The sequence below is a fragment of the Mercenaria mercenaria genome, chromosome 19 (assembly GCF_021730395.1).
Source record: "Mercenaria mercenaria strain notata chromosome 19, MADL_Memer_1, whole genome shotgun sequence".
NCBI classification, from domain to species: Eukaryota; Metazoa; Mollusca; class Bivalvia; order Venerida; family Veneridae; genus Mercenaria; species Mercenaria mercenaria.
In genome coordinates this window covers 16055442-16199620 of record NC_069379.1, presented here as the reverse complement: position 1 = coordinate 16199620, position 144179 = coordinate 16055442, and the positions used below count along the sequence as shown (strand labels likewise).

The following is a 144179-nucleotide window of genomic DNA, read 5'->3' as shown; positions in this document are numbered from 1 at the left end:
CGACCCGAGACCACTTTAGTACAAAGCCATTTTTCTTTTAATTTTTGCAAGCATATCAAACTACCCGGAAATTTAATTGTTTTTTAGACTCTGCCAATTAAACCTTGTTTTTTTGCATGTTACTTTGCCGCCGTAAATTTTAACACTAACTCGCTTTTGGTCTTTTAAATTATTGTCAAATCCTTTAAATGTCCATTCTGGGGACCTTATTAACGCAAACCCCGCATTTTAAATGTTTTTTGAACAAAAACGGCTTTTCTTTCATAGTTTTGTTTATTAAAATTTTTATTCATGCATCGCTTGAGGATGGAAAAATGGGAATACTCTAGGGGGAAAATTGTTTGTTATGGAAAAAAGCATTGATAGTAAAACTGAAAACTTAAAAAAAAAAAGATACGGGCAAGGAAAATCATTTAAAAAAACTCTTTCCTGGGATTTCAAAAAAATAGAAAAAACCAACGTTTGCAAAACGTATAGTTTTTTCGTCGGGTGGTATCTTTTGTCTGCCCAAACAACTTTTTTTTTCAAAAAAACCCTTTTCATTCGGTTGCAGGCACAAATATTTGGGCATTCTGTCCCGAATGCCCTGAAAAATCTTTTTATGATTTTTGACTGACTGGGTTTTTTTAAAATGAATGACTTACTATTTTCAACGACACAAGGTCAGGGCACTCATCATGAAGAGCTAAAAGAAAACAAAATAATATTATTTTTGTCTTGAAAATCATTTTGAAATACTTGCACCATTTTAACGTCACTCCGAAAGTCACTAGTTAACTGACCCCCAAATTTTAGTCCTCTTATCCGGGTTTTGCATAATACTGCCCTTTTTGATCGTAAAATTTTTTGAGATTAAAAATTTTTATTTTCTTTTTCCTCTTTTTCTACTTGGTGTTTCTCGGGCCGGGGGCGGTCATTCTTTTTAAAACCCAAAATTTTGCAATTTTTTTTTCTAATTTGCTGGGAGACGCCAAAGGGTGAGTACGCGTTTTATTTTAAAAACCCGAATTTTTATTTTTTTGTATTAATCATTATTTTATATGTTTTAAAAATGAAAAAAAATCTAAAATAACATTTACCAAGACCTTTTTTCTTAAAGTGTTTACACTTTTGAACAAAAAGGGCTTGCATAATTTTTTTATTTTCTTAAATTAAGTTATGCATTTTTTGTACTTAATCAAGAATGACAATATGCTTTTGATGGGAAATAGAATAGTTACACGAATAAAACATTTCTGTTCGGTTTATTTTAAATTCAGCCAAAACGTAATATTGGTTGGCCTTTTAAAATTTTAGTTTTAATCCGAATTTGTGAACTTTAAAAGTACTTTATTTTACTAAAACTGGGCAACCCTTTTTTTCCTTTTTTTGGAATTCCTTTTTAAAATTTTTAATCAAATTTCCTTTTAAAATTTCAATTTTTATGGGTAAAATTTTACTTAAAAACAAATTAAAGTATATGAACAAAATGATAACATGGTTTTTTGTTTAATTTACTTTTTTTGCCCATTGTTTTTATTTTTAATATATAGTTTTTAACATTATACATCAAAATTTGATCAACAAACAAATCATTTAAAAGGGTTTTGCCAAAGTTTTCCAACATTATCAAGGGCCCTCCCCGGACCCCTTTTTTTTTTTAAAAATAAAGTTCGGTTCATAAAAAATTACAAGAAAAAAAAGATAAATAAAACATATTTAACTATAAATAAGTTAAATTTTTTTATTTAAAAAAAATAATTGGGCCGGCCCTGAAAAAAACCAAAATATGGCTTTGCGACCAGCATGGCCCGACCCAAACCCGGCATCCGCGCAGTCTGGCGGATCCATGCGTTTTGCTTCTGCCTATAGCAATTAAGAAACCTTACAACAGCATGGGTCCTGACCAGACGCGCGATGCGCAGGCTGATGGGGTTCCCTGCTGGGGGCAAAGCCCCTATTTGGTTTTCTCATGACCGGTTTTAATTATCGTTTCAAACAGGGAAAGAAAAACCCCTTTTAAAAGCCCCTTACACATTTCCTCGATTAATACGGGATATGTTTGTGTATTTAAAAATAAAATTTATGTCATTAAAACATATTGTTTTTACTCTTACCCTTCTAAATTTTTTGAAATGCTGGTCCATCATACAATTTGGGAAATCCATTTTTTTCGATGGGATGTTCTTTTGAAAATTTACTAATAAGCGATCAATGCAGACCATGATCAGAAATGCATGGACGGCGGGCGATCTTGGTCCTGCATAAAGGTAAAATCACTTGCCACCAGCAGGCTAAGGGTTAAAAGTAAATATGGAGTATGCGTTCATAAAGATAATTACAGTGGTTATTAAGATAATTGCAAATAGCATATGGTGGGTTAATTTCTTATCAGTATGTGTGTTCAAAAAAATAAATCAACAAATTGCCATTAGTCAGTATTGCAATACAGTATAAAGACCACTTACGCATAAAGACCAGAGCTATTAGGCTTGCAAGATGAGGGCAGTTTAACCCTTGTGATGCTGGACACGATTGATTCTGCCTTTGCGACCAGTGCATGCACATCCGTGCAGTCCGATCATGATCTGCACTGCTCGCAATTCATCATATCTTTTTGGTATACATCCTTTTAAACAAGTTAATGGTAGTTCAAATTGAAAGATGGACAAGTTATTTTAGAAATTTAGCGGGGAAAGGTTAAGAAAAACCATGTTAATTCACCTGTTTTGAGATACTACCTGTCACAAAAAACCACTCTTCACTCGGTCTCTGAACAGGGGTTTTGACCGTATTTTCAAAAAAAATATAAGTATAAAAATATGATTGCTCAAAATATTGTAATCAGTTGTCTCCCTTCTTTATACGAACTTTCTGCACTTAATAAATTAACTTGTTCATTTGCCGGACCGAAGTTTTACGGTAGTGGTCGGTACATTACGTATTCTCCGAATGCGATTCGGCTTTTTTCCGGTTTTTAAAAGCCATTTACGCAATAAAGCTACATTTTACGTCCGAAGAATGCCGAAACTGCCCAATGAGAATACGTAATCACACGAACATTGCCGAGTGTAACTTTTTAGTTTATACATAATTTATTTTAGGTCGATGTGGAGGAAGTTCTAAAAACTTATATTAAATGACTCTCGATACTCATTCCGATGGAATCTATCGCCACTAGGGTATGAGAGAAGAGGCCATTTCCTTTTTTTTTAATGCTGAGCGTCAAGCAAGGGAGCTAATACTGGTCTTTGTATGACGCGGCCGGGAATCGAACCCAAGACCTCCCGCACACAATGGACGCTCTAACACTAGGCAATTATTGTTCCTCTACATTAAATAAGTAGTTTTCCTGTTAAGGCAGAAGTCTTTTGAAGGGAAAATTTGCCCATGATAGCAATATGGAAACTTTTCATATTGAATTTCTCAACCCCTTAAGGCACATCGTGATGTTCACAATTAATTAAAAATTTTCAGATAAGAATGTCCTATTCGAGTACACATACACGATTTACTTCTTATAGTACATAACTCAATTTTAGACTTAACATCTGACGTTTTCGGTCTTTCCAAAGGTCAACTACATGTATGTTAAAACCACATAAATGGAAACATCTCTTTCTTGTCAAAGATATTGCAAGAGAACTACGACTTAATTATTAAAATTGCGTTGAAGCACATAACTATTCCTTTAAGAATATAAGGTTTAATTATTCGGGGGGCTAATTTTCGTTTATTTAATGGTTTCTTAATCAACGAAATTAAATTTAATGTATAAGACAGCTTCCATTCATTTCATCTTTAAAAATTTGATATCCACGTGCAAAAGAAATAGCCGCTTTTGCCGATTCTACGAAATTGTCCACATAAAATCAATTGGTTTTACCATTAAAAAGTCACTTGTAATAGTTCTGCAAATTTCGACTTGTAGACAGCCGTGCACTGTTAAAATTTCCATAGGACTGTAGGTATTTTCTTCTTTACTTTCATTCCATTGTACAGAAGAATTGTGTTATTTTAATGTTTCACGGGTTTCCCATTTTAGAATATGTCTTTAATTCATGTAAAAACGATACAAAAACCCCGGACCCTGGCGACATGAAATTTCATAAATAAAAAAAAAAACATTTATTCCAAAAACTGTTCTTTCCCCACTTGGAATCTATATCAAGAACATCATTAGCATGTCTACAACATGTGTTGTTTTTTTCTTCGGGCACTGGGACTAGAAATCTTGGGCGCGGGGGCGGGGGGTACAACGTATTTTTATGAGATCACCGTGAATTGGCATGCCTAAAATCCACGACTTTCCCTTTAAAAAAAATAATTTAAAAGCCTATGTTGAAACACAATCAAACCCTTATCATGCTGAACACGATTGATTTTGCCTTTTGCGACCAGTGCAGACATATCACCTGCACATCCGTGCAGTCTGATCACGATCTGCACTTTTTTGCTGTTAAGTTAATACATTTTCAGTGAAAACCTCTTTGAATAACAAATGATTGCCCCCACTGAATGATGGACCAGTCCATTTTAGAAATTTAGCAGGGTACATTGGGAAATGTTAAGTACAACTACCAATGCGCTAGATAACTGACAGATGACGGTATTTGAGACAGGTGAAAAAAATACTTCAATTGATAACATAGATCAGCGAAAAGTGTAGACCATCCACACTTAAGCGTTACTTTTCTAACAGCTGGCTGACATAAGATCGTCCTATCTGATCGACAATTTCCCAAAAAGAGACTTTCTAATTCCACTGAAACTGGTTTCTTGTCTTGTACTCGTTAAAGAACCCGTGCTATTACCTACTGTTTGTTTCAGCAAATCTATACCACTACCTATTTTCGTGAAATCAATTTTCAATTTTCGCAGGAACTGACAATAACTTATGAAATTAGGGTATTTTTTTTTTATTTTGAAGATTTACAACATCATTTTTATTTTATGGGCTCATAAGTTTTTATGCTTTACTAATATTTATGAAAAAAAAAATCATGTATATCCGTCAAAAATTGTAATCGTTAAAAATTTTATTGCGTAAAATGACGAAGGGTTAAAAACGTTTTATGACGATCAATTAAAAATCATTTTGATACTTAACTCTAAAAAGACTTTCCTTTTATTCCCCATACACAGACACGAAATGTGTATACCGAAAAAATGGGCGTAAAGGGTCAAAGTCACTACGACAATTTTTGCGCACATCTCTATGAATTGATACAGGGCTCTAACCAATTCTAAAACAACACACAAAATACATTTTTTGTTTGATTTTGTGGGCCAGGCCTTTCACCACATGGTCCGTTCGTCCAAAAAATGCTCCTGGTTGTCTATATATGGACAAAGGTTGAAAAGTAATAAATTTCTGTTACTCAGTAAAGTTAACCTCTCGTGATTTTAAAATGTTTAACAATCACGATTCAAACAATAATGGCCGCTCCTCCAAATCAAATAAAATCAAGGTAACTACTTTTACGGAGACTAAACTGCGAATTTCCATTTATTTGTTATCATTTCCTTCGTATCTTCATGGACTGTTGTAGTATTTCAGCCTGTTCTTCGTTACTCCTTGGTCATTTTTTCAATATTTCAGCAATTGACGTTGTTATGGTCACACACGCCTAAATAGTATTCCCTATATATTTTATATAAAACTGACATTTTTAAAGAGCTACCAAAGATAGCTAGACCCATTTCAGAGAACAAATCCTTACCTCATTTTAAAAGAGTTATGATAAAACTGACATATTATGAAGAGAAAAGTAGGGGTCATGTATCTTCTAAGAGAAATTTCTCTTGTCACATTTGCTTACTGTAAAATCACATCAAAATCACACTGCTGTGACCTGGAAGTACTACTCATACTAAATTTGACTTTCACTTCACCAAATACAACCCCCTGTCCCATTTTTTCTACCAAAATTTCAAAAATACCATCCATAATAAAATTTAAACAACAGAAACCTTTGTGGACATGCCAAGTTAAAAAATAGTGTTCAAAAACCTGTTCGCCATTACTAGACCAGATGGCCCCCACGCTGGTTCCTTTACTATAGTTAGGCCTTATCTCAGCGATATGTCCACGAACAGTTTATCACCTCCGTTTTCTCCTCGTATTTCAATGACAGATATTTTCATTTTAGTTTGCACTTCGTATTATCATGGACACTGTTATGATATGTCAGTGGTTTGAACGGAGCTTGCTCACCAGGTCATGTTTATACTCTTAACTATTGCGGGGTGTTCCAAATGTGTTGTTACTATCAGAGTTCCCATCACGTCACTTCCGCTCCTCTGACGCATGCGCCACATGCGACACCTGCTCCGACAGTGCATACAGGGTAATATTTTTCATCTATTCAAAAATACGACTTTAAATTTGATCATTCCAAAATAATAATTATCACGATTTTTGTATCAAATTGAATACATATATTATGCGGCTTTAACCTCATGGATGGGGATAAACATCACTTGCTGTATTTGATTTCTTTGTAGTTGTTGTTGTTGTTGTACATACACAGACCGTAATCAATTTGAAGTCCCATCCTGCTCAACTACGTTTCTTTGGTCCTCTTGAGATTTTAAAACCAGATCTTAGCTGTAAACATTTTAAATTATTTTTCACCAGCACATTCGGAAGTTCACACTGTGGTACAACCCTGGTCGGCTCCACAAGTCACAAATTGTCGGCGGTAGTATTGCGCAACACGGGGAATTTCCATGGCAGGTAAATATATAACAGAATAACTTAATAACACGTGCGTATGTATACGAAGAACTATTTTTAATTCATGAGAGAGTATCAAACGTATTCTCGAAAGGACTCATGTTTTTTAATTTCCGACATGTTTCCGATTCACAACTCTTATCAGTTATGAGCAGAAAACTCTTTTGAAGACTTTTTAAAAGTTATTTTTATAGCCGATCAATATTATATATATAATATGTCACAATTTCGCGTTTATTTTGTCAAAACATCAAGTGTTAACTTTCATGAAAAAAAAATTATTTCCAGTTTTTGAGATCGATCAAGTATCAACATACGGAAATATTTTTTTTACCGATTCTTCCTATTTTAGTCTATTTAAAAGAACAGCTTTAAGTACGTTCAAATCTTAAGCACGAAACGCCATGAAGAGATAAATAGCAGTTAATGTATTACTTAAGGCGGTTGACTCGGCAAATTACGTATTCGCCGAATGGGACTTCGGCATTCTATGGTCTTTACGGAAATCAGTGTATTTACGTCGTAGAATGCCGAAATACCTAAAGAGGGTACATAATGAGGCGAAAATTATCCATGGTATTTACGGACCTACTGCCTTTTTATCCTCAATCGAGGCAACTTATATTCTACTTCTATAATCAGGGAAAATATAACGAATGATAAATAATTGTAACATAGGTAATTAGCGGTAATAATAGTAGAATTAATTCGTGTCGGCTTGCTTGTAAGAAATGATTGTACAGAGAAAAAAATGACGGTATTATTATTCATTATTATAAATTAGATAGTTATTGTAAATATAAACTGCATTTTGTTTTGAAAAGTATTTAGATGTCATATCAAATGACAACCTAAGGAAACAAATGACTAGTTTACGATTATGTTCACATAATTTAGAGATAGAGCTAGGAAGATATGTTAATGTAGAAAGGAATAATAGATTATGTATATTATGCAATCAAAATGTTATCGAGTCAGAATACCATTTCATATTATGTTGTCCACGTTATAGTTGCATAAGATCTAAATACCTGGGCCGATGCTCATGGCCTACTGTGCAAAAGTTTAATACACTAATGTCATCTAGTAGTAAAAGATGTATATATAGTCTTGCAAAATATATTAAAGAAGCATTAACTGTGAGAAAGAATACTCTTGAAAATCTACTTGTCTTCTGATCGAATACAATTATTCTGTTTTGTTCTTTGTCTTCTGTATATATGTTCACTTTCTCGTGTATGATTGTCTTTGCCATAAGTTTTTTTATATTTGTAAATGGCCAAAGGCAAATGTATTGCTGATTGCCAATAAACTGAAACTGAAACTGAATTCAAATAAGAAATCACCACTTTATAATATTTAAAGAAGACTAAACAACAAAAAAATATAATTGAATGCTTTGAATATCGTTATAGGTGTCATTGAGATATTATGGACAGCACGTCTGTGGTGGAACTTTGGTCGGAGACCAATGGGTTATGACGGCGGCCCATTGTTTTGAAGAGTAAGTATGTCGTTGTAAATTTTGATTTTATTTTCAACAACTTTGGATACAAAAAGTTAGATGTTGAACTCGGTTCAGTGTAGGTTTGTTTACAGAATCGATTCTGTAGATGAAAGTATCTTTTCAGGTCAAGATCGTAATATCTTTCAGTGAGTGAACACAAGATGCATTTATTTTCAAGAGTGGCGTAGACACGAAAAAAAAAAAGAAAGATCTGGCGTTTACGGGTGAATAAAAGTTGATCTTACGTAAAAAAACTTACTTTTATTTCATGTTTTTCAATGTTTCAAACACATTTTGCATATTTGATATATTTCACAGTGAAATTACTGGATATATAAGTTCACATTATTAAATCAATAGATGGACTGAAAAATATATATTAAACATAAGTACGTTTCAAATATATTTTTGTTCAGACTTGGACATCAGGCCAGTCAATGGAGTGTTGCTGTGGGTGTACAGGATCAGAGGTCCATTTACTCGAGCAACATTGTACACGTGTCAGCAATTTACCCGCACGAGTACTTCAGCCAACAAACCAACTCCAACGACATAGCTTTGATGAGACTCAGCAAGAGGGTCGATATTTCAGGAAGGTTTGTGGCGACTAAATTTCATAGGATTATCAAAACAGTACCTTGGTCTACCATATCGTATTTGCCTCAGGTGGATTTTGCCAGACCTGGATCCCTCAAGGCGCATGCGCCCGAATGTGATCCGGCCTTTCAAAGTCCGCGAGAGCTGAATGCATCATTACAGATCAATGTATTTTTGATGACCCTTTTTTACATACATATACCTATTTTAGTGTTATATCAGACGAAATGACTTTAATTTTAAAGGTTGATAAAACTTAAATCTAGTCCGCTGGAACGGTGAACTTTTTGACGCACGGGACGCCGAGACGCTCTCATTAAATTACTTCTGACTGAATATTTTTCCGCATCAAATGGGAGTTGAAAACAGGGGTTTGTATTCATTAGTGAAATACGTGCTGTATTTAAGACAGAAAATGGTATCTACCTTTAGATAATTATGCCTTACTATTGAAAGCAATATTGGAAACAGGAAAACTTTTCCGTTTAACTCCCCTGACAATATACACTTAAAATAATCGTATAGTTTTGGTGTCAAACGGAACAGTTTCCAAAACGTATAAATTTGTGTAAATATTTGTTTCAAACTTTTTCATATATGAAGAAAGTCACAATGAAATTGTTCTGGAATATAATTACAGGTACACAAGAGCGGCCTGTCTCCCTCAGGCAAGCGACTCTTTCCCTGCCGATATATGCACAGTGTCCGGATGGGGCGCCACCCGTTACGGTAAGTGTTTATTGCGTCTGATACGTTCCCTGTCAATATATGTGGTGCTGCTATAAACACGGTAAGTGCTTATGACGATTGACACGTTCCCTGCCAATATATGTTCAGTGTCCGGATGGTGCGTCACTCTTAACGGGAAGTGTCATTGGCATCTGACACGTTTCTTAACGGTATATGTACAGTATCCGGATAGAGTGTCACTCATTACGGTAAGTGACACGTTCCCTGACGATATATATACTGTATCCGGTAGTTTCTGAAGACGGAGCAGACGCAGTGGTACATTTTTGTAACACTTTTTGACTGCGAAACCAGGGGTCGTGTCTTCGGGCTCCGACTCCTTCAACTGAAATAAATAGCATTGGGATAAGAGTCCCGTGTATGAGTGTTCTACCCCGTGGCACGTAAAAGAACCAGCGAAGTTTCAGGAGCGTCTTCTGTATATTGCTCTGTCCGCCCACTTTCATTAGTAACAGTCTTCAAGGGAGTCAGCGATATGGGTTTCTAGCACCGATTATAAATAGGCTTATATACAAACAAACAAAAATATTCCTAAAATAGATCAAAAAACGAACCACTTTTGTTCAAAACAAGTTTTGTTCAATATCGGTGCGCACCAATCCTTTACCGATTTCAAACTAAATGAACGGGCACCAGTTACTAACCATAGTTTGTGTTCTAAACATAGATCCAAATGGACGATAACCAATCACTAACCAAATTTTGTGTTCTGTAAATAAACGAACGGGCATCATTCACTTACCAAATTTTGTGTTCTATCAATAGATCCAAATGGACGGGCACCAATTACTAACCAAATTTTGTGTTCTATGAATAGATACAAAATGGACGGGCACCAATTACTAACCAAATTTTGTGTTCTATAAATAGATCCAAATGGACGGGCAGTCGGGCACCAATTACTAGCCAAATTTTGTGTTCCATAAACAGATCTAAATGGACGGGCACCTATTACTAACCAAATTTTGTGTTCTATATGTAGATCCAAATGGACGGGCACCTATTACTAACCAAATTTTGTGTTCTATATATAAATCCAAATGGACGGGCACCTATTACTAACCAAATTTTGTGTTCTATATATAGATCCAAATGGACGGGCACCAATTACTAACCAGCTGGAATATGTTAATCTTAGAACAATTTCAAACAACGATTGTAAGTACTATCTAGGATACAGCAGCGTCCATACAACAAATATCTGCGCAGGCGCAACATCTACCGGCGGCAAAGACGCTTGTCAGGTAAATGGAACTATTTTCTACGAAAACGCAAGGAGGACATCCGAAATACATCTTTTTATCTCCTTCCCTCAACATAGCATCACGGCCTGAATATTTTTTCGTACTTCGACGAAAACTACATTCGGAATGCTATGTCTAAATAAATAACGTCATAAAACTTATTTCTAGATGTAACGTACCGTGAATGAGACCCAAAAACAATACAGTATTACACCGTGTTAGCAAAGTACAAAATAAACCCAGATGTCCCAACTGTTTTTCCATGTATACAGCTACTTGCCAATTTGAAAAACTTGTATTACTGTATCACTTTAAAATGTAGTTTTTACTGATTCAGCTGTTAAAGGACATGCAAGTTTGAGACCAGATACCACGGCGGAGTGGGTCACAGATAAAGGGTTAAGAAATTCTAGCCGTTACTATAGTTCGTGTATGAAGCTCACTTCATGTAGTGGGCACATGACGACAGTCGGCAGTTTCCGTATACTGACGTATTCTTCGTATTGGATTTTTTTTGGCATTTCACGGCTATTTCTTTTTTAATTGAGAGTAGCGAAGTAGGACACGGAGAAAACGAAATTGCACGGAAATTTCCGATCATCCTTGCGGGTCTGATACCTTATTTGTATGAAATTATTAAATGTATATAGAGTACTCTATCATATTTTTAAAAATATTGTAGAATCGTAATACGCATTGACATATAGTGATAAACCTGATGGTCAAAAACAAGTTGAAACATCCAAAATTAGATCTGTATGGTAAGTGAAAGTGTAAAAATTATTTCTGAAATGTTTCCAAATCATTGAAAAAGATAAAACAATATACTTTCAGGGAGATTCCGGCGGTCCTCTGGTGTGTAAACGTCATGGTGTCTGGGAACTAGCTGGTGTGGTTTCCTGGGGTGATGGATGCGGAAAAGCTCGTCGTCCTGGGGTCTACACGAGAGTGACGTCATATCTTAACTGGGTCAACAACAAAATGAGGAGCCACGGATAAAGATTTTGCAATACTGTGTACTTAGAAGAATATGAAAAATATAAACAATCATGCTGAATTAAAGAACATTTATCTCTTTCATATACATTTTCTTTACAGTGATTCTGTTGTTGCCATGCCAATTGCAATGGCATTAAATGCGTTGCATATATGATACTTCTAAGCTCAATTTTTATAGTTGTTACAAGAGCATTTTTTTTATGTGATTTTCATGTCGTAGCTTTTTCTACCGTTGTCTGTTTAACTGATTAGTACGGTGCCCCTAAAGTGACATGTTACACACTTTTTTTCCAATTAGGTAATGTGAGACTTTTTTTATTTCGTTTAAACGAAATGATTTCGTTTATAAACGAAATAAAAAAAAGTCTCACATTACCTAATTGGAAAAAAAGTGTGTAACATGTCACTTTAGGGGCACCGTAGATTAGCCGAGCCACAATACTTTTATTAACCCATAACCTGCTGGCGGCAAGAGATTCTGCCTTCGGACATCCCATTTTCATTTTTACATGACCATTTGTGCATCTTATGTTTACGTGTTCCTTTCTGACATTCATACATGCTTAATTGTTTCATTTTAATATCATAGTTACTTCTTCATAAGTATATGCCATTATCTTCCTTTCGGTCATGTTGCAATGTGACATGCATCACTCGGTGTATTAGCTTGTGGTTCACCTAGACACACCTTCCCCATGTGTTTTTGTTGTCTATATGCTGATAATATGGACAGAAGTGGCTCCTGGACAGGTTGAATGTGCTAACTCGTAAGCATGAACAGCTAACAAAGTTTTAAACAAACACAATTTCACTTGTCACAATGCAGAATACAGCATAGCACTAAGCATAATGAGGTTACCATAATGTACATTTATCATTATGACATCAGAGGGCGCTTTTATATTCGTGCTCGGAAGCTTCCGCTAAGTCACTGAAAAAAAAATACGATACTGCACATTTTGGCTATGTGTCCGGTGACCGAACCTAACCTGTTTGAATAATTGTCTAGGCGTCCGGTAATCAAGTTCGAAAGGCCTGAGTATCATCAAACATGTACACATCTTATTTATCGCATTAAGTCATTTGAGATACCATTCGTTTTAGCTCGACTTTTCAAAGAATAGTCTAGCTATTTTACTCACCCTGGCGTCGGCGTCAGTGTCACACATTGGTTAAAGTTTTGCATGCAAGTACATGAGGCTATCATTTAAAGGCATATATCTTTGAAATTTATTTTTCCATTTTCTAGGTCAACTATCAACCTCACTAGGTCAAGTCCTATAACTCTGACATGTATTTTGGCTAAATTATGCCCCCTTTAAGACTTAGAAAATCCCGGTTAAAGTCTTATATGCAAGTTGCTATCTCCAAATCTTATGCAGATATTGAATTAAATCTTCGAATGTGTCTTTTCGGTTATCAAATTAGGTGACAGCATTACGTGTCATAGCTCTGACATACCTTTTGGCCAAATTATTCCCCTTTTATACTTAGAAAATCCTGATTTAAATCTGGCGGACAAGTCCAAAACTAATTCAGATATTGAATTGAAACATCGCATGTGTCTTCGGGGTTATAAAACTAGGTGGTAGCATCAAGTCCCATAACTAAGACATGTATTTTGCTAAATTATTCCCCCTTAGACTTAGAAAATCCTGGTTAAAGTTTTGCTTGCAAAGTTCATACAGCCATTACTTTAAGACATAACTTTAAAACTTTTTTTCTTTTTGTAGGTCAATTACCAACCTCACTTAGTCAAGTTCCATAACTCATAAATCTGAATTATTCCCCCTTCTTAACTTAGAAAATCCTGGTTAAAGTTTTGCGTGCAAATTAGTATCTCCAAAACTAATGCAGATATTAAATTAATTGTAACTTCAAGTGTGTCTTCGGGGTTATAAAACTAGGGTCCTATCATCAAGCTCCATAACTCTGACATGTATTTTGGCCAAATTATGTCCCCTTTTAAGACTCAGAAAGTCCTGGTTTAAGTTTTGCATACAAGTTACTACCTCCAAATCTTAAATACAGATACCGGATTGAAACTCTATAGATATTTTAACATTTAGGGTAATAGTCCTGCTTCTGAGACAACAATTTGAATCGTCAAGCATTCATTGGCTGTTTGTTAAAGCAGCATTTAAAAGCAACTTTTTTTGACAGGCAGCTACTTTAATTGTTAATTATGTAATATAAGAGTGTTGAACTTAAAAAGTTTCGGTGCTGCTGGTGATACCGCGTTGGCCGAGTTAAATTTTAGTCGTAAGTTACAAAATAAAAAACAAAAAATACTACTGATACAGGTCTAGCGCTACATTACATCTCAGTTTAAGGCTACTAAACATACTCGTCTGCGTTAGTGGGGAGAAAATTAATTCAGTTGACATAATTTTGTGGTGTAGGCTATTTTAAGCGCGCTATTAAATATCTGCTAACTAAACAATAGGTAAAGGTAGTGTTTCATAAACAATGCGTATTTCACTTGGATTCAGATAACAATATAATTCTGTTGTTTGTCCGGTTACCGGATGTGTAGTATTAACACTCTCGGTACAGTTCGTGTGTTTCCGTATTTTAGCACAAGGGGGTTATCTCCACTTGAACAAGAATTTCAGAATTTAAAAATGTATGTTGTCACAACGCATCACAACCCACAGCTTAATTTATATGTAAGAATCAAAGCTCCTAGCATTTAAACATTTAAGGAACCGCATACATTCTTGTCATAAAATAGCATACACCACTGACGCTCCAAAGAAGACACAATGCAAGTAACCATTAGTAAAAAAAGGTGAATTATGATTGATGTAGTTTGTCAGATAATAGCATGTCCGAAAGCAACACAAATATTTTAGAAAAATGAAACAAGCATAGATCATTTCTTAGAATTAAGCATGTATGAATTAAGAAAGAAACACGCACAAATGGTCATTTAGCATAGCAAAATGGGTTGTCAGAAGGAAGCATTTGAAAATGAGAATCACAAATGCATACATGTTAATCGCAAGATTGCATATACGAAAGCACAATGCAGTGTTGCCCAAATTTGTTCCATAATTTCTAACCTAAGTGGTCACTTTTCGTTATATCTAGTCCGTCCGTCAGTCCGTCGTCGTCGAATCGGACGTCTTCGATTCATTAATTACATATAGGGAATCTCGTTTCTTTATGAAACGTTAGTGGACTATAAATTGTCATGAAATCTGGATCAAATTCAGTAAAATGGGCTATATTGTTCCAAAAGCATCAGAATAATCGTATTCTTCATTCTATGTTAAGCATATTTGTCAGGTTTTGAAATGCAGTTTTTGAACAGGTAACAGCGTTCGTCGGTTTTAGTCAACAAGAGATTAGTTGGCGGATGAAGTCTGTAGTAAACAGATGAAAACGTCCAGGTCTACCTTTCAATATACTTTGTGTGTGAAATAGAAAATTTTTAATAACATCGTAAATTAAATACCCCAACTGTTTTGTTTTAGTGTTCTTTTTTGAGTCACGTTGGCCTGAAACCTAAGATGAATGTTGTTTATGTGAACATTGGGCCTGGTTGGCCAGGTTGGTTCTGGCAAATGAGAGCAATGCTCTGTTTTTACACAGGGGAGACCATGTATGGGTGAGAACTGTTTATGTCACCGATACCGATACTGCTTGTGGTTTAAGTTGAATTTACACCGTTTTCCTATTAGCTTCTCTCTCTCTCTCTCTCTCTCTCTCTCTTATACTGCCTAAACGAAACATTAAAAGAAAAAGCTTTACGTCATTTATACTTTTATTACATCTACATTTTAATTGTAGATTTTCCTTCAATAAAATTTTGTCCATTGATTTTAATGGTCAGTTGTCCCAAAAGCGGATCTGTGCCCAATTTATATTTACAAACATTGCGTTGGTATATGTAAAGTTGAATTAGGGTTTCTTTATGTGGATCTTATTTACCGTTACCGTTAAAGGTACTAAATATGAGCTGAACTATACGCAATATGCAAAACATCTATTATATATACAACGTTAACACAATACAAGAATGAAGCTCGCATTTAGTTCTTTAGAAAACATTAAATATTATGTACCCCCGGAATTTGTTTGCGCTTAAAGTATTGCATTTATTCTATTTTTTGAATTCAGGTATTTTATTACCGACAACTCCATACCGGCTTGGAACCAGTAGCCGTACAGAAACAGTTTTCGGACATAGCTAATACCTCCTTACAAATGCAAACATAATCTTTATAAATAGCCCTGATGTTGCTAAATTTCTATAATGAACTTGTCCATCTTTTATATTGGACAGTACCATTACTAGTAACTGTTGGTCAAAGGGAAATAACTAACAGGGCCTTTGATTGGTTGAAAAAGTATATGGTATTTCAAAACAAGTATTTAAGATGTAAAGTGGTCTCTCATTGGTGAAATATCTGTTGAATATATTTGAAAACTGTTTTATTTCTTAAATTGAAGTTCTAAGCCATGATTAATGGAGGAAAAAATATTTGAAGTGTATTTTGTTTGAAAATTTTGCTTGTTTTAGTGATTTGGTATTTTCAAGGTGCACAAAAATGATGGTCAACATGTATATTTCTGGCTGTTTTCGTTTATGTCTTGAATAGTTCTTTCACCCTGGGTAGGTGGCATAAAAAGTTTAAATGTTAGGAAAGGGCTATAACCCAAAACATTACAATGTAAGTCTATGGGAAAACTGTTACTTCCCTTTGACCTAAAGGGCACCCTGAATTGCTATATTGCCATGCCATGTGGGTAGCTGTAAACAGAGAAATACACGATGAATGTGTTTCATTTGCATGATAGTGTCTGGTTTAAAACTTTTAAAACATAAAACGTGTCTTCACATAGATTTTTCCTGAAAATTTATCATAATAATGGGATTACTACTGGTACTGGTGTGACGGAGAGGTACTTTTCTGCCTCAGAAAGCTATATTGCAGCGTATATGCTGTTCTATGCATATTTATATGATTTCGACTGAATTTCAAGCTTATATATGCACAATTGTGAATACAGTAAGTAATAACTGGAACCAGATAGCTCTGTGTAAATCGGAAATCCGAGAAATGAATATTATTTGGCAAAAAGAATAAAGATAGCGTTCTTTTTTATAAAAAAGTATAAGCCCAGTGAATGTCTGAAATGATACAGCTGGACCTTGATCTTGATCAATCTCATACATTTTGTGTTAATTTGCATAAAATTTAGACAAATCTGTATTTGAAACAGTCGCTGGTGTCAATTTTACTTTATTTTCTGTACTATTTTCGAAAAATGAAAAAAGTATCTCTTTCAAAGGTTTATTTGAACGGTAAATAGGGGGCTTTATAGTTAAAATAACTGCTGATTTATTAAAATATAGCCACGTAATTGCGTTAGCACATCGCTAATTATGTGAGAAATACGGAATGGACGATATTTCACCATAAAGGGAAACAATTTATCAATCGCGATTGACAATAGATGATAATACGAATCTGAATTACCTCCCTTTAATAGCAAAATACTTATTTTTTGCCTATTTTTATGATGTCCCGTTTATTTTGAGTAACTTAAATGATATTTTTCGTTAGATTGTGTTAACACATTGGCAAAAATGCATGGTGCTTCCCCTGTAATGCATTTTTTCTTTTACAGAAACTGAAAAGGGCATTAATACTAGTGTTCATTTGAGAATTTTCCTACTTTTATCCTTAATCTTCGGAACTACATGAAGATTTATGTCATTTTTTTTTTGCCAGTCTGGTAAAAAGTAAATATCTAACAGTGACATTACACTTTTAACAAGTTCTGCACGTCATATTTTCTAATACAGGCTGTAGAATGTAGCATCAGCAGTCAAATTCTAACAATTTCTGGACGTCAGGTGCTTATTTTGACTGCTCCCCGGGGTTCGTTTAACGTATATATAGATTTCAATATATTAATTTTCTTGACTGTACCACTTATTGCTATATATTCGTTCAGTTTTGATTACACTCTTGCATTCTAAAGTTGTCTGATAGGCGCATAAGGTGCAAAATCTATGAAAACACGCGATTTTGGTGGTGGGTGGGGTAAGAAATAGACCCAACGTCGACATAAATATCAGCGTATTCATAAAATGTACACGCAAGTAATTAGACGGGACATTTATTAGTATGCATTCCTCATTTGAACCATATGGGTAAAATAATAGGAGTACGGTGACTGAAATATCATGGATTTCTTGATTCAAGTGAAATATTATCTCTATCTCAGAATGCAGGCAGGTCCCGCCACCAAAATTTCGTCAGCGATTTTCAGCATATGGGTATCCGAGTAAAAAGGTAATCATATCTCAATTCGTAAATGTTTATTTTATCATTCTGAGCAATATTTGTTCATATAAAAAGAAAAAAGTATCTCCTTAGGTCAAAGGGAAATAACTAACAGGGTCTTTGATTGGTTTAAAAAGTATATGGTATTTCGAGACAAATATTTAAGATGTAAAGTGGTCTCTCATTGGTGAAATATCTGTTGAATATGTTTGAAAACTGTTTTATTTCCTAAATTGAAGTTCTAAGCCATGATTAATGGAGGAAAAAATATTTGAAGTGTATTTTGTTTGAAAATTTTGCTTGTTTTAGTGATTTGGTATTTTTATGAAATGTAAACAAAAATTCACTGCCGGACTGGGGGTTACTGACTTGCGGGTGAAAAAAGTGCACAAAAATGATGGTCAACATGTATATTTCTGGATGTTTTCTTTTAGGCCTTGAATAGTTCTTTCACCCTGGGTAGGTGGCATCAAAAGTTTAAATGTTAGGAAAGGGCTATAACCCAAAACATTACAATGTAAGTCTATGAGAAAACTGTTACTTCCCTTTGACCAAAAGGGGTGCTTACCAAACGATACTGACTAAATGGCGAACAGTGCAGATCATGATCAGACTGCACAAATGGTACCGTTCACAACAGCTTATACAATTTAAATTAAGTTCTCTCCTACACATGGAATTTTAAAACAAACACCTGTTTCATTGAAAATAACTTGTATCAATTGTATCACTTTAAAATGTAACATTTATCCATTTTTATGTTGTAAGAATAACCAAATATTTAAAACGAATGTTCCTAAAATATGTTCGTGAAAACCCTTACTCCTAAGTACTAACTCTGTGCTTAGTAGACTTTATGAAACGGGCCCCTAACAGAAATCATCCACGGCTTTGTTGAACTAAGATTTGATGATAAGTTTAAATGTGTTCAAGGAGGATAAATACATTGATTTATATCTACAAAATTCCTATTATAATGACTACTTCAACATATCATAAATAAAAATGCCTCGTCGAGAAAGGCGCACATGATTAAAAGTAAGCTGTTACTTTGCCGTTATCAGTTAAAGTAAATTATATGTATTTAGTGATATATAGCTGCAATATATTAGTACGAGCATTTTTTAAACACGAAAACATTTTGTCATATCAAAATTTCATCCGTCGTGAATTTAAAAAACAAATATGTTCAGTCAGATGAAATTTTACGCTCTTCCGGTGATTCTTGCAGGATATTTACATTTAGTAATAGGAGAAACTGGTCCTTTTACAAGTAGGATATATCTAGAGAAAGCAGAGGCGCAGGGAAAGACTGGTAATACTGTTTCAAACTTTTCTATGTTAAGAATAAAGTTACTTTATGTAAACTGTTGCTTTTAGAATAAATATGGCTCATTTACTTTTTTGCAGAAGTGAATAAATTCTACTAAGGTAGTTCTGCAGGTTTGATAAAATGGAAGCCATGGTGTGATGTCGTTTACCCAGACAATGTAGAATAAACCCTTAACTCAAAGTATGGAAAGGAAAACCGTCCTGTGTATAAATGCTGAAGTACATTTGTATAAATATGAAAACGTTAAGATGAAATCTGATATGTTGACAAGAGTACAATTTTAAATAATGGTTTAAAATACCGCAGGTCATATTTATATCAAGTCAACAAATTTTCTATTCAAGTTCTATTTTGAACCTTATCAAGAGGGAGCGTTTCATGAAAGGTTAATTTTGTCCAATCTCAAGACTGTAAACTTCATATTCTCTTTTCTAACAGATATGCTAAACATTGACACTACACAGTCTCCAATCCGGGAACTGCATCAAAATAAAGAAACAAACCTTCAACCAGAAAAAGTTATTGACAATCTTGCTAAGATCCTAAGTGACCTTACATCCAAATTAGACATGCAAGAAAAACACATCTTGTCTCTTCAAGAGAGCGTTGAGGAACTTGCCAGATCGAATTCCAAAAACGAAAATAGTTTGAAAGACCTGAATGCAGAAGTAAGCGAACTGAAAAGAGCGGTTGCAACGAAAGACGATATCATAAGAAGCATGGATATTAACTTTACGCGACAAGCCGAGGAGACTGAAAAATTGAAAACAGAGTTCTCTGAACTGCAGAATAAATTAAATGGGTTACAGTCATACATATCAAAAGATGAATCTGGAAGAGAAGGAATGCAATTTCAAGAATATGAAAACAGATCTATACAACCGAATACAAGCACAACAGATTCCAATGGCTCGAATCTAAATACCTCAACTGGAACGGAACAAGAAGATCGGCAAAATTTAAGCGAAGATATTCTACTGAATAGAACAATAGGTGATTGTAATTTCGTTTTACTTCTGGAAAATCCTATTATAAGACATTAGTGTAACAAGATAGGTTTTATTCAAAGAAAATATTTAACTACTTCAAATTAATTATATTGAAAAAAAATCTTATAATGCTTCAACTATTTATCTTTCATGGCGTTACAACACATTTCTTTAACAGTTTGGAAAATGAAATTCTGTCATACAGAGGAACTTAGCAAGTGTAAACTACATGTAAAACAATATTTATACCATGCATTTTAACATAAAATAAAGTTTATTTCATTTCGCCCAAATATACGTAAGAACTGCATTTTTACTTTTAGTAACAAATATTTTACTTATTTCAGATATGCGAACCAGGGCACACATTTACCACAATAATGTAGGCCGTTGGACAAGAGGTGTTTCACAGGTTGCATTCCATGCAGTGGTTCTTACACCAGAGGTTCACCATCTTGGGCGCGGACAAACTGTAGTTTTTGAGACTGTTCGCTTGAACCTAAATGGAGGTTATAACCGATTCACTGGCATCTTCACTGCTTCAAAACCTGGACTTTATTTATTTTCGTTATCTGTGTTGAGCCACATTGACCCAAAATCTAAGTTCAATGTTTGTATTGTAAAGAATGGAGTTAGGTTAGTTACAGTATATGGGCATGGTGATTCTCCTGGCAAGCGGTCTCAAGGTTCTGTCACTGTTGTGATGCAGCTAAATAAAGGGGACCATGTATGGGCTAAAAATGTTAATGTTCACGATGCCTCTATTGGTGGCTGGGGGTACACCAGTTTCACAGGTGTTTTACTCTCTGCTATATGACTTTGGTGAAACAGATGCTTTTAAGCAAAGACAATATATACAAATCCTACCCATTGAGATATGTGTAATGTCATTCATAATCATATAAAGTACATACAATCGTCGATATATACTGCTAGACTCTGTATTATAGTGCAGGAACTGGACATTACCACTTCGTTGTAATTTGCCATGTTTAAAATATGGTCCTTTCAAAGCTATGGTTCCAGACGACCACATTTTATGACGAAAAATGAACAATAAAGTAGTTACTAGCGGGATATTTTTATCAAAATAGTCTTCATCTATCATTAGGATGTCATTTGCTCTACTATGTCTTTAATGTATTCCAGAACTGATGCCAGCAGATGATAATACTAAAAACGAACGCTTAATCCGATCGGAGCTAGTGGATGCAAACTTAAATGTATATGAATACTTGTATAGCTCCTTCCACTACAATACGAACACTAGCTTGATTCCTATTAACACAACATAATCTCAGTGATTCTTTGAACTTACTACTCAAAAGGCACAGCGCCGATCTACGGATCGCGGGGTTGTGACTTCGATCCTAGGGCGGACCGTATGTTCTCCGTGACGATTATACAAAAACATTGTGTCTGAAATCATTCGTCCTCTACCCCTGATTCATGTGGGGAAGTTGGCAGTTACTTGCGGAGGAAAGGTTTGTACTGGTACAGAATCCGGTAACACTGGTTAGGTTAACTGCCCGCCGTTACATAACTGAAATACTCTTGAAAAACGTCGTTACACCCAAAACAGACAAACAAACAAACAGATGAACCTTTTAAGTACGTTTTTGGTATATTGTGGTAACTTATATGTAAAGGACATATCCTTTGCTAATGTTAACTACATTGAATACACCTTCGCTGGATTCAGTGTTGATATATTTTCTGGTCTTATTTGGACTGTGGAATCCAACTTATACACAAATCTGTTAAATAGAACTGTTTAAGCTGGTGCTAGAGGGGGCTACGTATTGTGTGAAGAACGTTTTTTTTTCTGCCACACACATACACAACTCACTCCCACTCCCTGGTTCCTACTTTGAAATCGCTCCTACGGTAGCGGATATGCAGAAACAGTAGCTAGAAACAACCGCTACATTTATAAAATGCGTGCACTTCTGTGGAACGTTTACAAAGTCCTTGTGCAGGATCTTGTTTGACTAGATTCATTCAAACAGTGTAAATAAAATCAATCTAAAAAGAGATCCTTTGGAAGCATATAATGCAACCAAGCAAAATAATGGTAGACTCGGTTTGAAGGAGTCTGTTCATGAGAGGTAATGGAAAATGCAACACCCTTTACGCCCCCTAGCATCGGCTTAAGCAGACTTCTATTATAGTGATAGTAAAAATTAATTTTCCCCATGATCCCAAAAGACCAGAAAAAAATAATATACTTCATGTTGGACTTGACTCTAATTGTAGTCTAAAATGACGAAATTCCAGAATAACATCATCTAGACTCTCGGTCAAAACTCTGTGTAAGTTCTAACACTACTGTACCATCCCAAGGCATATGACGCCATTGATCGTTAGGCACACTCTTACACTTAAGCACCATACTAAAGTCACATACAAAACATCTATGGTCAGATCTTGTCTATCCGAGACATCACTATCAAATGATGTGCGTAAAGTCTGATGGTGTCACCCCGGTATAGAAGTACTTCCGGGTCGTTGTATCCTAGAAAGTAGTTCTTTGAAATTTTGAAGTTCCCAATTTAACGCTATCCCTACTTTGACATGTTATATTCCAAATGTATTTATTGATACTGTGTACATTTTTTGTCATTTCTGATGTCTTTAACAGTTGTTTTATGTGTGTTTTTCAGGATTACATTTCTGTGCGGAAGGATTAAAAAACTACACCAGACTGGTGGCCATGACAGATGTCAGTGGGAAATTTAAACATGGACTAGATACTTTGATGTGTAGCAAAAAAGTTCATCGTTGATGGTGGTGTTTTTCTGTGATATATTGACTGGGATAGTATTACTCTTCAGAAATACAGAGCTGTCAATGCTGCAATTTTGTTGTGAAATTCACAATCCATGTCCAAAAGTGCTTGTTTTACTATACAGCAAAGAAGGAGAAATTGTACCGGGCCGACACCTATATGGCAAATTCAGAAAGTGGAATATCTCAGCAACCATAGGGTTTACAGTCATGAAACTTCACATACTAGTAGCTGATAACAATACAAATCAGTGGCTAAAAGGATATTTCCAAGGTTTGTGAAATTTTAATTTTATTCAAATTTTAAAAATTCAGTAGTTGAATTTTTTTGAAATTTGAGTAATAGTTATCTCCTCTTGATTTGTCAGTCTTCTACTATAGTGCAAAGACACTGAACAAGCAGGAAGCTTTAAAAAGGCTATATAAAAAGAAGACACATAGTTTTTCACTTTAATTTTAAGAAAAAAAATATAAATTTAAATTTCTTAAATTTTTTGAAAAAAATTTCTATTTCGCATAGCGTCTCTTTTCCGAAGAATTTATAAGTATATATATGTGAACATGTTACATAGTGCCGCAGTAGACCGTGGATGAACAGTGTCGTATGTGTGGAAGCTGTACATTTTGGACCGGACGGGTTTATAAATGAGGCTATAGTCGGTTTCATAATAGGAGTCGGAGAAACTGATTGCTTGTCGGGCCTGGATCTCGAACCGGTCACGGTGTTATTACACTGATGTTAAAGCCAGTCAGCAGGCGTCTCATATATGATATAAAGAAATTGCGTGAATGTTCGTTCCCTTGCGTATGAGACGCATAACTAATATTACACGAAATAATTATTTTTCTCATTTCAGTCAAATCCAATGTGCTACCGGCATTTTGGCATTGAAGGACATTGCTTACCGGTGTGCCGAGTGCATTTGTCGGCATTATTAATGTATAACAAGTTTTCTTTACACTGACAGGACATTGGTTGTATTACACAGGGAATTACATGGAGGTTGCTTCAGTGTGATAAAATAGTTGTTGTTGTTGTTGTTGTTGTTTGTGTATTATTTTATTTATTCATTTGTTTTTTCAGTTTAGAACATATTCCGAGCTTTCAGCTTCAGCCCGCATCAGACCGTCGTCAGATACATTCTGCCTTGAATGGGATGCTTCTATTCTGATTTGCTTTTCAGGTTTACGACGCAGGTCTGTGTTACTAAGAAAATATTTAACGGGGCTGATTTCCTGGGTCGGCCTCGTGCAGTTTCCTTAATATGTATTTGTCCTGGTACCGACTGGAAACACAACTTGACGGTATTTGTATTTCAGTTTTGCTCGATTCATTCTACTTCATTCTTTAGATAGGACTTTTCCTGTTGGGACTTTTATTCATGTTTTTCTGTATGTTGTTTTTTTCATAGCATTTATGTGTTTCAATTCTTTTAAATGTGCATTTCAGATACTTTGTTGTCTGTGCTGAAAGAGGTTGTCTGGTAATAGTTATTTTAATATTCTTTTCACTGTTTCAGCTAACATATATGTAGAAAATTATTCAGTTGCAGTGTTTTAATGACAGACTTCCTGTAAAGTTCCTGAACCAGTTGATATCAGAATGATAAAGAAATGATAGATGTTACCAATCTGTGAATATTATGTCACTTTTTTCTATAGGTGTTCCTGATCACACTTAGAACTATACACACACACTCAGCTGTTTCTCAAGAAAGGCCGACACCGGTTTACAATCTTTCTTTTGTCATTTGCAGGCGATGAATTCCATATGTCAGAAGGAAATTTAGAATCGTACAACCAGTCAGCAGCTACCCATAAACCAGACCAACCTATTAAGTCGAGCGGGCAGAAGCTGTGATTCCCAGTGTAACACCGCAGAATGACGGCTAGTTTTCGGTAAGCGATTTACATGTTCCACCGGTGCATTGCCCTCTGGTCCTAATGTCTTTAGTCAGAACTGTAGCCTAAAATGTCAGTAACTGCTTGACAGTTTCAGGGGTACCCTGAGCTGTGTCTGGCTCCAGTTGGAGTTCTTGACTTTCCGCACTTGCCTGCTTCCAAGATGGCGCGGATCGGCTTTGCATTTGGCGTTTCAGGCATTGTTCGGCTTAGCTGAAGAAATAAATCATTTTAAGATAGGCTGTGATGTATTGATCTGTTTTACTTCCAGTAATTGTCATAAATATAATCACATATTGGTCTTTGCTTGTGGGTTTTGGTCTTTCAATCATTAAAAGTTTCATTTTTCTGCAATTGTAGTGGGTAAATTATGCATTTTTTACTAAAAATTGCATATTTTTAAAGTAAATACTCATTTTGATACATCATTTTTCAAAATAAATAAGCTTAAAGTTACATAAAACATACTATAAGCATTAACTAGTGATATCACAGTTGATTTCATGAAAATCTGATTGAAATTTTCAGAAGGAAGGCAAATTTGTAATGTGCCTTTTTTCTTCAAAATTCCGGTTTCCGAGCCAATTTCTCCGCAAAGTAGGTCTAATGTTTGAAATGTTTCTGCGGGACAAAATTTTCTTTGCGATGACAATGTCTTGTGTAACTTTTCTCGCAAAACCCTAAGTTACAAGATTTTATGGGAAAAATTTGGCTAAATTAAAAATTTGATAAGATTTAGGTGTCACCCCGGTATAGAAGTACTTCCGGGTCGTTGTATCCTAGAAAGTAGTTCTTTGAAATTTTGAAGTTCCCAATTTAACGCTATCCCTACTTTGACATGTTATATTCCAAATGTATTTATTGATACTGTGTACATTTTTTGTCATTTCTGATGTCTTTAACAGTTGTTTTATGTGTGTTTTTCAGGATTACATTTCTGTGCGGAAGGATTAAAAAACTACACCAGACTGGTGGCCATGACAGATGTCAGTGGGAAATTTTAACATGGACTAGATACGTTGATGTGTAGCAAAAAAGTTCATCGTTGATGGTGGTGTTTTTCTGTGATATATTGACTGGGATAGTATTACTCTTCAGAAATACAGAGCTGTCAATGCTGCAATTTTGTTGTGAAATTCACAATCCATGTCCAAAAGTGCTTGTTTTACTATACAGCAAAGAAGGAGAAATTGTACCGGGCCGACACCTGATGATGAGTTATTAACGCCTATGGTGACGAAGTACTTTTACAGCGTACGTAGGGATCAATACTGGGTCTCAAAAGTTACATAATATATACCTAAACCGTTGGTCAAAGGATATTAAAATATATGCTATGGAATGCTTTACGTTTACTATGATACCAAAGATTCTTAGTTGTACATGTCCTTGAAGCCGAATGAAGTTGCAAAAGAAGAGTTGGGCATTGCCCCTTATCGAGGACAGTATCGTGGATGCGCGGTAGCATGCACAAGTTCAGTGCTGATAAAACAGAATTGATGTTCTTCGAATCAACGCATAATGCCTGAACTATTGCTAATATTTTGAGGAATGGCAATGACTCTTTGATAAAATCTAGAAAGTATGATAAGAGTCTCGGGCAGTATTAGACTTTATTAAAATGAACATATATTACAACAGTAAAACTCTCATTTCATGTCTGTATATCCGCAAATTTACGCATCATATGTCAGATTAGACAGTACCTTACAAGTAATGTTACCAACTCCCATATGCATTGCCTGGTTACCTTGCAATTAGACTTCTGTAGTACATTGTTTTATGGTAATCATAGCATCATATTAGATAAATTACAACATGTCAAGAACACGACAGCTCGTATTTTAACAAGGTCGTCCGGTTAGTCAGTTTTATATAATACAACACGTGTAATACATGTTATCCGCAATGGGATTCCTTTTCACACGCAATGGTAACAAAAGGCACGGTATTAACAATACAAAAGTATTTGTGTAAATAATTGTAAAAGAAGTAACTTAGTTATTCAATGAATACGCATGTTCACATGTTTTATGTGAGGAGCTATATATTTTTGTTGTACTTTGTCTAATGATTTATCCATATTCGTTTCGTGATATAAAAATTGGAAGACCTTAAAATAGAACCCGTCAAAATCCTCCAGCTGTAGCCTACCTTTATTGCATTGCATATATATGGATTTATCAGAAGTATTCCTAAGAACGGACCCAGTTGAAACACTGTCTGACAACGAGTCCACGGGTCTTGAGTTCGAGCCCCCGTTCCTCAAACTAATAATTATTAACGCTGAAATAAAAGTCCCATATATTGATGCTTTACACTTCACACGCCGCAGTACTGATTACTAGCAGCCTTCTTGAGGAGTTGCCCATATAGATTACCGGTGACGACTACAAGTTTAGTTACAAGCAAACAATGAAAATATTCTTAGTAAAGTGTAACCGGTGTTTTTTTACAGTTAAGTTCATCATTTATCATGGTCTTCTACCTGTAAAGATGAGTAAATGTCATGCTCTCCATTGACAAAACAGTTAAAATGTAGACATATAGACCGCATTAACAGTAGACTGACATCAGTCGTTAGAGTCCTTCAAAACAAATGCCTCTACCATAAAATCCTCTTTAATAGCACTTTCTTGAAAAAATTACAATATCTGAGATGAGTCACGACAGGAAATGGTTTTCTGAGAAAATATCAGTGTCAGTATGAAGAAAGAAATTAACATGATCACAGATTATTTGATCTCAACAGTCTTTGTAAGTCAACATTAACGGTAGCTAGAGTAATTAGTACAAGTCTATGCACTTTGAATGCGCTGCAACTCTAACAGTAGAGATCTATCCTAGAAAAATTGTATGAAATTGAATGAAAATCTTAACCGAAAATGCTCTGCCTAATAAGCACACTTACTGGTATCCCAACTAGGGGACACATCCGTACACCGATAACAGAGGGGCAAAAAAATCCCCACTTCTGTGTCCCCCACCCTCGGTGTCCAATCGCCGGGCAACTTTTTCGAAGCCGGCGACAGCACTGAAGAATAAAGAGGTCACGCTGTCTCAGGGCAGTATACTATTCCATTTATGTCTACTATCATAACAATGCAAGGTCCTTTTCTATTTCTGTGGTTTCTATTTCTGTAAGGATGGTAATTTTGCGGAAAATCAAAATATTGGTTGTATATATCCAGGTCATGCCACTGTATCTTGCCATGGATGCAGACATAAAGATCATAAATTCTTTTTAAGAACCGGACAATGTTTTCTATCTTGTAAATGATTGGCGGCAGAGGGACACATCTATAAACGGCATTGAAAATAACCCAGTACATGTCATCATTAATTTGCATGCCATGTTGACTATAGTAACTATAAGCATCCAGTCCTATGCCGAAGATACATTTCATTTTTTTGTTTTGAATTACGGCATCCAGCATTTCGCTGGCAAAGCACATTATAAAGTTACGGACGTTAAATTGGTTGTCATTTGAATCCCCACATAATCAACAAATCAATCCCGCAAGATACTGCAGCTTTTGAAGCATCCTGAAAAAGGACAAATCAATTCGTTTAAACACATTTATACACACTACACTATCTGACTTAAATACCATCGGTGTCTGCTTCTAACTTCACACTTCAGTTTTCGTCTTTGTCAGATATTGACATATTTCAGTGAATAAAATGATATTTATTTTAATAAAACGTAACAACGATATCAATATTAACAGTAAATACACTGAGCCTTTTATTATAATCAGTAAATTCTTGACATTTTAAAGGTGGTCAATCGCATCTGTGTTAGAGATTTATTTAAGGAACAAAATAACAGTTACATAGAGATAGATCCCTTTTAGAAATATTTAATTATTACCTTTTTTAATTTTTGTAGTTATCTCCATTTAATATAAGTGTTTTAAAAGTGGATTATTTCTTTTAATTTCAATATAATTTCTAGTTTTACATTTGCATTTGATATATATTGGAGTATTTCAACTATCTGAAAAAAAGGCAAGTTTTAAAACAGCGTGTAGCTTCGGAATTGATATATTTTCAATCTGTCTTGGTTGCGCAACCAAGACAGACAAAGGGAGGTAATAGTAATTTGATAAACTTCAATTTCTAATGAATTTTGACAAAATATGTGCTTGTCAATGCAAATCTTCGACACTTAATACAATAGTGCTTATGTTAAAATTATTCCTATGGCAAAATATGTTTATCAAATTTATACTATTAATGCTAAAATAACGCTATCTTGGTTGGGCAACCAGGATAGAAAAATACTTCCAGTGAAAATCTGACGTGTATTAAGAATTCGGTGAACACAAATAAGTATAAATGATCAGTTGGTAAAGTTGTTAACGAAAATCTGATTAACCACCTTTAAAGAAACATTTAAATCGACAGTTGTGGGTTACTTGGTGACTATATAATTATGTAAAGTATTTCCAGGATAAATGGCGGATAGACAACACGGCGACTATATGCCCACATTTCCGAAATGCCTATGTTTTATATAATTCTAAATCAACGAATAAAAATTTCAGAAAGCGTTCTTAACTTCCGCAAAATTCATACATATTTACAACTCCAAATGAGAAGTTTTGCAAGATGTTTTGCATTTTTGACTTACAACTAACGTAAGGGCAGTAACCCAGGAGATACTGGTCCAAACTTGACCTACATTTTGCTGACAATATACCGAATAAGTGCTACCTGAGAGCAAAATCTTAGAATGGACACTGTAAATTTTTGCTGTTTGCCTAATTCAATTGTCTTAACTCTGGACAAATTGAGCCGAACTTGTTCGTTATCGAACTAGATCTAATATATGTTAAAGGGACACACATTTTATATGACTGTTTCCAAGATATAATTCTCTAGTGTTTTAGTGGGCATTAATTCCACTAACCAGAAATGGTGAAGTAATAATGTGACGAATAAAAACAAAAGTGATTCTTGATAGATATGACCGTGGTGGCACACTATAATCCCAGTCAGTAAATCAGTTATCAGTGAATCAGTTATAAAAAAGACAATTACTTTGACAATCTACTAAAAAAGAGGAATGCATACCCAAAAATATTTGTATAGAGCAACTGTTTTTTGTATGTAACCACCCATCAAAAGGCTGATGAGGAATACAAATTTCCAGAATTGACGTTGCCTGTAATGATAAAAACAGCAAGAGTAACAAAACAATTTTCGTTCATGTCCGACAGGATTTTCCCGACATTTTGCCGGTGCTAGAAAAACTCGTCCTACACCCGGGGTGTAAGATGACTCACGTGCTGCAATTTATGAATGAATGCGTAAATTCATACGCTATTATAATATTAGTGCTGGAAAGAAAAGCATTCGTTTCCTTTTATTTTTCTAATAATTGAAGAATACGGCACGCAAGAAAAAGAATCTATCACTAGTTGAAGATGCGGATTGAAATGTCTGACTCTTGGGTAATTGTTTTGCGGTAACTCGGCAAAGCCTCGTTACCACCTAAACAGTTACCCTTGAGTCTGATATTTCTATGAAACTGAAACTGAAACTGAACAATTTGATTAAATGCTTGTTTTTATACAATGATATTCAATGGCGTTGTACATAATAATAATTATTATTTTTATTATTACAATATTAATAATGACAATAATAATAATAACAGCCCTATTGTAACAAACAGTCATGACCGCAGTCCTCCCCTTGAGGTCATTTTACCCCTATATAGAAATACTACACACTACCCTACCCATAGAGCCGCTTATCAACAAGTGCATTTAATTAAACAAACCTTGGAAATATAAATGTTGAAATGTAAAACCTTTTACAAAAATTTAAGAACTTTCGCCTGCAGTTTTCAAATTATAAACAGTCATCGAAAAATTTAAAATAATGCCGCAAAATCTCTGAAATACAGTGTCTTAAGTTGTTTTTTTTTTAATGTGTAAAGTCATTTACTTTTGCGTAGTTCTACCGGCAGTTCATTCCAAAGTTTTGGAGGTTACATTCTACCAATTCAATTCCTTATTTATTTCATATTAATAAGAAAACAGTCATTCAGACCTCATTTTCAGCACTTTAGAGCATTTCATTGATATGAAAACCCCTATATGGTCATTTAGTATAACAAAGTCTCCTTATCAAAAATAGAAAAAATTGACATGTTTTGTTGTATATAAGAAAAATAATCTGTTCGGGAAAACATCACCCTCTAAAAATGCCCCATGAAAACAGCCGTTTAGCAATTACACGTAGGTAGACATTTTTCGCAAAGAATAAAACTTATTCCAAGAAATTTACAATGAAAATGGTCTAGATCTTTTTAAAAATTTACTTAAGCAATAAACATAAGCCAAAAATTTAACTGTCACCTCCTCATGTCACTCATTATACCAGATTTCATCCATAGCACGGAACTACATTTTGGACTACTTCAATGTAACACTGAGTAGTCACTTCCGGGTTTTGGTGTAATCCGTCCTTAAAGGAAATTTTTTCATACTCAAAATGTGTTATTTTCATTTAAATTGTACCAGTAACCTAAATACTTGAAAAAAATGCCAGTTTCATTTTGATACAATCAATTTTCAGGTTTTATGGATTTTTCAGTAACATATGCTAGCGCGCCAAATTTCCCTGGAAAAAAGCTGTCGCGACATCATTTTTGACCACTTTTCCTTGCTTGAGCTTTTTTTGCCATATTCTAATCAAGTTTTTACCATAAACTGCACTCAAATCACACACTGTTATGTGAAATATACCCAAACTCACCCTGACACCAAAAACCTACCAATCTTTATGTCAATAAATATGCTTTTTTTGGAAAAATATACACCCAAAACAAGCCCGCCCGCTTAGCTTAGTAGGTAAGAGCGTTGGTCTACGGATCGCGGGGTCGTGAGTTCGATCTTCGGACGGGACGTATGTTCTCCGTGACTATTTGATAAACGACATTGTGTCTGATATCACACAAAATAATGATGAAAAAAAGACATCAAGGGAATTCTGGCTGCCACCAATCGTTCTTCAAGATGTGTCAAGTCCAATTCTTTTGGCTGATCTTTAAAAACCACATCATTATATTTGGACAAAGGAGGAATTCTATTGCTCGATATATGTGATTTACATTCTATCCACTTCCATTCTTCGCCAACTCTTTTTTAAAATATATATTTTTAGTGTGTACCATGTTGTCCCGCATCAAATATTTCTTTCATGGGTTGCCCCCTGAACATTTGTGTCATTCTGGATCTTGACAGGTAATGTGCAAATGCTCAGGTGTTAGCATAACTCTTTCAGTTGGTACGGTGTGCTTTTGACCAATAATTGTTTGCTAAGTTTGAAGCCTCTGGTTCACACTGCCGGTAATTACATAAGAAAGGGAACAAAGAAAAACAGTTTCCATCTCCCTTGATTAGTTCTCCGGATAATGGTCATGTTTCACGTAGAGTCTGCATACTTCTTACACTAGCTGTTGACTGTTTAACAAGTTGAAGATTTAATGTTCGGCATTTTGAAATCTGCCAACTGAACTTCACTGGTGAAAATGTCCTAGTTCTAAATTCATACAGTAGCACGTCACTGTGTATAGTACATGTTTGAGATCTGTCAGCACCTTTCTCACATTTGTGTGAACAAGGTTTTTGGTATGCACTGTACATCACATTACAGTTCTTGCAGAATTTACAGTTATGCTTTTGTAACAGACGTTCACTTTGGTAGGTACTTTTACAGCAGTTACACGAATAATCTAATTTACAGAGATGTGTTTTCACTCGCTGCGTTGAAGAGCAGATTTTTCGACAGCATTCACAAAAAAAGACAAATATGTTTAGAAAGTCCACTTCCGGCCTTGTACTCCTTGAATCATTTGCTGCACTGGTGTATGTTTCCGTTGTAAATGTGTATTCCATGGTTGCCGATAAGGTAATCAATGCCTCCCTTATCTGGAAAAAAAGACACTGAGATAATTACAAGTGCCTATACATCTGAATGTCATAGACTTGTCTTTTTTATTGTTTATCATACATTATAAACATGGTATATACAATATGTCTTCCCCCCCCCCCCCCCCCCCCCCCCCCACCCATCCCCGATGTGTGAGAACGAATATGAGATATTACAAGAACGTGCATTTGCATAGGAAATATTACATAAAACACTAAATGCCCTAAAACGCAAGCAAGAATATGTTAAAATACAAAATTGTATTATTGCAAACAAGGAAAGGAAATTGTATATTGATTTTCAAATGTATGTCTTCTACGAAGCCATCATTGGTTGAAAAACTGTTAAAGCCATCTGGAATTCACTGTGAACTGCAATGTCACTGTTAATTTGTAATATCATTTTTGGGTCTGTAAGTTATAAAAATATCTCCATTATTATTATTTCAAACAGATAACATATAAAAAGTGACTAATAACAATTATAGGCTAGAGCAATTGAGGCACCGATTGTCCTGATAAACATTTAATTTTTTTGCATGGCATCTTCAAATGTAAGCAATCTGGAGACATGTTTATAAATTAATTGTACTAGCCTATTAAAGTGTGAAACTAGTAGTTAAACAGTAACAACAATACCCATTTTGACGTATTTTTCAAATTAAATTAAATTTGGTTTTAGAAATCCAGCACCATTTTGAAGTGAACTTACGTACTGCCAATGGATGTCATCTGATATATGAAATGCTTTCTATTAATAATTGATTTTCAGTTCACACACAGAAATCTTCCTCAACTATGTTATAAGTAATTTATAAAAGGAAAAAAAACATTACAAAAGAGTAAGACGTTGTACTTTGTTATAACACTGCTTTAACACATAGTGTTTGCTCATTAACATACTACTGAACTAAGTGTTTGTCCTATTATTATAATTATTATTGGATAATTACTGTTCTTTGGTATAACACTGCTTTAACACATAGTGTTTGCTCATTAACTTACTACTGAACTAAGTGTTTGTCTAATTATAATTATCAATGGATAATTATTCAGTTTTCCTCAGTCTTTGTTTTCTTCTTCTCTTGGTTTTCATCACCTTCAGCAGCTCTCTTTGTTTCTCTTGTTTTTGGATCAAGAACATCCTCATTCTCATTTCCTGCATCATTCTGTTTTTCTGCATCACTAGGAAAGTCATCTTCAAAGATGTCTTCACACTGTAATGTAAACAAATTCTGAGACATAGCTGTCTCTACCTCTGTCTGCATCTGACTAATTTCATTGTCAGGCTTCTCAACTTTCCTTTTCAGTGCATTGTTTGCAAACAAAAGTTTTCCATTTTCAGTTTGTATCATAGACATTTTTGTTGCTAGTTTGTTTTTCTCTTGCTTTATTTTCTGCAATTCTGATTTTAAACTCTCAATCTCGTTCTTTTGAGCGCTGTAACGAATGGCTATGGTGTTGCTTACAGCCTTAAGCCTCCTTGACAGCGATTCGATTTCTTTGATGTGTTTGGTTTCTTTTGATAAATTTAAATTGTAAGCAATTCCAAGAAGTTCCAATGGAAACGATTTTAAAGACTGTACTGGATCCATCTTTATCTGAAAACAGACAATTTATAACTGCATGAAAAAAAACATGTAAAAGTATTACCAGGTGTTATACTTGTGACTGTCATTCTGGAGGCAAGAGGCGTGACATCACTCTTTCAACAAGTAGCAATTTTTACTGCAGGATAGATATTCATCAGATACTAGCTGAATTCTCAGATTTCAAATAGAACAAGAGGACCATGATGGTCCTGAATCGCTCACCTCTTCCCACATGACCCAGTTTTGAGTATGAAGTCGTTTTTTCTATTATTTGACATAGTGACGTTTATTTTTGAACTTGACCTAGATATTATCAAGATAAAAATTCTGACCAATTTTCATGAAGATCCATTGAAAAATATGGTCTCTAGAGAGGTCACAAGGATTTTCTATTATTTGACCTATTGACCTAGTTTTCGAAGGTACGTGACCCTGTTTTAAACTTTACCTAGATATCATCAAGGTGAACATTCTCACTAATTTTCATGAAGATCGCATGAAAAATATGGCCTATAGAGAGGTCACAAGGTTTTTCTATTTTTATACCTACTGGCCTAGTTTTTGACCGCACGTGACCCAGTTTCGAAAATGACCTAGATATCGTCAAGGTGAACATTCAGATCAATTTTCATGAAGATCCATTGAAAAATATGGCCTCTAGAGAGGTCAAAAGATTTTAATAATTTTAGACCTACTGACCTAGTTTTTGACCGCAGTTGACCAAGTTTCAAACTTGACCTAGATATCATCAAAATGAGCATCCAGACCAAATTTTATATAGATCCCATGAAAAGTATGGCCTCTAGAGAGGACACAAAGTTTTTTTTATTATTTGACCTACTGACCTAGTTTTTTAAGGCACATGATCAAGTTTCAAATTTGACCTAGATATCATCAAGGTAAACATTCTGACCAATTTTCATGAAGATCCATTCAAGGATATGACCTCTAGAGAGGTCACAAGGTTTTTCTATTTCAAGACCTACTGACCTAGTTTTTAATCGCAGTTGACCCAGTTTCAAACTTGACTTATATATCATCAAGATAAACATTCAGACCAACTTTCATACAGATCCCATGAAAAATATGGCTTCTAGAGAGGTCAAAACGTTTTTTCATTATTTGACCTACTGATCTACTTTTTGATGGCATGTGACCTACTTTCGAACATGATCTAGATATCATCAGGATGAACATTCTGGCCAATTTTTATGGAGATCCATTCATAAGTATGGCCTCTAGGGAGGTCACAAGGTTTTTCTATTTTTAGACCTACTGACCTAGTTTTTGACCGCACATGACCCTGTTTCGAACTTGACCTAGATATCATCAAGATGAACATTCAGACCAACGTTCATACAGATCCCTTGAAAAATATGGCCTTTAGAGAGGTCACAAGGTTTTTCTATTATTTGACCTACTGACCTAGTTTTTGATGGCACGTGACCCCCTTTCGAACTTTACCTAATATCTAAAGATGAACATTCAGACTAACTTTCATACAGTTTCCCATGAAAAATATGGCCTCTAAGAGAGGTCACAAGGTTTTTCTATTATTTGACCTACTGACCTAGTTTTTGACCCCACGTGCCCCCACTTTCGAACATGACCTAGATACCATCAAGATGAACATTCTGACCAATTTTCATGAAGATCTCATGAAATATATGGCCTCTATAGAGGTCACAATGTTTTCCTATTTTAAGACCTACTGACCTAGTTTTTGACCGCACGTGACCCAGTTTCGAACTCGACCTAGATATCATTAAGATGAACATTCAGACCAACTTTCATACAGATCCCATGAAAAATATGACCTTTAGAGAGGTCACAAGGTTTTTCTATTATTTGACCTACTGACCTAGTTTTTGACCCACGTGACTCAGTTTCGAACTTGACCTAGATAGTAACAATCTGACCAATTTTCAAGAAGAAGATCTCATGAAATATATGGCCTCTAGAGAGGTCACAATGTTTTTCTATTTTAAGACATACTGACCTAGTTTTTGACCCCACGTGACTCAGTTTCGAACTTGACCTAGATAGCATCATTCTGACCAATTTTCATGAAGATCTTTTGAAATATATGGCCTCTAGAGAGGTCACAAGGTTTTTCTATTTTTAGACCTACTGACCTAGTTTTTGATGGCACGTGACCCAGTTTCGAACTTGACCTAGATATCATCGAGATGAACATTCTGACCAACATTCATAAAGATCCCACAAAAAATGTGACCTCTAGAGTGGTCACAAGCAAAAGTTTACGGACGCACGGACAGACGGACGACGGACGCTGCGCGATCACAAAAGCTCACCTTGTCACTTTGTGACAGGTGAGCTAAAAACTGAGTTGAAGTTTACCAGATGGATCTTAGATTCAGCTGAAATTGCTCTTGGTTCGACACATACAGTGAAATTAAAAATATACCATTTGAAAATTCTTCTTGTTGCCATAGCCTATCAAAAATTCATTCATATTGAAAAGCAAACAATATCCACTGGAACAATAAAAAAGAAACAAATCATGGAACAATTTTACATACAGAAAAAGTGAAGGATCGATTACTTATTCCAAAACATAACAAGCTTTTTCTTTTCAAATTTTGATTATATTAAAAAACTTCAATATTGCAGAAGAATAAATAACATACCTTAATGAATCAGCAAGCTTCCTTGTCACTGTAACTTTAATCATGCCAGTGCGTGTAGAGCAAAACCTAATAAATGAAAAGAACTTCTAAGGTAGCGTTATCATTCTTAACGCAAAACATAAACTGTAATAGCTTTGACCGTTAAGGAGAAAAGCTGACCTAAACGCAAAACTTAAACAAGAAATCTGATATTTTCTATTTTTCTAAGTCCAAAAGGGGCCATAATTCTGGCAAAAAGTAGGAGTTATGTTTCTTGCTGTACAGAGTCAACTTTTGATGTTAAACAAGTGCTGCAAGTTTTAAAGGTAAAGCTTTGATAGTTTAAGAGAAAAGCTGACTGGTCTAAACATAAATTAACCAAGAAATTTGATATTTTCTAAGTCCAAAAGGGGCCATAATTCTGGAAAAAAGCAGGAATTATGTTTCTTGCTGTACAGAGTCAACTTTTGATGTTAAACAAGTGGTGCAAGTTTTAAAGCAAAAGCTTTGATGGTTTAGGAGAAAAGCTGACCTGAACGTAAAACTTAACCAAGAAATCTGATATTGTCTAAGTCCAAAAGGGGCCATAATTCTTTCAAAAAGCAAGACAGAGTTACGTTTCTTGCTGTACAGAATCAGCTATTGTAGGGGGACAAGTGGTGTTGCAAGTTATAAAGCAATAGCTTCGACGTCAATCCAGTGATGAAATAACTCTTTTTTCCCAAAAAAATTAAGTGGGCTAAAAATGTCTCAAAAGAGTGTCAAAAGGGGCCATAATTGTTGCAAAAAGGAATGTAGAGGTACGGTATTTGCTGTGTAGGGTCAGCTCTTAATTGCGAATAACTGCTCCAGGTTCTAAAGCAACAGTTTTGACCGTTAAGGAGAAGTTGACTTAAACGCAAAACAGCCAAGAAATCTCATATTTTCAAAGTCCAAAAGGGGCCATAATTCTTGCAAAAAGCAGGATGGAGTTAAGTTTCTTGCTGTATAGAGTCAGCTATTGATGGTGAACAAGTGTTGCAAGTTTTAAAGCTATAGCTTCGATTATTTAGTGGAAAAGCTGACCTAAACACAAAACTTAACCAGGCAACTCCAACGCCAACACCGACGCCGATCAAGTGATGACAATAAATCATCTTTTTTTTCGAAATCTCAGATGAAATAAAGACATGTTAAATGATTTCAAGAAAGTATTAACACGAATACTTACATATCTTCTTCAATATTTGAGCTTCAAATTTCTTCGTGCATCAAACCTATTTTACTGACAAGATATCAGAAAATGTACAGGGAAGTTTTGATCTGTACAAGCTGTTACACATGCACATTCGATAGACTAAACTTCCTGTTCATTTTCCGAAAAATATTGATTTACAAGTTGTTATCTACTTTGATCGACTAAACATAATCTATTTACCGATAAAAAGCCATAGTAGAGGTTGGCGCATTATCATGTTTATCTATGCCGTAGATCGCATTTTACGTTAGCTATATTATTTATCATGTAGTTACAACAAGCTATATAAGCTTTATTCGATATGAAGCATGTATTTATCAATATTGATTGTTTGTTTGTTTTGTGTTTAACGCCGTTTTCAACAGTGTTTCAGTCATGTAACGGCGGGCAGTTTTCAGTCTCAAGATCACTATGACCTTCTCCTTTGACCTAGTAACCCCAAAAACAATAAGGATCATCAACTTCGTAATCCAATCATGCTTTCAAGTTTTAAGATATTGGGTCAAGTGGTTCTCAAGTTACTGAATGGAAACTGCTTCCAAGGTTCATGCCCCTGTGTCCTTGACCTTCAACTGTCTGACCGCAAACAATAGGACTCGTCTAATCATGCTATCAAGTTTGAAGGTTCTTGAAGCAATTCTCAAGTTACCAGGCAGAAACAGTTTTAAATGTTGAGGTCAAGTTGACTGACCCTTAAGTTTGAATGTTTCTCGGTCAAGTGGTTCTCAAGTTGTTGGGCGGCAACCGTTTAAAAGTTTCAGGTCCCTTTGACCTTGACCTACTGACCCTAAAGCTGTAGTGTTCATCTGCTCATAATCCCAATCATGCTAGCATGTTTGAAGGTTAACGGTCAAGTGTTTCTCAAGTTTTGGGTGGAAACCATTAGCTCTATGGACCGACTGACCGGCGCGATCGACAGGTGCAAAGCAATATACCTCTGCATCTCCAAAGTGGGCATAATAAATGATGTCCATAAGAATAGTCAACAAGTCTTAAGTCAAATAAGGGCCATAATTTGTCAAGACTTATTCAAATGATATATTTATTACAATTACGAAATGATTTTTTCAGTGTTCATGCGAAATGAATGACAGAATAGGTTCGGCAAATCCATGCGTCGATTGATATTTAATTGGCCAATCCTATTTTGTCGTTCATTTCGCATGAACACCGCAAAAATGTTTCATTTCTTATATTTACATCATATGTCCTTCCATTTGTAAACAACATTATAATAAATTGCACACATTTTTAAGCATTTAACATTAAAATTAGCTTCTCGGCCAATCATTTCACCAGACGGAACAACTGCGACGTCATCTAAGGAACGTTCTCCCAGACTATATGCGGACATCGTCAAAACAGTGGCCCGATATCACTAAGCAGCGTTTCAGCAATTTTCGCGCCTTGCATTTTGCTGTACATACGAAATGAACGTAGTAATTTTCAATGGAAAAGAATAGGGCGAATGCACATATTGTATCATAAATTTCAGTAGGTCAGATGACTTGGATGCTTTGTGTGAAGTTATTGCAATACAGCTGGATTTATTGTATAGCTGGGTTTATATTGCAAGCTAAATGTTAACTAATTTTTCTTTGATGGAAAAGAGCCATACTTTTAACTCAAATCAACCAACAGTTATCTCATTTTGTTACTTCAGTAGGTCCAATGTCTAGGAAGTCTTGCATGAAGTTGCAATCCAATACATGTTATGGTTACCACGAGATGAATTTGCATGTAGAACTGAATGAGGTAGTATACCTTAATATTTGTATGTGCGCATGCCCAACCAGGAACAAATTTGAGGATTTTGTGCAATGTTTTTGTTTATTCATTCTTCTGAAACATGACCATTAACCTGTGTCTGATCTGATGCGTAATGGCAAATTCTAACAGCATTCGATTCATTTCCAACAAAAAAGGCTGAAAACAGTAAATTATTATATAACAATTTATTTTCTGACGAAATAATTCTTACGTCATAGCTTCAATCGGCATTGCAGCGCGCTGGAAAAGAAACCTTTTGAAAACGGGCAAACATTTGTTTGTTTTTTTCTGGGTTTTTAGCCGTTTTTCAACAGTATTTCAGTACAAGAGATCACAGAGTGATCTTGGCGCCCACCAATGTGCCATTTTTGAGTGTTCCAAATTTCAAGACTTATTGACTAGCTCAAGGTAAAATTTCATTTCCGTACACAACACTGTGCATGTGGTCCAAATTCGAAAGCTGTAGCTTGAGAAATGTGAATGTAGATCACTAGATCAATTTCAAAGACAAAGTTATTTGTACACAAAATGCATGTGCATCAAGTTTGAAGGCTGTAGCTTGAGAAATTTGAAAGTAGGTCACTAGGTCAATCTTAAGGTCAAAGTTTATTTCGGTACACAATACTATGCAAGTGGTCCAAATTTGAAGGCTGTAGCTTGAGAAATGTGAAAGCAAGTCACTAGGTCATAATCAAGGTCAAACTAGAAATTGCTTTTGTAAAAACCACATGTCTTCCCCAATGCAAAGTCCTATAGGCAAGAAGTCAATAGGGGTCAGGAGCAAAAGTCAAAGAGACATTGATGGTTGGCTGCAATAGGGATCAACTACTTGGCATGTCCAGTCATCCCGCTAAATTTCAACACTATTGGCCTAGTGGTTCTCAAGTCACTGTTCAGGCTCCTGTGACCTTGACCTTTGATCAAGTGACCTAAAAATAAATAGGGGTCATCACCTCTGCATGTCCAATCATCCTATTAAGTTTCAACATTCTAGGTCAAGTTGTTCTCAAGTTATTTTCCAGAAATGATTTTACATGACCAGGCCCCTGTGACCTTGACCTTTAATAGACTGACCCCAAAATCAATAGGGGTCATCTACTCTGCATGTTCAATCATCCTATGAAGTTTCAACATTCTGGGTCAAGTGGTTCTCAAGTTATTGATCGGAAATTGTTTTCCATGTTCAGGCTCCTGTGACCTTGACCTTTAACAGAGTGACCCCAAAATCGATAGGGGTCATCTATTCTGCATGTTCAATCATCCTATGAAGTTTCAACATTCTGGATCAAGAGGTTCTGAAGTTATTGATCGGAAATGGTTATCAATGTTCAGGCACCTGTGACCTTGACCTTTAACAGAGTGACCCCAAAAACAATAGGGGTCATTTATTCTGCATGAACAATCATCCTATGAAGTTTCAACATTCTGGGTCGAGTGGTTCTCTAGTTATTGATCGGAAATGGTTTTCAATGTTCAGGCCCCTGTGACCTTGACCTTAAATGGAGTGACTCCAAAATCAATAGGGGTCATCTACTTAACATATACAATCATCCTATGAAGTTTCAACATTCTGGGTCAAGTGGTACTCAAGTTATTGATCGGAAATGGTTTTCAATGTTCAGGCCCCTGTGACCTTGACCTTTGACGGAGTGACCCCAAAAACAATAGGGGTCATCTACTCTACATGACCAATCATCCTATGAAACTTCAACATTCTGGGTCAAGTGGTTCTCTAGTTATTGATTGGAAATGGTTTTCAATGTTCAGGCCCCTGTGACCTTGACCTTTGATGGAGTGACCCCAAAAACAATAGGAATCATCTACTCTTCATGATCAATCATCCTATGATGTTTCAACATTTTGGGTCAAGTGGTTCTCTAGTTATTGATCGGAAATGGTTTTCAATGTTCAGGCCCCTGTGACCTTGACCTTTGACGGAGTGACCCCAAAATCAATATGGGTCATCTACTCTTCATGATCAATCATCCTTTTAAGTTTCAACATTCTGGGTCAAGTGGTTCTCTAGTTATTGATCGGAAATAGTTTTCAATGTTCAGGCCCCTGTGACCTTGACCTTTAACAGAGTGACCCCAAAATCAATAGGGGTCATCTACTCTTCATGACCAATCATCCTATTAAGTTTCAACATTCTGGGTCAAGTGGGTCTCTAGTTATTGATCGGAAATGGTTTTCAATGTTCAGGCCCCTGTGACCTTGACCTTTGACAGAGTGACCCCAAAAACAAAAGGGGTCGTCTACTCCAGCAGCCCTACAACCCTTTGAAGTTTGAAGGTTCTAGGTCAAATGGTACTCCAGTTATTGCTCGGAAATGAAGTGTGACGTACGGACGGACGGACAGGGCAAAAACAATGTCTCCCCCAGAGTGGGGGGAGACATAATTACACTTCAGAACACAAATCTATGCATGTGGTCCAAATTTAAAGCCTGTACCTTCAAAAATGTGAAAGTAGGTCACTAGGTCAATGTCAAGGTCAAAGTTTGTTTCGGTACACAATCCTATGCATGTGGTCTAAACAGAAATGTGAAAGTAGGTCACTAGGTCAATCTTAAGGTCAAAGTTCATTTCGGTACACAAAACTATGCAAGTGGTCCAAATTTGAAGGCTGTAGCTCGAGAAATGTCAAAGTAGGTCACTAGGTCAAAATCAAGGTCAAATTTTATTTCGGAACACAGAACTATGCATGTGGTCCAAATCTGAAGCCTGTACCTTCAAAAATGTGAAAGTAGGTCACTAGCTCAATGTAAAGGTCAAAGTTTGTTTCGGTACACAAAACTATGCATGTGGTCCAAATATGAAGGCTGTAGCTTGAGAAATGTGAAAGTAGGTCACTAGGTCAAAATCAAGGTCAAAGTTCATTTCGGAACACAAACTATGCATGTGGTCCAAATTTGATGCCTGTACCTTCAAAAATGTTAAGATAGGTCACTAGGTCATGTCAAAGTCAAAGTTTTTTTCAGTGCACAAAACTATGCATGTGGTCCAAATTTGAAGGCTGTTGCTACAGAAATGTGAAGTAGGTCACTAGGTCAAATCAAGGTCAACTCTGTTAAGGTTCATCTTGCCACTCAAAACCATACATGTGGTCCCAAATTTGAATGTTGTAGGTTATTGACAAGAAGATTTTAAAAGCTTTTCCCTATATAAGTCTATATGAACCATGTGACCCCCAGGGCGGGGCCATATTTGACCCTAGGGGGATAACTTGAACAAACTTGGTAGAGAACCACTAGATGATGCTACATTACAAATGCCAAAGCCGTAGGCTTTGTGGTTTGGACAAGAATATTTTCAAAGCTTTTCCCTATATAAGTCTATGTAAACCATGTGACCCCTGGGGCGGGGCCATATTTGACCTTAGGAAGATAATTTGAACAATCTTAGTAGAAGACCACTAGATGATGTCACATACAAAATATCAAAGCCCTAGGCCCTGTGGTTTTGAACAAGAGGTTTTCAAAGATTTTCCCCTATATAAGTCTATATAAACCATGTGACCCCCGGGGCGGGGCCATATTTGACTCCAGGGAAATAATTTGAATCATCTTGGTAGAGGACCACTAGATGATGCTTCATACCGAATATCAAAGCCCTAGGCTCTGTGGTTTTGGCCAAGAAGATTTTCAAAGTTTTTCCCTATATAAATCTATGTAAATTATAGAAATAAACAAAGGGCCATAACTCACTAAATAATTGTTGAACCAGTCTGATTTTCAGGGGGACACAACACGGGGTACCAATACATCATTCTGACAAAGTTTGGTCAAAATCCCCCTGGTAGTTTCCGAGAAGATGCAATAATGAGAAATTGTTAACGGAAGGACGGACGGACGGAAGGACGACGGACCACGGACGCAGAGTGATTTGAATAGACCACCATCTGATGATGGTGGGCTAAAATTGTAACGGCGGGCAGTTAACCTAACCAGTGTTCCTGGATTCAGTATCAGTGCAAACTTGTTCTCCGCAAGTAACTTCCAACTTCCCTACATGAATCAGAGGTGGAGGACGAATGATTTCCGTCACAATGTTTTTTATCAAATCGTCACGGAGAACATACGCCTCACCCAGGGCTTGAACTCTCGACCCCGAGAACCGTAGATCTACGCTCTCCTTATTGAGCTAAGCGGGCGGTAAAAATTTAATGAATGTCGTCAAGGACATACTTTAAAATCCTTGGTAACGTGTTAGAATCGAAATAATAATATCTCATTTAGTGATCTGCTCTTGAATAAAATCATTGTCGTTCAGATGCCTATTATTATATCACTTGGGCTGCGCACTCGTGATATAATTCCTTAGCATCTGGACTCCAATGATTTATTCAGCAACAAATCACTAAAGGAGATATATTATTTCTTAAATAATTCTGAAATAATGAATTAATTACCGTAGAACACTACAAAACATTGTTGTGCTAAAATGACGACATCGACGTCAGTTACCGCGCAAAATTAATTGCTTTTACATTGAAGTAGGTAATTCTGAGCATCCTGTTTTATTTGAGCTGTTTTAAAACACCCAAAATATTCTTTGAATAATGATCAATATTTTATGTACTTATATTGATACTGAAATAACATGCGAGTGTAAGAAAATGGAAGATGGTAACTGTTTTTGGAATAAAGCTGGATGCAAGGTCATTTGTAATACTTTTTTTTTCATTTCCATTAATAATTTGGTTCTAAGCTCTAAACTTACTCATACTTCAGTTGAAAAAAAGTGATATCTTGAACTAAATTAATGTTAACATGGAAACGAACCCCGTAACCTATATATCTAAATGTAAAATTTAAAGGTGTTGGCACTGGTCTATGAAAGGAACACTGTTTCAGCTATTTATCTGTATTTCACCACTATCCAGAATAATGAGAATAATTATTGCAAGCACAATGACTTTTCCATAAAACATTTAGATGAGGAATACTTGTGCAAGTATTCTAAGCTTTGATATTTGTTTAAATAAATGGAATAAAACGGAACATATTATTTACTTTGAAAACGAAATGTCCTGAAGCTACATTAAACGAGAAAGATAAATTCATTAAATATTTTTCTGAGAAATGACTGTAACAAGTAAGATATAATATAATATCTCTAACTCGAACAGTGAAGCTAGAAATCAAATTATATTTTGTGAAATTTTTATTCAATGAGGTAAAGATGAGTCAATGTTTTTCGTATCAAATATTAACTTCATACTATACAGTCGAACTTTGTTGGCTTGAACTTGATTGGACCAGCATAATTTGTTCGAGTAATCAGTAGTTCGAGCCAATGAACAAAAATCATTAACAGAGGTATTGCCATGACCTGGCGACAAGTTCGAACAAACGGTGGTGTACAAATTATCAGAGTTCAAGCGAATGAAGTTTGATTGTATTTTAAATACTTAAAACATAAGAAGGAAAAGAAGAACACACAACAGTTTTTTAAATAATCAAAATTTATGAGATGTAGACTTAAAATCACATACTTTTTATTCTAAATCCCTTTTTAAATTTTGTTACATACATGTAGATCCATTAAATTACAAAGACTCATGTTTATGTAAAAAATATCAGAACTTGTTTGGGAAATTTCCAGAGACACTGACTGTCTTGGCAAATTTGAGGAGGAAGTTTTACCAAGGGTGGGTATATTGTATATAATGGTATGCAGGTGTCAAAGACATTTGCCAAGGTTGTAAGTTAAAATACTGCTGAAAATGAAAACTCTATTAATTTCCAAAAATTCTTCAGACAATGTTTTATATCTCTACAAACAACTAGGGCTGGGACGATTTCAAAATTTTAAAACCGGTTAATCATTTTGAAATAGAATTGAACCGGTTAATCGGCCGCCATGTTGAAAAGCCTGTTTTCTTTCATAACGGCCGTATCAAGGTACTTCAAGCAGCTGACTTCATTAAGAAGTTACCAACTTTCTTGTTTGCAAGCAGTGTAACAATTAATAAGTCATATTTTGGTCTTTTTTTATTTTAAGCATATCATGGCGGGCAAACCTGAAACTACTGATTATGTTAAAGTTGATTTGTTTTAGCGGAAATATAATGTGGATCTATGTGCTAGCCAATGAAATGTATAAGTACGACTTCTACGAAGTGATGTTTATTGTTTGGGAGCGATTACTGGTTTTGCAAAATTGAAACCAGTTTCACCTAGTAATCGAATCGGATGTTATTAACCGAGTAATCGTCCCAGTCCTACATACAACCATGACCAAAATAAAGCCTCTCCTTAATAAAGATAATTCATGACCATACGACAATGATACAATTAACGCTTAATTCACTTAGACAAATTTTACTTGATGGATACAAATTATCTGCCATTATCTAGTGGCAGCAATAAATCATGAAGTTAGAAGCCAGGCACAATAAACAAAATATATTCCTTTTATGTAATGGATGGATTACACATTATATTCAAAATTCATGGTTAATTCACTTAAGACACAACTAACATTACACTTAAGAAACATGATGGATACATAGAATCAGCATTTATCCTGTTTTACATAACTGTTTACCATTTTATTTTCATTATTCATATATTCCATTGTATTCAATCAGTTTATTTGATAACTGACTCAGATCAGACTTTATTTCACAGAAACTGATCGCTGAGCTTTTATGAAATATAAACGTTATGATAAATTAATTTTTAAAACACAAAGACACATCTGAGTCCATGCTTTGCACAATGTCAGTGACTTTCCCCTTTCTTTCCAGCTACCTGAAATGCAAAAGAAAGAAGTATTTAACAAGTGTGGTTCAAAAATATCATATCCAAAATACATGAACAGCATGCAGAGACCAGTTTCAATATACAACCTTGCCATTGGTCAATTTGTGGACTGAGCACTCAGCCGGCCAATCAGATGCTTAAGCTGTGAACTCTGACCTTGGTCATTAAGGTTTTCTTGTTTGCCTTTAATACCATCATGCTACAAAAACAAGATGTTTTAACATTTCAAAATACCTGCATTCCATAACCTGGGACCAAGGATATAAAACGAATTTGAAGACCAGTCTTCAGAGTTCTAGCATCTGATTGGCTGATTCAAATCTGTATTCAGAAATTGACCAATGAAGAGGCTGCTTTCTGATTTGTCTCATCCAAACTCAGTTTTACAATCTTGAACTCGGCACTTACAAGTTCTCCACCTAGCTGAAACATCCCACACATGTATGGTACACCACTTGAGATTAAAGGTATTCTGTCATTATGAAGACCACTGCTTCAATGAAAAAAAACACATCTTGAAATCTGCCGACTGAGATAACAGGAATGTTGTGTACTATGAAAAAGAAGTATTAAAACTTCACAATAGCAGCTCAGATGTATAAACTTTAATCCCACTTTTCGATTTACCTTCTTTTTCATTTTATTTTTCCCGAAAACTTGAACATCTTCAAACCTTATAACTTATTTGTTAATTTTAACCTCACACTGATACAATTAATAGGTCATACATTGACTTTCTAGCTTTTCATGGTGGTGCCTCTATGGGCGTTATTTCATCATGGGCCAGCATCTGGGTAGAACCAACGACCTTCAGTGGGCCAGCTGGATGGTTTACACACATGATGAAATCTACACTCCAAGTGAGGCTTGAACCCACATCAGTGACAGGCAAGTGATTTGAAGTCAGGAACTTGGCCATGGAGGCCTCCCAACCTCAAGAGTGGTAGATGGAAACTCACAGCCCTGACCCTACAAACAATGCAGATATCATAAACTCTAAAAGTCTCACAAAATCTTACCCTTTTAAAATCACTCATATTGGTTGCACCTACAGGTGTACCAATAAAACCAAGGTAATCCAACTGTGTAACCTCCCCTCCTTCAAAGTTGTCTTTTATAAATAACTGAAATAAATAATAGTCTTTATCAGATAACCGAAATAAAGTATATTCTTTATCAGATAAATGAAATAAAGTACCGTATAGCGGGTTATTTCTGCAGAGGCAATATTTCTGCGTTTCTGCAGTCTCTCAGTAGAATCAAGTATTTCCAGCAGAATATTCATCCAGCAAAAATTTAAAACATAAAAAATCTGCTTTTTTTTTTATTTCACCAAATGAATGTTGTTTCACGCTATGTTACATTTTTTATTTCACCAACGTTGTTTCATGCTACGTTACCCGAAGTAACCCGAAATTCACAATGGCCTGGTCTAACTATTGAAAATTACTGTCGCCATCTAACAATTACCAATAATGGTATGATCATGATAATTAGGTGTGATGGTCAATCAAAGTCCTAACTGCTTATCACTCAGAAAACGTTTTTCTTTTGTGAATGAAATAAACTGTGAATTTCACTTGTGTTGTTCTTATCAATCCCTTGTGGCGATCTTCTAAACTAGGTATACTTTAGTAACTTTTACGTAAGTGTAACCATTATATATATACCGTAGTTTGCAGTTGCTGTTTGTGCAATAATTTATTGTTGTTGGACTTATATTTCTTCATTTTGCAAGTTATTATATCCTACAATGTGCAAAGATACTTTACTGCAGTTACCAGTAATTTAGTTTATTATTTTCATAAGCTATTATTCTCACAACGTCCAATCATGCAAGGAATTACCTCCTCCTTGGCATTGAAAACGCAGAAATTTCTCTTCCTTTTAAGTGAAAACGCAGAAATTAAACAAGCAGAAATTTGTTTCACATTTTTTTGGGCCAAAACGCAGAATATTTTTAACGCAGAAATAACCCGCTATACAGTAAATTCTTTATCAGATAAATGAAATAAAGTATATTCTTTATCAGATAAATGAAATAAAGAGTTGTTTTTTCCTTCTATAATAGGGGCTGTTTACAGACCCCTTCCCCTCAAAAAATTTCTTTTAAATCACACAGTTGTCCCCAAAAATTGACTTTACCTCTTCCCCTCTTGGTAAAAGAAAAACCCTGGAAATAAAGTATATATAGTCTTTATCAAATAACTGACAGAAATAAATATAGCTAATGGTTTCTCTAATAACAATAGGCTTTGAAAGCGAACAGCATGTATCCTGATCAGACTGCGTGGATGTGCAGGCTGGTCTGGATCCATGCTGGTCGCAAACACACTATGTTGGTTTTCTCATGGTGTGGCTCATTAATGCTACTTTATCACAAAATGACTGTCATAACACTGATGTTTTCATACTGAGTTGGATCACTACTTAATTCATACAAGTACTGCAGTTTTTATAGTGTTCAGGATGTTCCCATGCTCAAAATTCTATGCTTGTCTAAATAGAATAAACGGATTTTATCTCTATGAAATATATTTTGGTATCTAGTCACCAACAAATTATGCAAGCAAACAACAAATTAGGCAACCAAAAAGAGTGTGTATACAGTAGGAAAATAAAATAGACAACTTCTATAAAATACTCACAGTTATATTTGAAACATTTTGGAATTTAACATATTTAAGCTGAACCAATTTTCCCTCTTCAGTGTCCTCCGGTGTCAGGCTGAAAAATACAAGTGTGCGACAGATTTTAGGTTTTACGTCTATTTCCCAAAATGCTCTACAAACTTTACATTGCTTGAAGAATTTTGGGTCATATCAAGATTTATTCTAGCAAACAAAAACTTACTCTAATTGTTGGGTAGGTGTCATACTATCTGCTGAGTCAAATCCAATGATCTTGGCTGATTCTGGAACACTTACTGTTTTTGGGACCTTTATCTGAAATAACAAGAAACGGGTTAAGAAAAAACTTAATGAACAGCAAATATTTAATGGAAGAAATGCTATTAAAATATTAAACCCCTTTTCATTGCTGGACCAATTGATTCTGCCTTTGTGACCAGTGTAGATCATGATCAGCCTGTCCAAACTGAGAGATGGACAAATTCATTATAGAAATTTGCAGGGTAAGGGTTAATTTTGCTGGCAAAATGTGAATACAAGCATGCCTACAGGCAGAATGTTGAGCACGCCAGCTGTCTAAGTGTGACGTTCACCTTAGACCTAGGGAGCTGGTTCTTGCACACAACACAACGTCTTATAATGGTGAACATTCATGCCAAGTTACATCAAAATCTCACCATGCATGAAGAAGAGATGCCCGTACAGACTTCAATTTGACCTTTGACCTCCAACTGTGGCCTTGACATTTGAAATAGAAACAAGGGGTTTGCACATGACCCATTCATGGCAATATAAACAAGACTGGTCCATGCATGTCAAAGTTATGGTCTGGACAAAATCGGACAGACGCATGCGCCCCACGCCCATACACCATCCACCAAAAGTGACTACTAAGTCTAGCTCACCCCAAGTGCGCTCGACAAAAACTGTGCAAAATTACACGCCAAGGACGAACAATCAAACAATTGTATCCTGCCCCTTTATTTTACATTGTATACAGTAACAACAGTTTTGCACTCAAACCAAAACTTATTTGTTTTCAAACTGACTGTTTTTTCAGGACTTAAGATTTTTAACATCTAAAAACCCGAGGTGCTTTTGAGAAAAGCGGCATGTCTCCCCCTCTACTTTCCTTACCATCTGGATAGTAAGTCTGTCTTTTTATACTGTTTACGTGTTGGGGTAAGCGGCCCATTGGATCCAAGATGTTAAGACAATCATACACGAGAAAGTGAACATATATACAGAAGACAAAGAACAAAACAGAATAATTGTATTCGATCAGAAGACAAGTAGATTTTCAAGAGTATTCTTTCTCACAGTTAATGCTTCTTTAATATATTTTGCAAGACTATATATACATCTTTTACTACTAGATGACATTAGTGTATTAAACTTTTGCACAGTAGGCCATGAGCATCGGCCCAGGTATTTGGATCTTATGCAACTATAACGTGGACAACATAATATGAAATGGTATTCTGACTCGATAACATTTTGATTGCATAATATACATAATCTATTATTCCTTTCTACATTAACATATCTTCCTAGCTCTATCTCTAAATTATGTGAACATAATCGTAAACTAGTCATTTGTTTCCTTAGGTTGTCATTTGATATGACATCTAAATACTTTTCAAAACAAAATGCAGTTTTATATTTACAATAACTATCTAATTTATAATAATGAATAATAATACCGTCATTTTTTTCTCTGTACAATCATTTCTTACAAGCAAGCCGACACGAATTAATTCTACTATTATTACCGCTAATTACCTAATGTTACAATTATTTATCATTCGTTATATTTTCCCTGATTATAGAAGTAGAATATAAGTTGCCTCGATTGAGGATAAAAAGGCAGTAGGTCCGTAAATACCATGGATAATTTTTGCCTCATTATGTACCCTCTTTAGGTATTTCGGCATTCTACGGACGTAAATACACTGATTTCCGTAAAGACCATAGAATGCCGAAGTCACATTCGGCGAATACGTAATTTGCCGAGTCAACCGCCTTAAGTAATACATTAACTGCTATTTATCTCTTCATGGCGATTCGTGCTTAAGATTTGAACGTACTTAAAGCTGTCTTTTAAATAGACTAAAATAGGAAGAATCGGTAAAAAAATATTTCCGTATGTCGATACTTGATCGATCTCAAAAACTGGAAATAATTTTTTTTTCATGAAAGTTAACACTTGAATGTTTTGACAAAATAAACGCGAAAATTGTGACATATTATATATATGCAATATTGATCGGCTATAAGAAATAACTTTTAAAAAGTCTTCAAAAGAGTTTTCTGCTCATACTGATAAGAGTTGTGAATCGGAAACATGTCGGAAATTAAAAAACATGAGTCCTTTCGAGAATACGTTTGATACTCTCTCATGAATTAAAATAGTTCTTCGTATACATACGCACGTGTTATTAAGTTATTCTGTTATATATTTACCTGCCATGGAAATTCCCCGTGTTGCGCAATACTACCGCCGACAATTTTGTGACTTGTGGAGCCGACCAGGGTTGTACCACATTGTGAACTTCCGAATGTGCTGGTGAAAAATAATTTAAAATGTTTACAGCTAAGATCTGGTTTAAATCTCAAGAGAACCAAAGAAACGTAGTTGAGCAGGATGGGACTTCAAATTGATTACGGTCTGTGTATGTACAACAACAACAACAACTACAAAGAAAATCAAATACAGCAAGTGATGTTTATCCCCATCCATGAGGTTAAAGCCGTCATATATGTATTCAATTTGATACAAAAATCGTGATAATTATTATTTTGGAATGATCAATATTTAAAGTCGTTATTTTGAATAGATGAAAAATATTACCCTGTATGCACTGTCGGAGCAGGTGTCGCGTGTGGCGCATGCGTCAGAGGAGCGGAAGTGACGTGATGGGAACTCTGATAGTAACAACACATTTGGAACACCCCGCAATAGTTAAGAGTATAAACATGACCTGGTGAGCAAGCTCCGTTCAAACCACTGAACATATCATAACAGTGTCCATGATAATACGAAGTGCAAACTAAAATGAAAATATCTCTCATTGAAATACGAGGAGAAAACGGAGGTGATAAAACTGTTCGTGGACATATCGCTGAGATAAGGCCTAACTATAGTAAAGGAACCAGCGTGGGAGCTATCTGGTCTAGTAATGGCGAACGGGTTTTTGAACACTATTTTTAACTTGGCATGTCCACAAAGGTTTCTGTTGTTTAAATTTTATTATGGATGTATTTTTGAAATTTTGGTAGAAAAAATGGGACAGGGGGTTGTATTTGGTGAAGTGAAAGTCAAATTTAGTATGAGTAGTACTTCCAGGTCACAGCAGTGTGATTTTGATGTGATTTTACAGTAAGCAAATGTGACAAGAGAAATTTCTCTTAGAAGATACATGACCCCTACTTTTCTCTTCATTTTATGTCAGTTTTATCATAACTCTTTAAAATGAGGTAAGGATTTGTTCTCTGAAATGGGTCTAGCTATGTTTGGTAGTTCTTTAAAAATATCAGTTTTATATAAAATATAAAGGGAATAATGTTTAGGAGTGTGTGACCATAACAACGTCAACTGCTGAAATATTGAAAAAATGACCAAGGAGTAACGAAGAGCAGACTGAAATAGTACAACAGTCCATGGAGATTCGAAGGAAATGATAACAAATAAATGGAAATTCGCAATTTAGTCGCCGTAAAAGTAGTGACCTTGCATTTTTATTTGATTTGGAGGAGCGGCCATTATTGTTTGAATCGTGATTTGTTAAGGCATTTTAAAATCACGAGAGGTTAACTTTACTGAGTAACAGTAATTATTACTGTTCAACCTTTGTCCATATATAGACAACCAGGAGAATTTTTTGGACGAACCGGACCATGATGTGAAAGGCCTGGACCACAAAATCAAACAAAAATGTATGTTGTGTGTTTGTTTTAGAATTGGTAGAGACCTGTATCAATTCATAGAGATGTGCGCAAAAATTGTCTGTAGTGACTTTGACCCTTTACGCCCATTTTTTTCGCGTATATCACATTTTCCGTGTCCGTGTATGGGAAATAAAAGGAACATCTTTTTAGATTTAAGTATCTAAATGATTTTTAATTGATCGTCATAAAAACGTTTTTAACCCTTCAGTCATTTTACGCAATAAAATTTTTAACGATTACAATTTTTGACGGATATACATGATTTTTTTCATAAATATTAGTAAGCATAAATAACTTATGAGCCCATAAAATCAAATGATGTTGTAAATCTTCAAAATAAAAAAAAAATATCCTAATTTCATAAGTTATTGTCAGTTCCTGCGAAAATTGAAAATTGAATTTCACGAAAATAGGTAGTGGTATAGACTTGCTGAAACAAACAGTAGGTAATGAGCACGGGTCCTTTAACGAGTACAAGACAAGAAACCAGTTCAGTGGAATTAGTAAGTCTCTATTTGGACTTGTCCGATCAGATAGGACGATCTTATGTCAGCCAGCTGTTAGAAAAGTAACAGCTTAAGTGTGGATGGTCTACACTTTTCGCTGATCTATGTTATCAATTGCAAGTATTTCTTTTCACCTGTCTCAAAATACCGTCATCTGTCAGATATCTAGCGCATTGGTAGTTGTACTTAACATTTACAATGTAGCCTGCTAAATTTCTAAAATGGACTGGTCCATCATTCAGTGTGGGCAATATCATTTGTTATTCAAAGAGGTTTTCACTGAAAATTTATTAACTTAACAGCGAAAAGTGCAGATCGTGATCAGACTGCACGGATGTGCAGGCTGATCATGATCTGCACTGGTCGCAAAGGCAAAATCAATCGTGTTCAGCATGATAAGGGTTGATTGTGTTTCAAAATGGGCTTTTATCTTTTTTAAGAAGTCGTGGATTTTAGGCATGCCAATTCACGGTGATCTCATAAAAATACGATGTACCCCAACGATTTCTAGTCCCAGTGCCTGAAGAAAAAAAACCCACATGTTGTAGACATGCTAATGATGTTCTTGATATAGGTTCCAAGTGAAAGAACAGTTTTTGGAAATAAATGTTTTTTCTTTTTATATATAGAAATTCATGTCGCCAGGGTCCAGGTTTTGTATCGTTTTTACATGACATGTAAAGACATATTCTGAAATGGGAACCGTGAAACATTAAAATAACACAATACCTTCTGTACAATGGAACTTCAAAGTAAAGAAGAAAATACCTACAGTATAATGGAAATTTTAACAATTCACGGCTGTCTACAAGTCGTAATTGCAGAACTATATACAAGTGACTTGTAATGTAAAACCAATTGATTTTATGTGGACAATTTCGTAGAATCGGCAAAAGCGGCTATTTCTTTTGCACGTGGATATCAAATTTTAAAGATGAAATGAATGGAAGCTGTCTTATACATTAAAATTTAATTTCGTTGATTTAAGAAACCATTAAATAAACGAAAATTAGCCCCCAGAATATATTAATACCTTATATTCTTAAAGGAAATAGTTATGTGCTTCAACGCAATTTTACTAATTAAGTACGTAGTTCTCTTGCAATATCTTTGACAAGAAAGAGATGTTTCCATTTATGTGCTTTTAACATACATGTAGTTGACCTTTGGAAAGACCGAAAACGTCAGATGTTAAGTCTAAAATTGAGTTATGTACTATAAAGAAGTAAATCGTGTATGTGTACTCGAATAAGGACATTCTTATCTGAAAATTTTTAATATAATTGTGAACATCACGATGTGCCTTAAGAGTTGAGAAATTCAATATGAAATGTTTCCATATATGCTATCATGGGCAAATTCCGTTCAAAAGACTTCTGCCTTAACAGGAAAACTACTTATTTAATGTAGAGGAACAATAATTAGCCTAGTGTTAGAGCGTCCACTTCGTGTGCGGGAGGTCTTGGGTTCGATTCCCGGCCGCGTCATACCAAAGACCAGTAGCTCCCTTGCTTGACGCTCAGCATTAAAAAAAAAGGGAAACTGGCCTCTTCTCTCATACCCTAGTGGCGATAGATTCCATCAGGAATGAGGTATCGAGAGTCATTAATATAAGTTGTAGAACTTCCTTCACAATCGACCTAAAATAAATTATGTATAAACTAATAGTTACACTCGGCAATGTTCGTGTGATTACGTATTCTCATTGGGCAGTTCGGCATTCTTCGGACGTACATGTAACTCATTGCGTAAATGGCTTTCTTAAAAACCGGAAAATGCCGAAATCGCATTCGGAGAATACGTAATGTACCGACCACTACCGTAAAACTTCGGTCCGGCAAACTGAACAAGTTAATTTATTAAGTGCAGAAAGTTCGTATAAAGAAGGGAGACAACTGATTACAATATTTTGACCAATCATATTTTTTATACTTAAATTTTTTTTGAAAATACGGTCAAACCTGCTTCAGAAGACCGAGTGAAGAGTGGTCTTTGTTGACAGGTAGTATCTCAAAACAGGTGAATTAACACTGTTTTTTCTTAACCCTGTCCCTGCTAAATTTCTAAAATGAACTTGTCCATCTTTCAATTTGAACAGTACCATTAACTGTTAAAAAGGATGTATACCAAAAAGATACTGACTGAATTGCGAGCAGTGCAGATCATGATCGGACTGCACGGATGTGCATGCACTGGTCTGCACGTCCATGCATGCTGATCATGGTCTGCATTGATCGCTATATTCAGTAAATTTTCAATGAACATCCCCATCGGATAAAAATTGTATTTCCCAAATTGTATGATGGACCAGTCCATTTCAGAAATTTAGAAGGGTAAGAGTAAAAACAATATGTTTTAATGACATCATATTAATTTTTAAATACACTAACATATGCCGTATTTACATACGAGCGAATAATGTTGTAAGGGAGCTATTCAACGTGGTTTTCGTTCCCTGTTTGAAACGATAATTGAGCCGCGTCATGAGAAAACCAACATAGTGGCTTTGCGACCAGCATGAATCCAGACCAGCCTGCGCATCCGCGCCGTCTGGTCAGGATCCATGCTGTTCGCTAACGGTTTCTCTGATTGCTATAGGCATTGAAAGCGAACAGCATGGATCCTGACCAGACTGCGCGGATGCACAGGTTGGTCTGGATCCATGCTGGTCGCAAAGCCACTATGTCGGTTTTCCCATGGCGCGGCTCAATTTATTATTATTTTTAAATAAAAAAATAACTTATTCTTATAGTTAAATATGTATTATTCTCATCTTTGTATTCTTGTAAGTTTTATGAACCGTAACTTTTATCTTAAAACAAATGGGGTCCTGGGGAGGGCCCTTGATAATGTTGGAATAACTTTTGGCTCAACCCATTTGAATGTATTTGATTTGCTTGTATCAAATGTGTTGTATACATGTGTGAATATACAGGGTGTCCCAGAATATATGTCCACTTAACAAATGTTAATAGCTTTGTCCAAAATGCATCAATACTAAAACATTTGGTTTCAAATGAAAAGTAATGGATGTAAGTTTTTCCTCATTACAAGAACGGCATCGTGCGACGTCACCGTAACATCTTATGACGTCATCAATGACGTCATTCATATTCAGGCTTCCAAGATGGCTGACAGTACTGAAATTGTTAGCCTCTACTATGAAAATGGCAAATTTCCATCTATTATACGAAGAAAGTTGATTAAAATGCATCCTTCAATAAAGGCACCTTCCAATAAACAAATCATCCGAGTAGTTCAAAAATTTGAGAAGCATGGAACAGTTTTAGATCGCAGGGAAGATAATGCCGGGAGACCGAGAAGTGCCCGTTCCGAAGAACTGATTCAAGCAGTGTCTGAAGTTGTAGGAGAAACTCCCAGAACATCTGTAAGAAAGGTACTCAGTGACAATACAAATAGATCTACGAGTAAATCTACAGTGCATAGAATTTTGAAATATGACCTGAAGCTAACAGCTTATAAAATTTCAATGATGCAGCACTTAAAAGACGATGACATTTCAGCAAGGATTGCATTTGCAGAGTGGATGCGGTCACATGAAGAATTAACAGACAGTATTTGGTTTAGCGACGAATCACATTTTCATCTTGATGGCTATGTCAATAAGCAAATGAAATATAATTTGCTTATGTGTGACTCTTCTGTGAAAAGTTATTAGCATTTGTTAAGTGGACATATATTCTGGGACACCCTGTATATATTAAACTAAAAAAATGGGGTGAAAAAGTAAAACTTAATCAAGTAACACAATGTATATCATTGTGTGATTCAATATACTTTAAATTTGTATATGTTATATATACAATGTATTACCAACATATAGATTTAGAAATGGTTTAAAGGTATATTTGTACTTTAAATATTTATAAGGATATTGGCCAAAAAGAAGGGAAAAGACTAGGTTAGCCATGTTATTAGTAAAAATAAGTAACTTTTAACTGCTTCCACTAAATTCGGATTACATAACGTAAATAATTTTAAAATCTAAGGTCAACTCATACTATTACGTTTTTGGACTGAAGTTTAAAATCAAACCGACACAGAAATGTTCTTATTCCGTGTAACTATTCTATTTCCTATCTAAACGCATATTGTCATTACTTGATTACATGTACGAAAATATGCATAACTATAATTTAAGAAGATAAAAATAACTTTATGCAAGTCCATTTTTGTTCCAACGTGTAAACACTTTAAGAAAACATGGATACTTGAGTACATGCAATTAATATTACGATTTTTTTTCAATTTTTAAAACATATAAACATAATGATTAATACATAAAAATAAAATTTACGGGTTCTTAAAATAAATACGCGTACTCACCGTTTGCTGCAGCTCCTCCTAGCAAACTTAGAAGAAAAATTGCAAACATCTTTCGTGTTCTAAAAAGAATGACCGCCCGCGGCCAGAGCAATACACCAAGTAGAAAAAGAGGAAAAAGAAATATAAAAACTTGTAATCTCAAAATTTCACGATCAAAAGGGTCAGTATATATAGCAATACCGAGATAAGAGCGACTAAATTGGGACCTCAGTTAACTAGTGACTTGCCGGAGTGACGTTAAAATGGTGCAAGTATTTCAAAATGTATTATCGAAGACAAAAGTAATATTATTTTTGTTTTCTTTTTAGCTCTTCATGATCGAGTGCCATGACCCTTGTGTCGTTGAACAATAAGTAAGTCATTCCATTTGAAATAAACACCAGTCAGTCAAAAATCATAAAGTGATTTTGCAGGGCATACGGGACAGAACTGACCTAAATATTTAGTGTCCTGCAACCGATATGTAAAGTGTTTTGAAGAAAAAACGTCTGATTGGGCAGACTAAAGATACCATCCGACGAAGAACTATACGATTTTGCAATACGTTGGCTTTTCTATTGTCTGAAAATTACCAGAGAAAGAGCTTTTTAAATGATTTTCCTTGCACTTGTATCATTTTTTTAAGTTTTCAGTTTTACTATCACATGCTTCGTTTCCATAGACATAACCATGTTACCCCTATGTAGTACTTGCCAGTTTCCATCCTCAGATGCGACTGTCATGAATCAAAATCTTAATAAACGAAAATCATATAGAAAGAAAAGCCCTGTTTTTGTTCAAAATAACATTTAATGCGGGGTTTGCGTTAATATATGGTGCCCTAGAATGGACATTTTAAAGGATTCTGACAATAATTTAGAAGACCTAAAGCGAGTTAGTGTCTACACATGTCTACGGCTGGCTTTACGTACACATGTCAAAACAACAAAGGTCTAATTGAGCAGAATTCTGAAAAAACAATTAATTTCCGGGTAGTTTTGATATGCTTGCGAAAATTAAAAAGAAAAACTGGCATTTGCTACTAAAGATGGTCTCAGGTCAGCTGCCGAAAAGTAAAAAAGACAAGATAAAATAGCATTAATTTTGCTATGCCCAAGGATTAAGTCTTAGCCAACTTCAAAAGCTTCAACGGATCATCCTTGAGAAATAAGTGTTGTTGAAAATCTTAAATTTTCAGAAACCAAACGTTCTGCTATCAGATGGTCATACATCTGTCAACTCACACGAGACATTCCAGACCGGACTCATATCCGGGTCAGTTCAGGTTGTAAGAAACAGACGAAATTTTTATTTTTCATATCCTGTTCAATTCAAAATGAATCCTGGTTATCGTTCAAAGCAGACGACAAAATCATTACATTTTAGCCACAGGAATTTAAACAAAACAATTTAGTACAGATAAGAATTGATCAGTTAATGATGTAACGTACGGAAATCTTGAAAACTATATGAAATATTCAAAAAGCAGATTAGCAACTTACATACCCCCCCACTCCCCCCCCACCCACCCACACACATTTTACAGTTTAGTCAGTACAGTTTAGAAAAAAGACATGGTGCGCCCTAATTTTTATCGCCGCTCCTACTTTTTACTACATTGCAAGTTTATTAAACTGCCCTAAAAACTATTACATAAAATATGTTTAACCTTTTTCATACTGGACACAATTGATACTGCCTTGCGACAGCCTGCACATCCTTACAGTCTTATCATGATCTGCATTGTTCGCCATACAGTCATTATCTTTTTGATTAGTCTGTGTTCGTAGCCTATTTTTTTCACAGGAGGTAATTCCTGAAGCTATTCAAATTTTGTATAATTATGTTAACGTTCTTCTCCAAACTGTAGATAATCAGAGCTAAGAAAAATTGAAGAATATGAGAGAAATCATTAATCAAAGCACTAAGAGGACTAATGTGGGCAGCGGTTGACAGCTTCTGGTAATGGGCATGAACAGTTTGTTGTTTCTAGTTAAACTACTTTTGATATCAGCATTTTCAAACTTTCTGTTACCAAAATCAAGGGGTAAAACTCTGCCTTTACTCTTTCAAAGGGGATAAAATAAGATATGAGCAAAGCTCGTGTGCTTATTGAAAATTTTGTGGGACTTAGTTAATTTTGCTCAAAATCTTTTTAGAATTATAAGCATTTTTAACAAGACAATGGGAAACACCCTGCTTTTACTGGAAACAAGGGAAATAACAGTAAATGTGAGCAAAGGTCATGGACTTATTGATAATTATATGTTATTTGAAGATTCAAGTTATAACAAGAGCTTAGAGAACACTTGCATGAATTAACTGACAAGGAACATAAATTATTTGGTCACTGCCTACTGGACATTTAACGTATTGATTTACCAGTCTTAAATGACCTCTGTATCAAACGTGTTCTTAGACCAAAACATAATCTAGTTTTCTGGCAAAAAAGTTTAATTGCCAATGTGATATTGACCTTTGACCTACTGAACTCAGAACCAATAGGGGTCTTTTGCTGGTCATGCCAAATCTTACACCATAACAGTGTAAACAAGCGTTCTACGGTTATCATCCGGAAACTGATTTGTCTACAGACCGACCAACATTCATCATCAACCATTAATATTTACAATATACCCCTCTTCTTCGAATGAGGACGATTAAATTTCAAATTAGAAGATGCCCATGCCTGCCTAGTCCGCCAATGCAGAGTCGTAATAGGCAAGAAGTCAATAGAGGATAGGGGAGAAAGACAAAGATATACTAATGTATGCCTGCAATAGAGATCATCTACTTGGCATGTCCAATCACTCTATGAAGTTACAAATTCTAAGTCAAGTGGTTCTCAAGTAAACCGTGTTCCATGTTCTGGCCCCGTGTTCACAAAACATTTTCAGTCTCAGCTGAGTTTGATGATGAAACTTTATTTGTCACTTATAGCTAAATAACATGTTTAAAACTAAATTTTAAGTTAATAACTATTTTCAAATGACTTTTCAGTATTGATGGTCGGTTTCAACTGGAATTAAGTCTTGAAGTTTTAGTAAAACTGTTAGTAGAATTTCTAACTCAAACTGAGCTGAGATCGAAAGATGCTTTGTGAACACGGGGTCAGGCCCCTGTGACCTTGATCTTTGATCCAATGAGTCCACAATCTACAGGGGTCATCTACTCTGCATGTCAAATCATTCTATAAAGTTTCAATATTTTGGGTCAAGTGGTTCTCAAGTTATTGATCCAGAAATAGTTTTTTCCATCTTCATGCCTCTGTGACCTTTCCCTTAAGTCAAGTGACTCCCAGAACATTAAGGGTGATCGGCTTTGTAATTCCTATGATCGTGATTAAAAGTTCCGGGTCAAATGATTCTAAAGTTATTGGTTGGAAACTGTTTTCAAAGTTCTGGTTCCTGTGACCTTAACTTTTGATGAAGTGATTCAACAAGAGGGCCAAGATGGCCCTAGGTCACTCACCTGGGAAACACACCATAACAGTGTAAACATATTTGGCATTGTGATTTCAAGGAAACAAATATTCTGACCAATTTTCATTAAAATTGGATCAAAAATGTGGTCTCTTAAGTGTAAAAAAGTGTTTTCTTCAATTTGACCTAGTCAGCTAGTTTTTAGATAAGATGACCTACAATCGAATTCGACCATATATTTGATTAAGGCAATCATTCTGGCTAAATTTCATCAACCTCGATTAAAAAATAAATCCTCTATCGCATACAAAATCGTTTTTATTTGATATATCCTAGCGACCTAGTTTTTGATCCCAGATGACCCATATTCAATATTGACCTTAATTATATCAAGGCTAGCATTCCGACCAAATTTCATGAAGTTCAATTGAAAAATACAGTCTCTATTGCATACAAAATGTTTTTCTTTGATTTGACCTAGTGACCTAGTTTTTGACCACAGATGACCCATATTCTAATCTGGCCTAGATTTTGTCAAGGCAATCATTTTGACTAAATGTTAGCTATGAATATCCAGTGTAAAATGCAGACCCTATTGCGTACACGTGGTTTTTCTTTAATTTGACCGGGTGACCTTGTTTTTTACTCTAGATGACCTATATTTAAACTCCACTTAGATTTCCATAAAGATCCGGTGTAAAATGCAGCCCCTATTGTACGGTGCCCCCAAAGTGACATGTTACACACTTTTTTCCACTTAGGTAATGTGAGACTTTTTTATTTCGTTTAAACGAAAGGATTTCGTTTAAACGAAATAACTATTATTAGATTATTAAAAACTATATTTAGGGGCACCGTACTATTGCATACACAAGGTTTTTATTTGATTTGACCTGTGACATTGACAGGTTATTTTGTTATTGATTTTTTTCCCAAATGAGACCTCATCTTGGTAAAAGCTGGCTATGAATATATTATATATAAATTACGTAGAGAAAAAAACACTTCAGAATAGTTCTTAAACAAAAAGCAACCATTAAAGAAAATCTACAATGAAATTAAATGTTTCATCCAATTTAAACAACCAAAACAACTACTACTATCTCCAATATCAGCACACATCATGATCTTCGGGTTGCATTCAGTCAATTTTTAGCTGTAGATTAATATTATGCCTCATAATCATGAAAATATTCAGTATTATTATATTTACAGGTCTTTTGGGATCATTGAGTCCATTCAACATATATTTAATACAGTTCTACTTAAGCCAGCGCTAGGTGGGGGTGGGAGCACATTTATTACCTATCATGAAAAGACTCAATCAAACCGGGTCTGCTATTTTCATCTTGGCTGCATTCTATGCTTCCAAAGGATCTTTTAACGAATTTTATTGTTCAAATTCAAATATTGAAAACTGAATATTTTTAACTTATTTTGAATGATCTAAACTAATTTCGTTGCAGCATTCCGAATCTCACTATTGTATAAAAATCGTACGCCAGAACGTGAATATTTGGGGACAAAACCCCGCAAATCTACTGGCGACTAAAAGGCGAATGTGATAAAAAATAATGTTTCTTTCGAATTAATTGTATCATAGCTCGGTGTTTTTTCTTAACAAATTTGGTGCAGATAATTCATATACACTGAGTACAGGGTGTGGTAACTAAAAGTGTGCAGGTATTTAATACCCGCACGCTAGTTACCGCACTGGTAGATAGTGAAGTATGTCAGCATGTCTGGAACAGTAGACAGCAAGGAGTATTTTATTGATTTTCTGCTCTCACATTGGTTTATTTTACCTGGGCTTTACACATTTGTACAGCAAGGATTTTAAGTACTCACTGAACTGCTGTATATGGCAATGTAGACCGCCTACAACTACCATATATTGATGGCTATGATACAAAACAGAAAGAACATTAAAACTCTCGGGTAAACGATTTATACTCGGGGGCTACGCCCCCTCGTACAAATCGTTTACCCTCGAGTTTCAATGCTCTTTCTATTACTTATACCCTTTAATAACATGTCAATCATAAACACCAGCTGGTATGTAATATTAAATCAAATTGAAGTGCATACGTTCGTATTTTCAAGAAACAGGTACGAAGCTTGCTCCCCCTCCGTTACGCTTGCAATTATTTTCCTAAGTCGTCCAAATAAAAATTATTTACGTAAATATTATGAAAGGATCGTATCTTTCTCTATGAAAAGTAAAAAGGATAACACCTCTTCTGTTGATTTCATGCAATATATCTTTGCATAAACCCATTTCTGTGCTACAAAGTTCAACGGATACACGGGTGCAATTTTATCCGAAAATAGAACATGTAGAACGCACGCCGTGCTAACTTAGATGTTTTCTGATCAGTAACCAAAACAAGCTCTTCGGTGTTGTTAGCAGGAACTGAGTTTTAATTTAAAGATTTACAAAAGACGCAACTTGGTTTAAATACCGATTATAGATCTACGCGGATGGTGCTGAAGTACAAGTTTATCTATATTTGTAGGTCATTTATAGTTTATTTTATCCACGCGATGAAGAATTGTTTTGGGCATGTGATTAAAGCAAGTATGCTTATTTTTATATGCGTTGTTTTTGTTATAAAATATAGATTACGACAAATTTGTACTTAAGCAGTGCATTTTTAATAACGTTGAATCTCAGAAGCTTTTCGAAAGTTAAACTGACTTGAATTACGTAAAATGTATGAAGGACATGGAAATACTTGTTCTTCGGTTTCGGATAAGCATTTAGACCGTAAATTTAAGGTATGGTAAATCTGTGGTCACACTTCGCTACCCAGAAAAAAATGTCAAAAAGATAATCTAGTCGGTAGCCAGACTACTTTTTGGTATGTATCTTTTTAACAAGTTCATTGTAGAAATTTTGCAGGAGGGTAAGGGTTATTTAGGAGGATAATGATGTAGGACAGACGTGAATCATACCAATACGGATAAAATAAAAAATGTGTCATAACTCAAATTACCAAAATAAACTAAATAAAAGTCCCTTATATCCGACATATTACCTGAAACTTTGAATAATGTTGCCCTATCTGAAAAAGAATTCGCTATGTAATGGACGGCATGACTTATTTTGTCTTTTAATGGTCCACAGAGCACTACACGCATTTAATTGTGGCCTACAAAGCACAGATTGATTATTTTTGTCCTATAGAGGCCTTCAAAGAACGGCATGCATTTAATTTTGTCCAATAGTGATGTACAGATCAATTTTGTCCTGACGCTGCCTACAGTGCACTGCATGCATGCATTTCTTTTTACTTTAGTATTGGGCTTCTAAGAATTGTATGCATTAATTCTGTCCTATAGTGGCCCACCAAGTACTGCATGGCTTACAAAGAACTGTATGTATTTAATTTGTCCAAACTTTATCTACAGATCTGTGCAGTGCAGTGCATGCATACATTTTTCTACTGTAGCATTGGGCTTCTAAGAACTCTATGCATTAATTTTATCCTAAAATGGCCTTTAAAGTACTGCATGGATTAAAGTTTGTCCTACAGTTGTTGCTTACAAAAAACTGCATACGTGTAAATATGTCCTATTGTGGCCTACAAAATACTACATACATTGAATTTTGTCCGAATGCTGTTGCCTAGAAAGCACTGCATGCATTTACTTTTGTCCTGTAGTTGTCAACAAAGCACTGCATGCATTTATTTTGGTCATATATTGTGACCTAGAAAGCACCTTATGCATTTAATTTTGACCTATAGCGGTGTTCTACCAAGCTCAATATGTGTTTAATTGTATAATACAGCGGCCCACAAAGCTTTGCATACATTTTATTTTGACCTTTAGTTGTTACCCAGAAAGCATTGCATACATTTAATTTTGTCCTTTAGTGGTTGCCTACAAAGCACTGCATACATTTCATTTTGTCCTTTAGTTGTTGCCTAGAAAGCACTGCATACATTTAATTTTGACCTTTAGTGGTTGCCTACAAAGCACTGCATACATTTCATTTTGTCCTTTAGTTGTTGCCTAGAAAGCACTGCATACATTCAATTTTGACCTTTAGTTGTTGCCTACAAAGTACTGCTTACATTTAGTTTTGTCCTTCAGTTGTTGCCTAGAAAGACCTTTAGTGCTTGACTAGAAAGTCTTACATTCATTTAATTTTGTCTTATAATGGCCTATAAAGCATTTGACTGCCCCGTGAAATTTACGTTTCGCATCTGTATCAGTATTAAAGCAAATATTGTATATATGTCACATTTCTGATTATAAGTGTTAAGAATTCGAACATGTAAATAATTCCTTCCTTTTTTCTTTATTTTTTGTGAAATCTATGTTGCAATTTTGTTTTATATTTAAGGGTACAGAAAGTATCTATTTTGCAATGCATACTGTTTACAAAGTTTAAGAGTTCATTAGGATAATCATTTGTAGATACACTACACCAGGTTCAATTCACAGCAATTCAATCCATGTATATGTTTGAGTCTCTCTATTAAGAAGATATATCTGTAGAATCAATATTCTGATCTACAATTTGATAAGAAGATATATCTGTAAAACTAATATTCCTATCTACAATTTGAGGAGTTTCAACGCCGATTCGGTTCATTATCCGGACATGGTCACAAACCGTGTGCCAATCGCGATAGTAGCCTGTTTTACTATTGGGCTGATAAGACTAATACGTTTGTGTCTCACTATTATTGAAGACATATCTGTAAAATCAATATTCTAATCTACAATTTGAGGGTATTCAGCGCCGATTCAGTTCATTGGTTAGGGCAGGGTGACGATATCAGTTTACGTAAAATTTCATTAAACTTTACAAAGCAAATAGTAGGAAACCGCGTACAAATCGCATTACAAGCCTGTTATAATATCTGGCTGAGCACTGTGACTTACATGTTTGTGTCTCTCTATTATTGAAGATATATCATTCTGTGAAATTAATATTGAGATCTACACCTTTAAGGGTTTCAGCGCCGATTCGGTTCTTTGGTTCGGACATGGTGACGATATGAATTTGAGTAAAATTTGAAATTTACAAAGCAAATAGTAGGAAACCGCGTGCAAATCGCATTTCAAGCCTGTTTTAATATCGGGCTGTTGTGACTAATATATTAGTGCCTGCCTATTATTAAAGGTATATCTGTGACATTAATATTCTAATCTACAATTTGAGGGGTTTTAACACCGATTTGGATAGTTGGTCAGGACAGGTTAAGTTAAATTTCATATTTACAGAGCAAGTAGTAGGAAACGGCGTGCGAATCGCATCACAAGCTTCTGTTAATATCGGGCTGTTGTGACTGATATGTTTGTGTCTCACTATTATTGAAGTCATATCTGTGAAAATAATATTGTGATCTACACTTTGAGGGGCTGAGCGCCGATTCGGTCCATGGGTTAGGGCAGGGTGACGATATCGATTTGCGTAAAATTTGATATTTACAGAGCAAATAGTAGACAGCCGCGTGTAAATAACATTGCAAATTTGTTTTAATATCGGGCTACTGTAACATATATGCTTGCAAAGCAAAAAGTAGGAAATCGCGGGCAAATCTCATTAAAAGCCTGTTTTAATATCTGGCTGATGTGACTTATATGTTTGTGTTTCTCCATTATGGAAGATATATCTGTGAAATTAGTATTCTGATCTACAATTTGAGAGGTTTTACCGCCGATTTGGTTGATTGGTTAGTTAGGACATGGTGACTATATCAGTTTTAGTAAAAATTCATATTTAAACAGCACGCAGTAGGAATGGCATTACGAGCCTGTTTAAATATCGGGCTGTTGTGACCTATATGTTTGACATATCTGTGAAAATAATATTGCGGTCTACACTTTGAGGGGTTTTAGCGCCGATTCGGTGGATTGGTTACGGCAGGGTGACGATATCAATTCGCGTAAAATTTGATATTTACAGAACAAATATTAGGAAACCGCGTGCAAATCGCATTTCAAGCCTGTTTTAATATAGGTCTGCTGTGACATATATGCTTGTGCCTCTGTATTATGGAAGATATATCTGTTAAATTAATTTTCAGATTAACAATTTGAGGTGTTTCAGCACCTGTTCGGTTCATTGATTCGGACATGGTGACGATATCAATTTGAGTAAAATTTGATATTTACAAAGCAAATAATGGCAAAATGTGTGCAAATCGCCCAACAAGCCTGTTTTAACATTGGGCTGTTGTGATTTATATGTTTATGTCTCCCTATTATTGAAGATATATCCGTAAAATTAATATTCTGATGTACAAGTTGAGGGGTTTCACCGTCGATTCGATTGATTTGGTAGGACCGGGTGACTGTATCAGTTTTGAATACAATTTCATATTTACACACAACGCCAGCATGTAGTAGGAAACGGCGTGCGAATCGCATTACAAGCCTCTGTTAATACCGGGCTGTTGTGACTATTATGTTTGTTTCTCACTATTATTGAAGACATATCTGTGACAATTATATTGTGGTCTATATTTTGATGCGTTTCATCGCTGATTCGGTTTATTGGTTAGGGCAGGGTGACAATTTTATATTTTTTGTTTTACAAAGCAAATAGGATGAAACAATGTACAAATCGCATTACAAACCTGTTTTAATATATCATGCTGCTGAGACTTATAAGTTAGTGTATCTCTGTTATTGAAGATATATCTGTGCAAATAATATTCAGATCTACAAGTTGAGGGGTTCAGCGCCGGTTTAGTTCATTGGTTCGGATATGGTGACGATATCAATTTGAGTAAAATTTGATTTTTACAAAGCAAATAGTGGCAAACCGTGTGCAAATCGCATTACAAGCCTGCTTTATTATCAGGCTTCAGTTGTTTATATGTTTGTGGGTCCCTATTATTGAAGATATATCTGTAAAGTTAATATTCCAATCTACAATTTGAGTGGTTTCATCATAGATTCGTGTCATTGTTTAGGACAGGATTACTATATCAGTTTGCGTGAAATTTCATATTTACAGAGCATGTAGTAAGAAACAACGTGCGAATCGCATTACAAGCCTCTGTTAATATCGGGCTGTTGTGACTGATATATTTGTGTCTCATTATTATTGAAGACATATCTGTGACATTAATATGGTATTCTACATTTTGATGGGTTTTAACACTGATTCGGTTCATTGGCTAGGGCAGTGTGGCAATTTTATGTTGTTTCTTTTAACAAAGCAAATAGGAGGAGACAGCTTGCAAGTCCCATTACAAGCATGTTTTAGGGCTGTTTTATTTCGATCTTCTCAGATCGTTCTGCACTACTTTTATGTCGTGTTATTGGTACAGTTTAGATTTTCAACATGAACATTTCGGCCTGGGTGGTTCCAATACTCCTGCTTTCATAGCCTTGGGCATTGTTTAATCACCCCTTGGATATGGTGCCTGCTTTTTAATTTTGTCTTTTGACAGTTCCTGTTATACACAGGCTCCGTAACCTAAGATCCCCTTCCTAAATTCCAGTTTGTTTAGTTCTGTCTATTGTTTTCTCGTTTGAGGCAAACCCTTTGTTTTATCTGGGGTCCAAACGCCGCTCTTCATGGAATTACACACCTCAACACGTATATCATTGAAGGTTCCATGTTCACCGCCGTTTGAATACATCTGCGGATGTCTCTAAATTGCTTTTTGTACTTTAAGCATGTGTAAATGTTGAGTTCTGCTCAACCCGGGGCTAGAGGGCGTGGACGGTAGCATGCATTTCACTACCGTCCATGAACAGGCTCAATCAAAACGAGCCTGCAACATTTTCGTTTTTGTTTTGTTGACGACCTGTGGAGTTTCCACTTTTTCTTTTTTAATATTATCATGCTGCTGAGACGTATAAATTAGTGTCTCTCTATTATTGAAGATATATCTGTGCAACCAATATAAAGATCTACAATTTGAGGAGCTTCAGCGCCAATTCGGTTCATTGGTTCGGTCACTATGACGATATCAATTTGAGTAGTATTTGACATTTACAGAGCAAGTAGTAGAAAATGTCGTGCGAATCGCATTACAAGACTGTTTTAATATCGGACTGTTGTCACTTATATCTTTTGGTCTCACTGTTATTGAAGACATACCAGTCGAATCCTTAGTGTGGTCTACACTTTGAGGGCTTTCAGCGCCGATTCGGTTAGGGTGACGATATCAATTTGCGTACAATTTGTAATTTACGAAGCAAATAGTAGGAAACCGCGTGCAAATCGCATTACAAACCGGTTTTAATATCGGGGTGTTGTGACTTATATGTTTGTGTATCCCTATTATTGAAGATAGATATATTTGTAAAATTAATATTCCGATCTCAGTTGATTGGTTAGGACAGGATGACTGTATCAGTTTAAAATTTCATTATTACATAGCAAGTAGTAGGAATCGGCGTGTGAATTGAATTACAAGCCTGTTGTGACGTAATTATATATGTGTCTCACTATTATTGAAGACATATCTGTAAAATTATCATTGTGATCTACAATATGAGTGGTTTCAAAGTCGATTCAGTTCATTGATTCGGACATGTTGACGATATCAATGTGATTAAAATTTGATATTTACAAAGCAAGCAATTGGAAACTGTGAGCAAATAGCATTTCAAGCCTGTTTTAATATTGGGCTGTTGTGACTTATATGTTTGTGTTTACATATTATTGAAGATGTAACTGTGAAATTAATGTTTTGATCTACAATATGTTGGGCTTCACCGCCAATTCGGATGTTTGTTTAGGACAGGGTGACTGTATCAGTTTGAGCAAAATTTGATATTTACAGACAAAGTAGTATGTATTGGTAGATCGGAACATTAATTTTACAGGCATATATTCATATGTCCTCGATAATAGAGAGACACATTCATATAAGTCACAGCAGCCCGATATTAAAACTGGATTGTAATGCGATTCGCACGCTGTTACCTACTACATGCTCTGGAAATATAATATTTTATTCTGATATAGTCACCCAGTCCTAATCAATAAATCGAACTGGGTTGAAAAGCATTATGAACCGAATCGGCGCTGAAACCTCTCAAATTGTAGATAGGAATATTAACTTCACGGATATATCTTCATTAATAGACAGACACAAACATATAAGTCACAGCAGCCGGACATTAAAACAGGCTTGTAATGCGATTTGTACGCGGTTTCCTACTACATGTATTTGCTTTGTAAAATTTCATCAAATTTTACGCAAATTGATATCGTCACCCTGCCCTAACCAATGAACCGAATCGGCGCTGAAACCCCTCAAACTGTAGATCAGAGTATTATTTTCGCAGATATATCTTCAATTATAGTGTGACACAAACATAGAAGTCACAAGAGCCCGATATTAAAACAGGCTTGTAATGCGATTTGCACACGGTCTGCCACTATTTGCCTTGTAAATATCAAATTTTACGCAAATTCATATCGTCACCATGTCCGAACCAATGAACCGAATCGGCGCTGAAACCCCTCAAATTGTAGATCAGAATATTAACTTTACGGATATATCTTCATTAATAGACAGACACAAACATATAAGTCACAGCAGCCGGACATTAAAACAGGCTTGTAATGCGATTTGTACGCGGTTTCCTACTACATGTATTTGCTTTGTAAAATTTCATCAAATTTTACGCAAATTGATATCGTCACCCTGCCCTAACCAATGAACCGAATCGGCGCTGAAACCCCTCAAACTGTAGATCAGAGTATTATTTTCGCAGATATATCTTCAATTATAGTGTGACACAAACATAGAAGTCACAAGAGCCCGATATTAAAACAGGCTTGTAATGCGATTTGCACACGGTCTGCCACTATTTGCCTTGTAAATATCAAATTTTACGCAAATTCATATCGTCACCATGTCCGAACCAATGAACCGAATCGGCGCTGAAACCCCTCAAATTGTAGATCAGATATTACTTTACGGATATATTTTCATTAATAGACAGACCACAACACACATAAGACACAGCAGCCGGACATTAAAACAGGCTTGTAATGCGATTTGTACGCGGTGTCCTACTACATGTATTTGCTTTGTAAAATTTCATCAAATTTTACGCAAATTGATATCGTCACCCTGCCCTAACCAATGAACCGAATCGGCGCTGAAACCCCTCAAACTGTAGATCAGAGTATTATTTTCGCAGATATATCTTCAATTATAGTGTGACACAAACATAGAAGTCACAAGAGCCCGATATTAAAACAGGCTTGTAATGCGATTTGCACACGGTCTGCCACTATTTGCCTTGTAAATATCAAATTTTACGCAAATTCATATCGTCACCATGTCCGAACCAATGAACCGAATCGGCGCTGAAACCCCTCAAATTGTAGATCAGAATATTAACTTTACGGATATATCTTCATTAATAGACAGACACAAACATATAAGTCACAGCAGCCGGACATTAAAACAGGCTTGTAATGCGATTTGTACGCGGTTTCCTACTACATGTATTTGCTTTGTAAAATTTCATCAAATTTTACGCAAATTGATATCGTCACCCTGCCCTAACCAATGAACCGAATCGGCGCTGAAACCCCTCAAACTGTAGATCAGAGTATTATTTTCGCAGATATATCTTCAATTATAGTGTGACACAAACATAGAAGTCACAAGAGCCCGATATTAAAACAGGCTTGTAATGCGATTTGCACACGGTCTGCCACTATTTGCCTTGTAAATAATCAATTTTACGCAAATTCATATCGTCACCATGTCCGAACCAATGAACCGAATCGGCGCTGAAACCCCTCAAATTGTAGATCAGAATATTAACTTTACGGATATATCTTCATTAATAGACAGACACAAATATATAGGTCACAGCAGCCGGACATTAAAACAGGCTTGTAATGCGATTTGTACGCGGTTTCCTACTACTACATGTATTTGCTTTGTAAAATTTCATCAAATTTTACGCAAATTGATATCGTCACCCTGCCCTAACCAATGAACCGAATCGGCGCTGAAACCCCTCAAACTGTAGATCAGAGTATTATTTTCGCAGATATATCTTCAATTATAGTGTGACACAAACATAGAAGTCACAAGAGCCCGATATTAAAACAGGCTTGTAATGCGATTTGCACACGGTCTGCCACTATTTGCCTTGTAAATATCAAATTTTACGCAAATTCATATCGTCACCATATCCGAACCAATGAACCGAATCGGCGCTGAAACCCCTCAAATTGTAGATCAGAATATTAACTTTACGGATATATCCTCATTAATAGACAAACACAAACATATAAGTCACAGCAGCCGGACATTAAAATAGGCTTGTAGTGCGATTTGTACGCGGTTTCCTACTACATGTATTTGCTTTGTAAAATTTCATCAAATTTTACGCAAATTGATATCGTCACCCTGCCCTAACCAATGAACCGAATCGGCGCTGAAACCCCTCAAACTGTAGATCAGAGTATTATTTTCGCAGATATATCTTCAATTATAGTGTGACACAAACATAGAAGTCACAAGAGCCCGATATTAAAACAGGCTTGTAATGCGATTTGCACACGGTCTGCCACTATTTGCCTTGTAAATATCAAATTTTACGCAAATTCATATCGTCACCATGTCCGAACCAATGAACCGAATCGGCGCTGAAACCCCTCAAACTGTAGATCAGAATATTATCTTTACGGATATATCTTCATTAATAGACAGACACAAACATATAAGTCACAGCAGCCGGACATTAAAACAGGCTTGTAATGCGATTTGTACGCGGTTTCCTACTACATGTATTTGCTTTGTAAAATTTCATCAAATTTTACACAAATTGATATCGTCACCCTGCCCTAACCAATGAACCGAATCGGCGCTGAAACCCCTCAAATTGTAGATCAGAATATTAACTTTACGGATATATCTTCATTAATAGACAGACACAAACATATAAGTCACAGCAGCCGGACATTAAAACAGGCTTGTAATGCGATTTGTACGCGGTTTCCTACTACATGTATTTGCTTTGTAAAATTTCATCAAATTTTACGCAAATTGATATCGTCACCCTGCCCTAACCAATGAACCGAATCGGCGCTGAAACCCCTCAAACTGTAGATCAGAGTATTATTTTCGCAGATATATCTTCAATTATAGTGTGACACAAACATAGAAGTCACAAGAGCCCGATATTAAAACAGGCTTGTAATGCGATTTGCACACGGTCTGCCACTATTTGCCTTGTAAATATCAAATTTTACGCAAATTCATATCGTCACCATGTCCGAACCAATGAACCGAATCGGCGCTGAAACCCCTCAAATTGTAGATCAGAATATTAACTTTACGGATATATCTTCATTAATAGACAGACACAAACATATAAGTCACAGCAGCCGGACATTAAAACAGGCTTGTAATGCGATTTGTACGCGGTTTCCTACTACATGTATTTGCTTTGTAAAATTTCATCAAATTTTACGCAAATTGATATCGTCACCCTGCCCTAACCAATGAACCGAATCGGCGCTGAAACCCCTCAAACTGTAGATCAGAGTATTATTTTCGCAGATATATCTTCAATTATAGTGTGACACAAACATAGAAGTCACAAGAGCCCGATATTAAAACAGGCTTGTAATGCGATTTGCACACGGTCTGCCACTATTTGCCTTGTAAATATCAAATTTTACGCAAATTCATATCGTCACCATGTCCGAACCAATGAACCGAATCGGCGCTGAAACCCCTCAAATTGTAGATCAGAATATTAACTTTACGGATATATCTTCATTAATAGACAGACACAAACATATAAGTCACAGCAGCCGGACATTAAAACAGGCTTGTAATGCGATTTGTACGCGGTTTCCTACTACATGTATTTGCTTTGTAAAATTTCATCAAATTTTACGCAAATTGATATCGTCACCCTGACCTAACCAATGAACCGAATCGGCGCTGAAACCCCTCAAACCGTAGATCAGAGTATTATTATTGCAGATATATCTTCAATTATAGTGTGACACAAACATAGAAGTCACAAGAGCCCGATATTAAAACAGGCTTGTAATGCGATTTGCACACGGTCTGCCACTATTTGCCTTGTAAATATCAAATTTTACGCAAATTCATATCGTCACCATGTCCGAACCAATGAACCGAATCGGCGCTGAAACCCCTCAAATTGTAGATCAGAATATTACTTTACGGATATATCTTCATTAATAGACAGACACAAACATATAAGTCACAGCAGCCGGACATTAAAACAGGCTTGTAATGCGATTTGTACGCGGTTTCCTACTACATGTATTTGCTTTGTAAAATTTCATCAAATTTTACGCAAATTGATATCGTCACCCTGCCCTAACCAATGAACCGAATCGGCGCTGAAACCCCTCAAACTGTAGATCAGAGTATTATTTTCGCAGATATATCTTCAATTATAGTGTGACACAAACATAGAAGTCACAAGAGCCCGATATTAAAACAGGCTTGTAATGCGATTTGCACACGGTCTGCCACTATTTGCCTTGTAAATATCAAATTTTACGCAAATTCATATCGTCACCATGTCCGAACCAATGAACCGAATCGGCGCTGAAACCCCTCAAATTGTAGATCAGAATATTAACTTTACGGATATATCTTCATTAATAGACAGACACAAATATATAGGTCACAGCAGCCGGACATTAAAACAGGCTTGTATGCGATTGTACGCGGTTTCCTATACACATGTATTGCTTTGTAAAAAAATTCATCAAATTTTACGCAATTGATATCGTCCCACCCTGCCCTAACCAATGAACGAATCGGCGCTGAAACCCTCAAACTGTAGATCAGAGTATTATTTTCGCAGATATATCTTCAATTATAGTGTGGACACAACATAGAAGTCACAAGCGCCCGAATTAAACAGGCTGTAATGCGATTTGCACACGGTCTGCCACTATTTGCCTTGTAAATATCAAATTTTACGCAAATTCATATCGTCACCATGTCCGAACCAATGAACCGAATCGGCGCTGAAACCCCTCAAATTGTAGATCAGAATATTAACTTTACGGATATATCTTCATTAATAGACAGACACAAATATATAGGTCACAGCAGCCGGACATTAAAACAGGCTTGTAATGCGATTTGTACGCGGTTTCCTACTACTACATGTATTTGCTTTGTAAAATTTCATCAAATTTTACGCAAATTGATATCGTCACCCTGCCCTAACCAATGAACCGAATCGGCGCTGAAACCCCTCAAACTGTAGATCAGAGTATTATTTTCGCAGATATATCTTCAATTATAGTGTGACACAAACATAGAAGTCACAAGAGCCCGATATTAAAACAGGCTTGTAATGCGATTTGCACACGGTCTGCCACTATTTGCCTTGTAAATATCAAATTTTACGCAAATTCATATCGTCACCATGGCCGAACCAATGAACCGAATCGGCGCTGAAACCCCTCAAATTGTAGATCAGAATATTAACTTTACGGATATATCTTCATTAATAGACAGACACAAATATATAGGTCACAGCAGCCGGACATTAAAACAGGCTTGTAATGCGATTTGTACGCGGTTTCCTACTACTACATGTATTTGCTTTGTAAAATTTCATCAAATTTTACGCAAATTGATATCGTCACCCTGCCCTAACCAATGAACCGAATCGGCGCTGAAACCCCCCAAACTGTAGATCAGAGTATTATTTTCGCAGATATATCTTCAATTATAGTGTGACACAAACATAGAAGTCACAAGAGCCCGATATTAAAACAGGCTTGTAATGCGATTTGCACACGGTCTGCCACTATTTGCCTTGTAAATATCAAATTTTACGCAAATTCATATCGTCACCATGTCCGAACCAATGAACCGAATCGGCGCTGAAACCCCTCAAATTGTAGATCAGAATATTAACTTTACGGATATATCTTAGTTTAATCATGTTTTATTGCTTATTAATATTTACATTTATAACAACAAACATTAAAAATGTACATGTACAGCCAAGAAAATAAGCAAATTGGTCGGGCCACAAGTTCTCACAACATCAGTAAACGGCCCTTCCCAATAGAAATAACTTAATATAACTCGGCGGAGAAAACAAAATAAATATGCGAAGTTATGTTAATAATATTGAAATAATTTGTTAATTAATTGATGGAGAGAGAGAGAGAGAGAGAGAGAGAGAGAGAGAGTTGGGGCTTGTCCAGCATTTTTAAAGTGTCGTCTATTAGTTAAGATATTTTCATATATAAGAAAGTGTCATTAGAATCTGCCTGTCTGTTTACATATTTTTGAACTTGTAGAAAGATGAACGTGTTTTCATCTTCCGTATATCGATCATTCCCAAACAGAATTGTTTGTAGGTTATAGCGGATGAAATTTACGTGTCTCGTGAAGCAAGACGGTTCTTGAGTATGATAATTTCTCAGTTAAAGAAAAAATGATTACGGTCTTCGTTTTGATGACCACATCACATGAAGAATTGTTGCGTAAAATGATTGTTAAAAAGATCAGCATTCAGGTTACTACAGCCGTTGCGTAAGGGTGAGAAATCTGGATAAAATTCAGTAAATTTAGAATAATCGACTTCTTCGTTCTATGTTAAGCATATATGTCAGGTTTTGAAATGCAGTTTTGAACAAGTAACAGCGTTCGTCGGTTTTAGTCAACATGAGAAGATTAGTTGGCGGATGAAGTCTGTAGTAAACAGATGAAAACGTCCAGGTCTACCTTTCAATATACTTTGTGTGTGAAATAGAAAATTTTTAATAACATCGTAATTTAAATACGTGGACTGTTTTGTTTTAGTGTTCTCTTTTGAGTCACGTTGGCCTGAAACCTAAGATGAATGTTGTTTATGTGAACATTGGGCCTGGTTGGCCAGGTTGGTTCTGGCAAATGAGAGCAATGCTCTGTTTTTACACAGGGAAGACCATGTATGGGTGAGAACTGTTTATGTCACCGATACCGCCATTTCTGCTTGGGGTTTAAGTTGAATTTACACCGTTTTCCTATTAGCTTCTCTCTCTGTTACACTGCCTAAACTGGACTATTTGAAATAAAACTTTACGTAATATACATTTATATTACTTCTGCATTGCAAATACAGAGTTTCCTTCAATAAAATTTTATACATCAAATTCAATGTTATGTTGCGGATCTGTGCCCAATTTATATTTGCAAACATTGCGTTGGCTTATATTAAGAGGAAGTAGAGTTTCTTTAAAGTGGCACTTATATACCGCTATGCTTAGTTATATATGGGTCCAATAAACATACAGTCAAGTAGTTAAATTTTAAAGGCATTATGGGTTTATATTGTAATAAAGGTACTAAATGTGAGCATTACCACACAATATGCAAAATTGTTTATACAATACAAGAGAAGAAAAACACACTCGCATTCAGTACCGTAGAAAACACTAAATATCCCCTCCTGTACCCCCTGAATTTGTTTGCGTTTAAAGTAGTCATGCTGGTAGTTTATTTCAGAATTTAGGGTTTTGTTACCGACACCTCCATACGTGCTTGGAACCGATTTCCGGACACAGCTAATACCTTCCTACAAATACAAATATTTTCTTTCCAATTAGCCTAAAGACTGCTAAATTTCTATAATGAACTTGTTCATCTTTCAATTTAGACAGTACCATTAACTGTTTAAAGGAGTGTTTACCAAAAGATACTAACTGAATTGCGAACAGTGCAGATCATGATCAGACTGCACAAATGGTCTCTTTCACAAAAGCTTACACGTCGTATCTTTAGTTCTCTCCTAAGTATGTAATTTTAAAGCACACTTGTTTCATTGAAAATAACTTGTATCGCTTTAAATGTGTGACATTAATCCATTTTTGATTACAAACATTTCTAAGTTTGTTCTTCTTATATTGTAAGAATAACCGAATATTTAAAACGAATGTTCTTAAAATAATTATGTTCGTGAAAACCCTTACTCCTAAGTTCTAACTCTGACCTAATTAGGCTTTATAAAACGGGCCCCTAACAGAAACCATTCACGACTTTCGTGAACTTAAATTTTGTCAATAAATTTTAATGTATTCGAGGAGGATTAAACTGATATTTATAGATTCTACAAAATTCCGACATCAATCGTGACGAATACTTAAGATGTTGCAAATAAAATGTCCTCGTCGAGGAAGGGGCACATGTCCAAATGTAAGCTGTTACATTGCTGTTATCAGTTGAAGTAAATAATATTTAATGATATATTGCTGCAATATATTAGCACTAACTTTTTTTTTCAAACAAGAAATCTATTTGGAATATCAAAATTTCGTCCGACGTGAATTAAAACAAAATGTTCAGTCAGATGAAATGTTATGCTTTTTAGGTGATTCTTGCAGGATGTTTAAATTTAGTAATAGGGAAAACTGATCCTTTTTCAAGTAGGATTTATCTTGACAAAGCTGAAGCGCAGGGAAAGATTGGTAATACTTTTCAAACGTTTCTATGTTAAGAATAAAGTTACTTTATGTTGAATGTTGCTTTTAGAATCAATATTGCTCGTTTACTTTTTTGTCGAAGTGAATAAATTCTACTGACGTAGTTCTGCACGTTTGATAAACAGGAAGCCATGATGTGATGTCGTTTACCCGGGCGATTTAGAGTAAAGCCTTGACTCAAAGTACGGAAAGGAAAATCATCCTGTGTATAAATGATGGAGTATATTTGTATAAATATGAAAACGTTAAGATGAAATCTGATATGCTGACATGTGAACAATTTCAAATAATGGTTTAAAAATCCGCAGGTTATTTCTATATCAAGTCAACAAATTTGCTATTTAAGTTCCATTTTGAACCTTATCAGGAGGGAACGTATACATGAAAGGTTAATTTTGTCCAATCTCAAGACTGTAAACTTACATATTCTCTTTTCTAACAATTATGCTAAACATTGACACTACACAGTCTCCATTGAGGGAACTGCATCAAAATAAAGAAACAAACCTTCAACCAGAAAAGGTTATTGACAATCTTGCTAAGATCCTAAATGACCTTACATCCAAATTAGACATGCAAGGAAAACACATTTTGTCTCTTCAGGAGAGCGTTGAGGAACTTGCCAGATCGAATTCCGAAAACGAAAATAGTTTGAAAGACCTGAATGCAGAAGTAAGCGAATTGAAAAGAGCGGTTGCAACGAAAGACGATATCATAAGAAGCATGGATATTAACTTTACGCGACAAGTCGAGGAGACTGAAAAATTGAAAACAGAGTTCTCTGAACTGCAGAATAAATTAAATGGGTTACAGTCATACATATCAAAAGATGAATCTGGACCAGAAGAAATGAAATTTCAAGACTATGAATACAGATCTGACCAATCGAATAAAAACACAATTGATTCCAATGGTTCAAATCTAAATACCTCAACTGGAAGGAAACAAGAAGATCGGCAAAATTTAAGCGAAGAAATTCTGCTGAATGGAACAATAGGTAATTGTAACTTCATTTTACTTCTTGAAAATCTTATTATAAGATATTAGTGTAACAAGATAGGTTTTATTCAAAGAAAATATCTAACTAATTCAAATTAATTATATTGAAAAACAAGAGCTGTCTCCATAGGATGACACATGCCCTCGATGGCACTTTGAATGAATAGTTATGGCCGATGTTAGAGTTTAGGACCTTTGACCTACGGAGCTGGGTCTTGCGCGCGACACGTCGTCTTACTGTGTCACACATTCATGCGTAGTTATTTTAAAATCCAGGCATGAATGACAATGATATGGACCGGACACGCCCATCAATGCACTATCATGAAAAATGACCTTTAATGTCTAAGTGTGACCTTGACCTTTGAGCTACGCACCTGAGTCTTGCGCGCGACACGTCGTCTTACTGTGGTACACATTCATGCCAAGTTATTTGAAAATCTATCCATCGATGACAAAGATATGGACCGGACACGAAAATTGCGGACAGACCGACAGACTGACAGACCGACAGACCGACAGACGATTCAAAAACTATATGCCTCCTTTCGGGGGCATAAAAATAAGAATCTTATAACCCTTCAACTATTTATCTTTCATGGCATTACAATACATTTCTTAAACAGTTTGGAAAATGAAATTCTGTCATACGGAGGAACTTAGCAAGTGTAAACTACATGTAAAACAATATTTATGCCATGCATTTTAACATAAAATAAAGTTTTATTATTTCATTTCGCCCAAAGATACGTATTAACTAAGAACTGCATTTTTACTTTTAGTAACAAATATTTCACTTATTTCAGATATGCAAACCAGGACATACATTTACCGCAATAATGCGGAACGTTGGACAAGAAGTGTTTCACAGGTTGCGTTCCACGCAGTGGTTCTTACACCAGTTGATCACCTTGGTCGTGGACAAACTGTAGTTTTTGATACTGTTCGCTTGAACCTAAGTGGAGGTTATAACCGATTCACTGGCATCTTCACTGCTTCAAAACCTGGTCTTTATTTATTTTCGTTATCTGTGTTGAGCTACACAGACCCAAAACCTAAGTTCAATGTTTTTATTGTAAAGAATGGAGGTTCGTTAGCTAAAGTATATGGGCATGGTGGTTCTTCTGGCAAGCGGTCTCAAGGCTCCGTTACTGTTGTGATGCAGCTAAATAAAGGGGACCATGTATGGGCTAGAAATGTTAATGTTCACGATGCCTCTATTGGTGGCTGGGGGTACACAAGTTTCACAGGTGTTTTACTCTCTGCTATATGACATTGGTGTAAAAGATGCTTTTAAGCAAAGACAATATATACAAATCCTTCCCATTGAGATATGTTTAATATCATTCATAATCATATAAAATACATAAAATCGTCGATATATACTGCTAGACTCTGTATTATATCGCAGGAACTGGACATTACCACTTCGTTGTACTTTGCAATGTTTAAAATATGGTCCTTTCAAAGCTATGGTTCCAGACGACCACATTATATGACGAAAAATGAACAATAAAGTAGTTATCAGCGGGATCTTTTTTATCAAAATAGTTTTCATCTATCAGCAGGATGCCATTTGCTCTACTATGTCTTTAATGTACAATACAACTGATGCCAGCAGATGATAATACTAAAAACGAACGCTTAATCCGATCCGATCGGAACTAGTGGATGCAAACTTAAATGTATTTGAATACTTGTATAGCTCCTTCCGCAACAATAAGAACACTGGCTTGATTCCTATTAACACAACATAATCTCAGTGTTTTATACTACTCAAAAGGCAGAGCACCGATCTACGGATCGCGGGGTCGTGAGTTCGATCCACCGGCTGGTCGTATGTTCTACGTGACGATTCGATAAAATACCTTGTCTCTGAAATCATTCGTCATCCACCTCAGATTCATGTGGGGAAGTTGACAGTTACTTGCGGAGGACAGGCTTGTACTGGTCCAGAATCCAGGAACACTGGTTAGGTTAACTGCCCGCCATCACATTACTGGAATACTGTTGGAAAACGGCGTTAAACCAAAACAAACAAATGAACCTTCTAAGTAGGTTTCTGGTATATTGTGGTAAATTATATGTAAAGGGCATATCCTTTGCTAATGTTAACCACATTGAACACATCTTCGCTGGATTCGGTGTTGATATATTTTATGGTCCTTTGGATGAGAGAGGGCTACGTATTATGTGAAGAACTTACTTTTCTTCTCCAGTTGAAATGTTAAAAATAACACTGTAAATTAAAACCCTGGACTGTTTAGTTAAATGTTTTGACCTAACTCCTGGGATAAATGCTGTTATTGTAAAATTGGGGCTTGGTTAGCCAGGATGGTTCTGGCAAATGAGACCAAAGTTCTGTTTTTTACACAGGGGAGACCATGTATGGGTGGGAACTGTTTATGTCACCGATACCACCATTTCAGCATGGGGGTTTACGGTGAATTTGCACCGTTTTCATATTAGCTTCTCTCTCTGTTAAACTGACAAAACTAGGATATTAAAAAAAAATTACATAATTTATATATTTATTACATCTGCATTCCAAATGCATATTTTCCTTCAATAAAATTTTATACATCGATTTAAATGGTTTGTTGTCCCCAAAGCGGATCTGTGCCCAATTTATATTTACAAACATTGCGTAGGCATATATTAAGATGAAGTAGAGTTTCTTTAAAGTGGCACTTATATACCGTTATGCTTAGTTATATATTGGTCCAATAAACATACAAGTAGTTTAATTTTAAAGGCATTATAGTGTTATATTGCAAAAAAAAAAAAAAAAAAAAAAAAAAAAAAAAAAAAAAAAAAAAAAAAAAAAAAAAAAAAAATAAACTTAAGGTACTTAATGTGAGCATTACCACAAAATATGCAAGGCCCGCCCGCTTAGCTCAGTAGGTAAGAGCGTTGGTCTACGGATCGCAGGGTCGCGAGTTCGATCCTCGGGCAGGGCTTATGTTCTCCGTGACTATTTGATAAACGACATTGTGTCTGAAATCATTAGTCCTCCACCTCTGATCATTCATGTGGGGAAGTTGGCAGTTACTTGCGGAGAACAGGTTTGTACTGGTACAGAATCCAGGAACACTGGATAGGTTAACTGCCCGCCGTTACATGACTGAAATACTGTTGAAAAACGGCGTTAAACCCAAAACAAACAAACAAACAAAACAAAATATGCAAAATAGTTTAATATACAATACAAGGGGGAAAATCTCGCATTCAGTACCGTAGAAAACATTAAATATCCCCTCCTGTACCCTCTGTATTTGTTTGAGTTTAAAGTATTCCTGCTGGTACCTTATTTTAGAATTTATGTTTTTGTTACCGACACCTCCATACTGGCTGGGAACCAGTAGCCGGACGGGACAAGTTTCAAGACAAAGCTAATACCTCACAACAAATACAGAAATTTTCTTTCCCATTAGCTCTAAGCCTGCTGAATTTTTATAATTAACTTTTCCAACTTTTAATTTGGACAGTTCTATTACTAGTAACTCTTAGGGGTGCTTACCAAACGATACTGACTGAATGGCGAACAGTGCAGATCATGATCAGACTATGGTCTGTTTCACAAAAACTTATACGTTTTATCTTAAGTTCTCTCCTTTGCATGGAATTTTAAAGCACACACTTATTTCATTGAAAATAACTTATATCGTTTTTAAAAAAAGGTGCGATTAATCCACAGTTTTTGAGAAATATTTCTAATTTTATTCTAACCGAATACATGTAGTTAAAATGAATGTTCTTAAAATATGTGAAAAGAACCTTACTCCTATGTTCTAACTCTGTCCTAAGTAGGCTTCATGAAACGGGCCCCTAATAGAAATCATCCACGACTTTGGTGAACTTAGATTTGACAATAAATTTTAATGTATTCACGGAGGATAAAACTGAGATTTGAGCCGCGCTATGAGAAAACCAACATAGTGGGTTTGCGACCAGCATGGATCCAGACCAGCTGTGCATCAGGATCCAAGCTGTTCACTTTCAAAGCCTATAGTAATTAGAGAAACTGTTAGAGCGAACTATGTTGGTTTTCTCATGGCACGGCCCATTTATAGATTCTATAAAATTCCTAGATCATTCATGATGAATACTTGAACATGTCATAAATAAAAAATCCTCTTCGAGGAAGGGGCACATGTCCAAATGTAAGCTGTTACGATGCTGTTATCAGTTGAAGTAAGTAATATAATGTATTTAATGATATATTGCTGCAATATATTAGCACTAAGTTCTTTTTTCAAATAAGAACACACTTTGTAATATCAAAATTTCATCCGTAGTGAATTAAAAAAAATGTTCAGTCAGATGAAATTTTACGCTCTTCTGGTGATTCTTGCAGAATGTTTACATTTAGTAATAGGGAAAACTGATCCTTCTTCAAGTAGGATTTATCTGGACAAAGCAGAGGCGCAGGGATAGACTGGTAATACAGTTTCAAACTTTTCTATGTTAAGAATAAAGTTACTTTATGTTGAATGTTGCTTTTAGAATAAGTATTGCTCATTTACTTTTTTGTCAAAGTGAATAAATTCTACTAAGGTAGTTCTGAAGTCGTGGCATGATGTGTCGTTTATCTGTACAATTTAGAATAAAGCCTTGACTCAAAGATCATCCTGCGTGTAAATGTCATCGCTTGTGTATTTGTATTAATATGGCAACTTCACTTACTTTTCGTAAGATAAATATGACAATAAAATTGTAGGCACGTGAATAATTTCAATGATGCTTTAAAAATCAGCTTGATATTTGAAGATCTCTTAAGTCATAGGCACATATCTCAAAATAAGTACACCGACTTCTAAAAGGTTTAAAACCATACGATATGAAAAAAGTATTGTTATTTGAATCTGTGAAAAGTTTCATTAAAATATACATTCATTTTTTGTAGAAAAAAATCCATACGCAAACATATAATCAACATAAATAGTTGTGATTTTCCCTTAATCTCTCATTGTAAAAACCTGCCGAGGTCCATTTTGATTTCAAATAAGTCTAGAAATAAATCAAACACACGACCCTATATCTTTCTTTTGCTGAATGTCGTTCGTATATTCTGAAGTTTTGATAACTCGAATAAACATTTTTGTTCCGTCGAGTTCAAGCGAACGAAGTCGACTGTAGCATCTTTACATGTAAGTATATCTTGTCAACAGATTTGCTATTTGTAGTTCCATTTTGTACCTTATCAGAGGAAGCTTACGAAGACTTCATAATGTCCAGTCTCAAGACTGTAAATTAACATGTTCTCTTATCTAACAGATGCTATTACTCAGTCTCCAATCCGGGAACTGCATCAAAATAAAGAAACAAACCTTCAACCAGAAAAGGTTATTGAGAATCTTGCTAAGATCTTAAGTGACCTTACATCCAAATTAGACATGCAAGAAAAACACATCTTGTCTCTTCAAGAGAGCGTTGAGGAACTTGCCAGATCGAATTCCGAAAACGAAAATAGTTTGAAAAACCTGAATGCAGAAGTAAGCGAACTGAAAAGAGCGGTTGCAACGAAAGACGATATCATAAGAAGCATGGATATTAACTTTACGCGACAAGTCGAGGAGACTGAAAAATTGAAAACAGAGTTCTCTAAACTGCAGAATAAATTAAATGGGTTACAGTCATACATATCAAAAGATGAATCTGGACCAGAAGGAATGAAATTTCAAGACTATGAATACAGATCTGATCAATCGAATAAAAACACAATTGATTCCAATGGTTCAAATCTAAATACCTCAACTGGAAGGAAACAAGAAGATCGGCAAAACTTAAGCGAAGATATTCTGCTGAATGGAACAATAGGTAATTGTAAAACTTCATTTTACTTCTTGAAAATCTTATTATAAGACATTAACGTAACAAGATGGGTTTTATTCAAAGAAAATATTTAACTAATTTAAATTAATTATATTGAAAAAAAAACAGAATCTTATAACCCTTTAACTATTTATCTTTCATGGCATTACAATACATTTCTTAAACAGTTTGGAAAATGAAATTATGTCCTACAGAGGAACTTAGCAAGTGTAATAAACTACATGTAAAACAATATTTATACCATGCATTTTAACATATTAAAATAAATTTTATTTCATTTCGCCCAAAGGTACGTAAGAACTGCATTTTTACTTTTAGTAACAAATATTTTACTTATTTTAGATATGCAAACCAGTGCACACATTTACCGCAATAATGTGGAACGTTGGGCAAGAAGTGTGTCACATGTTGCATTCCAAGTAGTGGTTCTTGCACCAGGGATTGACCACCTTGGGCGCGGACAATCTGTAGTTTTTGATACTGTTCGCTTGAACCTAAATGGGGGTTATAACCGATTCACTGGCATTTTCACTGCTTCAAAACCTGGGCTTTATTTATTTTCGTTATCTGTGTTGAGCTACTTTGACCCAAAACCTAAGTGCCATGTTAGTATTGTAAAGAATGGAGTTGCTTTAGCTACAGTATATGGGCTTGGTGGTTCTCCTGGCAAGCGGTCTCAAGGTTCCGTCACTGTTGTGATGCAGCTAAATAAAGGGGACCATGCATGGGCAAGAAATGATTATGTTCATGATGCCTCCATTGGGGGCTGGGGGCTTACTAGTTTCACAGGTGTATTACTCTCTGCTGTATGACTTGAAAATTTGGTAAAATCGATGCTTTTCAGTAAAGACAATATATATATATACATTTTGTACCTATTGTGATATGTGTAATATCATTAATAATCATATAAATCTGGCAAAGTATAATACATACAATCTCGATATATACTGCTAGACTCTGTATTATATTGCAGGAACTGGACATTACCACTTCGTTAGGATGCCATTTGCTCTACTATGTCCTTAATTTATTCCAGAACTGGTGCAAGCAGATGATAATACTAAAAACGAACGCTTAACCCGATCGGAAGTAGTGGATGCAAACTTAAATGTATATGAATACTTGTATAGCTCCTTCTGCAACAATAAGAATACTAGTTCGATTCCCATTAACACAACATAATCTCAGAGATTCTTTGAACCTACTACTCAATAGGGAGAGCGCCGATCAACGGATCGCGGGGTCGTGAATTCGATCCTCGGGCGGGCCGTATGTTCTCCGTGACGATTATATAAAATATACTGTGTCTGAAATCTTTCGTCTTCCAGCTCTGATTCATGTGGGGAAGTTAGCAGGTATTTGCGGAGGACAGGTTTGTACTGGACAAGAATCCAGGAACACTGGATAGGTTAACTGCCCGCCGTTACATAACTGAAATACTGTTGAAAAACGGCCTTAAACCAAAACAAACAAATGAACCTTCTAAGTGCGTTTTTGGTATATTGTGGTAAATTATATGTAAAGGGCATATCCTTTGCTAATGTTAACCACATAGAATACACCTTCGCTGGATTCCGTGTTGGTATATTTTCTGGTCATTTGGATTATTGAATCCACCTAATACATAAGTCTGTTAATTTAAAATAGAACGGTTTAAGCTGGTGCTAGAGGGGGCTACGTATTATGTGATGAACGTTTTTTTTTCTGCTTGTCCAGTTGACCCCCACCCCCAACCCCAACTCACTTCCACAGTCTGGTTCCTACTTTGAAATCGCTCCTACGGTAGTGGATATGCAGAAACAGTAGCTAGAAACAACCGCTACATTTATAAAATTGTGCACTTCTGTGAAATGTATAACAAAGTCCTTGTGCAGGATCTTGTTTGATTAGATTCATTCAAACAGTGTAAATAAAATCAATCTAAAAAAGAGATCCTTTGGAAGCATATAATGCAACCAAGCAAAATAATGGTAGACTTGGTTTGAAGGAGTCTGTTCATGAGAGGTAATGGAAAATGCAACACCCTTCACGCCCCCTAGCATCGGCTTAAGCGGACTTCTATTATGATAATAAAAATGAATTTTCCCCATGATCCCAAAAGACCCGAAAAAAAAATACTTCATGTTGGACTTGGCTCTAATTGTAGTCTAAAATGACAAAATTCCAGAATAACATCATCTAGACTCTCGGTCAAAACTCTGTGTATGTTCTAACACTACTGAAACATCCCACTGGCTTATGACGCCATTGATCGTTAGGCACACTCTTACACTTAGGCACCAAACTACAGTCAAATACAAAGTATCCATGGTCAGATATTGTCTATCAAAGAAACCTCTATTGAATGGTGTGCGTAAAGTCTGATGATGAGTTATTAACGCCTATGGTGACGAATTACTTTTACAGTGTACGTAGGGATCAATACTGGGTCTTAAAAGTTACACAATATACACATAAACCGTTGGTCAAGTAATATTATAAGTTAGAGAACACCAGTTGTTTTCCCGTAAACTTCCATTATAACATTATGGCGTGTACGGCCTTCCATAAATCGAAACATGTATATCCAATCACACTGTTTTCAAGAACTATCTTAGTTCCACCAAAATATCGGACGAAAAACATATGAATAGTGAAGTAATTTTCGTGTGAATGAGATGAACCCCTGTTTACATCGTTGTCATGGCGGGAGAAGTTCATTTGTTAAAACTTTTTTTCAACAAACATAAAACGTAGCAAATTTTGTCAAAATGTATAATGAAATACTGTAAATGCCGTAAAAATGTTCCATTTTGAAAAAAGAAATAATCACTTCTTGGGTTTGTTTACATGACTGGCCAATCAGAACGCAGTAACTGTACTTTTTTAAATTGGTGGTCTCTGACCTAAAATATATGCTATGGAATGCCTTACGTTTACTATGATAACAAATATTCTCAGTTGTACATGTCCTTAAAGCCGAAAGAAGTTGCAAAGAAGAGTTGAGCATTGCCCCGTATCGAGGACAGTAACGTGGATGCGCGGTAGCATACACAAGTTCAGTGCTGATAAAACAGAAGTGATGTTCTTCGAATCAACGCATAATGCCTGAAATATTGCTAATATTTTTAGGAATGCCAGTGACTCTTTGAAAACCACGGGTCGTGAGTTCGAGTCCCCACTCCTCAAACTAATAATTACTAATGCTGAGATAAGAGTCCCGTGTATGGCTGCTTTACACTTTGCACGTCGCAGAACCTATTACTAACATCCTTCTTGAGGAGTTGCCCAGTACAGTTTAGGCAATAATTTACCATGGTCTTCTACCTGTAAAGTTGAGCAAATGTCATGCTCTCCATTGACAAAACAGTTAAAATATAGACCGAATTAATGGTAGTTTATACAAGCCAAAATACCCATTTTCATTTCTTACCTACACCAGTTAATTATGATGTGCAACGCCTTAAATTATCAATTGAGGTACTTTATTTCTCATCTCATACCGTTAAATATGAGATAACGTGTCATTACCCGACCCACTTATGTTAAATACGAATTTGTTATCAGTAGATACGTTTAATTCCTACTTACTTTCATAGTTCTATGTAAGATGTTTTGGAATATGACTTTCCTCTTGACTGGTATTTGATTGAAAAATAAAAAATAAAAAAAAAATAGTAAGGAATCCATGCAAATATCATTATTTCTTGTAATTATCCTATACTCTCTATTTAATGCTATATGCATTAACAGCCTTTGATATAAAACGTTTGAGAATTACTACCAAAAGGCTACTGAAATGAACAAAACCCTAAAAATATTTAATGATATCAAATATATTCGCGGGTTATTTTGTATAAATACCATACGTAAACGTATTACAGATCATCTACTAGTGCCAATGCTCATCTGACACAGGACCAGTCATTGTTCAAATAATGGTTCTGACCTATATACTCTACTACTGATGTTATACAAGTGCACAGATGACCATAAATCTAACAATATGTTAGACAGAGTTATGCTTCTTTGCACTATTACAAGTTTAGTAATGATAAACAAGAGTGCAAAGTTAAGTTGCTAGGCTAAAGTTTTTTCATCTTTTATTTGAGAAATATTGACCTAATCCAAAACCTTAACCAACTCCAAGTAACAAAGATTTTTATTTGTTTAATCAGACTACCCACAGAGTACACACAATCTTTTCTAAATCACTTCTTAAACTTGAAATTATCAAATAATTCTAACATACTGCAGTGTCGATATCTTGCATCGCATTACATATTTGGTTAATGATCCATATACAGTTAAAACTCGATATCTCAAACTAACTAATCTCCAAATTGCGTTTATCTCGAAGACATTTTCAAATAGAACAAGTCAAATGGTTTATCGCGGCCAGAAATTTGTACAAACCGGACAGAAGTTGCGAAATTGTCATTTGTGCAGGAAAGAAGCGTTTACCATAATGTCCAGTACTGGACAGGTATAGTGACCATGCACGGACACAGACAATTTTCTCAGAGGGGGTCCGATCCTCTGCCCCCCCCCCCCCCCCCCCCCCCCTGGAAATTTTGAAAATTAGCACTTCATTTTTTGCATTCTGGGACAGTTTTATGGACTAACCTGTTAAATTTGGGAAAATGATAAAATCAAGCTTTCTTGAAGGTAAAATTCTTAGTTTCTTTTAGATAAATAATATGAATTATGTCGGGGTCGTATGTAGCAGCAGCCGCATATACTTTACATGCAGTCCTAATGTTGCCTTTTTCGAAAAGCATTTTCTTTCCTTCTTGTCTTCTTTCCTTTTCTAAAGATTTTCCAGAGGGGGTCCGGACCCCCGGTCCCCCCCCCCCCCTCTGGATCCGCACTTGGTGACATATCATGCTTTCTGTTTATGCAGGTAAACTTGTGTTTGGTTAAATTTCAACAGAGCACAATTGTCTGAACAGTGTACAAACTCATTACTGTTTTTTCAGGCAAGGGTGGAAAAAAAAGTGGTAGACAATGAAAGCAGTAACATTTTTATCAAAAAAAAAAATAAACAAGGAGACAAACATTTCCAACATCTTTGGACGGTTCAAAAATCCCATGTTAAACATACGATAAAGCCCGAAACGCGTGAAAATGTTCCGAATGTAAATCGGGTGAAGTAGGCGCTCTTAGTCTGGATTACCTGCCCCTTCACTGTCGATTAAAATACATAGTACGACGGGAACCAGACTATAGGCGCTCTATGTTAGATTATGCGTCTAGATTGATTAAACTGGGCGAGTCTACTTACTTATTACATGTACTTGAGGATAAAAAAAAACGTGTTTTTTAAATGTTGCTCTTAAACAAGGGTGGCGGTTGAACTACTAAAATTACAACAACAGTTAATTCACAACAAATCGTACGGTATGTTTTATAATCAGTAGAAGCTAGTCGTATTTACGCTTATGAGACCTGTTTCACCCATAAGTAAAGAATTCACGGGTCCATCATGAAATATTTTCCCCAGCGCGCATATACTTTACCTATTCAATATGATCGCGGCCTCGATCAATAAGTGGAAACTCCACAGGTCGCCCAACACGACAAAAACGAAAAAGCTGCAGGCCCTGTTTATGGACGGTAGTGGAAATGCATGCTACCGTCCACGCTCTCTAGCCCCGGGTTGAGCAGAACTCAACATTTACACATGCTACAAGTACAAAAACAAGTCAAATGGTTTATCGCGGCCAGAAATTTGTACAAACCGGACAGAAGTTGCGAAATTGTCATTTGTGCAGGAAGGAAGCGTTTACCATAATGTCCAGTACTGGACAGGTATAGTGACATACGTTTAAGATATCATGCTTTCTGTTTATGCAGGTAAACTTGTGTTTGGTTAAATTTCAACAGAGCACAATTGTCTGAACAGTGTACAAACTCATTACTGTTTTTTCAGGCAATGGTGGAAAAAAAGTGGTAGACAATGAAAGCAGTAACATTTTTATTAAAAAAAAAAAATAAACAATGAGACAAACATTTCCAACATCTTTGGACGGTTCAAAAATCCCATGTTAAACATACGATAAAGCCCGAAACGCGTGAAAATGTTCCGAATGTAAATCGGGTGAAGTAGGCGCTCTATGTATAGAGTTAGATTATGCGTCTTGATATTGTACCAGAGGGGTCGGTCAATTGTTGGTTATTGATTACACTGGGCGAGTCTACTTACTTATTACTTGAGGATGAAAAAAAAACGTGTTTTTTAAATGTTGCTCTTAAACAACGGTGGCGGTTGAACTACAAAAAGTACAACAACAGTTAATTCACAACAAATCGTACGGTATGTTTTATAATCAGTAAAAGCTAGTCGTATTTACGCTTATGAGACCTGTTTCACCCATAAGTAAAGAATTCACGGGTCCATCATGAAATATTTTCCCCAGCGCGCATATACTTCACCTATTCCATATGATCGCGGCCTCGATCAATAATTTAGAGACATCCGCAGATGAGTTCATACGGCGCTGCACAAGGAACCTTCAATAATGCACTTGCATGTAATTCCATGAAAAGCGGCATATGGTCCCCAAATAAAATAATGGGTTTGCCCTAAACAAACTGAAATTTAGAAAGGGGATCTGAGGTTATGGAGCCTGCATATCACAGGAACTGCCAAAAGACAAAATTAAAAAGTCCCGCCTCGAAAACACGTGTAAAATATCATTTTAAGTTGAATCTTCAAGTAAAAATCTCGTACTCTTGGAATTCGAAATACCGAGTATCAATTGTAGCTTAGCCTCGCCATGAGAAAACCAACATAATGGCTTTGCGGCCAGCATGGATCCAGACCAGCCTGCGCACCCACGCAGTCTGGTCAGGATCCATGCTGTTCGCTTTCAAAGCCTATAGCAATTAGAGAAACCGTTAGCGAACAGCATTGGTCCTGCGCAGCCTGGTCTGGATCCATGCTGGTCGCAAAGCCATTATGTTGGTTTTCCCATGGTGTGGCTCATATGTAAGGCCAGTGCACCAATCTAATTGCCAAATGCTAAATGCCACATAGTTAATATTAAGTGCTATTTGTAAATGCATAATGTCAAATAACTGACTGTCAAGCGGTTATTGTCAAATGATTAATGCTAATTGTTTATTGCAAAATGCGAAAGAATAAATGTCAAATGCGTATTCAAGGAACAGCCGAATATATCAGTAGATAAAGGCATCCTTTAGTCATTGACCTCTATAACAAAACTGTCTGTGTTGAAAACTTTTTTGTTTTGGTTTCATCATTCCCTTGACTGGTAGAAAATGTTACTGCTTCAAATTGAACTGATAAAACATTCTATGTTTTAAAATAATTTAAAGTTACCAGTTTTCGTTCTATAGTAGCAGATTCCTAACTCATACAAGCAATTATTATCCGGATTTTGCATTTAGTGGGTGCAAAAGCTCAAGTTTAGATGATAGCTTGACCTTCATTATGGAAGGAATAGACAGACTGTTGACTTTATTTTGCTTAGCCATGTCCCTAAATGTAGTGCTCGCTCGTAAAGTAAAGACAATTGTTGTATTTATTTGTTATAGAACCTAATGCTGAATTTCTATATTCCCTATTTTGCCTATAATTTCCTTATTACTTCCGAAATTTAACTGGGTTGGCCACCCTGAATATCTGGTTATATTTTGAGTAAGAAAACTTAAAGCCTAAATCTTGTTTCAATCATGACAGTTAAATTTAAATATTTCACCCAGCTGCTGTGCCCTAATCGGTGATGCACCTTCCCCGCAATCGGTAGGTCGAAAGTTCGAGCCCTGTCAGAGGCGCGACTTGTTACTGAAGAGAGACGGGTTAGTGAGCCACCAGCTAGTTAAATAATGGTTACCGATTGCCTACCTGCCTGGTGCCTGTCATTAAAAATAGGAATCGGGAAGTAATGCTGTTCAATGTATTTAGGTGTCGCATAAGCCAGCTTGGTTGGTCCTTTCCGTATGGGTGACACTATAATAAACAAACGTTTTACCTTTTATTCTAAGACAGATAACAACATCTATAAAATATCAGCATATTTTAGTTCATATTTTAGTAATATCAAAATAAATGATTAGCTTCTACTTTACGTCACAATTTCATGTGTGAGATTTTGAGTACATATTTTACAGACTTAACGGTTTTTGTTGGGTTTCTTTCGTCTTTTTTTTTCAGAAAATCTCATTTGAAATCTTTACATCACAATGTAATTACATAATATTTTCAGTTGCTATCAACTTAAAGTACCTTTTAAATATAAAATGACATAAATCGGAAAACATTCCATTTTAACACTTAAGAGATGTGGGTGGGGTAATAACATATCACTTTATCTACATCAAAAAGTCTAGATAACTAGTGTTTCATAAACGGGCTCTGTTTTAGTATTTGTACAACATCGTTTACCGACGTATGATAAACTTAACTACGATATCAAATAAGCAATGTGTCTAAATCTAGTTGGAAGACAAGGCTTTCAACTCATTTAGATTTGAAGATTGAATACTGCTTAAGCCGGTGCTTGAGGGCCTGGGCAGTGTTGCATTTTCCATTACTGCTCGTGAACAGACTCAATCAAACCGAGTCTGCAATTTTCACTTTTTGCCTTGTTCTCGGTGCTTACGAGAGATCTACTTTCCAGATTTTACTTATCAAATGCAGATTTTCTTTTTGAAACAATGAAAAATAAATAAGAGAATTTCAACAAATATTAGAATGAAAGAAAACGAAAGTTTGTTAATCTTTTGTCTTTAAGGTAGTGAATTCCAATTATTTGAAAACAAATATATTGATTCCAAAAATATTTTATCATGCAAAGAATAAAAAAGCAAATTCTGTAATAACTCTTCCCATATCTTAAAAAGAGTTACTTCCCGGATTTTCACGATTAAATTAGGATTGTCATAAATTTTATGATCCATAGCCGGTTTATACTATCTGAACCATAACTAGACTAGCTTGTTCTGCTGGTTTAAAATTCACATTTGGTCATGCCAAGGTAATATGGGGATCATAACGGAAGTTAAAGAAATGTTGGGCCTGTTGGTTATTATGTAAACAAACATATTTTTTCTGCTTAGCATGGCATCTCTGGCAAGAAACTATACAACATGTTCGAGTAGAGACATGATGTTACCATAAAATTATTCCATACGATACGCTTTTGAAATGACAAATATTGACAAGTTGTGTAATTGTGAAAAATCGTAAAAAACCGCACTATTTTTACCCATATTTAGGCTTTTTTTTTACAGTAAACACATAAAATAGAAATAAAAGGGCTAAGACATTTAGAAGATGATGTTTTCTATACAATAAAACCATTCTAATGATAAATTTTATTAATTTTAATATAGACATGTTTCCTTTAGAAAACAAACGGAAATTTGAGAAACAATTGCGACCATATTGGCAGCCATCTTGAAAATTTGATGTTTCCGCCCATTCTGGCAACTTCATGAAACTTCATATTATTGGCTGTCAAATAAAATAAAGAGTTTGATTGGGTTAGAAAAGTAAACAAAAAGGCCTCTGTCTCTTGGACTATAATAAATTAAAATTTTCGACGCCCCAGAATTAGAAGGGCGTAAGTGGAAAATCATAGTTTTCGGCAAAATGAAAAAAACTGTCTATGACACATACGCCCTTTTAATTCTAAGGGCGTAAGTGGACTTTTCTGGTACAACAGTTAAGTGTAGATACGCCCTTCTATTACTGGGATTCTGAAAAACTTTTTACTTACGCCCTTTTATTATTGTTGAATTTGGTCAACACAGCAGTTTGTGACAAAATTTTTTTTTTACAGAATTATGCCCCTTGGTGTGTAGTTTCAAAAAATGTATGATTCATAAAAGGGCGTAACTAACACTTACGCCCTTCTTATTCTGGGGCGTCGGCCGTCGGGCAGTACACCATTCCATTTATGTCTACTATCATAACAGTACAAGGCCCATTGCTATATCTGTAAGGATGGTAATTATGCGGAAAATCAGAATATTTATCCCGTTCATGCCATTCTTTCTTGCTATTGATGCAGACATAAAGATCATAAATACTTTTAAAGAACATGGCAAAGCCTTTTATCTTGTGTATGTTTGTCCAAAGAAGGCCACATTTAAAAACTGCTTTCAAAATATCCAAGAACATGTCTTCCTTTATTTCCCCTCCATGTTGTTTATTATAATTAAAAGCAGCCGCTACTATGTCAAAGATACATTCCATTTCTTTGCCTGGAATAACGTCGCCCAGCATTTCGATGGCAAAGCACTTAATATAGTTACGGACGCATTGGTTGTTACTTGTATCTTCACATACACACATTTCAGCTCCGCAAGATACTGCAGCTTTTGTAGCATCCTGAAAAGGGACACATCAGTTACTTTAAACATATTTTACAGGCTGCGAAGGTATCTTATCCAACTATAATAACATCGGCGCCTCTACAGTTTTCGTCTCTGTCAGATATTGACAATATATTTCAGTGAAGAAATGAATATTTAGTGAATAAAACGTAGCAAAAACACCAATATTTCCAGTGAATACATAGAAATTTTTCGATGTAAATTGAAAGTTGTGAGTTATTTGGTGACTATAATATGTATAAAGTATTTCCAGGATAAATATCGGATAGACAATGATCCGGCTATATGTCCAGACTCAATGTACCTGTGAGAGAAACCTACTTACGTTTTATACACTTAAGTGACGCCGATGCCAACGAAACTTTGACACAAAAACTGACTTATTGAAGACTTTCAAATAACTGAGCCAAAAATTGTCGAATCAATAAAAACACGCGGCAAGTACTACATGTAGCACAAACTCTACTGAGTGACCATCAAGAGACAATTCATAGACCCTAATACAATGCTTAACGAACATATTATAGCCACAATATAAGTTAAAATAAAAGTTAAAACACATAGTCTAATCATTTCTGTTTAGTGGTAAAAATATCCTTCGATGTAATTAAAAGTTATGGTGTGAACACAAATGTTCATATGACCTTAACAGTGACCATGACCATTAACCGACAACCATATATCGTGTGTTGTCACTTTGACTCATCATAGGGAACATTTATGTGTAACATTAAGATAATCCATCAATGAATATAAAAGTTATAGGACGGAAACAATTTTTACTTGACCTTCAATGGTGACCTTGACCTTTAACCTACACCATAATTCCGGTCTGCGAGGGAATCAGTCGTAACAAAGAAAAGTTTAGGAACGAAACACCTGGATAACCTATTAAAGAAAGAAAAGATTCATACCCAATGATATTTGTGTAGAGCACCTGTTTGTTGTATGTAACCTTCCATAAGAAGGCTGACTAGGAATACAAAATTCCAGAATTGTCGTTGCCTGTAATGATAAAAAGAGGACGAGTATCAAAACAATGTCCTTGCATGACAGACATGATTTTGCTGCGTTTTGCCAATGCTAGAAAAAATCTCGTTGTGCTGTAATTCATGAATGAATGCATCAATTCCTACGCTACTATAATACTCCGTATTAGTGCTCGAAAGAAAAACAATCGTTTTACATCAGTTTTCTATTAATTAAAGAATACGGCACGCACCAGTTGAAAGTGCGGATGGAAATAATTGACTCTTAGGTAACTGCTTTGCAGTAACTCGGCAGAGCCTCGTTACATCTTAAAAAGTTACAATTTAGCTGCAACTTCAACCAGTGAAAGCTTCTTAATATTCTATTGTGGCTGAAGATTGTCATTCCAGGCCCATAACCTTAATGTAACAAATACGAGTCTAAGATTCAGCTACTGTTTAAAGCCTCAAATATTATAAAAAAAAATTCACTGATGGAAGGTGCAGATGAAAATATCCGAATCGAGGGTAAATATTTTGGCAGTAACGAGGCTCAGCCGTGTTACCGCTTAAACAGTTACCCGAGACCCGGATATTTCAATCTGCGCCTACTACCAGTGAAGCGATTGAATCTTTTTCTTGCATGCCATATTTAACATATGTTAGTAAGAATAAATCCAAACAAAGAAGGACCTCGGACATTATGCTAGGGAGTTTGCCCTAAGTTCAATGCTATTTCTTGACTTCAGTAGCTGATAGTTTTATATAACAGCTTCAAATACTTATAAATAAGTTATATTCCTATCAAACTGTCACAAAAAATAGTTTTATTTTATATTCGTTTTCTTGAAATTCGAACAGTTTGTAACTAAGAGTCATATTTTGGAAAAATTTAAAATGTGTATTTTTAGTTAAAATAAGCATTGGTATTTAAGGTATGTCTACTATGAAATATTTTAACACAATGAATAAACTGATACCATTCAGATTATCAGTTTTATTGACATTTTTGAAAATAAACGAAACGGAAAAAATAAAAGTGGAACAAAACATTTGGTCCCTAACTGTACTTCAGTTATTTCCACCCGAGTGCCCATGATAACACTGGTGCATTGATCATATCCTATTGTTTGTTTTCTATACATCTATTGCTATACTGTATTTATACACATGTACAATACTGACCGGGCATTATGTGGAGGATTATTATTGAATACATGCAGTGGTGTAGCTGGCCATACATTGGCGTAAATCGTACAGATGTAATAAAGCAAGCCACATAGCGAGATACTGTCAGGAAAACTTCCGAGTGCTTCTCCGACAGGACCTAAAGGAAGCACCAATTTCAGTAAAAATGGTCCTGAATTAGTTGGTTCCTCAACTGAATACAGCATAAAACTGAATAATATAGAATCTGTAGCTCTCCTAGATACTGGATCTTGCATTTCAACAGTGAGTGAACCATTTTATAAAAGATATCTGTACAGCTTACCACTTCATCCAGAACAGAATATTCTTAAAATTAAATGTGCCAATTGAAAAGATCTTCCCTACTTAGGATATATTGAGACTGAACTTTCAACAGATGGTTTTCCAGAATTTAAAGACCAACCATTTTCCTGATTGTTCCTGAGACTCCTTATTATTCCAAAATACCGGTTTTATTAGGTTTTAAAGAAACTCACTACATGCCCTAAGATGATCAAGCCTACCATAGCCAACTACAATTACAAACAAAAAATTATTATTAATATATCTAATCTAATCTAACTACAGACACAGCACATAGTGCGCAAAAAATCCATACTTTGTGAATTATAACCACTATTTGTAGACGAAACTAATAATATGATAGACTAGAACAGGAATTCGATTTCAATAAAATCTTTAATGATGTTACCATACAGTCATCACTTACACCAGAACAAGACCTGAAAGTTAGAAAACTCTTAAGAAAGCACAGGGACATCTTTTCTAAGAAAGAAACAGACATTGGCAGATGCGACAAGGTGAAACACAGAATTAATCTCATTGATGAAACGCCTTTTAAACAGCGACACAGGAGAATTCCGCCTGGTATGATAGATGAAGTAAAAAAACATATTGAGCAACTCCTAGCAAGTGGTGTCATATGTAAATCTAAGTCACCTTGGGTCTCTAATGTTGTATTGGTAAGGAAGAAAAATTGAAAACTTCGTCTCTGAATAGACTATAGAACGATCAACAACAAAACCATTAAAGACGCTTATCCACTTCCAAGAATAGAGATAATTTTCGACGTACTGAAAAGAGCACCATTGTTTAGCACTACTGGTATGAAGGCAGGATTCCATCAGATAGAGGTAGAGGATGATCACAAAAGCGAACAGCTTTTACTGTTGGGCCAGTCGGATGTTTCGAGTGGATAAAGATGCCCATCAGACTAAGTAATTCCCCGGTCACGTACCAACGATTAAGGGAGAAATGTTTAGGTGTCTACAGTCTAAAGATCTGTATCGTTTATCTCGATGACTTGATTATTTTTGCAAACAGTTTTGACCAACACCATGAAAGATTATATTTGGTTCTGTAGCGATTACAAGAAATCAACTTAAACTAGTCAGCCGAGATATGCTATTTCCTGAAAAGACATGTAAAATTCTTAGGCCATGTTGTGAGTGAAGAAGGCATTGTGACTGACCCTGCAAAAATTGAAAAAATGTGAGGAATTGCATGGCCAATACCAAGTAATGCAAACCAATTGAGATCGTTCCTTTCATTACATGTTGTTCATGTAGTTTATGTAGTTTTAGAAACCAGTTGTAGTTGTACAGACGCTATATCAAGCAATTTTCTACCCTAACAAGACCACTAACAGATTTTTTACCTCGAACGCAAAGAAGGAACAGAAGCAGAGAGAACAAAAGCCTTGGATTTGGGAAGAGGAACAACAAAAAGTTTTTCATGGCATCAAGGATAAATTGACACATCTGCCGACACTTGCGTATCCAGACTTTACCGTACCATTTGAATTACATACGGATGTAGCTTATAAAGGAATTGAAGCAATACTCTACCAAAACCAAGAAGAAAGGGAAATGGTTATAGCTTACGCCAGTAGGAGCCTGTTATCGTCGGGAAAAAAAACTACTGCGCTTTTAAACTTGAATTCCTCGCTTTAAAATGGGCCATAACAGACAAATTTTCTGATTATTTGACAAACAACAACTTCACAGTTGTCACCGATAACAATCCTTTTACCTACATCTTAACAACAGCGAAATTTGATGCTAAAGGACAAAGGTGGGCTTCTGCGCTTGGGGCATACAATTTCGATCTCATATACAGAAGTGGACTGACGAATGCTGGCGGACACAGAGTTTTACTAGAAGACAGCACAGTGGAAGCGATATATTCTTCACATGTTCAAGCACTGATAGAGGTAATGCCATGTTGCACGTTGAATGTAGTAGACATTACAGACTGTTAAGGAGAGCCTTTTGCACAAATAGAGCCAAGAGAGATAAGAAAAACCCAAAGAGAAAATATTAACATCATTGGCAAGTGGTATCGAGCAGTACGGGACAGAAAACTACCAGGCAATAAGGCATGGTATGTAAGGATAGTGCCAAGACCGGTCAGCCCGGTGTCAGTGTAATTTGACTGGATAAGGGGATCATGCCACGTGTCTACGGCGTGATATTCCAGTGAGGTAGCACTATAAAGTTGGGCATTGTGCTCATTGCTACAAGTAGACACCGTTGTTTATATGACGTAAAAATTGTTGAAAATGACATTAAACCCGAACACACACACACACACACACACACAAACACATACACCCTCTCTGTGGACAATGAGAAAACGGATCTCTCTCTGTTCGCATACAAGACACTCTTTGTGGTAAACAATAAACTCCAACGTCAGGGAGCTCGTCGGAAAATCGAATTTTTTGTCCTGAACACATATTTGTGCATACAAAACATATGAACCAGGGGATGATGTAGCTATATACCATTGCTTCTTTATCTTTACATTTGTGTTATCAGTTGACACAAGTCCAAACGAAGATGGAATGTATACGGAGGGCACTGGCTTGGATGAACATCGTGTGATGTTTATGAAACTTAAATACGACTTTACTTGAATATCGCAAATATTTAGTACCTTAGATGTGAAGTCGTTGATCCCAACTTACTTGTAAATAAACTTTATTTGCTTATTTTCATCATGTTTTGAGCTAAAAACTGTAATCTCCAATTAACAGTTTATCAATTTTTAACATTGTATTATGATAATAGAAATTTGACTCTTTAAACCGCTAGCATAGACGGCATATGAATGTAATATTTCACGTACGTATTAGTACAAAATAAGCACCAAGTTGTTTTAAAAGTACAAAGACAATTATCGGAGGATTTCATTACACGTATAATCAACCAATTTTATAATCCATTTTGCTATTACTTTAGTTTACTGTAGATCCTCTCCCTCAAACAAAATATGAAGTAAGCAATTATTACGTTGAAGCAATCCCCGTTGCATGATGTAGACTTCTTATTGCAACCAAATATATAAGCCAGTTTTATTGTGTATGCTTGCCAGATTTTCACTACGCAGCTGCGTATCTGCGTAAAAGCATCTACGCACATGTCATTGCTTTAAAAATCAGTAAATATGAAATATTCATATACATGTATTCAAGTAGTAGGCCTACACATCATTCATCAGGTCGATTCTACTGTTGTAAGCAAATAAGAAAAATAATGCAAAATTTAATCAGCTCCTCACAAGTAGAAGATTTGTTTTTCTTTTGCAGTCTTATGAAGGTGGAGAGTTATGACCAAAACACCAACGTTTTAAGGGCGCTTTGGTTAATAAATTAACAGACACCCCTTCCCGGTCTATTTAGTGTATTTGCATAATTAATTTTCAATGCCTCTTGAAGGGAATGTCATTATTGTTGTCGACTTCATAAACATTGTCAGGCTACTAGTTCTACTGATGTCAAATTTACTAATTAGGTACTGAAACGAATCATTCGAAAATACAGAAAATGTTGAACGTGTCATATTGAAAATTGTGTCATTATCATACACAGACCATTGCGTGTCAATATTTTTTCTCAATTTCCATTGGAAAGAGAATCGAATAAAGACTCTTCACATTTACTTAGCACAACAAAAAGGCATTTAATCAACATACCTCATAAATTACACGTAGAAGGGAAAACACTTGTTATTATTCCACGATCAATAATCAACTTTCGTTTTCACATCTATATGTTGACAGTAGCCTGGCAACGAGCACATTTAATAAATTGTTAATCAAAAAAGGGTTGCTAATAAGCCAATTTTGAGTCTGAAATGGCCGAATTCAGCATTTTAACAAGAAATGTCTGTACCGTTGGTACAGTAACTTCGAATTCATTCTACATTAATAATGAAAATGTGTTAATATTAAAAACGACATAAAGCCCGCCCGCTTAGCTCAGTAGGTAAGAGCATGGGTCTCCGGATCTCGGGGTCGCGAGTTCGATCCTCGGGCGGGGCATATGTTCTCCGTGAAATCATTAGTCCTCCATCTCTGATTCATGTGGAGAGTTGGCGGTTACTTGCAGAGAACAGGCTTGTACTGGCACAGAATCCAGGTATACTGGTTAGGTTAACTGCCCGCCGTTACATGACTGAAATGCTGTTGAAAAACGGCGTTACACCCAAAACAAACAAACAAACAAAAACGACATGATTCGGTAGTTTTAAGTTTAGTTTTATGAAAACTGTCTATTTTAACACTGACATCAATCTTTTTATTTTTCTAAAACTGGGGGCCATCTGCCTATAGATATGAATTATACGTACGCCTTGTATTATTTTTTCCCAGTTGCGCTTGTGCTGTTATTCATCTTCACCGATATCAGTCTGTAATGACTGAAGGATTAGTGTCCCCTCTACTGGCAGGACTGGAAAGTTGAACCTGCACATTGACTTGTTATTTTTCTTGAAAGTCCTTGTGTGCGAATGCATCTGTCATATGTCTTTAGATTTTTCACAAGTAAAATACATGTCGATGAACTGTAAAAACTCTTCCTCTTCAGTTTTTTTTTTTCATTTTGATGCATCTTTCACCAACAACAACATGTGAATAAGTGCAGAGCCTCGCATCTGAAATTAGACCTTGTAGAAATAGTTCAGAATCTCACCTATGGGGTTTGATGTGTTTTGTAGGCTATCAGAAATGAAGGTCCTTAACTGGAAGTCAAAATGACTTGCACATGTCACTGGATTCTTTTCCACTAGCTTTTGTTTCTTAAACAATGAACACTGTTCAACCTCTTCTGTATTTTGTACGTCTTTTTGTCAAAACCTTCACCAATAATCTGTAATAAGTGGGCCCAACGTGTCTTCAGTGAGGCAAACCATGTAGTAATAACTACATAGCGAATTAAGGCACTTTTTCCCAGTATGGTGGTGAACCATGCAATTTTCCGAATACTCTAAAGCCCAAAGCATTATGTATTATTTTGTTCAAATTTTCACCAGACTTATAGTAGGTTTCTATAGGTTTTTGTTGTTTGCCATACGCGTAAACAGATACTGGCTTTGTCCAATATATACTTCAATTAGTGTTTCTTCAACTTGAAGAAAATATCTGGAATATGTCAAGCTACTCTTCTATCTCTTCGACGGAGTTCTGATTTGCAAAGATAAGAGTAATATACCTTGACATCATAATCACGTGGGGTCTTCATTTCTTGACCACAAAATAATGATGAAAAAAGACATCAAGGGAATTCTGGCTGTCACCAATCGTTCTTCAAGATGTGTCAAGTCCAATTCTTTTGGCTGATCTTTAAAAACCACATCATTATATTTGGACAAAGGAGGAATTCTATTGCTTGATATATGTGATTTACATTCTGTCCACTTCCATTCTTCGCCAACGCTTTTTTGAAATATATATATTAGTGTGTAACATGTTGTCTGCATCAAATATTTCTACATGGGTTGCCCACTGAACATTTTGTGTCATTCTGGATCTTGACAGGTAATGTGCAACTGACTCAGGTGTTAGCATAACTCTTTCAGTTGGTACGGTGTGCTTTTGACCAATAATCGTTTGTCTAAGTTTTGAAGCTCTGGTTCACACTGCCGGTAATTACATAAGAAAGGGAACAAAGAAAAACAGTTTCCATCTCCCTTGATTAGTTCTCCGGATAATGGTCGTGTTTCACGTAGAGTCTGCATACTTCTTACACCAGCTGTTGACTGTTTAACAAGTTGAAGATTTAATGTTCGGAATTTTGAAATCTGCCAACTGAACTTCACTGGTGAAAATGTCCTAGTTCTAAATTCATACAGTAGCACGTCACTGTGTATAGTACATGTTTGAGATCTGTCAGCACCTTTCTCATATTTATGTGAACAAAGTTTCTGGTATACACTGTACATCACATTACAGTTCTTTCAGAATTTACAATTATGCTTTTGTAACAGATGTTCACTTTGGTAGGTACTTTTACAGCAGTTACACGAATAATCTGATTTACAGAGATGTATTTTCACCCGCTGCGTTGAAGAGTAGATCTTTCGACAGCATTCAAAAAAAAAAAAGACAGGTATGTTTAGAAAGTCCACTTCCGGCCTTGTACTCTTTGAATCATTTGCTGCACTGGTTTCGTTGTAAATGTGTGTTCCATGGTTGCCGATAATGTAATCCATGCCTCCTTTATCTGGAAAAAATGACACGTACCTATATTATAGTTGAAGAACTTTATGACATCTGAATGTCATAGACTTGTCTTTTTATACTTTATCATACATTATAAACATGGTGTAAACAATATGTTCTCACCCCCCCCCCCCCCGCCCACCCCACGGAGGGGGATTTATCTTATAGATGAAATTACTCGTGATTATCATTGTAAGGACGAATATGACATATTACAAGAACGTGCATTTGCATAGGATATATTACATATAACACTAAATGCCCTGAAACGCAAACAAGAATATGTTAAAATGCTAAATTTTATTACTGCAACCAATGTAAGGAAATTGTATATTGATTTTCAACTGTATGTCTTCTACGAAGCCATCATTGGTTGAAAAACTGTTAAAGCCATCTGGAATTCACTGTGAACTGCAATGTCACTGTTAATTTGTAATATCATTTTTGGGTCTGTAAGTTATAAAAATATCTCCATTATTATTATTTCAAACAGATAACATATAAAAAGTGACTAATAACAATTATAGGCTAGAGCAATTGAGGCAGCGATTGTCCTGATAAACATTTAATTTTTTTGCATGGCATCTTCAAATGTAAGCAATCTGGAGAGACATGTTTATAAATTAATTGTACTAGCCTATTAAAGTGTGAAACTAGTAGTTAAACAGTAACACCAATACCCATTTTGACGTATTTTTAAATTAAATTAAATTTGGTTTTAGAAATCCAGCACCATTTTGAAGTGAACTTACATACGTTACTGCCAATGGATGTCATCTGATATTTGAAATGCTTTTTATTAATAATTGATTTTCATTTCACACATAGGAATTTTTCTCAACTATGTTATATGTAATTTATAAAAGGAAAAAAACATTACAAAAGATTATGAAGTTGTACTTTGTTATAGCACTGCTTTAACACATAGTGTTTGCTCATTAACATACTACTTAACTAAGTGTTTGTCCTTTATTAATGGATACTTATTGTTCTTTGTTATAACATTGCTTTAACACATAGTGTTTGCTCATTAACTTACTACCGAACTAAGTGTTTGTCTAATTATAATTATCAATGGATAATTATTCAGTTTTCCTCAGTCTTTGTTTTCTTCTTCTCTTGGTTTTCATCACCTTCAGCAGCTCTCTTTGTTTCTCTTGTTTTTGGATCAAGAACATCCTCATTCTCATTTCCTGCATCATTCTGTTTTTCTGCATCACTAGGAAAGTCATCTTCAAAGATGTCTCCATACTGTAATGTAAACAAATTCTGCGACATAGCTCTCTCTACCTCTGTCTGCATCTGACTAATTTCATTGTCAGGTTTCTCAATTTTCCTTTTCAGTGCATTGTTTGCAAACAAGAGTTTTCCATTTTCAGTTTGTATCTTAGACATCTTTGTTGCTAGTTTGTTTTTCTCTTTCTTTATTTTCTGCAGTTCTGATTTTAAACTCTCAATCTCGTTCTTTTGAGCGCTGTAACGAATGGCTATGGTGTTGCTTACAGCCTTCAGTCTCCTTGACAGCGATTCGATTTCTTTGATGTGTTTGGTTTCTTTTGATGAATTTAAATTGTAAGCAATTCCAAGAAGTTCCAATGGAAACGATTTTAAAGACTGTACTGGATCCATCTTTATCTGAAAACAGACAAATTATAACTGCATGAAAAAAAAGATGTAAAAGTATTACCAGGTGTTATACTTGTGACTGCCATTCTGGAGGCAAGGGCCGTGACATCACTCTTTCAACAAGTAGCAATTTTTACTGCAGGATAGATATTCATCAGATACTAGCTGAATTCTCAGATTTCAAATAGAAAAATTGAGTTGAAGTTTATCAGCTGAAATTGCTCTTGGTGCTTTTTACACATGCAGTGAAATTAAAAACATACCTTTTGAAAATTCTTCTTGTTGCCATAGCCTATCATAAATTCATTCATACTGAACAGCAAACAATATCCATTGGAACAATAAAAAAGAAACAAATCATGGAACAATTTTACATACAGAAAAAGTGAAGGATCGATTACTTATTCCAAAACATAACAAGCTTTTTCTTTTCAAATTTTGGTTATATTAAAAAACTTCAATATTGCAGAAAAAAAATAATAACATACCTTAATGAATCAGCAAGCTTCCTTGTCACTGTAACTTTAATCATGCCAGTGCGTGTAGAGCAAAACCTAATAAATGAAAAGAACTTCTAAGGTAGCGTTATCTTCCTAAACGCAAAACTTAAACTGTAATAGCTTAGACAGTTAAGGAGAAAAGCTGACCTAAACGCAAAACTTAAACAAGAAATCTGATATTTTCCATTTTCTAAGTCCAAAAGGGGCCATAATTCTGGCAAAAAGCAGGAGTTATGCTTCTTGCTGTACAGAGTCAACTTCTGATGTTAAACAAGTGTTGCAAGTTTTAAAGCAATAGCTTTGATGGTTTAGGAGAAAAGCTGACCTAAACGTTAACCAAGAAATCTGATATTGTCTAAGTCCAAAAGGGGCCATAATTCTTGCAAAAAGCAAGACAGAGTTATGTTTCTTGCTGTACAGAATCAGCTATTGTTGGGGAAGAAGTGTTGCAAGTTATAAAGCAATAGCTTCGACGCCAATCCAGTGATGAAATAACTCATTATTTTTTCCCCAAAAAAATCAGATGGGCTAAAAATGTCTCAAAAGAATATTTGCCCTACCCGTGTGTTTTAAGTCCCAAAGGGGCCATAATTTTTGCGAAAAGCAATGTAGAGGTACGGTACTTGCTGTGCAAAGTCAGCTTTTAATTGCGAATAACTGCTCCAGGTTTTAAAGGAACAGTTTTGACCGTTAAGGAGAAGTTGACTAAAACGCAAAACAGCCAAGAAATCTGATATTTTCAAAGTCCAAAAGGGGCCATAATTCTTGCAAAAAGCAGGATGGAGTTATGTTTCTTGCTATGTAGAGTCAGCTATTGATGGTGAGCAAGTGTTGCAAGTTTTAAAGCAATAGCTTCGATTATTTAGTAGAAACCTAAACACAAAACTTAACCAGGCAGCTCCAACACCGACGCCGATCAAGTGATGACATTAAACCATCTTCTTTTTCGAAAACTCAGATGAAATAAAGACAGGTTAAATGATTTCAAGAAAATATTAACACGAATACTTACATATCTTCTTCAATATTTGAGTTTCAAATTTCCTCCTGTATCAAACCTATTTTACTGACATTTTTAAAAAGATATCAGAAAATGTACAGGGAAATTTTGATAGACTAAATTTCCTGTTCATTTTCCGAAAAATATTAAATAACAAGTTGTTATCTACTTTGGTCGACTAAACATAATCTATTTACCGAAAAAAAAAAGCCGATAGTAGAGGTTGGCGCATTATCATGTTTATCTATGTCGTATAGCATTTTTACGTAGCTATATTATCTATCATGTAGTTACAACACGCTATAAAGTTTTATTCGATATGAAGCATGTATTTATTAATATTGATTGTTTGTTTGTTTTGGGTTTAACGCCGTTTTCAACAGTGTTTCAGTCATGTAACGGCGGGCAGTTTTCAGTCTCAAGATCACTATGACCTTCTCCTTTGACCTAGTAACCCCAAAAACAATAAGGATCATCAACTTCATAATCCAATCATGCTTTCAAGTTTTAAGATATTGGGTCAAGTGGTTCTCAAGTTACTGAATGGAAACTGCTTCCAAGGTTCATGCCCCTGTGTCCTTGACCTTCAACTGTCTGACCGCAAACACTAGGACTCGTCTAATCATGCTATCAAGTTAGAAGGTTCTTGAAGCCATTCTCAAGTTACCAGGCAGAAACAGTTTTAAATGTTGAGGTCAAGTTGACTGACCCTTAAGTTTGAATGTTTCTCGGTCAAGTGGTTCTCAAGTTGTTGGGCGGCAACCGTTTAAAAGTTTCAGGTCCCTTTGACCTTGACCTACTGACCCTAAAAGCTGTAGTGTTCATCTGCTTCATAATCCCAATCATGCTAGCATGTTTGAAGGTTAACGGTCAAGTGTTTCTCAAGTTTTTGGGTGGAAACCATTAGCTCTATGGACCGACTGACCGGCGCGATCGACAGGTGCAAAGCAATATACCTCTGCATCTCCAAAGTGGGGCATAATAAATGATGTCCATAAGAATAGTCAACAAGTCTTAAGTCAAATAAGGACCATAATTTGTCAAGACTTATTTAAATGATATATTTATTACAATTACGAAATGATTTTTTTCAGTGTTTATGCGAAATGAATGACAGAATAGGTTCGGCAAATCCATGCGTCGATTGATGTTTAATTGGCCAATCCTATTGTGTCGTTCATTTCGCATGAACACCGCAAAAAATGTTTCATTTCTTATATTTACATCATATGTCCTTTCCATTTGTAAACAACATTATAATAAATTGCACACATTTTTAAGCATTTAACATTAAAATTAGCTTCCCGGCCAATCATTTCACCAGACGGAACAACTGCGACGTCATCTAAGGAACGTTCTCCCAGACTATATGCGGACATCGTCAAAACAGTGGCCCGATATCACTAAGCAGCGTTTCAGCAATTTTCGCGCCTTGCATTTTGCTGTACATACGAAATGAACGTAGTAATTTTCAATGGAAAAGAATAGGGCGAATGCACATATTGTATCATAAATTTCAGTAGGTCAGATGACTTGGATGCTTTGTGTGAAGTTATTGCAATACAGCTGGATTTATTGTATAGCTGGGTTTATATTGCAAGCTAAATTTTAACTAATTTTTCTTTGATGGAAAAGAGCCATACTCTTAACTCAAATCAACAAGCAGTTATCTCATTTTGTTACTTCAGTAGGTCCAATGTCTAGGAAGTCTTGCATGAAGTTGCAATCCAATACATGTTATGGTTACCACGAGATGAATTTGCATGTAGAACTGAAGGAGGTAGTATACCTTAATATTTGTATGTGCGCATGCCCAACCAGGAACAAATTTGAGGATTTTGTGCAATGTTTTTGTTTATTCATTCTTCTGAAACATGATCATTAACCTGTGTCTGATCTGATGCGTAATGGCAAATTCTAACAGCATTCGATTCATTTCCAACAAAAAAGGCTGAAAACAGTAAATTATTATATAACAATTTATTTTCTGACGAAATAATTCTTACGTCATAGCTTCAATCGGCATTGCAGCGCGCTGGAAAAGAAACCTTTTGAAAACGGGCAAACATTTGTTTGTTTTTTCTGGGTTTTTAGCCGTTTTTCAACAGTATTTCAGTACAAGAGATCACAGAGTGATCTTGGCACCCACCAATGTGCCATTTTTGAGTGTTCCAAATTTCAAGACTTATTGACTAGCTCAAGGTCAAATTTCATTTCCGTACACAACACTGTGCATGTGGTCCAAATTCGAAAGCTGTAGCTTGAGAAATGTGAAAGTAGTTTGTTTGTTTTGGGTTTAACGCCATTTTTCAACAGTATTTCAGTCATGTAACTGCGGGCAGTTAACCTAACCGGTGTTCCTGGATTCTGTACCAGTACAAACCTGTTCTCCGAAAGTAACTGCCAACTTCCCCACATGAGTTCACTAGATCAATTTCAAAGACAAAGTTATTTGTACACAAAATGCATGTGCATCAAGTTTGAAGGCTGTAGCTTGAGAAATTTGAAAGTAGGTCACTAGGTCAATCTTAAGGTCAAAGTTTATTTCGGTACACAATATTATGCAAGTGGTCCAAATTTGAAGGCTGTAGCTTGAGAAATGTGAAAGCAAGTCACTAGGTCAAAATCAAGGTCAAATTAGAAATTGCTTTTGTAAAAAAGCACATGTCTCCCCCAATGCAAAGTCCTATAGGCAAGAAGTCAATAGGGGTCAGGAGCAAAATCAAAGAGACATTGATTGTTGGCTGCAATAGGGATCAACTACTTGGCATGTCCAGTCATCCCGCTAAATTTCAACACTATTGGCCTAGTGGTTCTCAAGTCACTGTTCAGGCTCCTGTGACCTTGACCTTTGATCAAGTGACCTAAAAATAAAAAGGGGTCATCTACTCTGCATGTCCAATCATCCTATTAAGTTTCAACATTCTAGGTCAAGTTGTTCTCAAGTTATTTTCCAGAAATGATTTTACATGACCAGGCCCCTGTGACCTTGACCTTTAATAGACTGACCCCAAAATCAAAAGGGGTCATCTACTCTGCATGTTCAATCATCCTATGAAGTTTCAACATTCTGGGTCAAGTGGTTCTCAAGTTATTGATCTGAAATTGTTTTCCATGTTCAGGCTCCTGTGACCCTGACCTTTAACAGAGTGACCCCAAAATCGATAGGGGTCATCTACTCTGCATGTTCAATCATCCTATGAAGTTTCAATATTCTGGAACAAGAGGTTCTGAAGTTATTGATCGGAAATGGTTATCAATGTTCAGGCCTCTGTGACCTTGACCTTTAATGGAGTGACCACAAAAACAATAGGGGTCATTTAATCTGCATGAACAATCATCCTATGAAGTTTCAACATTCTGGGTCGAGTGATTCTCAAGTTATTGACAGGAAATGGTTTCAATGTTCAGGCCCCTGTGACCTTGACCTTTAATGGAGTGACTCCAAAATCAATAGGGGTCATCTACTTTGCATATACAATCATCCTATGAAGTTTCAACATTCTGGGTCAAGTGGTACTCAAGTTATTAATCGGAAAGGGTTTTCAATGTTCAGGCCCCTGTGAACTTGACCTTTGACGGAGTGACCCCAAAAACAATAGGGGTCATCTACTCTACATGACCAATCATCCTATGAAGTTTCAACATTCTGGGTCAAGTGGTTCTCTAGTTATTGATCGGAAATGGTTTTCAATGTTCAGGCCCCTGTGACCTTGACCTTTGACGGAGTGACCCCAAAAACAATAGGGGTCATCTACTCTTCATGATCAATCATCCTATGATGTTTCAACATTCTGGGTCAAGTGGTTCTCTAGTTATTGATCGGAAATGGTTTTCAATGTTCAGGCCCCTGTGACCTTGACCTTTAACAGAGTGACCCCAAAATCAATAGGGGTCATCTACTCTTCATGACCAATCACCCTATTAAGTTTCAACATTCTGGGTCAAGTGGTTCTCTAGTTATTGATCGGAAATGGTTTTCAATGTTCAGGCCCCTGTGACCTTGACCTTTGACAGAGTGACCCCAAAAACAATAGGGGACGTCTACTCCAGCAGCTCTACAACCCTATGAAGTTTGAAGGTTCTAGGTCAAATGGTACTCCAGTTATTGCTCGGAAATGAAGTGTGACGTACGGACGGATGGACAGGGCAAAAACAATGTCTTCCCCAGAGTGGGGGGGGGGGGGGACATAATTACACTTCAGAACACAAATCTATGCATGTGGTCCAAATTTAAAGCCTGTACCTTCAAAAATGTGAAAGTAGGTCACTAGGTCAATGTCAAGGTCAAAGTTTGTTTCGGGACACAATCCTATGCATGTGGTCTAAACAGAAATGTGAAAGTAGGTCACTAGGTCAATCTTAAGGTCAAAGTTCATTTCGGTATACAAAACTATGCAAGTGGTCCAAATTTGAAGGCTGTAGCTCGAGAAATGTGAAAGTAGGTCACTAGGTCAAAATCAAGGTCAAATTTTATTTCGGAACACAGAACTATGCATGTGGTCCAAATTTGAAGCCTGTACCTTCAAAAATGTGAAAGTAGGTCACTAGGTCAATGTAAAGGTCAAAGTTTGTTTCGGTACACAAAACTATGCATGTGGTCCAAATATGAAGGCTGTAGCTTGAGAAATGTGAAAGTAGGTCACTAGGTCAAAATCAAGGTCAAAGTTCATTTCGGAACACGAAACTATGCATGTGGTCCAAATTTGATGCCTGTACCTTCAAAAATGTTAAAGTAGGTCACTAGGTCAATGTCAAAGTCAAAGTTTTTTTCAGTGCACAAAACTATGCATGTGGTCCAAATTTGAAGGCTGTTGCTACAGAAATGTGAAAGTAGGTCACTAGGTCAAAATCAAGGTCAACTCATGTTAAGGTTCATCTTGCCACTCAAAACCATACATGTGGTCCAAATTTGAATGTTGTAGGTTATTGACAAGAAGATTTTAAAAGCTTTTCCCTATATAAGTCTACATGAACCATGTGACCCCCAGGGCGGGGCCATATTTGACCCTAGGGGGATAACTTGAACAAACTTGGTAGAGACCCACTAGATGATGCTACATTACAAATGCCAAAACCGTAGGCTTTGTGGTTTGGACAAGAAGATTTTCAAAGCTTTTCCCTATATAAGTCTATGTAAACCATGTGACCCCTGGGGCGGGGCCATATTTGACCCTAGGGGGATAATTTGAACAATCTTAGTAGAAGACCACTAGATGATGTCACATACAAAATATCAAAGCCCTAGGCCCTGTGGTTTTGAACAAGAGGTTTTCAAAGATTTTCCCCTATATAAGTCTATATAAACCATGTGACCCCCGGGGCGGGGCCATATTTGACTCCAGGGAAATAATTTGAATCATCTTGGCAGAGGACCACTAGATGATGCATCATACCGAATATCAAAGCCCTAGGCTCTGTGGTTTTGGCCAAGAAGATTTTCAAAGTTTTTCCCTATATAAATCTATGTAAATTATAGAAATAAACAAAGGGCCATAACTCACTAAATAATTGTTGAACCAGTCTGATTTTCAGGGGGACACAACTAGGGTACCAATACATCATTCTGACGAAAATCCCCCTGGTAGTTTCTGAGAAGATGCAATAACGAGAAATTGTTAACGGAAGGACGGACGGACGGAAGGACGACGGACCACGGACGCAGAGTGATTTGAATAGACCACCATCTGATGATGGTGAGCTAAAATTGTAATGGCGGGCAGTTAACCTAACCAGTGTTCCTGGATTCAGTATCAGTGCAAACTTGTTCTCCGCAAGTAACTTCCAACTTCCCCACATGAATCAGAGGTGGAGGACGAATGATTTCAGTCACAATGTTTTTTTATCAAATCGTCACGGAGAACATACGCCTCACCCAGGGCTTGAACTCTCGACCCCGAGAACCGTAGATCTACGCTCTCCTTATTGAGCTAAGCGGGCGGTAAAAATTTAATGAATGTCGTCAAGGGTAACGTGATATCTCATTTAGTGATCTGCTCTTGAATAAAATCATTGTCGTTCAGATGCCTATTATTATATCACTTGGGCTGCGCACTCGTGATATAATTCCTTCGCATCTGGACTCCAAACAATGATTTATTCAGCAAAAAATCACTAAAGGAGATATATTATTTCTTAGATAATTCTGAAATAATGAATTAATTACCGTAGAACACTACAAAACATTGTTGTGCTAAAATGACGACATCGACGTCAGTTACCGCGCAAAATTAATTGCTTTTACATTGAAGTAGTTAATTCTGAGCATCCTGTTTTATTTGAGCTGTTTTAAAACAGCCAAAATATTTTATGAGTCTTTCGCTTTGAATAATGATCAATATTTTATGTACTTATATTGATACTGAAATAACATGCTGAGTGTAAGAAAATGGAAGATGGTAACTGATGTTATTTGGAATAAAGCTGGATGCAAGGTCAATTTGTAATACTTTTTTTTCATTTCCATTAAATAATTTGGTTCTTAGCTCTAAACTTACTCATACTTCAGTTGAAAAAAAGTGATATCTTGAACTAAATTAATGTTAACATGGAAACGAACCCCGTAACCTATATATCTAAATGTAAAATTTAAAGGTGTTGGCACTGGTCTATGAAAGGAACACTGTTTCAGCTATTTATCTGTATTTCAACACTATCCAGAATAATGAGAATAATTATTGCAAGCACAATGACTTTTCCATAAAACATTTAGATGAGGAATACTTGTGCCTAGTGGTAGAGCGTCCGCTTCGAGTGCGGGAGGTCGTGGGTTCGATCCCCGGCCGCGTCATACCAAAGACGTAAAAAATGGTACTAGCAGCTTCTTCGCTTGGCGCTCAGCATTAAGGGGATAGTGCTAGGACTGGTCAGCCCGGTGTCAGTATAATGTGACTGGGTGGGGTATCATGCCACGTGTCTACGGCGTGATATTCCAGTGAGGCAGCACTATAAAGTTGGGCATTGTGCACACTGCTACAAGTAGACACCGTCGTTTATATGACTGAAAAATTGTTGAAAAAGACGTTAAACCCGAACACACACACACATATATATCTAAATGTAAAATTTAAAGGTGTTGGCACTGGTCTATGAAAGGAACACTGTTTCAGCTATTTATCTGTATTTCAACACTATCCAGAATAATGAGAATAATTATTGCAAGCACAATGACTTTTCCATAAAACATTTAGATGAGGAATACTTGTGCAAGTATTCTAAGCATTGATATTTGTTTAAATAAATGGAATAAAACGGAACATATTATTTACTTTGGAAACGAAATGTCCTGAAGCTACATTAAACGAGAAAGATAAATTCATTAAATATTTTTCTGAGAAATGACTGTAACAAGTAAGATATAACATAATATCTCTAACTCGAACAGTGAAGCTAGAAATCAAATCAAATTATATTTTGTGAAATTTTTTATTCAATGAGGTAAAGATGAGTCAATGTTTTTCGTACCAAATATTAACTTCATACTATACAGTCGAACTTTGTTGGCTTGAACTTGATTGGACCAGCATAATTTGTTCGAGTAATCAGTAGTTCGAGCCAATGAACAAAAATCATTAAACAGAGGTATTGCCATGACCTGGCGACAATTTCGAACGAACGGCGATGTACAAATTATCAGAGTTCGAGCGAACGAAGTTTGATTGTATTTTAAATACTTAAAACAGAAGGAAAAGTGGAACACACATCAGTATTTTAAATAATCAAAATTTATGAGAGATGTAGACTTAAAATCACATACATTTTATTTTAAATCCCTTTTTAAATTTTGTTTAAGAGAAGCATTAAATTACAGAGACTCGTATTTCTGTAAAAAATATCAGAACTTGTTTGGGAAAATACCAGAGACATTGACTGTCTTGGCAAATTTGAGGAGGAAGTTTCACCAAGGGTGGGTATTTCGTACATAATGATATACAGGTGTCAAAGACATCTGCCAAGGTTGTAAGTTAAAATACTGCTGAAAATGAAAACTCTATTAATTTCCAAAAATTCTTCAGACAATGTTTTATATCTCAACAAGCAACTAGGGCTGGGACGATTTCAAAATTTTGAAACCGGTTAATCATTTTGAATCAAATCGAACCGGTTAAACTGCCGCCATATTGAAATGACTGTTTTCTTTCCTGACGGCTGTATCAAGGTACTTCAAGCAGCTGACTTCATTAGAAACTTACCAACTTTATCGTTTGCAAGCAGTGTAACAATTAATAAGTCGTATTTTGGTCTTTTTAATTTTAAGTATATCATGGCGGGCAAATCCGAAACTATGATTATGTTGAAGTTGATTTGTTTTCGCGGAAATATAATGTGGATCTATTTCTGGTCAAAGAAATGTGTAAAGATAAAGTAAGACTTGTGAAAAGTGATGTTTATTGTTTGGGAGCGATTAGCGGTTTTGCAAGATTGAAACTGGTTTCACCTAGTAATCGAATCGGATCTGATTAAGCGAGTAATCTTCCCAGTCCTACATACAACCATGACCAACATAAAGCTTCACTTTTATAAAGATAATTCATACCATACGAATAATGCTTTACTCACTTAGACAAATTTTACTTAAGAAACATGATGGATACAAATTATTTGCCATTATCTAGTGGCAGCAACAATTCATTACTGTGTTGGTGCGCCATAAAACCCAAATAAAATGAAATAAAAAATAACATCATGAAGTTAGAAGCCAAGCACAATAAACAAAATAGTTTCCTTTTATGTAATGGATGGATCACACATTATATTCAAAATTCATGGCCATATGGTTCATGCTTAATTCATTTAAGACACAACTAACATTACACTTAAGAAACATGATGGATACAAAGAATCAGCGTTTATCCTGTTTTCCTGACCTGTTTACTGTTTATTTTTATTATTCATATATTCCATTGTATACAATCAGTTTATTTGATAACTGTCTATGATCAGACTTTATTTCACAGAAACTGTTTGCTGAGCTTTTGTGAAATATGAACATTATGATAAATTAACTTTTAAAACACAAAGACACATCTGAGTCCTTGCTTTGCACAATGTCAGTGACTTTCCCCTTTCTTTCCAGCCACCTGAAATGCAAAAGAAAGAAGTATTTAACAAGTGTGGTTCAAAAATATCATATCCAAAATACATGAACAGCATGTAGAGACCAGTTTTAAATACAACCTTGCCATTGGTCAATTTCAGAACTGAGCACTAAACAAGCCAATCAGATGCTTCAGCTGTGAACTTTGACCCTAGTCATTAAGATATTTTTGTTTATTTTTTCTTTGCCTTTAATAACATTATGCTACACAAACAAGATGTCTTAACATCTCAAAATTCCTGCATTCCTTAACCTGGGACCAAGGATATAAAACGCATTTGAAGACCAGTCATCTGATTGGCTGATTCAAATCTGTATTTAGAAGTTGACCAAAGGCCATCCTGCTCTCTGACTGGTCTCATCCAAACTCAGTTTTATAACCTTGAACTCAGCACTAACAAATTCTCCACCTAGCTGAAACATCCCCACACATGTAGGGTATACCGCTTTAAATAAAAGGTCTTCTGTCATTATGAAGACCACTGCTTCAGTGAAACAAGAGGGTCATGACCCTGGATTGCTCACTGGAGTAATATGAGCTACATGTTTCAAATGTCAAACTGATGCTAAAATATTAAGAAAGCAGGTCATATTTATGGTCACTTAAAGTCAGTTTTAAGATCGGTGTGCAAAACTGTACATGTCATCCAAAGTCCAAGGCTGTATGTTAAAAAACAAGGAAGTAGGTCATATTCATGATCACTGAAATTCAGTTTTAAGATCAGTCTGCAAAACTGTACATGTCATCCAAATTTCAAGGCTGTATGTTAAAAAACAAGAAAGCAGGTCAGTAGGTCACATTAGTGGTCACTGAAAGTCAGATTTAAGATCGGTGTGCAAAATTGTACATGTTATCTAAATTTCAAGGCTATATCTTAAAAAACAAGAAAGTAGGTCAGTAGGTCACATTCATGGTCACTAAGGTCAGTTTTAAGATCGGTGTGCAAAACTGTACAAGTCATCCAAATTTCCAGACTGTATCTTAAAAAACAAAAAGTAGGTCAGTATGTCACATTCCACATGACCCAGTTTCAAACTTGACCCAAAGCTCATCAATGTAAACATTCTGACTAAGATTCATGAAAATACGGCAATAAATGTGGCCTTTTGGGTGTTAACAAGCTTTTCCTTAGATTTGATCTGGTGACCTAGTTTTTGACCCCACTTGACCCAGATTTGTTTGTTTTGGGTTTAACGCCATTTTACAACAGTATTTCAGTCATGTAACGGTGGGCAGTTAACCTAACTAGTGTTCCTGGATTCTGTACCAGTATAAACCTGTTCTCCGCAAGTAACTGCCAACATCCCCACATGAATCAGAGGTGGAGGACTAATGATTTCAGACACAATGTCGTTTATCAAATAGTCAAGAGAACATACGCCCCGCCCGAGGATCGAACTCACGACCCCGCGATCCGTAGACCAACACTCTTACCTACTGAGCTAAGCGGGCGGGCTTGACCCAGATTTGATCTTGACCTAAGGATCATTAAGATTAACATTCTGACCAAATTTCATTAGGATATGTTTATAAATGTCGCCTCTAGAATGTCAACAAGCTTTACCTTTGATTTGACCTGGTGACCTAGTTTTTGACCCCACCTTAGAAAGAATTTAACTTTACCTAAAGATCATCAAGATTAACATTCTGACGAAGTTTCTTTAAGATGTGGCCATAAATGTGGCCTCTAAAGTGTTAACCAGCTTTTCCTTTGATTTCACCTGGTGACCTAGTTTCTGAACCCATTTGACCTAGATTTGAACTTGACCTATAGATCATCAAGATTAACATTCTGACCAAGTTTCTTTAAGATACGGTCATAAATGTGGCCTCTAGAGTGTTAACAAGCTTTTCCTTTGATTTGACCTGGTGACCTAGTGTCTGACCCCACATGACCCAGATTCAAACTTGGCCTAAAGATCACCAAGGTTAACATTCTGACCAAGTTTCATGAAGATATAGTCATAAATGTGGCCTGTAGAGTGTTGACAAGCTTTTCCTTTGATCTGACCTGGTGACATAGTTTTTGACCCAGGATGACCCAATATCAAACTCGTCCAAGATTTTATTGAGGGTAACATTCTGACCAAGTTTCATTAAGATTGGGCAAAAATTGTGACCTCTAGAGTGTTAACAGTCAAATTGTTGAAGATGGACTACAACGACGGACGACAGACACAGGGCGATCACAAAAGCTCAAAGCTAAAAACTCAACATCTTGAAATCTTCCTGCTGAAATAAGAGGAATGTTGTGTACTATGAAATAAAACTTCAAAACAGCAGCTCAGATTTATAACATTTTAATCTGGCATTTCGATTTACCTTTTCATTTTATTTTTCCCAAAAACTTAAACATCTTCTAACCTTATTACTTATTTGTTGATTTATTTTATACTAATTTGTTTTGGCTTGATGAAAGCTTCAAGCTTATTGGAACCACTCTCAAGTCTGCTTCCTAGAGAAACCAGTACTGGTGTCATATGAGAAGTCATGATCGTGATCCCAGTGGGACCTGAACCCATGGCTCCTGGGTTGAGCGGCCGACACCTTTTCCACTAAACCACCACTCCTTATTTGCTGATTTTAACCTCACAAATATAGGTCATACATTGACTTTCCAGCTTTCCTTGGTGGTGAAAGACCTAATGTGCCTCTATGGGTGCTATTTCATTTATTTCATCATGGGCCAGCATTTTTTTTTTTGATTTAATGTCGCCCCAACACATGATAGGTCATATGGTGACTGGGTAGAACCACTGACCTTCAGTGGGCTGGCTCGATGGCTTCCTCACATGCAGAATTCTACACCCAAAGTGAGGCTCGACCTCACATCGGTGACAAGCAAGTGATTTGAAGTCAGGGACTTTAACCACTCAGCCATGGAGGCCTCCCAACCTCAAGAGTGGTAGATGGAAACTCACAGCCCTGACCCTAAAAACAATGCAGATATCATAAACTTTTAGTCTCACAAAATCTTACCCTTTTAAAATCACTCATATTGGTTGCACCTACAGGTGTGCCAATAAAACCAAGGTAATCCAACTGTGTAACCTCCCCTCCTTCAAAGTTGTCTTTTATAAATAACTGAAATAAATTATAGTCTTTATCAGATAACTGAAATAAAGTATACAGTAGTCTTTATCAGATAACAGAAATAAAGTATAGTCTTTATTACATATATGAAATAAAGTATACTCTTTATCAGATGACTGAAATAAAGTATAGTCTTTACTACATAAATGAAATAAAGTATACTCTTTATCAGATGACTGAAATAAAGTATAGTCTTTATCAGATAAATGAAATAAAGTATACTCTTTATCAGATGACTGAAATCAGGTTGTTTTTAATCTTCTATGAAAATTCTTTTAAATCATGCAGTTTTCCCCAAAAATTGACTTTACATCAGGTTTTTTTATTCCCCTTTGCCCTAATACTAAGCTATTTTTCCCCTAACCACAGGCCTGGGCCCATTCCCCTAACCCTGGAAATAAAGTATAGTCTTTATCAGATGAATGAAATAAAGTATAGTCTATCAGATGAATGAAATAGTAGCCTAAGTGAATTATTCTAGGGATGTATAACCAGTATTGAGTGTATTTATATAAGTAAAACACAATAATTTATTTCGCTAAACATTATTTTCATTCTAATATGCTCATTTTCTAAAACAGAATATAAACAAGAAGCTGCGTTCAATAAATGCTGGATGCCCCTGGTGGCATCCTTGTCGATACAAAGCAACCCAAGTCCAAAACAAGGTCAAGGTCAAACTGAGGTCAGGTGATGTTTCAAGATGAGGAATGGTCACAGGTTACATCTGCATTAGTATCAAGTCATTCTAGTAAGGGGTAGTGATGCTAGAGGAAACAGTCCCATTTGGTTAACCTTGTACGGACGGACGGACAGGACAATCACTATATGCCTCCCGCATCAGTAGATGTCATTATAGCGTAAGCCTGTTTTAACATAATCAAACATACTAGATTTACAATTCATCTACAGATTTCTTAAAATATTCGAGTTACATACTGCAGTAGATAACAAATACTTTCACTGTTCCTTTATTTTACAATAAGAAATATCGGTGCAAATGAGCCGCACCATGAGAAAACCAACATTGTGCGTTTGCGACCAGCATGGATCCAGACCAGTCTGCGCATCCGCATCCGCGCAGTCTGGTCAGGATCCATGATGTTCACTAATGGTTTCCCTAATTGCAACAGGCTTAAGCCTTTGAAAGTGAACAGCATGGATCCTGATCAGACTGCGCAGATGTGCAGGCTGGTCTGGATCCATGCTGGTCGCAAACGCACTATGTTGGTTTTCTCATGGCGCGGCTCATTAATGTTACTTTATCACAAAATGACTGTCATAACACTGATGTTTTCATATTGTGTTAGATCACTACTTAATTCATACAAGTACTGCAATTTTTATAGTGTTCAGGATATTCCCATGCTCAAAACTCTATGCTAGTCTAAATGGAATAAATGGATTTTTTCTCTTTGAAATATATTTGGTATCAGGTCACCAACAAATCACGCAACCAAAAAGAGTGTGTTTACTGTAGGGAAAGAAAACAGACAACTTCTATAAAATACTCACAGTTATATTTGAAACGTTTTGGAATTTAACATATTTAAGCTGAACCAATTTTCCCTCTTCAGTGTCTTCCGGTGTCAGGCTGAAAAATACAAGTGTGCAACAGATTTTCAGTTTTAAGTCTATTTTACAAAATGCTCTGCAAACTTATACATTGCTTGAAGAATTTGGGTCATATCAAAGATTTATTCTAGCAAACAAAAACTTACTCTAATTGTTGGGTAGGTGTCATACTATCTGCTGAGTCAAAATCCAATGATCTTGGCTGATTCTGGAACACTTTAACTGTTTTTGGACCTTTATCTGAAATAACAAGAAACGGGTTAAGAAGAAACTTTAAAAACAGCAAATATTTAAAGGAAAGAAATGCTATTAGAAACATATTAACCCTTATCATGCTGGACACGATTGATTCTGCCTTTGTGACCAGTGTAGATCATGATCAGCCTGTCCAAACTGAGAGATGGACAAGTTCATTATAGAAATTTAGCAGGGTAAGGGTTAATTTTGTTGGCAAAAATGTGAATACAAGCATGCCTACAGGCAGAATGTTGAGCACGCCATCTGTCTAAGTGTGACCTTCACCTTAGACCTAGGGAGCTGGTTCTTGCGCATGACACAACGTCTTATAATGATGAACATTCATGCCAAGTTACATCAAAATCCCACCATGTATGAAGAAGAAAATGCTCCGTACAGACTTCAATTTGACCTTTGACCTCCAACTGTGGCCTTGACATTTGAAATAGAAACAAGGGGTTTGCACATGACACATTCATGCCAAATATAAACAAGACTGGTCCATGCATGTCAAAGTTATGGTCTGGACAAAATCGGACAGACGCATGCGCACACGCACATACACCGATCCACCAAAAGTGACTACTAAGTCTAGCTCACCACAAGTGGGCTCAACAAAAACTGTGCAAAATTACACGCCAAGGACGAAGCTCAGAACAATTGTATCCTGCTCTTTATTTATACATTGTATACAGTAACAACAGTTTTGCACTCAAACCAAAACTTATTTGTTTCAAACTGACTGTTTCAGGACTTAAGATTTTTAACATCTAACCAGAGGTGCTTTTGAGAAAAGCGCATGTCTCCCACTACTGCCTTACCATCTGGATAGTAAGTCTGTCTTTATATACTGTTTACGTGTTGGAGTAAGCGGCCTATTGGTATCCAGATGTTGCAGTAACCGGCCTACATCTGTGTATCGGTAATTATGTTCAAGGACCATAATTCCGATGATGTGCTTTGGCTTATCGAACTTGGCCAAGAACTTACTGGCAAACACATTTTGTTCAAGATTGGTGAAGATCGGATGAGAAATGCTCGACCGAGTGCGGACAAGCTTTATGACAGACAGACAGACAGAGTAAATCAATATGTCTTTCACACCACTGTGTGGTGGGAGACATAATTAATGTCAATCATTATTTGTTTTACCCTAAATTTGGTTTGAGAAGCTGACGTCCTTGTATGAAGCAGCCAGTTCCCTAATCGGTGTGGGTTCTAGTCTCATTTGAGGCTTTGAATTCCTCATGTTAAGAAGCCATCCAGCTGGCTTATGGAAGGTCTGTGGTGCTAACCAGGTGTCTCCTCATGATGAAATAATGCACAGCGGTGAACTTGGGGGATAATGCACGGAGGAGCACCTGGGGCCTTCCTCCACCATCAAAGCTGGAAAGTCACCATATATGACCTATATTTGTGTTGGTGCGACTTTAAACCCAACAAAAGCCAAAAACACAAATAAGCAGTCAGTCAAAGAAGTGATCCGGTGTAACTACTTTATTTTTAGCCTGCTGGCAGCAAGTGATGCAGCCTTTGCGACCAGTACAAACCAAAATCAGCCTGCACATCCTTGTCTGCACTGTTTGCTATTCAGTCAGTAAATTTTCAGTGAACACCCCATCTAATAATAGATGGTACTGCCAAAATTGAATGATGGACAAGTCCATTTTAGAAATTGAGCAGGTGAAAGGTTAAGCATCTAGTTAAAGAAGTGATCCAGTTTAACTACTTAACATTTAGCCTGCTGGCAGCAAGTAATGCAGTCACCACGACCAATGCAAACCAAAATCATCCTGCACATCCTTGTCTGCACTGTTTGCTATTCAGTCAGTAAATTTTTAGTGAACACCCCTTCTAATAATCGATGAACCAGTCCATTTTAGAAATTTAACAGACAAAAGGTTAAGCATCTAGTCAAACAAGTGACACAATGTGACAGCTTAATACATGTGGCTGCAACTGTGCTTCAGCTGCACTTTTGAATAACGTCTGCAGAAACCTCTCCAACATAAACAACTTGGTCTTGAATAAATTCCTTCCGCTGAAAATAAACCGTCTCAACATAAAACCCCTAAAACCTTAACCCTTACCCTGCTAAATTTCCAAAAAAATGTGTCCATCTTTCTATTTGGACAGTACCATTACCTGTTATAAAGGGTGCTTACCAAAAAGCTACTGACTGAATGAAGATACTTACTAAATGGCAAACAGTGCAGATCTTGATCAGACTGCACAGATGTACAGGCTGATCATGATATACACTGATTACAAAGACAGAATCAGTTGTGTCCAGTATGATAAGGGTTAATATTGAATATGCTCTGAAGGCTGTTTTCTCATGTATTTGCTTGCATCAGTAATTTTAAACTGGCACCAGATCAGTATATTTAAATGTTATGATGTAACTAAATATCCACATACCTTTTGGACCATATAATTTAAGCGAATGTAATTTAACTGGCTGTGTGAATTCTATGCTCAACAACAGCTGAAAAAGAGAACAAGCAAAAATCAATTCAATGCTGATACATAAATAAACAATTACACGAAATTATCATCAAAGTATAAACAACTCTTGTTCTCAAATAAAACAAGAGCGCCGCCAAGCGGGGCAATATACGCCCGAAGGCTTACATCATAGGATAGGAGCAAAATTTTAAGAACTTGACTGTTGAAGCCCCAAAGGACTGGAACAACAAAAGGAAAACTTCAAAAAACAAATCTAAGTCCACAAAAAAAAATTCAAAGTCTACAAAAAAATCTTTATCAGGTAAGGTATGTAAAAATACACTTTAAAATTGGAGGTACCATCCATGTTGTACCACAGAAAAGTGGTCTCGGTTTTTCCCTACGGCCAATAATAAAAAAGTTTCAAAATAAGCTATTTATAGTAACATAAAAGGGAAGTAATTCAAAAAAAAATTATTGTAAGTACAAAAAAAGAGATCTGCCAAATAAAAACAAGAGCACTGCAATGCAGAGCAATATACACAAAGCAAAGTCATATATGACCTTTGACCCTTAAGTGTGACCTTGACCTTGTAGCGAGTCATCCGGAACATGCGCTCTGCACATCGTTGCAATGTGGTGAACATTTCTGCCAAGTTTCTTTGAAATCCTTCCAGCAGTTCAAGAGTTACTGAGCGGACACGAAACAAACTGAAATGACTTTTGACCCCTAAGTGTGACCTTGACCTTGAAGTAAGTCATCCGGAACATGCGCTCTGCAGGTCGTCTTGGTGTGGTGAACATTTGTGTCAAGTTTCTTTGAAATCCTTCAAGGGGTTCAAGAGTTACAGAGCGGACACGAAACAAACTGATATGACTTTTGACTCCCAAGTGTGACCTTGACCTTGAAGCGAGACATCCGGAACATGCGTTCTGCACGTCGTCTGGGTGTGGTGAACATTTGTGTCAAGTTTCCTTGAAATCCTTCAAGGGGTTCAAGAGTTACAGAGCGGACACGAAACAAACTGATATGACCTTTGACTCCTAAGTGTGACCTTGACCTTGAAGCGAGACATCCGGAACATGCGCTCTGCACGTCGTCTGGGTGTGGTGAACATTTGTGTCAAGTTTCTTTGAAATCCTTCAAGGGGTTCAAGAGTTACAGAGCGGACACGAAACAAACTGATATGACTTTTGACTCCCAAGTGTGACCTTGACCTTGAAGCGAGACATCCGGAACATGCGTTCTGCACGTCGTCTGGGTGTGGTGAACATTTGTGTCAAGTTTCCTTGAAATCCTTCAAGGGGTTCAAGAGTTACAGAGCGGACACGAAACAAACTGATATGACCTTTGACTCCTAAGTGTGACCTTGACCTTGAAGCGAGACATCCGGAACATGCGCTCTGCACGTCGTCTGGGTGTGGTGAACATTTGTGTCAAGTTTCCTTGAAATCCTTCAAGGGGTTCAAGAGTTACAGAGCGGACACGAAATTGCTAACGGACAGGCAGACAGACGGACGGACAGACAGACGGACGGACAGACGGACAGACGGACACCAATGCTTAAACAAAAGTATTGCAGATATGCTAGACAGATAATTGACTTTCACTACTTGGTACTTTTTTGTTTGATGTAAGTTAGCATATTACTGATTAGTCCAGATATATGAAGGGAGGTTACCAGCCAAATTCAAGATTGCCTCCCTTGGACATACAAAGGGGAGTAACTAACCTGTTCATCACAGTCAGATTCCAGATAGCCTCCCTTGGCAGTAAGACAATGAGCAAGTGGGTTGTCATCAGATTCATTCAGACACTCACAACCTGATTTGTTTATAAAGGAAGAAAGGTCCATCTGAAAGTGAAATCAAAATAATCAAAACTATATTTGGGCACAAACTGGAGGTGAGTTGAAAATCATCTACCAGAAAGAATGCATGGGAATTTCAAAACGGCTTTCCTTCGCACATTTTGGATTATGCTGAAATCTTGCTGTAAGACTAAAATGACTTAAGCATGGTGTAGGTGTATTAGATCCGACTGATAATAAATTAGTATACAACAAGGCTGCTAATGTTAAATCTTTCAAATTGTTGTTTAACCACTACCGAACTACCATCATTTTTTATTTAGAGCTACAATGAAAATAATTTGTTTATTCCAACATTACAACACACATATACATATTTGTCTTTTTGTTTGTTTTTGTTTGAGGTTCAACACCATTTTTCAACAGTAATTCAGTTATCTAACGGGGGAAGTTAACCTAATACTAACTTCCCCAGGAAGTTAACCTAACACTAACTTCCCCACATGAATCAAAGGAAGAATGATTTTCCACAAAGAACATATGCCTCATCCAGGGATCGGACTTATGACCCTAAGACCTGTAGATCTGTGCTCTCCCTACACAGGTAAGTGTGTGGGCTTCTTCATATTTGTGTATAGAATGAATGACTGAACCTTAAGCCTGCTAGTGGCAAGTGATTCTTACCACCTTGGTGACCTTGATCCATAATAGGGCCCAGCCCCTGCACATATTTTGTTTTGCATTCTGGACAATGTTTATGTGAAGTTACAGTAAGATATAAGCAAATAGTAACAAAGATATTACAGAAATACTTAAACCAAGAAAGCTCACGCCGTTGCCGGAGCGAGTCAAATAGACCACCTATTCTCCGAATAGTGGGGCTAAAAATTCTATTAATTTGTTGAACATTATTATCAGCCAAATTTCCTCTTAGCTCTGATTATGTTCAGAAAAGAAAAGGAGCATAACTACATTTTTTAACATCTTCAGAAATTATCTCCTATCAACACAACATTCGGTCAAAATGCAGAGAAAAGACACTTTTGTCTCCTTTACTTTACATTACTTTTTGCAAGTTCAGCAAGATATAACATCAAATTCACTTACATGTCCTTTAACCATTACTTCATCCCCACCATCTTCATCTCCCTCTCCATACCATTTCTTTATCTTTTCCTCAAGTGCATTCGGGTCAGCCCCCCTCTGTAAGTCTATCTTCGTTTTGTTACGGTAGAATATGAACGTTGGCATGGCCGACACACCCTGGCTTCCCGCGGTTTCCTGTAATGGATAGGACAAGCAGGAATTTTTTTAGCCGTTTCAAATCTGGGGTCCTGGGCTCATTCAATTGGGAAAAATGGCGCATAAAACCTAAAAATTGGGAAATTCAAGAAATAAGTTTAACCATCATAAAACCTTTATTTCAGACTTGTCTTTGTTGAATGTCACACAAAGTCTTTTATTTCTTTTTTGTGTCTTCTGAAAGTGTTGAAAACCTGAAAATTGAGACTACCACAAAACTGGTATTTTTTGCCAGATTTTTGGAAAATTTATACCTCAGATTTGGGAAAATAAGCAAATTTTTGCAACTGGGATGGGGCCCAAATTCGGCCCAAAAATCAGCCTTAAAAAAATCCCTGTCAAGTATTGTGTAAATAGAATTTGTGTTGTCTCTATCCACAGCTCCTGATAAGGGCCGTATTTTCGTAAATACGAATTTGTTAGGGTCGGATATGAATTTACTTTAAAATCTAGCTGTATCAGTACGAGTTTATTTTAAAATCTGGTCATATCAATAGAAATTTATTTTAAAATGTGGTCGTATCAGTATGACATGTAAACAGTAAGAAAGAGCCATGTTGCAAGTCCACGCCGAGTTGTGCATTTACCCATATATCTTTCCGTACACCGGTACTTTATTTAACACATATATATACACATTTATAGCCAAAGTATGATAAAAGAGTCTTACTAATTTTATTTCAAAAGTAAGTCAAGTGGTATCGATACTAAAGAAATTTGCTTGTAATGTTACTAATTTTTGCCTTTTATCTAGTAGTACCTGTAATAATTTCACAAAATATCAGGTAGTACTGTTACTAATTTCACAAAATATCAGGTAGTACCATTACTAATTTTACAAAATATCAGGTAGTACCATTACTAATAGCACAAACACTTATCTGGAGCTCTGTCTGTCTCTGTTTTTGTTTAGTTTAACCTTAAGCTTCTTAAATTTCTAAGATGGTCCATCATTCAATTTTAGCAATACCATTTATTATCTGAAAGGGTGCTCACTGAAAATTTACTGACTGAATTGCAGTGGTCTACACTGGTCGCCAAAGGCAGAAGGCAGAAAGTAAACTACAATTTCTTGCAGTATTTCCATTACAAACAGCTCTCTATCCTACTAACCAGTATTTCTAGATTCCTTGTAAACCAGAACTGACTGTTCTGTACAAATAATGGACATGTCTATATAATTATGAATAAGAGGTAGAGGAAAAGGTTATGACCTTAGAATTTGTCACTGACCAGGCTTTTCGAAATTTACACAGGAGATTAAGTTTAAATACAGTATTTATTATATTTTAGGATTTTTATTATGACATTTTAGAATACTCATAGAGAACAAATGTATGAGTTTACAATAATAAATTCTAAACATGAATTAATCTATTCATCTTTACTTATTTGAGCTGCGCCACGAGAAAACCAACATAGTGGCTTTGCGACCAGCATGGATCCAGACCAGCCTTTTGTTCGCTTTCAAAGCCTATTGCAATTTAGAGAAACTGTTAGTGGACAGTATGGATCCTGACCAGACTGCGCGGATGCTCATGCTGGTCTGGATCCATGCACGTCGCAAAGCTACTATGTTGATTTTCTCATGGCAGTTTTGTGGTTATAAAATAAACACATATCTGTTGCAGGTTTATTAACCCCAGCCTCCCCACTTGGTTTTACCTTGTATATTAGGGATAATTTGCTAGGAACAGTCACTGATTATATTCAACAAAGTCTGTTAAATCATTGTACAAATATTAATCTGTCAAGCTATGATAAAATAATTCAGTTTCATTTTGGCTCTGGACAATTAAGCCACTTAACAAAAGACCTGCCTTGGAAAAAATAAAGATGGAAGTGGTCTTTTGTCAACAGGACTGGTGGTCGCTCACAACAGGTTACCCCTTTAAAGTAAACTACTAAAATAATCAATTTATGACATTTCAAATCAAGTCTAAAAAACTGAGACAAAAGTAATTAAGTTAGTTACATAGTTAAATTTAGAAATATTTTGCTTGGATTTTTTCAATTTTTGTTTCTTTCATTACCTGACACTTGTCCACATCAACTTTCAAAAACACTGCTTTTGGGTATTTCATGCTTAGCTGAACATATACTGGTGCAATATTTCTACATGGTCCACACCTGAAACAGTCATTCAATATATATATGAAAAGTCCTGTTTATTTTCATTTAAATTTGGCAATACTGATGCCACGTTGAAATACATATATACATCAGAAGAAAGAGTACTACCATATTTTGCTCTTCCATTTCATGTAAAAGACATAAATAATAGAGTCGCGCCATGAGAAAACCAACATAGTGCGTTTGCGACCAGCATGGATCCAGACCAGCCTGTGCATCCGCACAGTCTGTTCAGGATCCATACTGTTCACTAACAGTTTCTCTTATTGCAATAGGCTTTGAAAACAAACAGCATGGATCCTGACCGTGCAGTCTGGTCTGGATCCATGCTGGTCGCAAATGCAGCATGGTCGCAAATGCACTATGTTGGTTTTCACATGGTGTGGCTCAAAAAATTTATATATACAGAACAGAAACCAAAGAAAATGTAAACAATCATGACAATCAAGTCAAACACTGATTGATATAAGTGTGAGCAATTTAGATTCAAGCTTTAACTGAATATCAATTAAATCTATTCGTGAGTTTTGAAGAGTTATATTGGAAATGGTTAACTTTAAATGATTTAGGTTTGATAAAGTAATAAAAGAAATATACTGAAAATATAAGACAATTAACTGAAAAAAATATAAAAAATAAATACAATGCCCTTAGTAATAGAAATATAATATAATAGAAAATCTAATGAACTTTTTAAAAATCATAGTAAGAAAAGAGACAGAAATAAATCCTTATCCCTGGTCATAATAAAAGAAAGTTTTAATTAGAAATACAATAAGAAATAAACAAACAACTAATGAAAGTTTTAATTAGAAATACAATAAGAAATAAACAAACAACTAATATCTGTCACATATGTATTACTACAGATTACAAGCATGCTTTATATTCATTTTTTGTCATTAAAATAAAAAAAAAATACATCAAAAGTAGGGAGACAGGGGTTTCTAAACAAGAGCTGTCACAGGAGACAGCGCGCTCGACTATTTCGATGCTGGATAGTGAAACTGGGCACATCTGAGGAAACTAGAGCTGTCACTGGAGTGTTTAATGACTCCAATTGTGGATGAAGATATTACACAATAGCCTGAGTCTATCACTCTATGTCAAAAATATCAACTTAAAGTAACAAGAGCTGTCACAGGAGACAGCGCGCTCGACTATTTCGATGCTGGATAGTGAAACTGGGCACATCTGAGGAAACTAGAGCTGTCACTGGAGTGTTTAATGACTCCAATTGTGGATGAAGATATTACACAATAGCCTGAGTCTATGTCAAAAATATCAACTTAAAGTAATAAGAGAGGTAAAAATAAAATGTATCAGAACACTATAAAAGTATATCCTAAGCAAAAAGGGGCATAATTCATTAATTATTGGTGCCAGAGTTATGCACATTGCACCATATGGTGTGGGTGATGATGTTGAACAACTATTTTAAGTTTGAATCAAATCCATTCAGTAATAACAGAGACAGAGTGAAAGTGCATCAAAACTTTAACCTAAAATTCTAAGTAAAAAGAGGAAATAATTCATAAAGATTGGTCCCAGAGTTATGCACCTTGTGTCATATGATAAGGGTAATGATGTTGAACAATTGTTTAAGTTTGAATCAGATCCATTCAGTAATAACAGAGATAGAGTGAAAGTGCATACAACAGTAACCTGAAATTCTAAGTAAAAAGGGGAATAATTCATGAAAAATTGTGCCAGAGTTAGGCATCTTGTGTCATATGATGTGGGTGATGATGTTGAACAACTATTTTAAGTTTGAATCAAATCCACTCAGTAATAACAGAGGTAGAGTGAAAGTGCACCAAAACTTTAACCTGAAATTCTAAGTAAAAAGGGGGAATAATTCATGAAAAAATGGTGCCAGAGGTATGCACCTTGTGTGATATGATGTGGGTGATGATGTTGAACAACTATTTTAAGTTTGAGTCAAATCCATTCAGTAATAACAGAGATAGAGTGAAAGTGCATCAAAACTTTAACCTGAAAATCTAAGTGAAAAGGGAGATAATTCATGAAATATTGGTGCCTGAGTTATGGCCCTTATGTCAGATGATGTGGATGATGATGAGGAATAAGTATTTCAAGTTTGAATCAAATCCATCAAGTAATTACAGAGATAAGTTGAAAAAAGAGAAAGTGCACCAAAACTTTAACCAAGGTGGGGGGACGCGGAAAGACGCCGACGCCGGGGCGTGTAGGATAGCTCTCCTTATACTTCGTATAGTCGAGCTAATAAGAGAGGTAAAGATAAAATGTATCAAAACACTATATAAGTATATCCTAAGCAAAAAGGGGCATAATTCATTAAATATTGGTGCCAGAGTTATGCACCTTGTGTCATATGGTGTGGGTGATGATGTTGAACAACTATTTTAAGTTTGAATCAAATTCATTCAGTAAAAACAGAGACAGAGTGAAAGTACGTCAAAACTTTAACCTAAAATTCTAAGTAAAAAAGGGGGAATAATTAATGAAAAATTGGTGCCAGAGTTATGCACCTTGCGTCATATGGTGTGGGTGATGATGTTGAACAACTATTTTAAGTCTGAATCAAATCCATTCAGTAATAACAGAGACAGAGTGAAAGTGCATACAACTTTAACCTGAAATTCTAAGTAAAAAGGGGAAATAATTCATGAAAAATTGGTCCCAGAGTTATGCACCTTGTGTCATATGATAAGGGTAATGATGTTGAACAATTGTTTAAGTTTGAATCAGATCCATTCAGTAATAAAAGAGATAGAGTGAAGGTGCATAAAACTTTAACCTGAAATTCTAAGTAAAAAGGGGGAATAATTCATGACAAAATGGTGCCATAATGGTAAATAACATTAAAACTATAAAATCATGTCTTATTCATTAGGAAATCAATTACCAGACGTCTAGAAAATCCCGAGGATTTGCTAGCCGTCCGGTAACCAGATGACTGGAATGCAGGCTAGGTGTCCGGTTACCGGACGGCTAGACACTTCCATGAAATTATGCAGTGGCTACGATTATGGTACCGTAATCCTAACCTCCGATTCTAGGATTACGGAAGTTCCGTATTCCTAGACAACCCTATGAAGATAGGCTAGGATTACGGAAGTATTTAAGAGGCATCAAATATGTGTTAAGACATGCATACATGATGTTGAAAACTTACTTATTTCACTTAAACAAAAACGTATTCGGGTGTTGATTTCGCCCAATTCTATATGTGCGAAAATATAAATTTAAGTGACAGGCAAAAACAAGTCATTTGAAGTATAGAAACTTTTTATAATCCTTTTGAGCTATTACTAAGAATATAATTCTACATTTGTCTGCCAATTTTCAATAAAAAAAAAAAAAAGATTTAGTATGGTTTTGGAAAGAAAAACGTATGTATACAAATGTCGATTCCGCCTGTTTGCTTAAGATTATAATATACTAACCCAAAATGGCTGATCAATAACACGAGATAATAGGGCAGGCATGAAAAAAAACGCTATTTTATGTGAGATAAGTAAGTTTACAGTAACAGTTATGCATGTCATAACATATATTTGATGCCTCTTAAATACTTCCGTAATCCTAACCTATCCTCATAGGGTTGTCTAGGAATACAGAACTTCCGTAATCCTAGAATCGGAGACTAGGATTACGGTACTGTAATCATTCGGTACCATTATCCTTGCCACTGCCATGAAATTATCCCCCTTGTGATTTTTTATAGGTAGGGCCAGGACCTAGGCTTGAGCCGAACCCCTGTGGTTGCAACTAGTCTTTGAAGTGGATGCTCTACTGCTAGACTTTCAAGGTGGTACTTGGAAAATGTTTATAGCGAGCTCGAAGAGCAGGCCCAAAGGGCCTGCTCGAGAATCGAGCTTTACGGTAACGCAAGTTTTTAAAAAGCGCACCCTAGCGGATAGGTGCTCACAGGAAGTACTTCTTTCCGGAGTGAATACAGAATTTCATTCAATTGCTAAAAAATATTCATCACTCAACCATAATGAAAGAATGATTTCCAGTTGTTTGAAAAAAATATTGGTTTCATTTAAAAGATCAAGCATCGGCCAGAAAATGGAAAAAATGTCATTAATAAGGAAACGGGAACGCGGTAATGACGTCACCGTGACACTGTTATCCCATACATTTTGCAACGTATGGTATTCAATGTTACAGGTATGGTGACACTAAATGTAGACTTTTTCAAGTGAATACATGTAGGTTCTCCTGAATTCTTGTGACTAGTGAATTGTTTCTTTGTGACAAATAAATGATGCATAATATTTTTAGCTAAATCCGATTTCTTTGAGCTCGCTTTGAGGCTTTGCCTTATTTCATATTATTCTTTTAAAAGATAAAACATAAGAATTTGGAAAACGCGGACCAGGATACAAATTTCGCAATGTTCGTCCTACATGTAGCTTACCACGTTGCGAAGAAGTCAACAACGACGAGTTTTGTACCAGCATTTGTGAGCTCCACGTCAAAGTCTGCGTCGGTTTCAACAGTTCGAATTTGTCCTGTCATTTTTAAATGTTTTTTTTTTTAAGTTGAAGTAAACGCAAAGTACGATGACTACTGAAAACTTGCCGCTTCCGGTGTTTTGATATTGAAGAACTCAAAGTCGTCTTTAAACCGAAAGACGATTAAATGAAGAAAAGACCAATAGCGCTAGTATAAAAATATCTACAGCATTGAAAATAGGTATTTCATCTCTAAACAGATGTAAAACAAAACTTCTTACCAACCGTTGCAAAATTTGGGAAAATACATTTCACTTTAAGACACTTTAAGTTAGTTTCTGGTTTGAAATAATAAAAGATTTTATATATAAAAAAACTAAAAAAAAAAAAAGGACACATTTCCAACAGGGAAAGCCGCGTTCCAAACACGTACGCAGCCTCCCTAGTCGAACTAATCATTATCCGACGCATACAGTTTTATATTGTGACGGTCAAAAAAAAAAAAGCAGCCACTCAGCATTGATCAGTGTGCTTGTCTATATATCAGCCCCAGTCCCGCCCCCTCCCCCCACTCCCCAACGTTAACCCGTCACGTGCGCACAACTAACATACTCTCACACAAAGCAAACACGCTATATATGAAAAACGAACAAATAAAGGAACAATAGGACACTACCTCCAAAACCACCACCTAACCTCACTCTTACCCCAACATCGTTCCAAAGTCACAGGACAGTGTAAATAAATTTAAAGTTATCCCCGCTGATCCGTACCTGTACAAGACCAAATGTTTATGAGTTTTTATGCAAACTATCTGGTCTCCTAAAGTTGTCCTAGTGCGATTCGTGGATTTGCAATTTCACCAACATCAAAATTAATGTAATGAAAAAAATTTTACATATCTTTCAAGTTATTGTTTGGTCAAGATTTTGGCAGACATATCTATAGCTGTACCTGTATTCATGGATTTGAAAGAGGTCTAAATTTTTATTCAACAATTTCTAGTGCGCTTTTAGAATCGATCTGTAAGTGTAGAACATCATTATCAAATGAATTTATTTTACTTTATAGATAAAATCATTGTGTTGTAGTTAAATGTCGTGTAAAACACTGTTGTCATTATATTAAATATTCGCTTGGAGCTTTAATATGTAGAACATTTGTGATACGTGACATTAAAATTCCTTACAAATGACAATACCATGTGCCAGGCACAGTATAGGACAACACTGACTTAAGCCTAGGAGGAACCGGCTTTATCCAATGGACGGCACTTCTCTGATAAATTTGGGGGAAACATTTGTACCATGTATATAGTCCAAATATAAAATTACTAAAGGTAACAGAAAAACAAACCAGCAACCATTAAAAAGAAAACATATTTTGTGAAGTAACAAGTCAAATATCTTAAAAATGTGAATTTAAGTCGTTAAGTCCAATTCTAATATGCAAGAATAGTCCAAATTCTGTCCTGGTCAAATTTGAACCCTCCAAATTTCACACAGAATCCAAACTGAATTTAGCATATCCAAAGAATATGCTTAATTTTTTTTTTTATTAATTTTCATTATTAATGTAAATCTTCCAATGAAATGTTTAATTCCAAACTGGTAATATTTCTTACTAAGCATCACAGGAAAGGTTTTCATAAGACCTTGCTTAGGTTCTACAATTGTGCTCAAACAGCTTCCTATTCAAAATTAATCATCATGGAAAAATCCAGCACTTTCATGTATCACCAAGAGTAAACAAAAGATGCAAGTAAAACCAGAAAAAAATACTAAATCTTGTTCCCACCCTGTTTATCAGCAGAACCTTCTCGAAAACCATGAAATATAAATAACTTGTTGACATACATGATGTCTCGAAAGAAGGACAGGTTTAACAATAAACAATGGGTCATCAATATTCAAAATAGATAAATAAAATAATAAAGTGAAGCATAATGGGGAATGACATGTACATAATATACACTATGAACGTCAAATTGTGACATTTACCTTAGAGAATTGAGCCTTTTAAATATGGATGGAAGTTGTGAACTGGAAACAAAACATACTTCGTTTGACCTTAATATTGGATTTTGGTATGCCTTAAGGTGCAACACATTGTCTGGCTGTGCCCTCCACTGGCGGCAAAGTTAATGATCAGTCTCAAAGCAGACTCTGGTATCCCTTGACCTTTGTGTGTGAGCTACGGTGTTGGTCTTAACCACTACAGTCACACTACTGTTGCAGGGACAATTTCTTCCAAGTAATATACAAGCTCAAGCAACTAGGGCACTACAAGTTCATAGCTTTCTTTATGATATTTTGCCAAATCCAACATTTGTACCGTGTTCCCATTAACTGTTTATATATAATATGTATCAGGGCATCATTATATTGATTTTCAATCAAATCTGTAAGATGATCATAGAATGCAACGAAGCAGAATAAGAACAGACTCGGCCTTATTGAGTCTAATCGACAGATTTAATGGTATGTACTACATCCATTACATTCGCTTCAGTTGAGCTCTATCTGAGACTTTTTCATAACAAGAGGGGTTTGTAAAACATGCCTCCGTGACATTCAGTCTCGAATGTCTTCAGCATTAAGACCCAACAACAAAGGGGCAGATCTCGCTGACCATAGACGATCGTGATTTGAAGTGCTTTGATTATAGATTCAAGCATTTTCCAGTCATTGATAATGTGTGCACTTTGACCTTTAAGCTCCATCTTTATCGAATGGACACAGGCAATCACCCTATGAAATTAGAAAGCCCAAAGTCAAAGCATTAATATTCTTTTAAAATTTCAAACCATTAATCTTTGACCTCTATACCACAAAAACCCTCAGGATAATTATCTCCTAAATATGAAAACTGACGTCTTCTCCATGTTTATACTTGCAAAGGCTTTTTAGCCTCAGTCACAATTACCTTGGCCTTTAGATATGAAGTATGACCACTCAAGGCCCTAACGTTTCTGATTTTGATCTCTTAGTCAATCATTTGATTTACTTGCCCTCCGAAAAAAACGAAAAGGGCCATCTACTAACCACAGTCAGTTATCCTATATTTGGGAGTTCTATACATAAGAACTCTCAAGGTAATGATCAGAAACAGCTCTATGCCTAGCAGTCACCACGATCTAGAAATTTTACACTTGTATCTCAAAATCATCTGGGTTTTTTTATCGACTCCCAGGAATCACCATATGATGTTAAGGCACTGCATATTTTGATTCTTCCAATGTTTTAAAACTACCTGCCTACCAAGTTTGATGTTCCGTCATCGATCAGTTAAATTAATTTTCAGCTCAAGGCCTTGAACAACCGACCTCAAAATAGAAAGGGGTCATCTGCTGCTAAGGGTCAGCCTGCCTATTATGTTCGAGATTTCAGTGCCGAAGCATTTTTAAGTTACTAAATTGGAAGTAAAATTTTCAGCCCAAGGTCATAACGATCTTGACCTTCGAGTAACAAACCTCAAAACCTTTGACCTTAAAAACTATGTCTTTGGATTGTTTTAAAATGGTGCCATGTAGTGGTTAAATTTTGTAACTTAATTATAGCCCAAAAATGTAAAACATATAGAAATTTTGTGATCTTTACTTTTGAGGCACTGACCCAAATATCAGTAACAGTATGAAACTTGTTGTACCTAGCCATTATAGTATGTCTGAAAGACATAGCTGTTACAATATATACAGAATCCAGGAATACTGGTTAGGTTAACTGCCCGCCGTTACATGACTGAAATACTGTTGAAAAACGGCGTTAAACCCAAAAACAAACAAACAAATGTTACAATATATATCTTAGGGTCTGGAAACCATTTCAGTCTCCAGGTCACTGTGACTTTGAACTACTGACCAAAATAAGCCTCGAGTAGTGCTTAGTCATCATGGTAAGTATGAAAACCGTAGTTGTTCTAATTTGTGGCTAAGTGCCTGGGGAAAAAGAAGTGAAATTAAATGCAGCTTTTTTTTTCAAATTAATGGACGCCAAATTTCCAAAAGACCAGATATAAGAACAGCAAAGTAAGTTATTTTAACAGTTTGCACGAAATATTTAAATGTTTTTATTATCGAAGTCTGAATTTTAACAAATACATAAACGGCAATTTTTCATCTGTAGTCATGTTTATCAAATCTGCCCGCTTCCACATAAGGACAAAGCTTTTACTGCATATTAATATATATATATTTATATACAGAATGCTTTGCATTTTTGAAGCATAAACAAGTGCACTGCTGCACTCCTCAAGTTTGAGAAGCAAGCACGATCTAGGCACCATCTCATTAGACCTCGGACTGGACAGTGTAATGGGACTGGATGGGGTATCATGTCACGTGTCTACTGCGTGATCCTCCAGTGAGGCAGCACTATATAGTTGGGCTTTGTGTTCACAGCCACAAGTACACTCGTTTATATGACTAAAAAATTTTTGAAAAGACATTAAACCCAAACACTCAGGCTTTACACCTCAGTCCGATCACTTGCCAGACCTTGACCTTTGTCTTAAGATACAAATGTACTTAAAACTCAAAAAGTTGTTGATATCTCAAATTCTGGCTGACAGCAAATAAAAAGGGGTCAAATAAACATGTGCAATGTCACTGCCAAGTTAAAGGACCTTACAAATATTTAAAAGAAGGTTCTCTTGATATTGTACAGAAACTGCCACTATGACCTTGACCCTTTGATTTATTGACCTTAAAACCAAAAAGGGTCACCCGATGCCAAAGAGTAATGCCCATATCGAGGCTGAGGATTAAACAAATGTAGCTAAAAGCATTTTTAAGTAATTGCTAACTGACAAACAGACAAACGAAGTATTGAGAACAAAACTCAAGTCATGCCATAGCAATTATTTTAATATTATTTTCTGAAAATGATCACAAGTATGTGTATAAATGTAGCAATTAAACATAGCACTCACACTAACATCTCCATAGCACAATAAAAACAGCATAGAAAATAGCACTGAGAATAAATGGCCATTAAACTAAACTAAGGTCGTGCTATATCAGTTATTCCTGCATGCCAGAATGGATTTTCCTGTGTGTTTGCGGGTGTAAGAAGACTCGCATACTGCAATTTATGAATGAATTCATAAATTCATACGCTACTATAATAAAATAGTGTTCAAAAGAAAATAATCTGTTCTACTTCTTTTCTTTTGTTAATTAAAGAATACGGCATGCAAGACACTAATTAAAGGTGCAGTTGGAAAGATTATGCCTTCCTTTGAGGGAGATTTGCTAATTTTGTAATATGTTTGTTTGTTTTGTGTTCAACACTGCTTTCTACAGTATTTTAGTTATGTAGCAGTAATGGTGGGCATTTTCCCTAGCCGGTGTGCCTGGATTTTGTAACAGCACAAACCTGTTGTCAACAACTGAATGCCAACTTCCCAAAATGCATCAGAGGTGGAAAACGAATGATTTCAGACAAAATGTCTTTTATCAAATTGTCATGGAGAACATAAGCCGTGCCCACGATCTGTAGATATGCGCTTTTCCCTATTAAGCTAAGCTGGCGGGCATTAAGATGAAACATGTATTATGTCAAACATTCTCTTTGCAATATAACTTTTCGGTGTCTATAACTAGCTGACAGTACAGTGCTCTAAACCAAACACTAATAAACCATGGTACGAGTTCCATTTTGGCGGAAAAAGGAAACATTTTAGGAAAACAAGAGGGTCGCTCACCTGAGTTATATGAGCCACATGTTTCAAATGGCAAACTGATGCTAAAATATTCGTGGTCACTGAAAGTCAGTTTTAAAATCGGTATGCAAAACTGTACATGTCATACAAATTTCAAGGCTGTAGGTCAAGGTCACAGTAAGGTGACCTTAATCACTTTGGGTCATTAGAAAAATATAATTAAACAGTCTAGGAAATATGATCTGATAATGTTTTAAGTATTTTTTTTCTATATACATGTAACTCATATAGATGGCTTGGCGCAAAACAGGTCCATGTGACAATTTTTCACAAAATCACTTTTTTGCATATTTGGATAAAGCATCCTGATGAGACACACATTCTCAAAAAAAAAAAGTGAAAAAAAATCTTATTAATTAATTTCATAACTCCTAATTAGCAAATAGATCTATCTGAATCTTATCAAATTTGTAATGCAAAATAGGTCCATCTGCACTTGGTCTTGTTTTGCATTATAATCCGACTTATCTCTTAAAGTCTTTCTGCACTTGGACTTACTTTACACTGATGTTTTCATAGAAAATGATAATGCTAATGCTAGATTAACCAGTTAGCTGTTTAAAAATTACTGGAATGTAAGTTTCAGCTGACAGAAACATACTTAATTAATATATATAGATTTTAAGACCAAAAAAAAAAGCTTACATATTAATAAGCTGTTATAATAATCTGATTGAGTACCTGATAACATTTGTTAAATGTCACTCAAGTAAAAATAACAGTGTCATAGTTGACTTTCATAAAACACATGAAGTGTTGTTTTTTTTCTGTCAACTCTTACTGTGATAGAAAGCTTGTCAGTTGAGCATTAGTGCTATATAGGATCTTCTTATCAGATTTTATTTCTCAAAGACAAGCCTGTTGACAAACTATATTAAATTGCAGATTGAAAATGTTCATTTCAGACTAGTCCTTTTTATACTCTACAGTAGCATTTATCTTTTAATATTATCTGTATTATGAAATTGATTTATAACTAGAACCTTGAATTTCGACTGTGCAAAATGGCATCAGATAAGATAAGAATTGTTTTATTGTTCGTTTAATACATATTCTGAACACTAAGTCAGGATAAAACATGCAAATAAGAATCATCTTTTGCATTAATTAATTACTCATTACCAGTTTTATAGCCGTAAGAAAAAAAAAGAAAATGTTTTCCTTCTTGATAATAATTCAAAATGAATATTAAAGTTTTATTATATTTATGACTTAGTAATATTGTTTACAGATAGATACATTTTTTGTTATAAGTTGTTCTGTTGGGTTTTATAGCTTTAATTTTTTTATTTCATTTCAGTTCAAAATGGAAGTTCAAGCATCTTTGCACCAAGGCGACCAAAGCTTTTTGGGTGCAGGCAAACAGTGTACCTGTAACAGCCTTGTTGCCGGCATATACAGCAAAGAAAAACATCCAACAGATTGGATATCATCAGATTTAGACACAATACTTACAGAAGGGGACAAACTGTATCTAAATCTTGAAAAACCAAATGACCATCTCTTGGTATCTGAACTACCAAAAAGTGTGAAGTTTCAAAACTCAAGATACTCTGTGGTATTTGATCTACCATGCTGTGGGACACTTGGCAGGAAGGATACGGAATATCCCTTCAGGACATTGGAAGATTCAGTGCAGAAAGTAGAAGACTTAGCACTACTAACTGTTGGATGCTATGCTGTAACAATACTTAAACGAGATGACAAGGTGTTTATGTTCGATCCACACAGTCGCAATGAGCTTGGAATGTCATGTGTTGATGGAAAAGCCATTTTAACCAAACACCAAAATCTTGTAAATCTGTGCCAATTCATTAGACATCTAGCTGCAACCACATTACCAAAGGCTGATCCTGGTCTGTTTGAACTAAAACGGAGTATTGTTACTTCTGCAGAGTTAGATGAATCTTATAGTAGTGATGATGACTTTGACGCTTTCTCAACATGCAATCAGTGATGGTGAATACGACTGCACCTTGTATGCTATAAATGAAAAATTGAAGGCCAGAGTAAATGAAATTGAAAAGGTGTTCCATGAGGATTCTCAGTCTGAATTTGATTTGTCTTATGCAACTGAAGGAAGTGATCTAAGTAGTGAAAGTGACATCCCCATAGATCAGTCCTCATATACTGAAAATACAGGCTCTCCAGTAGCAAACAGAATGGAAGGTGCTTCTCCAACTTCACCACACAGGAAACAACTATTAAATGACTCATTCATTGATGAAATAATTCTGCAAGGACTTGCAAATGAATCAAGCCTTTCATTAGATCTTTTACAAGGCAGTGATTCTGATGATGATATACCACTCATTTCTGTCAGAGAAAAGCTTGTTGCAACACCTGCAAACAAAACAACCATAGAATCCAGCTCTTCCCTAGGTAACCGTGGAAGAAAACGTATAAGAAATGAAAGCAACTGGAAGAGAAATATAGCAAAGAAATTAAGAAATAGTGGAAAGTCATACATATCAATGTCTGGAAAAAGTAAGCCAGTCCATAACCTGAGGAAGGGTTGTGGTGATAGGTGTAAATTCAAATGCCACAAAAACATACATGATGAAATGAGACAGAAGATATTTCATGAATTCTGGAAAACAGGTGATGTTGAGAGACAGAGGGATTATCTTTCATGCTGGGTAACTGTTGAAAACAAAAAGCAGAGAACAACAAATGCACAATCAGTTCGGAATATCACCAAGAAGTAGCATTTGAAAGCAGATGGGAAACTTGTACGTGTATGCAAAACATTTTTCCTGGATACTTTAGGCATTAGTCATACAGTAGTCGATACTGCATTGCGCAAAGGACCTAATAAAGAAAACCTTGCAAGTGGAATTTGTTCTGACAAACGTGGCAAGCGCACAAACAGAGTAAACAAAATCCCTCTGGAACAGCTTCTGCAAGTAAAGGAACATATTGACTCGAATCCCAAAAATAGAATCCCATTATTGCCGTAAAGATTCTGAAAAATATTATCTAGAACCAGGGCTTAGTGTTCCTAGAATGTACAGTCTGTATTTGACCAAGTGTGAAAGCAGTAATGACAGTCCTGTTTCTATCTACACATACCGTTACATATTTGACAGACATTTCAATCTGACTTTTCACAAACCAGTGAAAGATCGTTGCGATTTATGTGCAAGATATGAAAATGCTAGCGAGGAGGAGAAAAGCAACATGAATGATATGTTCAACAGAATGTGAAATGCAAAACATGGGCTAGGGAGATGAAGGCTGAAGACAAGGAGAAATGCCAAACTGATTAGGAACTAGCAGTTTCTTGTTTCGACTTGCAGCAGATACTTCTAACACCACACAGTAATGAGTCTGTCCTATACTACAGCCGTAAACTGTGTACATATAACCTAACAGTGTATGACATTGGTAGATTCTACTAGAAATGACTTCTGCTTTCTTTGGAATGAGACACAGTCTGGTAGAGGACCAAATGGAATTGCATCATGTGTTAACCGCTACTTAAAGCTGAAGGCAAAACAAGGCAAAGCTAAAGTCGTACTCTATTCAGACAACTGAATGCCAAAAAATACTTAAAATTCAAATCACTGCAACATAGATTTCTTGAACGTGGACATACTCAAAATGAAAATGACTCGGTTCATGCTACCATTGAGCATGCAAGCAGAGGACAGTCCATCTACACAACTCCGCAATGGACAGCTACAATAAGAATGGCACGTCAAAATCCAAGGCCTAACAAGGTCTCGGAACTAGATTCCGTTGATTTTTTAGATTTTAAACTACTGTCTAAGTCAATAGTAAATCTAGATGACACTAGAGAGCAGAAAATAAAATGGATGCAGATAAAGGTTGTGTCTTTTGAAAATGAAAATCCAGAGATTGTTAATATAACTTACAGTGATAAATCATTTGTAGAAGTGAACCTTAATGTTCGCAACATAAGCACAAGAGGATTATCAAGAACGCCAGACTTTAGTCTGCCTCATCCTCAGCGGATGTACACTGT

The 144179-nt window shown here is 35.9% G+C and overlaps 7 protein-coding genes and 2 long non-coding RNA genes across 10 annotated transcripts; 5 read left to right on the top strand and 4 right to left on the bottom strand.

Moving 5' to 3' along the window:
- Positions 1-6049: 6049 nt before the first annotated feature.
- On the top strand, positions 6050-11896 carry LOC123543032 (tryptase-2-like). Its single transcript, XM_053531826.1, is given in 9 exon segments — positions 6050-6167; positions 6170-6329; positions 6632-6666; positions 6669-6718; positions 8134-8222; positions 8642-8821; positions 9463-9551; positions 10659-10816; positions 11651-11896. Coding segments are annotated over 9 exon segments (1029 nt in total). The 5' UTR covers positions 6050-6064; the 3' UTR covers positions 11816-11896.
- Positions 11897-19212: 7316 nt separating this feature from the next.
- On the top strand, positions 19213-21256 carry LOC128550975 (uncharacterized). Its single transcript, XM_053531187.1, has 3 exons — positions 19213-19432; positions 19889-20449; positions 20787-21256. The coding sequence occupies exons 1-3, from the start codon at positions 19303-19305 to the stop codon at positions 21254-21256; spliced, it is 1161 nt and encodes a 386-aa protein (XP_053387162.1). The 5' UTR covers positions 19213-19302.
- A 1708-nt stretch (positions 21257-22964) lies between these two features.
- Positions 22965-26335, top strand: LOC128551135 (uncharacterized). The gene is made up of 3 exons (XR_008368644.1): positions 22965-23500; positions 24984-25125; positions 26056-26335. It is a non-coding gene; the product is annotated as an uncharacterized LOC128551135 (long non-coding RNA).
- A 7472-nt stretch (positions 26336-33807) lies between these two features.
- LOC123543100 (uncharacterized) lies at positions 33808-38647 on the bottom strand. The gene is made up of 3 exons (XM_045329164.2): positions 38507-38647; positions 37318-37383; positions 33808-34675 (listed from the first exon to the last, which is right to left on the bottom strand). The coding sequence occupies exon 3, from the start codon at positions 34667-34669 to the stop codon at positions 34127-34129; it is 543 nt and encodes a 180-aa protein (XP_045185099.2). The 5' UTR covers positions 34670-34675; positions 37318-37383; positions 38507-38647; the 3' UTR covers positions 33808-34126.
- A 7091-nt stretch (positions 38648-45738) lies between these two features.
- LOC123542121 (thioredoxin-like protein 1) lies at positions 45739-134628 on the bottom strand. Of its 2 annotated transcripts, none has more exons than XM_053530946.1 (9): positions 134434-134628; positions 129923-130019; positions 127695-127868; positions 126510-126632; positions 124750-124816; positions 122238-122331; positions 49720-49798; positions 48091-48195; positions 45739-47059 (listed from the first exon to the last, which is right to left on the bottom strand). In XM_053530946.1, exons 1-9 carry the CDS (start codon positions 134532-134534, stop codon positions 47030-47032), a joined length of 870 nt encoding a protein of 289 aa, XP_053386921.1. In that variant the 5' UTR covers positions 134535-134628; the 3' UTR covers positions 45739-47029. The 2 variants fall into 2 exon arrangements, with proteins under 2 accessions (XP_053386921.1, XP_045183717.2); XM_045327782.2 differs by lacking the exons at positions 45739-47059; positions 48091-48195; positions 49720-49798 and adding exons at positions 115429-117405; positions 120403-120507; positions 122032-122110 and having other exon boundaries at positions 134434-134627.
- On the top strand, positions 79163-81872 carry LOC123542592 (uncharacterized). Its single transcript, XM_053530945.1, has 2 exons — positions 79163-80337; positions 81146-81872. Exons 1-2 carry the CDS (start codon positions 79785-79787, stop codon positions 81610-81612), a joined length of 1020 nt encoding a protein of 339 aa, XP_053386920.1. The 5' UTR covers positions 79163-79784; the 3' UTR covers positions 81613-81872.
- On the top strand, positions 84621-87918 carry LOC123543138 (uncharacterized). The gene is made up of 3 exons (XM_045329210.2): positions 84621-84780; positions 85617-86159; positions 86517-87918. The coding sequence occupies exons 2-3, from the start codon at positions 85736-85738 to the stop codon at positions 86984-86986; spliced, it is 894 nt and encodes a 297-aa protein (XP_045185145.2). The 5' UTR covers positions 84621-84780; positions 85617-85735; the 3' UTR covers positions 86987-87918.
- LOC123542908 (uncharacterized) lies at positions 94184-97526 on the bottom strand. The gene is made up of 2 exons (XR_008368552.1): positions 97436-97526; positions 94184-96516 (listed from the first exon to the last, which is right to left on the bottom strand). It is a non-coding gene; the product is annotated as an uncharacterized LOC123542908 (long non-coding RNA).
- On the bottom strand, positions 105481-108503 carry LOC128550910 (uncharacterized). Its single transcript, XM_053530947.1, has 3 exons — positions 108338-108503; positions 107314-107379; positions 105481-106834 (listed from the first exon to the last, which is right to left on the bottom strand). Exon 3 carries the CDS (start codon positions 106826-106828, stop codon positions 106286-106288), a length of 543 nt encoding a protein of 180 aa, XP_053386922.1. The 5' UTR covers positions 106829-106834; positions 107314-107379; positions 108338-108503; the 3' UTR covers positions 105481-106285.
- Positions 134629-144179: the final 9551 nt, after the last annotated feature.

Bases quoted from the DNA above. Each gene is read 5' to 3' on its own strand.
- LOC128550910 (XM_053530947.1), bottom strand. From the start codon at position 106,828: ATGGATCCAGTACAGTCTTTAAAATCGTTTCCATTGGAACTTCTTGGA.
- LOC123542592 (XM_053530945.1), top strand. From the start codon at position 79,785: ATGCTAAACATTGACACTACACAGTCTCCATTGAGGGAACTGCATCAA. The intron at 80,338-81,145 runs GTAATTGTAACT...CACTTATTTCAG, and splicing joins TCTGCTGAATGGAACAATAG to ATATGCAAACCAGGACATAC.
- LOC128550975 (XM_053531187.1), top strand. From the start codon at position 19,303: ATGTTCAGTCAGATGAAATTTTACGCTCTTCCGGTGATTCTTGCAGGA. The intron at 19,433-19,888 runs GTAATACTGTTT...CTTTTCTAACAG, and splicing joins AGAGGCGCAGGGAAAGACTG to ATATGCTAAACATTGACACT. The intron at 20,450-20,786 runs GTAATTTCGTTT...TACTTATTTCAG, and splicing joins GAATAGAACAATAGGTGATT to ATATGCGAACCAGGGCACAC.
- LOC123542121 (XM_053530946.1), bottom strand. From the start codon at position 134,534: ATGACAGGACAAATTCGAACTGTTGAAACCGACGCAGACTTTGACGTG. The intron at 124,817-126,509 runs GTTAGTTACTCC...TCTCTTTTTCAG, and splicing joins AATCTGACTGTGATGAACAG to CTGTTGTTGAGCATAGAATT. The intron at 122,332-124,749 runs GTATGTGGATAT...TTGTTATTTCAG, and splicing joins TAAATTATATGGTCCAAAAG to ATAAAGGTCCAAAAACAGTT.
- LOC123543138 (XM_045329210.2), top strand. From the start codon at position 85,736: ATGCAAGAAAAACACATCTTGTCTCTTCAAGAGAGCGTTGAGGAACTT. The intron at 86,160-86,516 runs GTAATTGTAAAA...TACTTATTTTAG, and splicing joins TCTGCTGAATGGAACAATAG to ATATGCAAACCAGTGCACAC.
- LOC123543100 (XM_045329164.2), bottom strand. From the start codon at position 34,669: ATGGATCCAGTACAGTCTTTAAAATCGTTTCCATTGGAACTTCTTGGA.